Below are 144,179 nucleotides of genomic sequence, written 5' to 3' on the forward strand. Positions count from 1 at the left end.
AGCATTCAGATAAAATCCTTTTCCAAGTGAAATCCACATGAAGTATATGGTGGGAAAGTTATTCTGCTGAAGCCAGCGGATGAAGCTCTGTTGGCTTCTCTGGAGCATGAGCCATCAGAGACCTGTTTCAAAGGCTTGCAGGCATGAGAGGCTACACCAAGGTGAAGGAACCCTATATGGGTTATATTAAGGTGAGGAACCATGCTTATAGCTTTCTCTGAGGCAGAAAGCTCAATCAGTTTTCAAAGTTGCAAATAAATAAGTAAAAAGACACAGCAGAAAAATTGCTCACGAGGCAATTACCGAAGGGTAGTTGGAGCAAGAGAGAGTAATCCCAGCTTCGCAGCTGGGATTTCAGGTCTAAGCAAATATCTGAGTAATCGTCTTTAGCTGTGTACACATTTTAATTCACACCTTTCCACTCACTTATTGCTTCTGTGCCAGATAGTTTTTAAAAAAGTGAATCAATTGCCCGTAAAAGGTGTCAGATTGTCAACAATGAAAATTAAATCCCCTGGTTACTGAAAAAACAGGCTCGGAGCAGCACTACAAACTTCCACTCACCGCCGAGGCACTTTGCCTCTCATGTAACCTGGAGGGTAACTCTCATTATAATTGCTATTCGGTCCTGGCTTGAATTGCTCCAAGCACTTCTAATACAATCTGATCCCTTCAGACCCCGCTTTACTGCCCCTGTTCAAGCATGAAGAATTCAAGCTGGAACAGGTGCAGAGCAGGATGATTAATACAATCTGGGGAACAGGGAGTCTTTCACAAGCAGAGCTGCCAACGCTATCAATTTATGTGGTAGACAACTGCTTTGGGCAGTAACCTACTGGATTTCCAGTATCTGGCAGCTTAGGTTCTTGGACGCCAGGAAATTCAGGAGAATTTCACAGAGCCCCCACAAAGCAACTTGAGGTGGAACAAACAGCGAGTCCGACACGTCCCTGATCCCTGAAGTGCTACAGAGTCAATTTGTGGTTGTCTCTTCTGGACCTGCAAGGGCAGAACAGTCCAAGGGGGGCTCGGTTTACGTGGCGTAGTAAAGGCTGACTGCTGTCTGGGCTTACATAGGGATGGGAAGGAAAAACGCCACTTATGCTAAAAGATAATGTCAGCACATAAGAACAAACAAGTATGGATTGGCCACGGATACAGTCACACTGTAAACTGGAAGATCTCAGGTAACTATTAGTATAAGGATGTTGCACAACAGCCTGCCTCTAAGGGAGGGGAGGCAACAGCCTCGCTACTTCTAAAAAACACTTGAACCTTTATGAAAGGATTCTATTAAAAAAGTGTCTGTAACATTAGGGATTACATCTGCTAAGTCCAAAGATCCTGTCCTGTTTTCAACCACACAGTAGCCCTTATGTTGCCTTTCTCACAAAAAACATATGATCTTCTCTCCTTACTCTGTAATTTTCTCTGTGTTCTTCTCCACTGAGCAGTAGCAGTAGTATTATTTTGTGTTTTCCAGTGTTTTCATCTTATTTTAAGTGCCAGTTCTTTCTATTAGCCTTAATTTCTTTACATATTTTCAGTTTATATGTCTTTACATCACACAGGTAAAGGACTAGAGATTTTGGCATCATTTAGCTTAGCTGACAACACATTCATTAGAAGAACTGTCTTGAAATTATCTGTATCCCCCATTTTCTTCCATTGTGTTATCCAAATTTGTCCTAAACTTTACAACATAATCACAATTGCAGCCCTCTGAAATCATTAATGAATGAATCTCTCTTATGGCCATGGCATCATGGAGTCAGTGGAAAATCTCCTGCAGATCAGAGGCTGAATTTCCACTTGAGCTGTGAGCTGGTGCATTGTGAACAAAAACTACACAAATCCTATTAATTTCACCCAGTGAAGGCCACTGGTAACATTCTTCCCTGTTACAAGCTCCCTTATAAAGTCCATCTGAATTTTAATACTAAGTCATGAAGAAAAGACAACAACCTAGAACTTAAAATATAACGTCTTTTCAATTAACGATTTAAAAACAGGGGAAGGCACCTTATGTACCTTTTTCTTATCTTTCAGATAAAGACTTCTTGGGTAAGCTTGGTAAATCCTTATCTGCTAGATAAAGGACCACTACGATGGGCCTTATCGCTTAATTAAATCCTAGTACTATGTACAATGAAGTCAATAATTTGTTATACAAGATAGCACTTCAAACTGTGGCTGCATTGGATAATGCATCTCTATTGGTTCCCTGTACCACAGCACGCGGTAATGGGTCATGTTCCATAACCTGCTCCTGGGCTGCAAGGAACTCATTATAGAAAAGGAGCCCAGCTTAATGTGGACAGGCTGTGATAAATAAATCTGTTGGATCAACTAGATAAACTAAGGTCCCCGGATGAAACTGATTTGATATGTAGGGCCTAATTCTGCCAGTCTTCCTTGTAAGGAAATTAGTTGAATGTGAAAGATTTGTGGATTTTGGCCCAAATAAAATACTGATGCTGTCAATCACTGCAACAGAAAAATAGTATAACCAAAGTTAATGTTAAAAAATGTTGTGAAACCCATGGAACAAACACAACTACTGAAAAAAATATATGATAAGGTCTAAATCCTGACCATCCTTTTACTCATTAAGGTTCATGTCACTCAATGCATTTACATCTACACATATCAGGGTGAAAAAAGAAACTGGTCAATAATAGTTGTAGCAACTATCACCAGATAGCATACTGGTAAGGTCTTTCTGAATACTAAACCCCGTCCAAATGATTCTCTTTTCCACACAGACAAACATATTTGCATAAAGAAGTCTAATAATTGCAATGCTTCATTTCACTAATTGGCTTATTGGTAATGTGCTAGAGTGATCTGTTCCTGAGTTTGTTTGGCAGCAATACTTTTGTACATATGGATAATCCATAAAATCAGCTGCATTGTATCTCTGAGTCTCTGAAGGACTCCATTATAGCCTAAACCCATTACCCATTAGGCCCAGCAAACACAGAAATGGCCTGATCCTGCAATATTCACTGAAGCTCTACAAGCCAGGAGTCTTTTCCTGGTAAATGTGGAAAATTTCAGACTTGAGGTGTGCTACTGGCTCAAATCTTGCTCAGCACTATCAAAACAGACACTCTATGGTTGGGATTTATTTCCTTTCACTTTTATCAAGATAGGTCTCCCATAGCTAAGAGTCGGCATTCAGCCCATCTAATGTCACTGAATGGAGGAGGTTCACACAATGAGCTTAGATTAGGCATCTAACTTTTAGCCAACTAGAGCTAGAGAACATTTATTCTTCCCTTAGAAAGAATCCCTGAGGAGCGTCTCAGCATGCAGCTGTAGCGGTGCTATGACACAGATGTCTGTCCATGAAGGATGTGGCATCAAAATTCTTGGGTGCTCAGTAAGATAAAAGGTCCAGATGTGGATCTTGTTCATACTGAAGATGGTGATTGCTTTGAAGTGTGTTATCTTTACTTATTTATGCCAATGATATGCTCAGAACTACACTGACAATATTAAGCAGAGATAACCCCTGGCCACCAGGATAAACAGGAGTAACCATAAAATGACTCTAGATTATGCCAACAAAAATCCTCCCCATTAGGGCTATTCTGTAAACTTCGCATCTCCACACATTTACAGGGTTTGTTACAATCACATTCATGCTTTCATAAAGCTGAGGGCACAAAAACTGCTTCCAGGAACCACTGGTATCAAGGCCAGGCTAAATACACTCTATGTTGCTAGAGCTGTGTGCAGGAGTTCTTGGATTTCACAGCTGGGTACTTCCAGCAAATTGTACTCCTTTCTGTGCATAGTCCCGAAGGATTTCCCCATAAGTGCATAGACCTAGTTCTCGCATGTCTGGCAAACTCTTCCTGTATGCTTGCCAAGTTTTAAAGGGCAAGGAATCAACAGCTGATAATTTATGCCAGGAACCTACAATGATCCAAATTCACCCCTCGTGTAATTCTGGTAAAGCCAGCAGAGTTCCAGGGGAGAAGTTGTTAGCTTAGCAAAGTAAATTTTCACTGACATTTGAGGAATACACAGTATCAATTAAAGCAGAGCTAATTATTGCTACTATTATTTGCATTGCAGTAGTTCCCAGAGGCTTTTAACAGGATTATAGCCTTCTGGTATGAGGAGTTCTTAGGAACGTAAGCTCTGATCTGGAAGTTCACGTATGATAGCTGATATTTGGTACCTGTGCACCATGTCTCCATGTTCAGTGGGGCTCTGCAGAGCACCGGGCTTTGCTCACAGGCGTGGGCCACAAGAATCTGGGCCACAGAAGTTGCTTGTGATGCTCTGAGGTTTGCCTAAAGCCATCACATGTCTTTCTGCTCTTTACAGAGTGGAAGGGGCCAGCCTGGCCTGTGTCCAGAGAAAGAAAGCCCTTCCCAAACCTCAGCATTTGGGCAAGGGCAATGATGCCGTCCACTGGGTCCTTGTCAGGAAACCTTGGGAAACACTCAACCTTTACTTATTCTGATACGTTTATCATGGGGTACCACTCCCTTTGTCTAAGAATGGGGCATCTTAGACATTTTCAGCTTTATTCTGAGTCATTCTTGAAAAGAAGGACTACCTTACATTTGCCAGCTTCACTCCGATGCCTCTGCTGCCCCTGACACCAGATGGGCTCCTTGGTGAAACAAAGCAAAGCTCAGTCAGTAAGACTTCCAGCATCCAGACTGAAAAAAAAAATTACAAATAAAATGCTGTTATATGTTTAACACTTGGATTCCTCTGGTGTTTCTTGATTTCTTTTCTCTAGATACCTAAGATACATTGCAAACACTGGGGTCCAGGGCAAAACCCAGACTCCTGTGTGCTGCTCTCGATTCAGAAACCAAAGCTACAGCCCAAACCTCCCTGCAGCCAGTTGAAGCTGGTAATAATTTATATATTTTACACTATACTTCACCAATATATACGTTCTGCTGAGATTTTGGTCTTTGGTGGGTGACCAGCTTTCTAGGAACTCCACATGTGACACATTAATAACACACTTGACAGCCACATTGCTTGTTCAGACCATTTCTCAGCACGCAAGCTCTCCTATTCTCCACCCTAGCAGCTGTTTCAGGGGTCCTTAGGTCACATTGCTCTGAAGAAATTACAGCTGAAATAAGATGCATCGAATGGGTTGCAGACAACAAAGCAGATAAGCTGCAACAAGTGGATAAATAAGTAACAAGAATGGGGGAGGAAACAGGGAGAAAAATTACAGCGATAAAGCTGATACACATTAACACTGCCCGCAGCTCTGAAACTAGGGTTAGTCCGGAGGCTGTAACACACTCAGAATGTTTTCTGTTCAAAGTTTATCACACCAGTGTTTTTTGTGTATTTGAATTGTTTCAATCCTCATACTGTTCTCTTTCCTTCAGTAACATATTTATTAGTTTTTAAAGTCTTTCCCATTTTCAACTCTGCCTTTGCCCTTCTGGGGAATACTCCCAAAGAGAAAGCATCTTCCACCTGTGTATATCTTTTAAGAGGTACTGCTGCCTCCTAAGATTGCTGTCACTGTCAGTAGGTCACAGATCAGGCCCAGTGGCACCTATAAGAGAGTGAATTTGTTTTCGCACCCCTCATTCGTACACTTTAAATCCAGAATTTCCTGTCAGGTGTGACAGAACATTTACCGCATCACAGGACGTTGCTGAAATAACCCAAGACCTGTTTAGTGTCCGATTTGGAGGAACTTGTCCAAAACCAGGTTTAACTTCGAATGCAAGACGGTGCCCCGGAGTTAGACATGACTTTGAGAGGTTCATCACAAGAAGGGTATGAGCCAAGACCATGACCGGACCACCCTTCTTGGCCAGCCTGCCATGCTACAAAAACTCAGTCTGGTTTTGCCAGACTGAGTGGGACCAGAAGGAAAGCTCACAAAGAGGTAACTGTGCTTAAAAAACAAGCTGGAAGCACATTTTTTTCTAGGGAATTAGGAGCCATTTGCTGTTGATAACACTTTTCTTACTATCCTCGTATTAATTTCAAGTGTTTAATGGAATTAAATTTGGAGGTCTGCTTTACCAGATTTCTGACTGGCGATTTGTAACCATTTGAGTGTGCATGCAAAAATAAATAATAATTTAAATAAATAAAAAAACAGATTAAAAATGAATGTGTCTGCTCAAAAAATAAGCTACTAAGTATTTTGGAAAAAAATGTTAAAATCCCAAACTAGTGTAAATAAAACTGATAGTGACTATTGCAGTGGAAATAGCTTAATGTGGAGAAGTTAGGACACAATAATTTTTACCAAAAGGTTTCAAATAACCAGAAAAAAAGTTTAGCATTATTATCCCCAGCTTGGAGAGGGAAATCTGAGGCAGCAGATGCAAGGCAACCTGCCCCAGTAATGCAGCGAGTGCAGAACCAGGATTACAGGTTTCTTGTGTTCTGTCTCAGTTATTTACTTAATCTCCTCGCAAGACAATCTGTTGCATTCCCAACTGCAGCTGGATTTGCTTTGGAAGACACACAGGCAAATACATTATTTATGCAGAACTTCCAAAAGTATTTAAATAAATTGATGATGATTAGTTCATATGCAGTCATTTTAATTCATGGATTCCAGAAGCAGCAAGTATGTCAAGCCCCATTTACAAAAAAGACATGAGCACACTTGCATTTCATAGCACAGGTTAGGTAGTATCGAGAAAAAGTTGGGGTTTTTTTATACGGAATCCAGAGCAACTATAGTTCCTGGAATTTGAAAACTCACAGGAAGTCCTGAGTGAAGGTGAGTAGAATCACCATGCCTCTGTCTGTCATAGTAGCTTAGGTCCCTGTTGCACACCTGATGAAGTTCAGACATCTGGAAACAGCCACTTTTTTGTACCAGGACTGTGCAAAATGGCTGAAGGGTCTGTACATTAACAGAGTAATCATGAAGTGTCCCGTTATTCCTCCTTAATATTGGACTGGTGTGTTAAGCAAATGGTAACTTGATTTGTGTTTGGACTGTCAGTCATGGAAATCAAATCTGCTATTAAAACGAGAAAAAATATAGAGCATAAAATACCTATAAAATACACTCTTCTACACAGCTGAATGCCACAAAGATGCTCATTGTGGATACTGCTTATGTTTAACACTGCATTTCCCAGCCTCAAACAGAAGAGATACAGAGAATTATGACAAGAGAGCTGTGAATTGTAACGGCTGCTGCTGAGACTGGATGAGTCTCGCCCCACACTTCTCCTCCGTCCAGCCTTTAAAGGGTCCAGAAAACTCCCTCCCTTGCTAGGAAATCCTTTTGTATTGCAAACCAGCTGCCCAAAAGAAAGATCGATACCAAGGAGCGACGGCTGAAATCCTGGCCCCACTGAAATCACCAGGTTTTTTCACCACTGATAGTAGCAGTGCTCACATTTTACCGCCTCCACGTCAGGTGATCAGAGCTGGACTGGTGGACTATGTATTAAATTATCAGCAAGCATCGCCTATTGATGGTCTATTTCCTCAATTAAAGTCAGAATTTGGCTGTGAGTTTGTAGGAATATGTAAAGAATAAATCTCTAGCTGTACGGTTGTGAAGAAAACCTAAAAAATGAGACCAAATGCAATGCAGAGATAAGTCTGCAGGGAGCCTGGAACAAAGTGACATGAGAACTTCCCTATTCTCATAACGAGGGTTTAATCAGATAACGCTGATAATTTAAATACTAACATTGTTAATTATTTCCATGAGGACTTGTCCACCTGGGAAACTTTTGACGTTTACTTGAACTAGTCTTGTTATAGTAGGCTCCATTAAACTGTTTCAGATCAGATTGGGCTTCTTCACAAGCAGCGTAACCTAAAAGTTTGTTTTACGTCAAGGCACAATTTTATTCTCTGTTTAACCTGGTCTGGGCAGAATGCCACAAGTCCCGATTCCCCTGTTAAAAAAAAAAAATAGGAAAAGGCAGAAAGGAAACTCAAAAGGAAAACTCATTTTGGTGAATTACTTTTCTGTGGGATCAGTGATCCACACTGATTTACTCTGCAGCCACAGAACCTCTAGGTTCTTTGAAAAGGAGAGGGGGAGCACGTAGCTAAGCAGCCAGGAGGGAAGCGCTTACAGAAGGGCTAGCAGAAAAGGGCTTTTTGCTTGCAGTGAAACTGGATTTAGCACGTTGTGACACTGAGCCTGTCAAGTGCATACCCAGGTGACGTGTGAGTGGAGAAGCAAGAACTATATGCCCTGAACTACTTTAGTTTATGCAAGCATTAGCTCCCCTGCACACTCAAGCCTTAAAAGATGGAGGACCACAGATGTACCTAACATAGCCCAAACCGTCCCTTTCACGGTGAATTTAATCCCATTAACTCATGGCGTTTTTCCTGCACAAGAGGCAGGTGAACTTGGGGGGTCCAGCTGGACCCACCGCCTGCTGAAACCTCGACGCAGCCCTCTGTGAGCTGGGCATTTCGGAGGTGTTGCGAGTAGCCTCCCGCCTGGGCAAGAGGCATCTACAGATCCTGGTCAGGGGGGCGCGGGCGAGCTGGAAAGCAGCGCCTCCTTCCCCCGTTCCCACTCCCCACTATTTGTCCCGGTCAGGCAAAGGCACCGCGGCCACCGCGGCCGCCTCCGCACAGCTGCGGACGGCAGCTTCCCTCAGGGCCGGAGGCCGGCGGGCCTGCTCCCCTCCGAGGCACCGCGGGCTGCCCGCAGGGGCCCGGGGCAGGGCGGGACCCGCTCGGGAACAGCCCCGCCGCCCCTCCCCAGGGCCCGGGCCCGGCCGCCATCCCGCCCGCCCCGCCACCCCGCGCGCATGCGCGTCCCCGCCCCGCCGCCCAGGCACGTGCCCCGCCGCGGCACACGCGCACTCCCGCCCGGCCGGCGCCGCCGGGAGGAGGCGGCTCTGCGCGTGCGCGGAGGGTGGTGACGCGTGCCGGCGCGCGGCGCGCCCGGGCTCTGGCTTAACCAACCAGCGGCGCTCGCTGCCCGCCCTCCCCGCGAGGGAGGGCCCGGTCCGCCGCCGTCCCATGATGCAGCGCGGGGGCAGCGGCGATAGCGACGGCGGCCGCCATGTTGTGGTAGTTTGTTGTTCTCCTGCGGTGGGTGCGTGCGGAGGGGCGGCGGGAGGGGGAGCCGCCGGGCGCTGAATCCGAGCGCTTCCCCGTCCCCCCGCTCCCCGCCGCTCCTGCGGGCGGTACGGGGGTCGCTGCCGGGAGCCGCCGCCGGGAGCCGCCGCCGCCTGAGTGAGGCGAAGAGCCATGGCTGCCGCCCTGGGAGGAGGCGCAGGTGGGTGCTGCGGCCCCGAAGGGCTTCGCCCTGGGGATGGGTGGGCTCGGTGCTCCGGGGCCTCGCGTGTGGGAGCGGGGCCTGCCGCAGCGGCGGCGCGGGGCCTGGCGGGGTCGGAGCGGCCGGCGGGGCCGAGGGGAGCCGTGGGCTGCGGGGCCTTCCTGGGGCGGTGGCGCCGCCTCCTCCCTGCCTCCCGCCGGGGCGGGGGCGGCGGGTGTTGCGTGCTCGGGGCTCCCGGCCGGGCGCGGAGAGGGAGGGCCCCGCGCTCCTGCGTGGGAGCAGGAGCTCCCCTGGCACCGCAAGGCCCCAGGGGCTCCCCTCTTGCTAACGGGAGTCGGCGTCGTGCGGTGATGGGAACTGTTGTCTCCCCTTGGCAGGGGCGGGAAGGGGCAACAGCTTCATCGCTCATTGCAGATGTGGGACCTCCGGGTGGGACGGATTAGAGACATTCATTTCCGTAATTTTTACAGCTAGTGTGTGACCTGTTTGAATAACTTATCTCTTATTTGGGGAGTAGTTACAATTTATTTTACAGACTGCCTAGAAGCAGAAGGTCTCACTTGGAAAGTGTAAAATTAAGTCAGTGCTTGACCCCAGGACTCTCAGGTGTGACACGTCTCTTCTTGACTAAGGACGCTTCTTCTCACAGCATTTTAAATGACAACTCGGAACCTTCTGTGGTTCTGATTGGTACATTAAGCAAATTTTAAAATAAGAACATTTGGTTGAGTGATCAAAAGAAAAACTTGCAGGGGTTACACTGAGGTGTTCAAAAGAGATTAAAGACCTGTCAGAGTTGTCAGCTGACCCACTTGTCCTTGTCTGTACAAAAGTTTGATGATTTTAGTCTGTGTTTTTCTGTAAGTAGGTGTCACTGAGAAGAGTGTGACTTGACCTCATGATCACACACCTAAGTGGTCAAACTGTTCACCATTTTTAGCTTAATTGGTAACAAAGTACATAAAACACAATTAAGTTTCCTACTAAAGGGAAATGTTACAAAGAAATTCCCAAATTCAGGAGTTGAGTTTGGGAGGAAGGCTAGGAGGGACGGCACTGATTGGTAAAACAGTAAATGTTTGCATATCTTGGGCATTGTTTTAATGTGTTAAATATATTGCAATGTAAGCTACTTTACAAAAATCTTTGTGCTCGTTTCTGTGGTTCAGATCAGTTATATGTGATGTGGAGGTAAACTTTGTGTGCATGTTCTGTTTGGAAGTTTTTTTGTAGTATTATGAGGACAGAGTAATTTAAAGAAAGTGTCAATTTTGAAACATTTTGGTTCTTGTGTTTAAAACTGCTGCAAGCTGAATGAGCATGGTTTCATGTACAAAGGTGTATGCAGCAGACAACCGTCAACTAAGTGGTGAAACTGCAGTTTCAAGACTGGATTTTTTGTTGTGGAGTACCGTTTGTGTCTAACCATGAATTAGGATCCCTTTGTACTAAGTGGGCACAAGCAGTTGTTTGTTCAGAGTTAACACTGTGCTCATCAATAAATGGTGGCCAATTAAATATGATCCTTGCCCCATATGAACAGTGTTTGTTTAGTCTAGATGATCACTGTGCAGAACTTGCCTGAATGAAGAAACCCAGAGGTGTCACACACTTATGTCCATATGACTAGTTAAGGAAAATTCCTTGTTGAAGTTGTTAAATACACTTTTAAAACCCAGTAAAAAGGCCTAGAACTTACAGGAATGGTATGTGCAACTCTTTCTGGAAAGGGACTACTATCCAAAGTTGATAGTGGTAACAAATGGGAAGGAAGCCCAGGACTAAGTGGTTATTTGGCTTAAATGTTTTTGGTCAATTGAAGTTTTAACTGTAGGAACTAATGTTTTGGATTTAGGTTTTGGATTTTTTGGCGGGAGGGAAAGACTTTAAAATATGGAGATAACGGCACCCCAGTGTTTTCTAAAAAAAAAAAAAAGAAAGGCTCTAATGATTGGTAAAGTAGTACAAAATAGGTCTTGGAAAAATGAACGGAGTGTTAATTTGATGACATTGCAGGGTAACAGTTGACAAAGTGAGATAGTTTTGGCTTTGAAGAGGCAGATTAAAGTTTAAATCTTCCGTAAGGATATGTTGCAGGGCTGAGAAATGAAATGTGAAACGGCTCTGTTGGCTGAACACTTAAATATATTTGATGGAAGGAAGGTGATTTTTCTGTTGGACAGCATGTGTGGGCTTTTTGGTCATTTATGATTTTTTAGGTTCTTGGGAAATACTGGCTTGATTCATAAGAATAAAGTATGCATAGGTACTTTTGTGACCAGATACTTGTGTTGGTGCAGCTAAGCTTTCTAAAGGTGAAGGTAAAAGCTCTTTTGGTGATAGGTTTCACAAACATAAACTGGAAAGTTTTCAAGTGGTGGTCTGTGAGGTGTGTTGAGGATTCACAGCTTCATATTACTTCACAAATTCCTTTGCTATGCAGCCTGATTCAACTTGCTTCTAATTCTAGAATGGCTGTATTGAAACATAGACGTTCAAGAGGGGTGTGCTAGTGATGATGAGGGACTTTGAGGGCTTATAGTTGCTCATTAGAGCATTGATATAGTGAAGTCAATGGCTTCCAAACTTTGATTCAAACTTGTGTATAAAAACAGAACCAGAGCAAACGTATTGAATGTTGAGTAACGTAATCGTCCTTAAAGGGTGGCTACAAAGAGGACGAAGGTTCTCCTTTCACAAGGAGACACATAGAGAAGGCAAGGGGCAACTGCTACAAGTTGCACCAGGAGAGGCTTCACTTGATATAAGAAAGACTTTTTTTTTTTTTTACGGTGAGAATGGTCAATCACTGGAAAAACCTCCCCAGGGTCATGATGGAGTCTCCATCACTGGAGGCTTTTAAGATGCGATTGGACAGGGTGCTAGATAATTTATCTCATCTAGGCTCCCTTTCCTGCAAAAGGTTGGACCAGATGGTCTTTGAAGGTCCCTTCCAACCTGGGCTGTTCTGTGATCATCTGCTTATAGTGTAACGCAACAACTGTGTTGTATAGGTGCTGAATTTTTTTCTTGGTATTTACACAGCTGGATTTTGATTGCATTTAGGAAGAGATGGTTACAGGGTAAACAACAAACCATCACTAAAACAAAGCAAGGAGCACTTCTTATCTTGATTGTCTGCCATACTGAAGTAAGGGAAAACTATTGTAGGTTTTCTTCCTTTCAGATTAGTTCACTTCTGTTGAACTTCAGTGGTCTAGAAGGCTTTAAGTGTAGATGTCCTTGGGGTGTGAATCATGACAGGGATAGGGTGGAGGAGGAGCTGAAGAGGGCCCCGTCTATACATGCCTACCCCATATTCCTGCTGGAAATCCTGTACCAAGAGTAGCTGAACAGGTGTTTCTCTAGCTCTGAGCCTGTAATGTTATTCCTCCAGCTTGAACTTACACTGTCATTAGTTTAACTTCACTTTAACTAATCTGAGGGCTGCTGTTGTGCTCTCAGCAATATAGCGGCTTTAAAAACCTCTTGTGAAGCTGTTGATAAAAATTGGAAAAAAGCTTATACTGCTAGCATAGCAGGCACCTTTCTCTGTGTTGTAGGTCACTATCCAGTTCGAAGATGTAGTAAAAAATTCTCCACTGTGACAAATTCAATTGAATTTGTTGTGCTTCAGGCTATTCGGCAGTGGCATACAGGGGCTGGAAATAGATTCTGCAGTTGTGCCTAGATGAAAGTGGGTGGAGTGCTGGGTGTAGTTTGGTCTCTGTGGGTATCACATTCTACTTTATTAGGTGGACTGATGCAACTGGCCTCTCAAGTTATATTGGAATAGGCACACACTAAAACTCCTCTAAGTGTCAAAGACCTATGGAGTTCACAATTCATGAAATCCAAATATATGATCATGGGATATTGTACCACCTAAGGACTAGTCCCAAAAAACGTTACTACTTGAATGAGCTTGCTGCAAGCAAATATGCTTTAAAGGATAGCAATTTTTAATCTCTTTTATGCTTCTTTGACAAGTTTTCACTGAAAGTCATGCTCTTCTGAATGTTCTCTCATTTCAGGTCATCTAAATTAAACGTAGCCTTAGCATCACTTGTTTCACAAATGACAAACTATGTTTTATTGCATCAAATACTACACCTCAGATTTTAGGTCACATAGAACTTGTTGTCCAGAATAATTTAAGATGATGATTGTCACTGACTTGGCCAGAAAAACCTCCGAGTCAGTAATGTGATTGGTCCTGTGTTATATTTTGCTGTAATGCAGCCTCAGTTTGAACTATAACTTTCGGTGGCTGTGAAAGATGCTGGAGAGTTTCTGGGGAGTTGCAGTTTCTCATCGGTGTCCAAAGCCATTTGGGAACTGAGTTCATGTGGATTTCATTTAAACTCTTGGCCTTTATTCACTGTTCAGTATTTGTGAGGCAAGGACTATGACAGTTTTCAAATGTTTTTCCAAAGCAAATATATGTTTAAATCCAAGCAGACTTTGGAAATGTTTTTTTTGTGGCTTGGTGGTTCGGGTTTAGATGTAGTTTGTTTTAGTGGTTTTTTGGTTGTTTTTTTTTTTTTTAAAAAAAAGGCACTATTTCTTTCAAGCAGTGGTTAGAGAACTTCAGTTCCAGGCAGTGTATCATAATTAGTTCTGTTCTTACTGCTAGTGATTTGCTTTGCGTCATGACAAACCTTTTAAAAAAAGGCTGGTTTTGAGAAGGTAGAAACAACTTAACCTCCTGTAGAAATTAGTTTTTCTACTTATTTCTTTGAGGAAGCTAAACTCTGTACTATAGGAATAATTTGGAAAGGCAACATGAAATACACTAGTTGGGGAACGTGTTATGCAATTGTTACATTGTTATAAATACTTAGTCACTGAATACTTAAGGCTTCTATGAGTAATTGTTTACAAATATAAAGACTCCATGATGTCTATCCCTGAAAAGATAAACTAAACTGTTGGTGTTTGTGTGGTGTATTTGTGTGTGTGTGTTCTTGTGCATAATGCAGTAGTAGGAGTGAATGTGATTTTTATGTAGGGGTAGGGTGCTTGATTATCTGTGATAAATGAGACTGGATTCGTAGTGTGCTTTGTAATGTGTTAGGTTTACATCACAGGCTTGGGTTCAGGAGTTCCTGTTGACCTTGTGCTTTTACTGCTAGATGTTGTTAAGATTTGTTACCAAAGTTTTCATTCAACTGGTGTTAATAGTGCAGGTACATAGCCAGACTGTGTTTTAGACATGACTGCTCCTCATGCCAGCTGTTACTCTTCTGTATTGCATAGCAAGAGGTGTGGAAATTCAGTTCATAATTGGGCAGAAACAGTGGTCTGTTTTTAAATGGTATACTCCGTTCCTGAAGATCAAGGCTTTACGATACCTATGTGTTGTGTAAACTTTTGCAATGAAATATGAAGAATAGTTTATATCTACAGAATACTCTTACATAAAGACAAGCTGGTAAACTTTTTAATCTGGAGACTTGTGCTTGAAATGCTGTCAAGTTGTCATGTTGAGTGTTTTAAATATGGTACCAGGGAATGGGATAGAGCAAGGTGGACTTGTTATGTTCAGCATTAAATAATCTGCTGAAGCACAGAGAAGTGGCATTTTTTCATGTGGTAGATGACCTTTTTCCTTTAGTTGTCCTTTTTTTTTTTTTTTTTTTTTTTAAATAGCTCCCTTACCTGTTCTGCCCAAAAGCAGTGCAGCTTAGTTACTTTATTAAAAGATGTGTTGGGTAAACAGTGCACAATGCTTTTTTTAATCCGTTGAACTATTGGATCATTGTGGCATCTCCATCTTGTTTTGGATAAGGAGAAATCTTCGATGCTTTTTTCAATGCCTAAAACTAATAGTATGTTTGATATTCATGATAGTGTAATATTGAAGGGAACCAAAATACAAAATTTTGAGCTGTTAAGGAGGCTTATGAGATGGCATGTGGTTAGTGTTCCAGAAGGCATGCAGGTGTATTTCTAGGAAGACGAACGAGGCAGTCATCAAATGTTTTTCCTAGTCTAGAAGTCTTGGCCATCTCATTGCAGTAAAGTACTCCATCTTAGCAACAGTTGCTAAGTAGGACTACCTTTTTAGGCTATGTTGGTACCATTTTAAGATGTTAAGAGCTCTGCAGTGTTCCTGCTGATTCACCTTCTACGCTTGTGAGACTTGACTGTGTAGCTTAGGACTTCCATTTTACATAGAAAAATGACTAATGAAGGCTTTATTGAAAGGGCATCCACAGTATTAGAAACTACCGTCAGCATAGCCAAAGAGGAAATGAGGCTTGTATTTTGTGGATTTCTGGTGTGGATGATCTGTTCTTATTAAGTAGGGAAAAAGATAACAGCTCTGGACATATATCATAAAACCAAAAAATAAGCTCTATAGGACAGCTTATAGTGCTGCTGGTGCTATGCCAGGGTAAGTATAAAGCAAATGGGAACCTTTTAGTATAGGGAGCCGAGTGTATTTGGCTGTCTTTGTGCTTATTCTGGTTCACGGCTGGCCAGAGCCTTGCGAGGCAGGCTGGTCTAACAAAACAGCCAGCGTTAGTCAGTCTCTGCAGCATTCTGCAACTTCTCTGTCACTTTGATAATGGTGATTTTGTTAGAGCTGCAGTAGGAAGAGCCAAATGGTAGATTATTTCTTTTGTTTTCCTGTATAACCGGTCTGTCCTGCTTGCTTGCTTAGTTAGTGCTTTTTTGGTATTTGATAGGTCTTGGTTTTCTTTTCCTTCTAGTGCTGCCTGGAAGTTAGAGAGGGGGGGCTTAGTGTGTTCAGTGGAAGATCCTGACGGGTGATCAGTTCATACCCAGCTAATGTGCACACGTCTTGGTGAGCTTGGCCATGAGAGCTTTGAATTGAAACGAGGAGCTGTAGCCATTGCATTGCATATCTTGGCAACAGTTGCTATATACGACTGCCTTTCTAGGCTGCACTGATACAGCTGGAAGAAATACAAAACCTCTTCCAACGCACACAGTGGATGTTTTCCTGTTTAAAAAGCTTATGTTCATGGATTCCCCCCCCTCCCTTTTTTCTTCTCTCCTCATCTCCCACACAGTAGTACTGAAAACTATAAAAAAAAAAAAGTCTTTGGCTGTTGTTCTCAGTGGTTTTGTACTCTGCTGATGCTCAATGTTCCTCTTTCTGTACAAGTTAATGTTTTACAGGCACTTAACCATGCTTGACGCAAACATTGACTTATAAGAATTTCTCAAGGAGAGACATCCATAAATGTTATGCTGATTGTTGTTTACTGGTATTTTCCAATGTTATTGCCTAGGCAGGTAGAAGAAAAATGAAAATATGTGTAGTTTCAGAAATGGAAAAAAAAAAAAAGATGCCTCGCTGAGGTTTGCTAGGTATCACATCGCGTGAAAGGCCTGTGTCCATTTCGGTGCTTGCTATCTCACAAACGGTGAAGCTGGCAATGAATGATGTTTGTAGATGCGTGACTGTTGTGACCTCCTTTTCTAAAGGAGAGCTACAACCTGCTTTGGGCTCTGACAACACTTAATGTCAAAATGGTGTAATTTGTAATGCTCGTTGTCAATGTCAGCTGTCACAGAACAAATAAGCATAAAAAGAAAAGCTGGCTCCCTCTGTCCCAAAGATCTTTGTATCATAAGTGTGTGATGAGATAGGGAGAGAAGAGATGAGAACAGGGAGGTGGTGGGGACATACGTGGAACAGTTCTTATAAGCTGCGGTCACCACACACAGGTTGACCAGTCATTTTTGAGGCTTTTGTATGTGTCCTGCTAGAGGGGACTTGTGAAAAGGGCTTTGCATGGGTGTAATTCAGCTTTGGATTTTGGTAGGAGTTGCTCATAGATAAGGAATAGGATGTGAGAAATTTAGAGGGGTTGGAAGAGCTGAAGGGTGGAGGTTCGTGATGTTGGCTGAGTGGGGGTCCAGGTCTACACTAGAAACTTGACATGAACGTGGACCCTCGTTTGGTATTGTTTCTTCACTAGCAGTAATACTAGGTTGAAGCACTTTTATGGCCATGAAACTTAACTATCTGGCCTGGAAAAGTACTATGAATTATACTGAAGAGTGTTTCTTTTTGCTGTAGAGATCTCAACAGAGAAAAAGGGTTTGGCATGTAACTTCATGTTGTCTAGATTTAAACCTGGGTGATGTGAAGGTCCATCTGTGTAAGAATTGTGTGCTGAAGAGCTAAGATCTTGTCTTCAAGGGGTGTTGGTTTCTAATACAGTTCTCTAGTTCTAAAAGCGGTGCCTGGCATGAAAAAATACAGTATGTTGCAAGCAAGCATAGCTTAAAAAGAAGTTACTGTCTTCCTGGTGGTGGTGGTTGTCTTGAGCTGTGTTAGTCAATATGTGGACGCTCGTAATTTGGGTTGCTGCAAAACTAGTTGCATTACCTTAAAAAAAAAAAAATTTGGAGGTGGTTACATCTAGTCAGTGGATTACTGCAATCCAGCTGTAATAACAATGACAGTGCAGGATATTTGTGCCCTAGAATGGCAGTGCACTAAGATAATGACTGCAGCATGGTTTTGAATGACCATAAGGGGAGCAAGGTGGCATTTTTTTCAGAGACCACAAAATGGGATAATTTAGTGTTCGAGAGGAAGATAGTAAATGCTTGGGTATCTGTCTGGCTTTTCCCTGTGGGTGAAATAGGAATTGGAATTGAAGGAGGTTGCAATATGTAGATGTTTGAACAGAGAAATGTAAACTAGCTGTTTGTTTCAATGGTGTTGGCCCATGTAAATTAGTTTAAATATAGAAGATTATTTGAAATATAAAAGTATCTGTAGGGAGTAAAGGGGGGAACCTGGTCAAGGGGAATTGTTTTTACCTACTGTTTCAAAACAAAGGAGTTGACACACTTGACTTGTGTTGCATCCTAATTCATACTGAGCAGTCTTACTTTCATAGCTATTTATGATTGAAATTTCTGGTTTGAAAGCTCTTAATTTAGTGACACTGCAAGAACTGAATTTTCTCTTTTTAATGTTTTTACCTCCTTTTAAACTTCTGTTGGTCACTAACACTTGTATTTTGATTCTGTGAAGAAAGAAGTTAATAGGTTTGTCATTGCATGTCAGGAATGTCCACTAAAGGATACTGGGTTGAGTTTAAAGAGCTGAAGACAGATTTGGTTTTGAAGGTTCATTTAAAAAAACCCACTTGATCCATGGCATTGTACCCAGGAGCTGAGTGCAAGTAAGTCAGGACAATGACTGGATATATGGCATCCTAGTGTTCACCAATTCAGACTGTAAGGCTGGAAGGACTGGATTGCTTAATCTCCTGTATTTTGCAGACCATTAAACTGCAGTCAGTTTTCCCATGTGTTGAGCATAACTTTTATTTGCCCACTTGTTTGACTCTTAAAAAAGTCACCAAAATGTGTGAAAAGATACTAATTCCAGGTGTGCATTCTCTGTTGAGCTGTAGCCACAGGATGGGAGAGTGAGGGTTGAGTGTTTCTGAAGGTATGTGCTTCCAGTTTTCAGATGACAAGACATCTGGATGTCTGAACAGAGCAGATGAGCTTTGCATTTCTTTTGTAGATAAATGGAAGCTTTAGTATTTTTAAGTAGCAAAATTGTCACTTGCAAACTAAGCTGCGTGAGAGTAATTTGTGATTTGATAGACTAAAGTGAGGGTACTTGTTGAGAGAAATATATGGAGCACCAGTTTTATCTTGGAAGGCATGTGCATGCTTAGGTCTGCAGTGTAACCTGCTTCAATGACTTTAGTGTTTTTAATGCCCCAGTTGAGATAATTCATGGTGTATTACACCTGACTTCCCTCCTCTGTTTTGAGTTGCTGGTACCGTCCTGCCCTTGTGCTGACCTGAGGTTTACTCCTATTTTCAAAGTGCCTTTGCAGGCTCAGTGTGGGTAGATGAGCCTGTGGCCCCCAAGGCGAGCAGAGATCTGGTAGATGTAGTTCCCTTCACCTCCAGTGCACCTCAGTTTCATGCATTTCTGGGGAGCTTCTGTCCTGGGATGACCTTTGTTGGCAACATTTTCCAGTGATTTATCTCATGCTCTATCTGTTTTCCTCGGGTCATCCTCACCTCAATAGTGAGAAGAGGGAAAGCTATATAGTACACTATGTTTTTTTATTATTGAAGCATGTTGGTATTTATGCGTTTTCCTCATGTTAAAACGGAAATTAGAATACAGCTATTTTTGTTCCATCTTCTACCCCCCTCCCCGCCCCACAAAAATCCCACCTAAATGATTGCTTCAGAAATCTTTCATTTCAGTAAGAATTATTTAATGTAGTCACCTTCTTTACAGATGATGACTTTGATCAGTTTGATAAGCCTGGTGCAGAAAGGTCTTGGAGAAGAAGAGCTGGAGATGATGACTGGGACAGGTATGTAAAATATCTTTATGTTCAATTTCTGTATGCTGAATTACATTGCTCTGCTTTCCCATTCTGGCATTTTATATTCTAACATTTAGAGTAGTGCACATTTAGATACTAATGAAGATGTTGGTTGTTATGTATGTGTCAACTCATGCTAGCTTGTGCCAAACATATACTTGCCTTGAGGAATATAGAGAGCACTGTGAAGAGATACGATTTAAAATTGGATAAATACTTCGTATTTGTGATGTGTAATTAACTTTACAGTTAATGTCCTGGTTTTCCTTTTAAATATTTAATAGATCTCAACTGTTCAAATGGTTAGATTTTGCTCGTACTTGAATTTGCCCAAATTAATTTTTTTTTTTTTTAAACTAGATGTTTAAATTCTTATCCTCAAAGTCCTACTTCAGTTTTACATTGGGGGAGAGTAATCGAGCTTAGGTATGGGCTTCTATTGAAAAAAATGTGACTGTTGGGAAGATTTAGAAGTACATATGAATTTGCTTATATTTGGGGAGAATAAGAGTGTGTTCTTTTACACAAAGGCATTGGGAAAGACTTGAATCATGCTGCTGGCTAGACTTGTCTATTCTTTCTGGGGGAAAACTTGTTCACTTTTTTATGGGGTTGCTTTTTTATTATTCCTTTTTAGTAACAGAGACTTGTGCAGACTTTGCCAGTGGTTTTCACTGTAAAAGGGGGGGGGGGGAGGGAGGGAGGGGCGGGAATTCGAAACGATTTTTGTCTTTTCTAATAATCATTCAAGTGGTTGTAGTAAACACATTTTACCCTAAGTAATTTTCCACTGAGCTGTGCCCTTGGAGTGAATCAGCTACTCTACATTTATGACCATTTCAGAGAGAATAGTTTCCTCTGTGCTTTTCTGCTAGGTTAAGTGGGTAGTTTTCATTGCTCTAGGAGGTGAGTAAGAGTGAATAAGGAATTTGGACAATAGCTTCAGTATACAGGGTGTTCTGCTGTGTGCTGGTGAGGGGTGTCTGCTCTCTGTCATGCCAGCACAGCTGTTTGTGGGTTGGATGGTGAGCTGCATCAAGGGACTGATCTGGTTTGAGAGTGTAATTAAAGTAACTTGTTCAGGCTGGGCCACTGTACTGTGCTGCCTCCCAGCCCTAGCTCTGGGTATTCAGAAATACTGAAGCCAATATTACAGGCAAAATGCTTTGTATTGGAATATTTTCTGAACTTTTTGCCTTTGCTGACTTCGTGATATAAATAGGTGGGCTCTTAGATGCTGGCTGGTCACATTTGGTTTTAGCTGTCCTACTCATCACTTCAGAAAACTTGCAAGAGTCAAACAGCCATTGTATCGGAAGTTGTAAGCTTATTGCCAATGGCAAACTCCCTGTGGCAAAGCTGTTTTTATAGGACTTGAGAAAGGTTATAGCGTATTTTCACTGAGCTGTGACTTTGAAGCACACAAGGATTCAGTTTTAGAAAAAAGTTTTCATTTATGTGCTTATTATTAGCTGCATATAATTTAAGATAGATGATTAAAAAATCATATTGTTTATTCTTTAGTGAAATTGTAAGGGAAGCGGTTTCAGGTGCAGTGCTGGAGATTCCAGAGTTTCATTTTGCTGATCATTTCAGAAAATCTTTCTTTGCAGCTGTATTTAATAGAATATTATTTTATTTGCATGTGTTGGAATTTTTATTATTTTTATTATTAATTCTTTCTAGATTGCCAAGCTATCTTTGGAAGCATTAATCTGTGGTTGTCTGGGCAATTATGAACGTTGTACATGGATATGCTGTTGTCTAGTATAATTGCTTGAATTCTTTTAACTACTGGCCTAATTCAGTATAGGACACAGTTTCTTGAAGATAGAAAAAAGGCGTAATGAACACAGTAGATAGACTTGGGTTTTTTTAATCTTTCATGCTTTGTTTTGCAAGCTAAATCACTTTTTTTGTGGGGGAGGGTGAAGGAATTATGCTGTTAGTCATACATCTTGGTCAACCATCAACTCTTACTGTGTTGCTACTTAACTGAGTCCCATTCCCCAGTCATTTTAAATAATTTTGAATTTCCAGATCACTTTCCTTTCTCAAACACTGGAAGGTGATAACTGAGAGTTGGAAGGCCCCTTTTACTTGGGAGTACAAATGTAACATTGTTCTTGGAGAAGTTTTCCCATTACATTTTTTTACAAATTCTTTCCCTGAAACACTTGTGTCCTTACTACTGCTCATGTTTAATGAGGCATGCTCATGAAATTGGAGGCCAGAAAGGGCCAGTCTGATGTCTTTATCATGGGTTGTTAATTTATACATTTATCTCTATAAGTAGCCCAAAGCTTCAGTTTGGGAAAAACATGCAGTTCTGATGCTATCCTGTGAGATGGCAGGGCTGATTTAGTAGTTCACTTTTGCTGAAACTTGCTTGTTCTGACCTGTCTCTGAGATTATTCATTTCTTTGACTGAAAACTTTCACTTTTTGTTGTCTTTCTTTTTTATTATTATTTTCTCTTCCTCATTTGGTGAGCTGAATTTATTCAGTGAGGGGAGTGTTGAGTATTGGGAGTTGAGGAAGTGGATGAAATGGGTCCATCTCTTCTGAAAGCCGCGAACTCTTAGATTATTTTAACCCTAATTTTGTAGAACTGTGGTTTTGGAAAGACCTTTGTGTCTTAATGATAGTGAGGGTGAGTTGCCTTTGGAACTATCACAGATGTGTACTTTTATTCTGGTTTAATTTATTTTGTGTGGCTTTGAGTGGTGTCAGATTGCAACCACTCATTTTTGTCTGTTTTTCTCAGCTAACCTAAGATCTTTTAGTATCTGGATTTTTTCTTTTTTTTTTGTTTTTAATCAGATCTGTTAATTCTGGTCCCTCTTCTTTCTGATAGATGACTTCACATCTGGACATTTTAAAATAAGCTTGAGATAGGGTCCACTTTACTGCGCAGGCTTTTCTCTGTTACTTTGTTTATTCAAAAAGTTACCAATGGTGATTTTTCTTCTTTTATCAATTAAAATATTGAATGACATTGAATATTGTATTAAGTTTGGAGGGGCATTCTGTGAAACACTTTGTTTCTGTTATGAGCTTCATTTATGTGTTAGTGTGAAGTTTTTTGACTGTCAAGTAATAAACCAAAGCTTTTAAAAATCTAGAATTAGAAGCAATTACTTCTAATGACAAAATGTTTAATCTTTTTCTAAAAAAAAATCACATCAAGGATGGTTTTTAGTAAAGTGTTGAATAGCCCTACCTATGTTTATGTAATTAATTTAATCTTGCGCTTTCTTTTTCATTCCTTCTGGATATCTTACTACCTGAGCTTGCTTTTCATTTTTGAATGCTGTTATAACACACACTCATGCCATCTTTTGCAATTTCTCTAGTGCAGCTTTATTAAGAGCTGTCAGTGATGGACCATAGTGCTGGGAAATAGTTTCAAACTTCCTGGTGCATTTGTCAGATTAGTGGCAGCTGAAGAGATTAGTGACTTTTTCCTACTTCCATTTTGGCTCTAAATTCTTCTGAAACCATTTCTGTTACGTAGAGTTTTCTGTCTCTGAAATGAAGGGCTTTAATTCTAGTCAGTTTGCTCTTTGGGATGTATGATATGTCTTATGTCCCAATTTTTGCTTAATATTGCAGTGAGGACAAAACAATTGCTATTTGTAAATGTTCAGTCATTCCTGGAACTGTTTGAGATCGGTAACTGTGGACAAATATTGTGTACCGGTGATAACGTCCTATTTAGTGCCGATTTGGAATATCATCTGTTGTCTTCTAGCCCACAAGATTTTTATTCCCCTTGTGCATTATCTGTACAGTAACCAGCTCTGAAAGAGATGTATCCATCTGCAAATACAACTCTAGGCACTGATTTATGTCTTGGGATTGGCTTCTCCATTTTCAAGTATTTCCTATACAGTCCTGAGGAACTCTTACACGTATTTCCATTCTGTTCATATAGCCCATTCTCACTTTGGGGTATGTAATTTTTATGTAGTATGTAAGGCTTTTTTTTTAAGTGTGCAGGTAGAAATAGGTTCACATTCTTGAAAAACAGCTCATGTTTCAAATCACTGGCATCTCATTTTAGTATTAGGACATGCATGTTCTAATATGGGCATCTGTCAGTAATAAGTGTTTATTGTAGAAGGGGGAATCTGGTTATTCCTGTCACTAGGTAATTGTTTCACTGAAGGAAGAATGAGATTAAGCAGTTGTCCTAGAGCTTAACTACTCTGGACTGTAGTTCTTTGTGTTGCATCCTATTTATGGGACAGATGCTATGTGATGGCAGGAGTTTTGTAAGCCAGGTATTTCTATGCTTCCTGAATTCTTAGCCACACTTACAAAGATGGTGAAACATGCATTTGATTTTGTCATGCTACAAATGTCTGTTTGACCTTACCCTGAACTTGAGGAGGAGAGAATAAAGTATTTAGGAAAGATCAAGGCCTAAGTGCCTCTGTGCTGAAGTGTAGCTTGCGTGACATGGTGGCCTGTAGACTGTTGTCCACAGGACATTACTGTCTCACTCGCTTCTTCCCTCAAGAGGTGGGAAACAGCAGTTTGGACACTACGCCTCAATGACCTTGAAGTGAAGGATCTAGAGTGGGGACCTAGCTAACCATGTTTTAAATGCCTGCACTTTGTCTAGGTTTATGTGCTGTGTTATGGTTGGAGGGATATGGAAAGGAGAGCATGTGGAAATGAAACGACAGTGCAACAGTAGTCTTACATATTTTAAATGAAACAATAGACCATACATATTAAGTATCTCCTTTTTCAACTTGCTGAATGCTTTGCTAAAAGGAAAGCCTTGTGCAGACTCGGGGACAATTCTCCTCAAGTTAGTTTTTTAAGTTGTATACCCTATATGGTGTTTGTTTCTGTTTTCTGAGGTTCAGCTTCTTAAATTTGTTAATGTTTTCCAGTGAACTTGATGATGACTTGCTTGGAGAGGATTTGCTAACTGGCAAAAAGGTAAGAGATGTGGATTGAAGTGAATTGTTACAGATAATAAAATGTGAATGTTGTTCAGCTCACCCACTTCAGTTTGGTATGGCCTTTTACGTATTTTACAGTCACCTTCCCAAAGTCTTGACAGCCACAGGTACCCGAGATCTGCCCTGTTACCAGAGCGCTCTGCATCCAGAGCTCTGTTTCCTTTTGTGAAGTACCTCGAAGTGTGGCTTTTTAAAATAAGACTTCTAGAAGAAATATTTTTTTCAGAGACAGTATTTCTTCTCATAACATACGGTTCAAAAAGGAGATGGTTCTCAAAATCAGTTTTTCTGTAGCTCATACTGACTTAACAATTAAAAAAAGCCAAAACAAAAAAATGCAATTATGCCTCCTGAGTGCTGATTAGCATTCTGGAGAATTTACTTCAACTGCCAGTTTCTTGGCTGTTAAAAGCTACTCATGAAAATACCATCAGTATTTACCAGACTAAAGAAAAAAGCAATCAGTGGTGTCTGTTAAAGATCTACTCACTGTACACAATCCACTACTACTTTGTCTAATGAGTAGGCAGAGGATTTCCCCTTCTACAGTGAGGGAAGGATATGGGAGCAGCTAGCATTGGAGAACATAAATGAGTTCACCCATGTCTGCTATAGACTCCTCACTCTGATACCTGTTTCCAAAATTGTACTCTATGAATAGAACTAAATGTATGTTTGAATTTGCTAGATATCTGCAGAAGACAGGGCTTCTGTTTAGGAAATCAAAACTGGCTAGTCCCCTCTTTCTCCACTTCATCTGCTAAATGAATTCATTTAGAAAATAGTTTTTAAAGTTTTAGTTGGAGATTAATAGGTTTAAGAAACCCAGATCTGGTAAAAGTTGAGTTTTAATAGATGTAGTTTTTTATAATCACACTCTAAATGTTGGAAATTAGCTTCTTGAAATTATTCTGTAAGTAATCTGTATTAAAGATAGGAAGTTCCTTTGTCTCATGTACTCATTTAAAAAATGAAATAAAATTCAAGGAGGATGGGGATTGCAGATGTGTGTTATGCAGTTATCAAAAACATAAGCAGTTAACATTGCATACATCTTTGTAGTTGAAACATGAGTTGATGAAGTAACTTACTTATCTTAAAAAAAAAAAAAAAATTACCTGAATGAATACTAACCAATACTAGATTTCTCCATTGTGTTATGTGTTCTTGTGCTTTTTCTGTTCTTGTTTTCCATTTGCCATGTTACAGGGCTCTGAGGAGTTTCTGTGGTGGAGTAATAATACGATTTCTCAGGAAGTTTTCCCTGAGCTATTTAGGCTAAACTGGCTTCTACTTAATCTCATCCCAGTACTTTTAGATAAGTCTACCCTTGTATAACCTTTCTGCCCCTATTACTTTAAAGCATGGAAATAATGTTGCTGAGCAAAACTGCAGTTATCTCTTCCTAGTGGGTAATTATTTAAAAAGAAAAAAAAAGGCAACTGAAAGTATCATAGACAAATTAGGAGGAGTTCAGAAAAGGCATGATATTGTCTTTTGTTTTTTTTCTTCACTTACAAACTAATTGTGGTTTTTCAATTTTCTTCATTTCATCATATCCTTTCCTCCAGTCTGCTAAATAGCTCTGCTTTCTAGAAACTGTAGTAACTTAGTGGGTTTTTTTTGACTCGCCTAATGCATCAAGGTCACAAGGTAGTTAAATAAGAGCACTAAAGCTAACCTTTCTTTCTTCTGGGTATTTAAGTGAGTTGTCATCTTTGGCTGTATTTCGGAATGCATGAGTGAAAAGTGTTGATAGGTAGGCAAATTTGAGTTTTGTAAATTTCCGTAAGACTGACAAACATTTCTTTTCAGATTTGTTGTCTTGTGTGGTGTATTTTTTCTCATCAGATTAGGTAATTTCATTGCAGATATGGTCTTAGTCTGGGATGCATTCTTCATAAAAAATACTTCGTGTTCAGAAGTTTCAGTAGTTTCAGTACCTAATTAGTTAAAAGTTTATATCCTTTCTTATGTTCATGATTGACTTTTTCTGAAACCTAGAATCAGTCAGACTTGTCAGATGAAGAGCTGAATGATGATCTTCTGCAAAGTGACAATGAAGAGGAACAAGAATTTCGGTATCTCTTTTCTAAGTCTTGGGTTTTGAATAACTCTAAGCTATTAATGACTACTACTGATAACTAGTAACTACTAAACTGAAGTTATTGGTATATACTTAAAATAGTTTTGCTTTTTACCTAGTGAGCTACTTAATGATGTGTATATATAATGTGTTTTGTAGCATTGTTAGCATTTCAGTAAAATGATTTTTTGTTTATTTGAATCTAATATATTTAACTCAAATCTATTAAAAAAAGCTTATAGAGAAGAGACTGCATCATCTCCTGTGCATTTAGAATTATTTATTAATACTTACAGAGCTCTTGTTCTGTGCCTTCTTGGTATTGTTGTGGGCTTCCTTTTTTGCCATCTTTCTTTTAAAAATATATCTTAACTCCTAGGACGCCAAGGAGGGGAGCTTCATAGTTTGTAAGGCTTGATTTGTCGCTTAAATATTTGTATACAATTACACAGCAGAAAATTTTGTACAGAGTTTATAGGGTTGAGCAGATACTTCCATGGGAGTTTACTGAGGATCCTGCCCTGTGAATACCCTGTGATGATACAGCTCCACAGCTGAATTATGGGCATTACAACTCAAAATGAGTGTCTTGACGTTTTTACTTTTCAAGCTGGACTGAAGAGGGAAGGAGAATGCTTGTGATGCAGTACCACTGCTGCTTTTAATGGCCTGTGTTTTGCTAGCTTTTCCTTCTTGCATGCTATGCAGGCATGTCATCTGAAGGGGTATGAATATATATGTATGTATAATGTATATACATATGTTGCTCTGAGATCTCCGTTCTATCCTTGGCTGGAGTTAGCACAAAGAGTCCTGTCCCTGTGTTGGATTGATGAGGGTATGGTGAGATACCTCAGACCATCAATGTCTCCATTGGCTGCTGTTTTCCTCCCTGCAGGAGTGAGGACTGGACTGTCCCCTTCAAAACGGGGAATCCCAGTTACAGTCCTTGCTGTTTCTTCTTTGCATTTCCTCCTTGTGAGCCCTGGTCTGCAGGGATGGCTATGTGACTGCACGAGTGATGAGAAAGTGCCTAAAGTGTGATAATATTGAGCAGTAGAAGCAGATTTATGTAGACAGGTCTTGCATTTTTAGCAGTTTCATTGCCAGGGAGTGAGAGCATTGCTCCACTCCTTTCCCTTCTCCCTCTATTTCCATTCAAACTCATTTATGCCTTTCTAGTTGGATAGATAATAATAATCCTGCATGATGTCTTTTGTTTTGTGTTAAATCTTCTCTGTTTTATAGATGCAAATAGCTCAAAGCTGCCTGGACCTTGTTCCCCCAAACTTAAGAAAATAGTAAATAATAGGAATGTAATTAAAAAAAAAAAAAAAAAACCCAACAAAAAAAAGCCCCCGAAAACCCACAACTTTGTTTTCCTTGTACCCGAAACCCTCAAATCAAGAAGAGCTTTTTTTGCCTGCTTTTCTAACTAGTCTGCAGTTGGTTAGTCATTCTTTTACGTGTTGATGGCACTAGCTACTGTAAACAGTATTCTGAGTTTTGCTTTTCCTCCAGATTATAAACTTGCCAGGTTTTGTATTGATTGGGTTTTTTTCAGTGTCTGTGCCAGTGCTGTTACTAAGTTAGAATAAATCTTAGATGTTTAAATGGCAGTTCTTGACTATATTTTACGTTATTTTAAGTAGAACATTAAATCTGTCACAAATGTGTAAGTTTGAATTCAAAATAATCAAGAAGGAACAGTATTAATACATTTAATAAAAAATAGTTTACTAGCTTATTCTGAAACATTGGGAAAACAGGTGCAGTTATAGTAATTCTGTGTAAATTTTTTTTTAGTCTCTGAATTAAAATTGAATCCAGACTGCTTTGGTTACCAAGCAGGGCTTTTGCCAGTTTGACCTGCTAAACCATCTGGTTGGTTTGATTCCCTTGGTCAAATAGCCTGCAGCTGGTGATAAGCTGCAGTACAGTACGCATTATGAGAATATGGCATGGAATCAAATAGTGTGTGAGGTATAATTTTGTGCACCAACTTAGAGAATTTGTATTTGTTGGCTTTGTTTTGATAAACCTTTGTGAGTAGTTGACTGTTACGCTTCAACCTCTGAATTTTTTTCCCCCCCATACCATAGTTCTCAAGGTGTCACAGTTAGCCTCAATGCTACATCTAGCATACTTACATCATACGAACTCCCTGAGACCATCAACGATCAATCGATAGAACATGAATCTGAGTATGACCAAGGGGAAGATGAAATCGTTTATGACAGATCTGAAGCACCCGAAGTATATGCTTCAGAATATGCAGAGGAAGGACATTATGAAGGCAATGATCCTGAACTGACAGAAGACCAAATAGAATATGGGGAAGAGCCTGGAGAAGAAGATGAAGTGCTAGACCTTGAAATCAATGAACCCCTAGATGAATTTCCAGTGAGTTTCTTTCTATTGTATCTTCAAAGATAACATTGCTTCACGTGCATAGGGTTTTAGACTGATTTGAAATCTGTTTACCTCCCTAGGGAGGAGGGGAAATTAGACCTATTATCACTGTCTGCCAGTTTCTTTATCTAGGCTGTGACAAAGTTTGTGTTGACAGCTTGTTTGGCGGTAGGTAATGCTCCTTTGTCATGCTGGAAGGCAGTTGAGAATCATGACCTTGAGGATCCTATCCTTAAGGAAGAAAACAGCTTTGTGTGGTGGAGATATACTGCCAATTGTTAGAAGTACTTAATGCAAAAGCTTTTATCCAGGCTTTAGACAAGATCTGATAAAGTCCTTCGAAGGTGAAAAGATTATTGACCTGCTAAAGACATCTTTAAGGTGCTAATATCGCAAAGTGATTGATGTCCTGCTCGTTCATCCTTTTTGTAACTGAGAACTGTCTAAACCTGAATAAAGAGATTGGAGGTTAGTTCAGAAAATGTCACCTGCATAATTCAATATAATTTAAGCAGTGTATGAGAGAACATGCACTGGGTTTAATTGCTGGTGAAATGATTTAATCTTAATTAAGACTGTATATGATCAATGAGATAATTTAAAATACTAGCAAACTTAGGAAAGGTTTTGCTCTTGTTTTTTGTTCATCATTGTTCATGTGTAAGCACTTGCAGAATGTTAAGAATGTTTATATTTTTGATGGGGTAAAGTCTGATGTTAATCTATATGTGCTATAGGTGCATGTTTCCTTTGGTAAGAAAGTACTGCAGTGATTGTTTCATGAATTTGTAGTCATAAAGGATGTAGAAGTACAGAAGTAGGTGGGACAAGCAGTAGTAGACGGGATCTTTATGATGACATTGGTGGGATCTGAATGAAAACTGTTTTGGTTATGGATTTGATAATATTGAAATTATTGTCTAGTTAAAAGCCCTGCTAATTATATTTTTGTGGTGGGTTGACCCTGACTGGATGCCAGGTGCCCACCAAAGCTGCTCTATCACTCCCCCTCCTAAGCTGGACAGGGGAGAGAAAATATAACGAAAAGCTCCTGGGTCGAGAAAAGGGCAGGGAGAGATCGCTCACCAGTTACCATCACAGGCAAAACAGACTCCACTCAGGGAAATTAGTTTAACTTACTACCAATCAGAACTGAGTAGGGTAATGAGAAATAAAACCAAATCTTAGAACACCTTCCCCCCACCCCTCCCTTCTTCCTGGGCTCAACTTCACTCCCAGTTTCTCTACCTCCTCCCCCCGAGCGGCACAGGGGGACTGGGAATGGGGGTTGCGGTCAGTTCATCACACGTTGTCTCTGCCGCTCCTTCCTCCTCAGGGGAGGACTCTTCACACTTTTCCCTTGCTCCAGCGTGGTGTCCCTCCCACGGGAGACAGTCCTCCACCAACTTCTCCAACGTGGGTCCTTCCTCCGGGCTGCAGTTCTTCACGAACTGCTCCAGTGTGGGTCCCTTCCACAGGGTCACAAGTCCTGCCAGCAAACCTGCTCCAGCGTGGGCTTCTCTCTCCATGGGTCCTGCCAGGAGCCTGTTCCAGTGCAGGCTTCCCATGGGGTCACAGCCTCCTTTGTGCACATCCCCCTGCTCCGGCATGAGGTCCTCCCCGGGTGCAGGTGGATATCTGCTCCCCTGTGGGTCTCCATGGGTGCAGGGGCACAGCTGTCTCACCATGGGCTGCAGGGGAATCTCTGCTCCGGCACCTGGAGCACCTCCTCCCCCTCCTTCTTCAGTGACCTTGGGGTCCTCAGAGTTGTTCCTCTCACGTTCTCACTCCTCTCTCCAGCTGCAGTTGCACAGTTGTTTTTTTCTCCCCCCTTTTTAAATGTTATCCCAGAGGCGCTACCACCATTGCTGACTGGCTCGGCCTTGGCCAGCAGCGGGTCTGTCTTGGAGCCGGCTGGCATTGGGTCTCTTGGACATAGGGGAAGCTTCTGGCATCTTCTCACGGAAGCCACCCCTGTAGCCCCCTTGCTACCAAAACCTTGCCATGCAAACCCAATACAGCCTTATATGATGTCACTTAAAATTGACAGTTCTGATAAATACAATACTTCTCTTCCAGTTCTGGAAACAGTAACAATGCATACTGACCACATGTCTTAATGGGTTTGTGATTCTGTAAAGTTGGCCTATGTCTTTTCACCTTCTTGTGTTATTGCCTTAGGATGAGGATTACATGCAATCATATAACGAGCAAGCAATGGAAGAACAAGAAGAATATACAGCTGATGAGGAGCTGGAAGAATCCCAGACAATAACAAATGAATCAGAAGAGGTATGTTGTGAATTGAATGGAAACTTAAAATAACTAGTTTCAGACTTTGAATTTGTAGTATTGTCCATATTGCTGGGTAAGAACTGATGCAACTTTGCCAGGGTTGAAGTATTTGTGGTATTAGTCTTTGTATAAGATGAATGGTGATAGCATCTGTATTGTCAGATACACAGATCCCCTCTCCCCCTTGGGATGAAAGTCATAAGGGAGAGCTCAAAATGTCCATAGTTAATCTTAGCTTCAGCATTAGAAACTTCAGGGACCCTTTTGGTTAGAATGATAGTAACACTGCATGCTGTCTGTTAAATCTCTTAGAGCTATGGTGCCTCACTTCCAGATGGATAATTTGCTGCTGTTGGGAGTGCAGATACAGTTCTTGGGTATCCCATGTTGAGGAGGAGCGTGAGCATGGAAGGTTCTGTATGTTAGGAAGGCAAAGGTCAGATCATTGTTTTGAAAGAAGTTGTATTGTGACTGAAATTTCTGTGAAGTTTATCCTAATTCTTCAGTTAGGAAAAAGATGAGTTCCTTTGTTTGCAAGAAGAACGCTTATGCCAGAAACTGTCAAGTATACATTCACTGTTATAGCCTGGAACAGTGGTATCATACCTGTTACTAATTTGCAGCAAGTTTTTGATGTGGGATTTTTTTTCCTTTCCCCACCAGGAATCTGCTTTAATTTTACTTTTATTCCAGTTCTTAATTAAATAGGATTGAATGGATTACCTGCTGAGAAGTGTAGTCAGTGTGTTCCCTCTTTGGAGTTTTAACTCATCAGGAAATTAATTCCTCAAAGACACAGCAGCGTTCTTCTATGAAGTTCTAACAAATGGGTGTGCTGTGATACTCTCTAGTTGTAGCAAACTTATAATAATAAAACATTCTTTGGTAGGTGAAGAGAGATGTGTTGAAAGGGGCCACCTGCATTGTTCAGTCTTTGCTGTTGCAAGCATGACATCTTACACCAAATATACATTAAACATAGTTAATTTCCTATTTCCTAAGTATTAAATCTACCCTTCCAAATAACTGTGAAACACCTGAACACATTTTGTTCATTCACTGGATTATATACACTTTCCTTCTGGTGGTTTAAAAGCAGCCTGATGCATTTGTGCTATCTGCAGCCACAGTCTATATGAGATGATGAGAGCACTGCACATCATGTAAAATTAAGTACATAGCTGGGGTTCACTGTCAACCTTACGCCTTTAAAAAAGCACAGCTTCATTTTTAAGAGTATGATCTAGTGAGAATTCTGTAATAATTGTGTTGTCTAATTTTGTTCAATTCAGAATTAAATTCCTTTCGTTCAAAAGATAACATTAATGCAAATTTTTAATTGAACTTGTTAATAGAGCTTTTAGAGAATTTGTTTATCATGTAATGGGAACGTTTTGGCCACATCTTTATTCAGTTAATCTACATTCTGGTTTTATTCTGATGGCTTGCAGATTGCCACAGGTTTCTTGTTTCCAAAATAGTACCATCTTTTTATTCATTTATTATTTCATATGTAGCTTATTTACATTTTGTCTGTAGGCTTGTAATTGCACTCTCCAAATGAGAATACTACCAAGAGAGATAATCTTTGTAGAGTATGCACTTCTGTTTATTACATGGTTAGTTGTGTGCCTCCAGCTCTGAATAGTTTTGTTCTTTATTCAAGTGTTATATTTAAATCTCATAAAATTCAGTGCTTGTAAACAAGAGTAATTGTTTGCATTCTCCTGTAGAAAATGTGACACAAGAATGGAGCTGTAGTAGTTGTGGTACAAATAAATACCGTTGTTATTTCTTGATTGAAAGTTGGCATCTGAATAACTGAGGGCGAGCTGATAGAGAAAAATGTTTGGTAGTGTTGTATTTTAAGCAGTTTCCACATTAAAACCAAATGAAGCCTCTTAAATTGCATGAAGAAATTTTGTAAACCAAGGGAAGAGCTGACTGGCTGGGGAATTGGAACATCATGGGGGAAATGGGTGAAGAAGGGAAGTGAGAGACCTTTTAAGAGTGGCAGTCAGGTGGGAGATGTGAGGAAGAGTCAGGAAAAGTTTGTCCTTGGCCAGATCAGGTTCAAGGTATGCTTTTTCACTTGATATTTAATTTGAAACAGTGCTTAGAACTTGGATTTTGAATGAATAACACTCTTCATGGAGCTTCCTTGAAAAATGTAGCGATGTTTCAGAAAATAATTTTGCCTTCATAAGGTACAAAGCAAAACCTAATACCCAGAAGTTTCAGCAGCAAATAGGTGTGGTAAAACTGTCAGTTACACGAGTTATGTCCTAAATATTTTTAGAGTAATAATATTACTAATTATTTCTATGAAATATTCATAAAAATGTAACCTCCTAAAATTAGAATTCGTAATTTCCTTGTTTTATATTGAAACTAATCTGCTGTGAAGTCTATGATAGGGGGTTTCTCATTGCATAAATTTAAACCATGTCTTGGGTTACGCTAATAAGAAATGATGAGGACTTTAATCAAGAAAACATTTCATGAAGAAGTGCTGCATACTGCTTTTCTTTTGATAGAATACAGACTTGGAAAAAAAAAAGGCCAATGTGTCTGCCTGTTGAATTGTTCCATCTGTGTGTAGCCAAAACTTAATGCATTTTAGGTCTTTTGTTCAAGTTTGAAGACACTACCTGTCAGCCTGGAGGAAAATGATGAAAAGAGCGCAAATCAAAACAGCCAAGTTTTAAACATATTTAGAAGCTCTTCAGTTTGTTTTTTTTTATTCCAATTTTTCATCTGTGAAGTGGAGGTGCCCTTGGAATAGCTGTAACATCCTCTTCTCTGTTATTTCTTGATCCCTTAGGATTGAGCAGTTGCTGGTGCTTCAGTGTTAGCCTCTGGTAGAAGCCTCCACTGCTTATTTTCTAGCTAGTTAATAGTCACCTTCATAACGTTTCACATGGAAGGGATCTGGTTTAGCCTTTACAGTGCTTACCTGTTCTGTACATCTTGGCACTCTGGCACAAAGCTCTCCAGAACACTTGACAGTCCCATGTTTAGGAGGATCCTGTGCTAAAATCAGCATTTATCATGCTGACTAGTGTTTTCTCCTGCTTTCCTTGGGCTATGTCTGTTATCATTCCTGCAACTGGGTGGCAGGCTGCTTGGAGCAGGAGCGCTCACTCTTGCTCCATAGCAGATCATAACCCAGCGCGGGGGGTTCTGGTCAGTGACTGGGATTTATGGCATAATTATTTAATGAGGATGGCAGAAAACTCTGACCTTGTGATAGGAGAAAGGTAATTATTGGAAAAGTCAGCAAAGCTCTTTGGTAGCTTTGTGCAAGGTGTCATAATGGGAAATGTTAAGCTCCCTTTAAGGAGAGCTGCTAAGAAGTCTTGGCTGGCTAGTCCAGGTGGCTCTTCGAGGACTGTTTATGTATATTCAGAGATATTCATGATTAGCAAGTATTAAATAGAATCCTCTAAGTACTGGTATGTATTAGTTCTGTGTCTGCGCTTGTGTCTTTTCCTGTATAAATTTCTTTTGAAACATAGAATCCATTCATATACTGTAATCTTGGCAAAACAACTCATCCTGTTAGGCTGGAAGTTGGTAAAGATGATCTAAAGAAGTGTTGCATGCTACAACTATTGAACAAATTGCAGGGTAAGGGTGTATGCTCCTACACAGCTCAGATAACCTTTCCTGGAGCTATATGTAGAGAACATATGGTTGGCTGTCAGACATGTTTGTGTCTCCATTGCAACTAATATAAATCCCTCAATAATACATGTAATCAGACTTGGACATGGGTCAGTTCGCATTCTCGAGCACTGCCTTTCCTTGGTGCCTGCTTTTTCATTAGCTCCTTTGATTTTTTTTTTTTGTCTCTGATATTTAACGCTTGTATGGCTGTTTGTTAATAGGTGGCATGAGTATTATACTGATGAATAAAGTGAGTTGAGAAGACTACAGAATTGGTATAAGTGGCTAAACAGAATAGTGCTGGTCTAGAAAAGTTTGAGAAATGTTTTTTATTGTTGCATAGGAAAGTAGTTGTCTTGTAGTCTGTTACAACTTGCTTTTTATTTTTTACAATGAAATTTTTTTTCCTCCAGAATGAATAATTATCAAAAGGCAACAGTATTTCCACAAGTGTTTTCTGTAGCATTTCATTAAAGCATTGCAAAATTTTTCAGGACAGTGCAGACTGCATTAGCCATTCTAGTCCTGCTTCTGCAGTCTGAGACACATGTAGAGCCTTGCACGAGTAAGGCTTGCACTCACAGATGAGATTACATGACTGAGACCAGTCTTTGATGAATAAAAACTGGAATTCCAACATAGCTTTTAAGGGGCATGGACATAGAGAGTGGACGTGTCTGGGGTTTATGCTCTAAAGTAAAGCAGAAGGCTCAGTGTAGTGAGAGCGCCAAAACAGCTACTCCAGTTCTAATTTCCAAATACTGATCCTGAAGGGAAAGTTTTTAAAGACAACATTGGAAGACTAAAATTAGGGGGTTTATGGTATTTAAAAACATAGATTTGATAGAGAGACTGCTACTCTGTTCTCTTTTGGGAGTCCCTCTTTTGAAAGTAAAATGCTAACTCTGTCTTTCTCCCTTGTTTTTGTTTGTTTTTATTAAACCATGTTAGCATCCCTTTCCTTGCTAACATGCCTCCTCTGTTCCACGAGTCTCAACTGCCTGTCCTCAGAGGTGCTTTGATTATACATGGTTATGTTAATCAGACCACTTGTGCTCAGTTTGGGTTTTCTTTTGAGGTTTGGATTTCTTTCAGTCTTGAAGGATTTTTTTTTCCTGATATCCTGTCTGTTGTTTTTAGCTGCATTTTTTTATATTGTAAAGTCCATATGTAAAAGTAAATATCTTTTTAAAGTATAAGCCTTAAAGCTTTTTGTAAACGTTTGCTATTCTCTTAGCTATATCTTAAAGCATTTTTGTGAGGTCAGGAAGTGTAGTGTTTGAAGGTTTGCCTGGAATGGATAAAGCACATTCTGTGACAAGGAGATGATAAAATGAAAATAACTTGGGATCAGTGACCCATTAAAGCCCAGTAACTAATTATACAGATGATTTATTCACCAGACCAAAGCTGGAGAACCCTTGAGCTGGAGTTCATACGGTGTGCTGTCTTTTAAAGTAGAAACTGTCTTGCCAGATCCTGCCTGGGATCTTGCTTCCCATGTGTCTTTTTGGGTTTGGATGAAACTGGACTCCTGGATAAGGAAATTTGCAATCTCTTGCATCATTCTGCCATTAATTCTTTTTCTTGATTTGTGACTTAGTGTGTCAGTCAGGTGGACAGATACTTGCTGTGCCTTTTTTTGTATAAATTACTGCACCAATCTGGTTAATTAGAAGGTTAAACAGTTTTTTGCATGTTACATCTCACTCATTTTTAACTGTCCTCAAGCAACGTAAAAGTTATAATGTATTTAGTGGCTTTGCAAAGAATTAAAATGCATGTGCAGGCTCTAAGAAATGAGCAAGTAGGCTTGCACAAGAAATAACCAAATACACAGTAACCAAATATTTTATGGAAAATCGTACTATATTAGAACACTTCTAATTTTCAACTCTAGAAATCAAATATAGCTTGTGTAACATTCTGAACATTAATTTTATCATGCCAGCACAGGAAAATGAAATTGATTTTTTCTTTTTTTTGTTTTTTTAATTTGAGAGTAATCCATTTTCATTTGGCACATTGTTTCATCTAAATAAACGTTCTCCATTGTAGAGAGAACTGGAAAGTAAATGAGGGCAAGGGAGTAGCATTCCAGTATACAAATCTAGTATATTCAAATTTTATCCAATCCTGTTCTCCATTCACTTTGTCAGTTGCTGAATTAAAACTGGGAAGTATTCAAGGAGTAGAAAAAGTAAAGACAAGTACAGTTGTACATACCTAGTGGAATAAAATTGAGATGTAAGGTTATCTGGTTTTTGTTGGGGTTTTTTTTTTTTTTTAACCAACATGCTACTGACAGTAAAAAATGAAAAGAAGTTAATGATTTAATGTTTGTATTACTTGAATCTGGTGGTGTTGCAGGTTTGCGTCTTAGTCAATTCAGGGATAAAATGTTACTCTGTAATGCAAAAGTAGCTACTAATCAGATGGTGGTTCTAACTGGAGTTTCCATATTCCCTTAAATATTAAGCAAAATGGGTTTTCTCCATAGATTTTGCTATATAATTTATTATATAATTCATATCTTTATTTAAAAAAAATCACCAAGCTCTTAAATGTTCACTGAGTTATGTATGAGAATAATGTATAAAGCCAGCAAAATTTGTACAGTGGGACCTTTAAAGAAAGCTTTGTCTTTTGACACTTACTGATCACAAGAAAGTAGATTTTTCAGTTTGCATGTCCTCTGTATTTTGTGATTCAGGCAGCTATTGAATCTCTGGAACTTCAAGAAGAAACAAAAGAAGAATCTGATGAAGAGGAGGATGATGATGAAGAGTCTGGACGATTACGTTTCAAAACTGAGCGGAAAGAAGGAACGATAATTAGGCTCTCAGATGTGACAAGAGAAAGGAGAAACATTCCAGAAACTTTGGGTGAGGTTTTGTGGCAATGGGCTATTTTGAAGAGCTATAATAAAAGACAGACAGGCCTGCCAAAACTTTTAGAAAAGAGTTTAAGGGCAAAAGGTAGAACAGTTGCCTTCTAACTTAGACTGGCCTATATCCAAGTTGTCCAAAGTCATATGTAGTCTGTTGGAGTATGTGTGGTGTCTTTCTCCTTGGGAATAATGTTTAAGCATATCATGTTTTGAAAACCAGTGCGATGTTTGTTCACTGAGACTTTTGTGGTGTCTTTGAAAAGCTTTCCTCTTTTCAAGCAGCAGCGGTCTGATCTGTGTGTGTATTGTGGTGGAATACATTTTAAGGAATTCCTTTGGACTTCCGTCCTTGGAAGATTTTCAGTTGGTAATGCAAATCTTGTTACTTGTGTTCTTCTGTGAATTACCTGCGTGTTTGCTGTTTTCCCCTAGGAATGTAAGCATGCTGTGAACCTGTTGTGTGCCTACTGTTGGATTGGCCTAGAGAAATTGTAACTTGCTGGGGAGTGTGTTAGAAAAATACGGAAACCCCTCTTTTCTTGCTTCAGCTTTTCTAACATGGAACAATCTGGATCTCCTACACCACCTTGATTCTTTAGGCAGTGTCTAAAAGGGTATATTTTCTTCATATTTGAGTAGCATAACACAAATGTGTTTGTTTCTGGGAACACTTTCCATGCAGCTAATGAATTTGCCACTGCTAGTTCAGAAGCAGCAGTAGACTTGCAACTTCCTTGCAGCCGCCCTCTTTTAGTCTATAAATAAAATCACATTGGTTTATGGTTTTGAGAGTTAAGTTCAGGCTGCCTCAAGTGCCCTGGTACTCAAGTATCTGATACTGGTGTTGTACCTGCCCCACTGGGGATAACTATATTGCCTCTTCATGTTGGCCTTATGGTGGTAATAATAAATAATAAGAATAAAAGGTCAAATTAAAAAGGTGATATTAGGGAGATAGGCAGAAATCAAGTTTTGCTTTCAGAAAGATGTACCATTCTCACTTTTGCTGCTGAACCAAAATATCAATTCAAACTATGGAGAAAAAGCCCTGATCTTTTAAAGAGAATCAAGATATGCAAGAGAGGTGAACTGGTAATGAAGGCAAATTGTCAGATACTGTTGGCTAATTGTCAGATACAACTGAGAGAAGATGTATTTTTTGATGATACTTCAAGTCTTGCCAGGCTGTAGGGTTGAATTCTTTACACAGGATTGCTTTAAGATGGGTGCCATGCACTGTGAGCTTGGTAGCTGGGTGCTTCTGCTTTCTTTCCAGATGAGTCAGTGTCTTTGGGACAGCAGGGTGTTTTGGAATTACATTCCTGGAGCACATACCTAGATTGCTGGAACTCGTCCTGAAGAGATTTTCCTCTTACCTTGAAAGCCTTGCTTTTCCAAGGATGTCAGTTCTAAGGATTTTTCTCGAGTTGCATAGCCTCCTAATTCTTTAATTTGGTTACAAGGAATTTGGGCTTTTACTATGCCTGCAAAAATAGAGAAGCCTTAATTCTGTAACAAAGGTGTTGTGGCTAAGAGGACTTGTTCATGAGCAGCAAGGAGTCAGCTGCAAAGGCTGAACCAGCCTTTCACAGCAGTATTCATGTAGGCCATGCTGTGCTGTGAGTGAGACGTCAGTGCATGATTTTGAATCAAGATCTTTCTCATCTGTTGTTCGTATTTAGCAAATAGCTCTTCTTACTTGCAATTTCAGGCAAAGTGTGTATTAAGGGCCTTTTTTCAGCATTGTTTTGATGGTGAGGAATTGATTCTGATTAGAATAAGACTGAAGGGAACCCTCTAGAAGCACAGAGTAGTCTATACGGGCAAGGGATATTTTAGCTGAGGTGCATTCCAAATGTGTTTTCAACCATAAGACCATATTACTACATACCACATACAGACCATATCTTATTTATACAAAAGGTGCTGGTGGCTTTATGAAACAGAGTATTTTAAGAGTAAGAGTGCACTGGAATAGCTAAATCTCTGCATGTAGTTGCAAGGGAAATGACAATTGCCTGCATTTTTGGATATCTGTGGATTTACTCTATAGTTTAATGTAAAGACAAGACCAGCCAATGAAGAGAGAACCTGTAGTGGAGCTTGACTGTTAAAGGAACAGTGATTCAAATTAGACTTACTTTTAAGTGTAATTTTAAATGATTTGGGATGTAGGTTTGAGATATAAGGAAAAGGGGATGCAAATGTGGATGAATCTATAAACTAAAGAGCTTTTTTTGAAACTAATCTTTGGCAAAAATACAGTCTTGCTGTTCTGAAATTGTTTCTGTTCATACTAGTTTTTCATGTTAATTTGTTGATTAAAGAGACCAACTGATTGAGCATGTGGTACAGAGTTAAACAGCAAAAAATACTTGCTTGCATGTAAGTATTTGCTTGCTTTTGAGATTATAGATCAAATTTTTACAGATGCTACTGGTTTAAAAATGAAACTTCATTGCAGATCTACATCTCCTTGCTTTAAAATCTGAACATAGCTGAGAAAACACTTAAAGAGGAATTAACATTTCAGTTGAAGTTACAAACGTAATTTCCATCCTGTCACATTTTGGTGACCTTTTGTGACAGCTTGTCTCTATTGGAGGAGTGCATTCTTACTTGCTGATTAAAGATGTCATTTGAAACCATTTTATTACCAGCGATAGTGAAATTAATCTTGACACTTAGAGACACTAGAAAAATAATTGCTGATTCACTGCATTAACTGTGTGTGTGAGAACTGTATGGTCAAGATGAGAATAAGTGTGTGCTGATAAAAACATACGTAAAAATATAGAGTATTCTCACGAATGTAGTGGAGACCTTTCCTAAATGTTTCTTTATCCAAGATAAGGTAAGTAGTGGTTTTGAAAAGTTTAAAGGAGAGGTGGCGTAGGACAACCATGCAGTTGATTTCTAGAGATACCGAGTTTGTCATCTTTGGTGAGAAATATTTTACTTCTTTCAGTGCATGTAGTTGAAGTCTTCACAGAGTTGGAATTGTTATGCTCTGGATTTAGTTAAGGAATGTGAAGAAAAATGGTTTTGTTTGGTATCACCAAACTAAAGTATTCTCTCTGTACCTAATTTAAGAAACAAAACCAAACCCTACACTTATGCAGAGCCATTTGCAAAGTGATAACAAAGGTTATTGCATGTGGTAGTACTTTTTGTTATGTCCTGCTTAGCTGGCTTATGTTTACTCTGGTAACTTGTGCCTGCGATCTTCAGGTAAGACTAGGAAATTAAAATGAATGGTTTCACTGTTGTCCTGTTGCACCATGTGGAGAAGCACATAGTATAATTGGGTTGCAAGTCTGGATGATGGGAAGAAAAAAAGTTAAAACAAAGGAGAACAGTTGCTGTTTCTCTCAGTTTAGGTTGCTTGTATATAGAATAGAATCATAGAAGGCATATGTAAAGGCATATGTATTTTTTCTTTTTTTACAGCTGTTGTAGAATGTGATTTATGTTGTAAATCTCTGCATTATCCAGGTTAATAGGGGTTCTGGGATCCTCAAACCTGGGGTTCTGAAATGCCATTGCTCTCGGGGAGCCACCCAAGGCAGATGTAGCTGCAGAGTCCTGTGCTCGGGGTTGGTGTAGGCAGGAGCCGGTGGCCATGCGCTGCAGCAGCCCGCACACACTGTCCAAGGGGCATGGCAGTATCCAGCCTAGCTCAGTGTGTTTTGGTCACAACGCACACAAGCTCTTAGCCAGGGAGAAGCAGTGGGCCTTTTCATGTGAATACCTGGCTGTGCTTTGGAGGAGTCTGGGGAGGGAAAGAGGATTTCTTCTTCCTCTGCTTGTCAGCTCTTTTCTAGTTAGCAGTTTGGTCTTGCTTTCAGGGAAGACAGGGACTATTTTCCTGCTCCCCTCCCTGCAAAACCGTCTTCCACACTATCCTCTCCTTGATCTCTGTATGTGTAGCACAATGCTCTCAAATTCGAGAGCCCACCTAATAATTGAGCTGACAGTATATTTTGCTGTGTGGTGACTGATAGCAATATAAAGCACTTGAGGTGTTCATGTGTTTGGTACACTGCATGAGTCTTCACTTCTGCAGTCTGTCTCTGAGGCTCTGAACCTGCAGTTTTCTGTGTAAGCAAAATTCTTCATACTACTGCCTTCAGTGGCATGTTGTGCGGGAAGTATGCTTGATGTTAATGTAATCTTAACATTTTTTTTTTCCTAAATCAAATGGTTATATTACACTTCTGTGGTCATAGATGTGGTATGAATGTAATGATGCTTGCTGCAGTGAATTCAGGGTTTTTGTTTTGGTTGGGATATTTTTTTCCAGGGTCAGTGTTACACAGTTTCCCTTTTCTGGCTGAAAAACTGAGTATGTGGACTGTGCCTTTAAAGACACAGCCTTAAAATTTTAAGAACTTTTGTGTAAAGTGAGTAGGAAAACAATTTATTAATTTTGATTTTAAAGAGTGAAAAGTAGCTGCACAGCAAAGATCATCAGGACTAACTTTGCCCTGGGTGCTGTCATCCTTCCCCAGTCTTAATCAGTGCAGCCCTCTGAAGCCATTTTGTTTGGAGCAGCCCATTCTTTCTTCTAAAGTTGTTTCTATTCAGTGCCCTTTGACATGTGCTCAAGAGGCTGAGAGACTCAGATATGATCTGGCCTTGTAGGAAGCCTAGCTCTATTCCTGGGTTCATTAAGAATTGCTTTCCTCACGTGTGATTTCTAATCTGTTTAATAGGAAAGAGCTGCTTATTGTCTTGAATGAGTGTCAGTGGTAGGTACTTGTTGCAATGACTGAACTTTGCTTTCCAAACTGCCTTGCTGAGTTCAGGGTTGTAGTGTGGAAGATGGCAGAAAGATTGCCCTATTCTTGGAAAAACCAGAAGACTTTCCAACTAGCAGCATGTGCAGGATGCCATGCAGGATTTGGATCCTCTCTGGTTCAAGGGAGGAGAGCTGTTGCTTTGCAATGTAATGGCACCATTTCTTCCCATAAGTATATGGGAGCTAGTGGTCTGTCTTTCCTTCAGACCAACTAAAAGCCCATGTTAGCCCTTTCACACTTGCAAGCCTGTGAAGAAACTCAACTTGCTTCAGGGGTGGACCAGGAAGAGGCTTGAAATCAGAGCTCTACTTTTCCCATTAAACCAGCTTTTTTCATCCTCAACAGCTAAAGATGGATAAGGTGGTTGGTTTAGTTGCATCTAATGCTTTTGATTGCTTTGGACAAGAGTACATTTGTCTTAATTTTCCTCAGAAATCCATAGTGTGCACATTTAATACCATACTAAGACTTGAGGGAGTGTGATTCCTTGCCCCTTTCTAAGCATGCCATGAGATTTTTCCTGATGAAGCCTGATTGTCTTGGGCTCTGCCAATCTCTCAAGGCAGGTGCTAGGGCAAAAGTAGCATTTTATAAGAATATCTGGTGTGATTGTAAATTAAAGCTTCATGCCACTTAATTGCAGTGTCAGAGAGGGAAGAGAAAAGGAAGAGAAACTTGTCTCATCACCAGCGTGCAGAAATCAAATAGGAAGCTATATGGCAGATTCTGGGCATTTAGGAGTGTGTCATGTTTGCTGTGTTCTTAGACAGTCAACAAGTTCTAAACTTTTTTAAAAAATCAAAAAGCCGCTGCTTTCTGGAGGTGCTGAATACCTCTGAAAACTGGGACATGCAAATTTAGTCTTTGCAGCTCACTCGTGCAGGTAGTTTTTGTAGCCAAGTGAGAACAACTGCCACAGTGGGAATGCATGGCACTCGCCCTTTTCTGCCCTTCTGTCAATCCTCAACTTCCAAGACTAATTGAGATTACTTATGAAGACGTTTAAGATGGTGGTTTAAGTAGCTTTGGCTATTACTTGCAAGAAATTTTAAGTTTTCTAATTGCTTTAGTTATGTATTCTTGATGGAGGATATGTAGTGACGTGGAGATGTTGTAGTAGTGTCTCAGCTGCCAGATACAAACTATTTTTATTCTGATCTTTAGATATTATAGCCATTATGTATAGTATTAGCAAGTAAAACCGCTTTGTCCTGAAAAGTGGTCCCTGTACCCAGTCTCCTTTAACATTAAGAGCAGACTTTTTAAATGGGAAAAATGGAATTCTTGCACTAATTGCCATGTATATGAATTCAAAATATGTTTTTATTTGTCAGGAATGTGTTTCTTGTCGTTTGATTTTTGCTCTGTTAGAGTCAGAAGTCAATTTTAGAGGTAACAAGGGATCTGACTGGCACATGGCAAAATCCTCAGCTGCATGTTTGGGTCAGAGTTTATCCCTTTTAAGTAACTGAAACTTGGTGAGTGGCACCGCTCGTACTGTTATGGTGTGTTTCCTGAATTTTACTGTAGACTTTCTCTACATTGCAAAGTAATGTGATGACCTGGGCCTGTTACTGCATGGTTTTCTCTTAGTGTTATCAGCATTGATTGTCCCAGGTTTCAAGCAAATTTGGCTGTCCTCGTTGAGTACTGTCTGTTCTCTGGTGTTTACGTGTGAGGTGAGCTGAGTGAGCATTATCAGTGGCCGTGTATTTGACTTGAGCTGAGCACAGATTTTGAAGTGTGCTCTCTAAGTGGAATTGTCACTTGTGAAGTACAGTTGGTTCTTCAACCACATACAATAGATAAAATATTAAGTAATTACATACTGCAGAAACACTTCAGTGACCAAGAAGTCCTCCTTTGGAACAGGCCAATGTGCAGAGGAGTCTGGAGGATAAAAACTGTTTGTATAGAAAAGTCAACATATCCTTTACTGTAAAGTTTACTGGGGGTTTTGCAGACATTTCTGCAGATAAGTGAGATGTTGTTTAGGGTAACACAAATGTGAGAGGAGCCATAGCTGCCTCTTACAGCATAAGGCAAGCTTCAATAGCATTTAAAAAAAAAAAAAAACAACAAATGTTTTTGTTCATGTTTGTTTCATTTACCTGCTGCTTTTTGACTGTGCAACAGACACATGTATCTCTGCTTTTTCCTTTTAAAGATGTCTTTAATGAAATGTTAACATGCCACCTAAAGGAGATCAAAGTGCCTGCAAATTTTGTTAGTTGCAGGGATGTTTCTACAGTTCTAGCAATGTTTTTTTCATGATATTTTCCATCTCTTCAGCACAAAGCTAAAATATTTTTCCTCATCTCTCTCTTTTAACAGAACTTTCTGCAGAAGCCAAAGCAGCATTACTTGAATTTGAAGAGAGGGAGAGGCAGCTTAAACAGGGACGGTATGGCTCAAGGAGAGGAGGGCGAAGAGGAGGCTCAGTTATGTGCCACGGAATGGGAGAACAAAGGAGAGACAATAATGATAGGGGAAGAATGAAGGATCACAGGCCTGCACTGCTGCCAAACCAGCCATCGACAATGGTACCTTTTAATCCTTAGTATTCTTTGAACATGCTTTCAGGAAATTATGGAGAAATGCATTCTAAATCGTGAATCTTTACAAAGGTGGAATATATATTCCAATGCACGCTTTTTGCTCTTTCAGGGCACTGTTAGGCAAGATGGGCTTTGCATAACGTGGTGATTGTGAAAGTATGTACTTAGTCCTGTTACCAGACTCAACTTGAGGAATCTGAAGGCCTCCAAATGAAAAATGGATTTTGACTCGTACAACACAGAAAGGCTTACCTACTGGTTTGCATAGGGATGGAGCAAAAAGTTAATTCCTCTGAGAAGTCCTGTACATGCAATGTGGAAACATGTTCAGTCCCATGTTATCAGTAGTCATTTAGTTTAAAAAAGTATTATTCTGTAAAAATATTTCTTTTTTTGTCAAACTAATATTTTTGCTGATACTTTTTAAAAAAAAAAAAAAAAAAAAAGTCTTTCTGTATACCTACCGTGCTACTGTGGAGGCAAATAAAACCCTAGGGAGGTAATCACCACTAGGTAAATTAGTATCTTGGGATTTCAGATGGAACTTAGCTTTGTTACTCTTCCTCCCTCCACCCTGCACTTTGTATCACAAACTATATTACTTTCTCCATCCAAAAAAAAGCCCCAGCAAGTGTGTGATCAAGAGGTGGCCCACGCTTATTTTTAACTGTCATAAAATGTACTGGAAGCTGAGATTGTAGAACAAAGCCTGTGTATGTCTTTGCAGGACAAGGTCATCTGTGTTAAACAAAGGGGATTTTTTCCAACAGCAGTAACTCTAGGTGCTGATCACTAGCAGGAGTCGGTGGATATCTCAGCGGTTGAGAGCCCTGCAGTAGAATATTTCGTGCTTTTAAAACAGTGAAGGTGGAATAATTTTTTTTCTGTATTGCTGCAGTCCTTGCTAGTTATTTTGATCTTGAATGTTGTAAACATATTGTGCTCATCACAGTATCTTCTTGTGCATACTTTGTAGCTGCTTTGCTTTATGTATATGGCTGCTGAAAAAAAAATGGTGTGTCACATCTTTGTTACTAAAAGGTTGCCTGTTTGGGACTCTTCTTGCACTGCCATTTGGAAGTTACTGGGCTAGGACTGATATGTAGTATCAGTGAGTTCAGAAGCAGAAGAATGTGTCTGAAGAGAAACATGATAATATTTATTTTTTTAATTATAAATTATTTTGGCCATTTGTTTTTGAGTGTTGAGCAGCAAGGGACTTTCTTCTATGATACAAAAGGTACCTTTGAAAGTATCTTTTAAAGTAGTTTTTTCTTCAGGCAGTATGGATAGGTGGGCTGCACTGGTATCTTAGTATCTAGCTTAATTTGTATTTTGACTTTTGTTGTTCCTGTTAGGTCTGTTTTCTCAGCCTCTTCTATATGTAAGACAAAAGTTGGTGGATTTGTTTTGATACTAGGACTCAGATTTCTAGTGATCATCACATATACCTTACTGCAGTTGATGACAGTTTCCAGTGACATATGCAGAACCCTACATATGAAACTAGACAGTTTCACTGTTAAAAATAAGTGAATGAATGTCTGCATTCCCTGCGTGCTCTTTGCTCCTTGCTCTTTGCTGTCCTCTCCTTCACACAAATGCCTTTGTTCCTTTGCTTTCCTGTGCTGATGGTTCTTAACAGTTCCAGTTGATGATATGGGAAAGAAGTTTTTCTGTTCATATTTGGCCTTAATTGTTCTCCAAAGGTGTCTTGGTTTTGTGCTGGTTTATGTCAGGATATTTTAACTTTAAAGCCTATTGACTTTATTCTTTTGTCTGACTTTAGACTCATTCACAGAGGTTAATTCCAACACACCAGCAACCTGTTAGGAGTCTGTTCCAGCAGCACCACCAACAGCAGCAGCACCACCAACAGCAGCAGCAACAGCAGCAGCAGCAACAACAGCAGCAGCAGCAGCAACAGTTACAATCTCTGCTTCCTTTACAGCATCAGCATCATTCTTCTCCTCCTCCAGGGCTACATATGCCCCCTCAGATAGAAACGCCTAGAATAATGATGACTCCACCTCCAGTGACACCTCAACAACCGAAGAACATACACATAAATCCACATTTCAAGGGGACAGTAGTGACGCCTGTGCAAGGTGAGCTTTCTGAACACCTTCCCAGTATGCAAGCGTGACTCATCTTCTCTGCCAGGGATGCAGCAATTTGTTTGTCACTTCATGGAAATATGCTTCAGGCTGATATTTTTTTCCTTAAGCTTGAAACAAATGTTTTGCCTAAAGTAAGACATAATGTTGTTGGGCTGTGGCCAGCTGGAATAGTAAAGCGTTTTCAACTTTGTCTTTGTTACTCTGCTGTAAAAGTCTGCAAAGAACAGTAAAAATGGAAACTGAAAAGAGAATGTGCTTTTTAAAAGTAGCAAATGTCAGTTTTCAAAGCTAGGTAAGTACTGCAGTTTATAATTTCCCACATCATTTCAGCTTCAGCCAAGCATTCACAGAATGACCACCCACCTATTTCAGTGAGAGTAGAGTGAGGCACTCCTTGCACTGTAATTGCTCTGTGAAAGGTACCAGCTGCCGTCCTTACTTGACAAGATACATGCCCTCAGTTCTGCTTTCAGTGCCACATTTGTGACTGTTTGATTCACAGTCTGCAAGTACACTTTTTCTGTAGCTTAACACAAGCACTCTTTGGGCAACACTTTTTAGGGCAGCTCTCAGCAGAGCTGTTAACATTACTGCTTATTTGGGAAGTGTTTAATGCCTAAGAGGATAAAAAAAAAAAGGCACCTATGTCTCTCTGATTTGTGATTCTGGTGGGACAGCAGGTAAAGAAACACATATATATTTATACATATTTACCGTCAGGTTTTCTGTATTTTTTCCCCCTTCAAATCAGCAGATCTCCAAGCCATTGCTATCTGTGCTTCATTTATTTGACCAATGAAAGGTAGGAATTGGGCAGGGTAGGATATTGCCAGTTGATAGAGATCTATTAGGCTTCTCACAGATGGTTTCATAGTAGCTGCAGTGTAGAGATTATTTCACTTTTTTCCTGTCTAATAAAATCAGTGTTTCCCACCAATTTATGCATCAGGACAGATTATTTGGAAGCAGTCCAGAAGGTCCTTTAGTCTTGGATTTATGCCTTTTGTGCATTTTCCTAGAATTTCCGAAGCAACGGTTCTTGTTTTGTGAAAAGCAAAAATTTGGTTTTAGACTATTCTAGATGGCTCTCCTCTCTCCCCCTGTGAAACAGTCAACAAATCTGCATCCAGGTGAACAAGTTTCCTCCTAATGCCAGCAATGGCTATTGAGGATTTTTGCTTTTGCTTAATGTCAAAAGTATACCAGTGTATCTTCTTTCTTTTGTCTGAGTGGGTTTTGGTTTTTTTTCACATTATCAGGTGGCTTCAGGCTTGTCTAAGCCTTACTATTACATCTGTGGCACTGTGGGTATTCCAGGGGCCTTGCTTTATCTTAAACATAGTCTTTTTTTCTGTCTTTACTTGCAAATCCCCATTTTAACAAAGTTGTGTACCTCCTGCATGTTAGGAGGTCTTCCATATTGGATCTGTAGTGGGTTTTTTGTTTGTTTGTTTTTTTTAAGATCTTACACCTGCTGACTTTGTGTGCACATTCATTTCTTGACTGGTAAAAGTCTAGTCATCCTCTCAGAGTGAGCAGCCCTGGAGAATGAGTGATCCATTTTTGAATGGTGTAAGACCTGTATTTCCGTGAGGAACATCTTTGCGATGTGTGTTGATGGCGGCTGGTTCATATGAAATAACTTTATGCTGTCCATTTTACTGAAGGAATCCTTGGCAAGACTACTGAATATTTCTACTAATAGGTGTGCAGCATACTATTAAATGCAATCTTTTAAATCACTGTAGAATTTTAATTTTGATTAGAGAGCATGTATGGGAAGCTGAGTCTTCTGCAGTGGCTGAGAGTAGTGGCCATCTCAGGCTCTTAGTCTGCAGCAGTACAGTTATGTTACATGAAAGTATACATTTGCACACCTAAGGAAAACGTGTAGGAAATCAGTAGTGTTCTTCAGGGAAGATGAGCATAATTCTAAAATCTTCAATGGCATTTGCATATTGAGATGCATTTTTAAGCAGTCACTGCAGGCAAATGGTAGACAGAAATTCCAGTGTAGGGAGAGCTGTTCTAAACTTCCTCTTAAAAAGTCCTCCTCAGTTTAATCTGTCTGCTTGAGGCCCCAGTAGGCAGAGACTGGTAGTTGGCAACATAAGGATGTTTCACATGCAGCATCGCTTATTTCAGGGTAACAGGAAGTATGAAAGATCAGATCGACTTCATGTTCTTGATGAGATCCTGCCCCTTCTTGGCTGAATATATTTCCAGATACATGAGGGTTTTTGCGCATTGGAGAATACAGTCAGATAGGTGCAAAGTTTACGGGGATTCTGTTGTTGAAAATGTGATGCCTTGGAAGCTAAAAATGCCATGTCTGGAAGTGCATGATAGGCACACTTAAGTTCTGGTAATTTTAATGGTGTGCTGTCATGTTTTAGTGTAGACTGGCATTTTTTTCCTCTCTAATTTTATGGCAGGATTAAGCTCACGTACTTCTAGTTGTCAGCACCAGGAATGCTTTTTCTAACTGCAAATCATAGAAATACACTTTCTCAACATCTTTTTGGTTTGAGTTAACCTTGAAATGCATCGAGTGTTATCAGTATTTTCTAAAATAAACTCAAACCTCCTGTAAATTGTTACGAAATTTTCATGTGAATAAAATAGCATGTATAAGAGCTCTAATAGCTAGCTACTTCAGGCTGGAAGTGAGTTGAAGAATCCTATCATTGGCTTATTCCTTTGATGTCTCAAAGACAAATCTCGTACAGTGGCCACCATCTCCCTGCCCAGCCTTGAATCTTGATTCAAAAAAAAGTTACTTTCAAGTCAGTTTTGTTTCAAACAAATTTGTACTATTTTTAGTCTTTGAAGCTCCATAAATGATCACGAAGGACTCGGTCTATCAAACCCCCTAGAACGGTTACGTAAGCCTCTGCGGATACCTGCTCCGGATACTGTTCAGTTGGCGTTGAGCTGTGCCTTTTGTGGCATTTGAATCTAATGTCTTTTAGTTGCTTGTCATATGGTTTTCTCTTTCCTTTATGCCCTATTCTGTAAATTAGTTTTGAGTTGTAAGTAGTAATTTTTGGTTGAATGCATGTCCAAATTTGAGTATGATCAATTTACAAATGCTGGAGGCCTATACGTAGATGCACTGTGAAATACTAATTCAACCTGTTATAATAGGTATTGAGTTTTTTCCTCTTAATGTTTATATCACAAATAATTATTTCAAGGATACTGTGGTGCTGCCAAAATTGACATGAACTAATGAGCAGTTTATGGCAGCTCGGGAGATTAGTATGCCATTTACCTTTTAAAAACTTTTGGTGTCCTGGGAAAAATTACATTATAATTCTCCTAAATATTCAACATGAGAATTGCTGCTTCATCTTTTCAGGTGTAGCATTGGAATTTATGGTCAAAAGCAATTTAATCTTCTTGAAATAGTATCTAACAACATGTTGTATATTATTTTTGAAACATACTTTTTCAAGCCTATGCAAGATTTGACATCAGGAAATGAATGTTTATTTGGGACTTCTTTGCTGCTTCAGCAAGTGTCCAAGGATTGAAAGGGCACAGAGTTTGAACTACTATCTTTCATGAGTATTAAATGCATTTGCTTAAAATATATAAATATATATGCTGCTGCCAGAGGCAGGATACTGAAATAGACACGAGTGCCCTGTTGAGTTGACATTCCTCTACATTTCCTACTTTCCTGAGTGCCTTTCTGACCTGTAATACCTGAGCTATTTTTGGTCCTAGGTCTGTCAAGAGCACCCTGTCAATTTTTTCCAGGTGGCCGTGGCTGTTTGATATCGACAGATGTTCATTAAAAGCCAAGATGAGACTATTCAACTAATTTGCTCATGTAACCTGATACAAAGTTTGCATGCAGTCCTTTGGCGCTGAAAGACTGGTGCAATTAGTTTACCCCATCAGTTGCTGAACTAGTAAGCCACAAGTACTTAACAAAAGTGGATAGAAGCCAGACGTGGACATGAACTAAAAATAACTGCTAATGCATTAGTTCTTGTACCTCAGTTACCAAGGAAAAAGGGATTTTTGAGGCATCTTGTCAAACTCTGTTGGGAAATGCAGCTAGTTTAAGGGAGGAGTTGTGTGTCTGTCATACACTTCAGAGCAGGGAAGATGTTAACACAGTAGTTGTCTACAAAGTTGATGTTTAACCCTGTCACTTTCAGAAATGCAAAAAAACAAGTAAAAGAATAAACTTACTAAAAGTTTTTAGTAAATGAACAAACATGTTCAGTGCTGTTTCATTAAAATGCTTTATTTAACTTCTCTAGGCCTTCTGTTTAACATTGGACACTTGTACTTTTAACAATTTGACAATGCCACAAGGAAAAAAAACTGTACTGGAAAATGGGAAATCTGTCATTACACTTTGTACTGGGGAGTTTCAGTCCCCAAGGTGATCCAGCAGTAGACTTTGTGCATTATGCCATAATACTGAGTGAATGTTTTGGGAAATTTTTTTTTTTGTGACTAGTATGGACAAGTCATACAGATTAATGCCCCTGAAATCTTAATTTTGGAGGTTGTTTTTCAGGAAGATGGTCTCCTAATTGTTCTTGGTGTCTCTTTGTGAAATAGCAGTCTTTCATCTGAGATCAGCACAGTGATCACAGTTGCATATACCATTAATCTGGCAAGACCAGATTAAGTAGTTTTTGCTTGGTGTCAATTGCCACTGTCTGCCTCATTTTACCCTCCTATGAACAGTGATTTACACCAGATAAAGGCTCTGATGTCCATGCTTGTTGTGGGAGGTTGGTGGTGAGAGTGGGAGATACCTAGGAAATCTTGAGGGGCGTGAAGTAGAGAAGGCAAATTAATCATGTATCCTTCTATTTGAAACATTAAATTATTGTTAAGAGTCTCTGTCAGCTTTGTCTAAGAGATGTCTTTGGCTGAATAAGTATGCTAGTTTTCCTTCCTGCAACAAGGACCAATTTAATTCTGGAAAATGCAGAATTAAATTATGTAAATGAACTAGGAGAATCCTGATTGCCCTGTTGCATGTTGCGGGGGAGGGAATGGTTGCATAAAGTTAATTGTAGGAAGTGTGACATGTGAGGGGAAATGTAGCAGATTTTAATCATGGCTTCTTATTGCAACCACTTTTGGAAATAACAGCAACAACTGTTAGGTAAAACAAATGGTGTTAAAAGGCGCTTCTTGTTTCAGTGCCCTTGCTGCCAGTTCCAGCCCAGCCAAGACCTGCTGTAGGACCCCAGAGATTTCCTGTGAGTAGCAGCTGTTTCTTCTTCTCTGATATGGATAAGCATACATTTGCAAGAAAATATTAATATAGCAAATAAAAGCTGTTCTAGTGAAATATAATTTTAAGGATTTGTAAATATTGACAATACACTCTGCAGTTGAAAATGTTTGTTAAAAGCTTAAGGTCAATGGATTTTTGAGAGTAGAATTAATTCTGTTTAACTGTAAAATTGTTGAACCAGTCTCTCCAGTGGGAGAGGCATGAATGCATCTTGTCTTAAGGAATATGGGCTTCATTTTATTACTTGACTCTTTCTGTATAAATAGAATCCTTATTTGATTTGATATAATAAAAGGCTTTTTGAAATAATCCCTAAGCTTAAAAAGCGGTATATATGTTTTTATTGTAAAAATCAGCAAAATTTAATTTTTATCATTACTTCAGGCATTTAAATGCCCTCATATTTTTATATAAAAATGGGAATGGCATTGCATGACCTTGCTTTCTTGTATATTTCTAACTTCCAAAACAAACAAGGCACCTAGCTGATTCACTAGGCTAATTCCGTTTCATAATTTCCTTTAGCTCTGTGAATGGAGAGAGTGCATGCTTCTAGACTTTTTCTCATCGTTTCACAGTTCTGTTGTCCTAAATTTTCAGTTCAAGTGGTTTGCAGATTATCAAAATAAGCAAAAGAATAAGTAGTTCATGCAATATTGCCTTAAATATTTTCAAATAAAGACCTGTATATTATGTTTTCCAAAATGTGTTTTATACACACAAAAATTATCCTCTGTTAATGTGTGCAGCGTTGGAGGAGGAAAGTAGATGTTTGTGAACCTCTGTGTAGTATCACATAGTAAATTACTTGCATAGAGATCAGATGTATTTGAAAGAAGCATGTTTCAGAAACCTGCTGTGACTTTAGCCATGTGCATACCTGGTTGTTTTTGACACAGAATATTTTTCATACAGGACGTCTAGGTAAGGAATTGTGATGTCTGTATTTTGTATAGTAACTGAGTTTTTAAATTGCCATGTTTCTTCTGTGAAGTATAAAAAGGTTAGCAGTAAACCCACAGTTTAATTACGTAAATTCATGTTTTATAATTTCATCATCAACCCTATAACTGGAGGTATTTTTCTATGAAAAAATACTGCAGTTTTCAAGGGAAATAGTTTTCTTCAGCCCTTAGTATTATATGGAGACCTTATTAACATTTTAAAAGTAATTATAACTTTTCTTATGAAAGCAAGTATCTTGTGTTTTTTTTCTTTTGACACCAAGTTGCTTTGCCAATAAACAATTTGGGATGGGAAAGAAATTGGAGGACAAGGAGTATCTGTAAAGGCATTGTAATTGACATCTTTGAAGTGTGTTTAGATCAGTGTAGAAAAATTGGAAATTAATTTTTTCTAAATTGACTGTGAAATTAGACTTTAGTTCTGTGCACTTGTGGTTTTGCAAGTTGAGAAGTACTGCATACTTAGCTAATCCTGCATGCAAAAGTTTTTAAAAGGGGGTAAAATAGATTGAACGTTTTTGGTAGGACTCTTGTTCCTTTTGCTGGAAGGAAAATACTTGACTGCTTGCTGCCTTTTTATGTAAGCAATGCACTAGCAAAGAGTCAGTGTAATTCTTTTTTTGTAGAGGGGAGGAGGGATAGCTTAGATAAGAGGATCCAGTACTGTGATTTGGTTGCCCTGAGTGTTTTGGGGTTTTTTTTCTACCTCAGGTCATAACCTGCTAGATGACCCTGAGAAAGTTACTTAATTGTTCCATGACTCTGAGTTATCAAATGGGTATAATATAGACTTGCTTTATGAAGTACTTTATAAATTTTGCATAGGTTATCAGTCGTATTAAATTAGGAATTAAGTGTCACTGTGTACATATCTCTTGTTTGTTTTATTAAATGTAGTATGTTAGCTCTTGAGCTGAAGACAAATTTACTTTCTGACTTGAACGTTTTATCTTGCAGAACTACTTTTTCTTTGCTCTTATATGTCAAATGCCTTTGTGCCATTATAATTCACTTGTTTATGTATAAATGTTGACTTATAGCAATATAGCAATGGTTAGACAACTTTGGCAAGCCATTTGAAAGAGATCAAAGTAGTATTCCAGACTGTAGTTCATTCATCCTTTTCCTCATTGTAGAAAGAATCTCTGGATATGTAATAACATGAATTTGCTCTTGTTTTTAGGATTGCCTAATCAAAGGATAATAGTCAACTGATTTTTTCCGGTTGCTTTGTTTCTAAAAATCTGTGGGGTTAGAATTAAATATTTGTAGCCTGCTTTCCCCTTTAACTTTGAACTGGATGGTTTATTTAGGTTGAATGTGGCAGAGGTGGAAACATTAAAGGTAATTAAATTCTTGCAAGGGAGAGACCTAAAAGTGGCTAGTGCCCTAACTGAAGGAAAAATTGACTCTAAGTTCCTATCTTATCTAGGAGAGAAACCTCTCAGCACAGAGAACCTGTGTGTGCTCCAAACATGGGAAGAGCTTCAATCAGAGCTAATCAATTGCAAGTCGTAAATCCATTGGAAACCAGGTGTTATTAATTTAGGGCTAATGAAGTGACTTGTAACCATGTAATGGTTAATTCTTACAGCCTTTTGCAGAAGGATGTAATTGAAGAGTTGAACAAAGTTGTAATGAGCACGTTAGCATATTGGTGTGAGTTTTAAATTATAAGAAATAATGTAGGACTGAATTAGGGTAATGTTGATCAGGATTGAACCTGCTTGGAGTTGGGACTGATTAAGTTCACTTAACCTTGAATCTAAATTCTGGTATTCCAGGGTAGTGCTCACTGTTCAGTTGTTTCTTACTTAAAGCTTAACTCCTGAACTGTTTAAAGAGGAAGTACTAGAAAGGACGTAATGGAATGAATCCATGTTGCCTACTTAAGAGTTATTTTAACATTTACAGTAATCTTGAATCAAGCAAGGAGGTTGTCTATCTCTTCTTCTGTAAGCATTCAAGGTGACTTAGTGTGAATGATATTTGAGAGCTATATTCAACTGATTAGGGCTGAATAAATGGTGGATCTGAGGCGTGTAACAGCTCAGAAACGTGGTGAACTTGTGGTAACTGGGAGTTAAAGACCTGAGTTCTGCAAAGGCTTTTATGCTTGTCTAAATTGCACAGTGTTCTTCAGGTGGCTGTAGTTGATAGTAATCCAATCTTCAAGCATAGTTGATACTAATATTTTTCCATGTATTTGAATTAACCTGGAACTGTGCAAGTGCCAACTGCGTGTTTTCTTTAAACTGTTTAAAGAACAGAACAAGCTAACTTCTTTGGCAGAGTCCTTCTGAAGGTCTTCCTTTGTCATCTGCCTTTGCTTTAAAGTGGTTAAGATGCCTTTTTTTGAGTTCCTGTCTCAGTGTCACAGTTGGTATTTCACAAACAACAGTCTACTTTGGGAACTGAAGGTATGTGACAGAAGACTTTGTTCATAAACTAGTTGTATGGGTCTTCTGAACTTTTCACGTGTTTTCTGACCAAATTGTTAATTCTTGTGGATGCCCCATACTCCACAGGTATGGAGCCTGTGGTTTTTCCTGTTACACAAGAGGGACACTGTGGTTCCTGTCCTCTGGTGTTTGTTATCTGGGCTAATTTCTTTTTCAACTCGTATGTTCTGTGAAGAAGGATGGGGTAAAACAAGGGAAGAAGAAATTAAATAGAAAATGGAAGAGGTGTTTCTAGACACTTTATATGTAGGTTGCTGCTAACTGACTATTTTAGAGGCTAGATCTTTTCATCCCTTACTGTGAGTCCACCAGCACATTCTGTGTCTGAAATATTTCAATGCTTGCCTGAGGAAAAATTTGTAAAGACTTTTTGCTTCAAACTTAATGAACACTGAAGTAATACTCATGTGTGGCATGTGTGCAATTTTTTAAGGACATATAAAAGTGGAACGAGTGTTGTCATGTACTCCCAACACATGTTGGGATAGAGCGTGGCAGAGGGAAGGTGTTTTCACTGTCAACATTCTTCAGCCAGAAATTGTGAGGTATCCCTAGCATCCAAATTTGTGGCTGGAGTGGGGCATTTGGAGTGAGGAGGAAGTTGGGGAGAACCTGCTTCACACTGCTCAAGGCAGAAGAGAGGAATTCCTTGGATCTGAGGCCACTCCCCCTCTGTCTCTGCCCCGGATTCTCCTCCGAAACTGCTGGAGAGAGAGCAGAGCCTGTTAACGCAGCTGTACATCTTTATCCAGAGGACTTTTCAGGAAATAGGGATAAATTCTGCTTCAGCTCCTGTCCTTAACCTGACACCCTGGGTGTAGTGTGAGCTGGGCAGGTGTCCATCCCACAGGCACGTTTTATTAGCTTTAGTCAACTTGAGTTTTGGAGCTGGAGTTAGGAATAGTCTGAAGTGGCATGAACCTCAAGATGAACTGGCACTAGTGTCTGCCTGACTAATTTATGCCAGGAAGGCTTTGATACTTCTTAACGCACAAAGCTTTTTCTCCTCTGATAGGACACCTTAGTGCACTGGGTACCTTTCAGGTAGCTGTTGAATTCAAGTCTGAAAAAGTTGACTTGTATAACATAAATTATGTTTTATTCAGCATAAAAATAAGACTTAAATAGAGCAACTTGTCCTCAGGCCCTTGTGAATATTCTACATCACATGTCTTTTCTGTTCCCAGGGGGTTTTGATGTGATTTGCTTTTGGAACTTGCCTCACAGTTTCCTTTCAGAATCTTCTTTATCCCAAAAGAATACTTGATTTTTCTTTTTTTTTCTTCCCTTAAACTGCAGAAATCTTAGTATTTATATTCCCATTCAACATGCTTCCACTTGATTTCCAGGCCGTCAGGTTTTGTCTTAAATGGATGCTGTGAGAGGCAGTTGTCATGCCCACGTGATTAATTCTTTTCACCATTTCTGAAAGTTCTAGTTTGACGAATTCTGGGCTTTCAAGTGTTTGAAATTCTTGAAATTTGAAATACATTGCTTTCAAACACTTCTTTATGCTTTAACTTGTGAGAGGTTTTAAACAGGTGCCCAGTTGTTGCTCAGAACAAGGTTGCTGTCCTTCATTGCGACTTGCTTGAAACATTTCTTTTGGACAAACAATATATTAGTGCTAGACAAATTCATTATAAAAAGTACATTAGAATACAGTTTAGTGCTTTTCCCCCAAAGTGGTCCCTGGACTGACCTGGATCAGCCTACAACACCATTCTAGCAAACTTGGGTCAGTTTAATGGATATTACAATGTACCTGGGTCTGTGGGTGTGCCTTATGTAAACACCTCTTGCAGTATGTAGAAGCAGAAATTTGCGGTGCTTTTGAAAACAAAACTCCTTGCAATAGTGTTTGCTGTTTGTTGTGGGAAATGCAAATAGGGAGTACATTTTTTTTTCCATCATTTCAAATTCAATTGTGAGTTTCTGTGAATGAATAAGGGGTTTAGCAACTGTTACTAAGGTTGTGGCTCACATTCTCCAGTACACGCAGTAAGAACAGTTTCAGTGGTCCTCCATCTTGAGTACAGGCAGTTGTTTTAAACTGATATTTAGTAACTAGTACATGTTTGCAACAGTAAGTATGTAGGAGACAAACTGTTAATGGAAATAAAAAGCCACTTGTGAAAATGATTCTCCTACTTTCTCACAATTATTCTGCTTTAGCTATGGCTTTACTATAATGAGTAACAGTAAATGAAATTTTCACTCTATTAGTGTGTAGCAGTGGCAGATCACAGGTAGTGTAGAAAGCATTTTGTTTTCATTTAACAGGATACATGGTATCAGGTGGTGTTGATTGACATTTCTTGGATAGCGCTTTATACAGCATTTCATGCAAATCATGTTTGAATGAGACTGCTGCATCAAATTACATTTCTTTCAGATTATAGCCCTTGCAGATGTGAGACAGAGCTTGTTCAGCAGCTAGCAAAAAGCTTTCGTTCTTAACACTTACTGTTTTCACAACTTGACTGCAAAGCCCTATAATTACAGCACTTAAGATAGTGAAGGAATGATGGGCACTTTCTCTTATCAGATCTATAAGTAGTAGCAAGCAGATGCAGCTTGAGATCCCTCCAGCTGTCAAATATTGTCAGGCTGGCATAGAGGGAATGCAGTTTAAAATGCAGGTGACATAATACCCAACATCCTCCATTTGCTAGTGGGCTTCTGATTAATCACGATTACCATACATTATCATACCATCAAATTTAATCATATCAATGAATTCCCATCTGCAGGAGGAGCAGCAGCAGCTAAACATGATGGTAACAGCTATTAAATAAGAAAGAAATAGATGGTTTCTAAATGCAGTAACCCTTTAACTTGTCATGCTAGCTCCATTGTGCACATGCTCTGTATATATCAAAATCAAACAGAAAACTTGTGTGTTTATATTTCATAGTTATTGTCATTTACCTTTCTGTTAAGTAATTGCTATGTAACACTGCCAAGGAAATGGGAGTTGTAGATTTTTTTTTTTAATTTATTTTTTTTCTGTGTTAACGATGCTAGGTTTTCTTCACTCTCAGCTTTATTTAGTACCTGCTAAATACAGAATCACAGAATGGTTGAGGTTGGCAGGGACCTCTGGATGTCATCTTGTCCCACCCCATGCTCAAGGAGGGCCACCTAGGGCTGGTTGCCCAGGACCGTGTCCAGACGACTTTTGAATATCTCCAAGGACGGAGACTCCACAACATCGCTGGGCAACCTGTGCCAGCACTCAGTCACTCTCACAGTAAAAATAAGTTTCCATGTAGCTATATATTTTTATATATATAGCTATATACTGTGATGTTGGTATGTTTGTATGAATGAAGTTTGAACTTTTTAAAGCCTGGTAAGCAAAGCTTTTTATCAAGGCAAAGAGGAAAAAGTATTACACGTGTAGCTATATAGCCATTAATTAGACACTGTTAAAGAGATATTTTGCAGAAGTCAAGACTCTTATAAAGAAATCTAATTAAAACGTACAGTTGACTTCTTACTACGATGCAATAAGGCTAATCTAGTGCTTAAACACTGAATGAAAAACTAGAATATATTTTGTATAACATCATAGAGTCCTAGATGATAGTATAGTTCTCTTAAGGTATTTTCACTGAGCTGTGAAAATATCCTTTTAAAAGATAATTCAGTACATTTGTATCATCCCAATACAAAAAAAAAACCAACACCCCAAACCTATAAACTGGTATTTATTCGCCTTCTGCACCTTTAGTTCTTGCCATTTCTTTAGAATGTGAAAGGAAAAAATTATTCATTATAAAAGAGTAAGTCATGCTACTGTTTACAGTAAATTTAGAGGACTATTATGGGTTGATGGTAGGATACCCAAAAAATGTTCAGTCCTTTGTACGCAACACATGACTAGTACTTGCAGGCACATTGGGAGCTCGGATATGTAAAGTTCTCACATCAAAGTGTTTGCAAGGTCAGAGGTGTGTAAAACATCTCCAAAATGAGATTTTCTTACAGAATTAAAAATGAGGAATCAGGTAATCTAACTACTAAATAGTCAGGTCTGCAATGGCATTTTCTAATATAGGTTAAAGTCCAGGTTAGCAACAGTTCTAATATTTGTCATCTATAAAGCTGGCTGCTTCTTGACCTTTTTTGGTAGCAATCTGAGCATTTTTCATTGAAGGGAGAAGCATCGTCCCCAAGCCACATGTATTTATCACTGAGGTTCTCAGATTGTTTTTAAATTAACTATAACTGCACCCTCAAGCTTGGAGTATAATGTAGAAATCCTGAATTTGATATTCATGATCCAGTTTAGTTCTGACCGCAGAGTTGTTTCTAATTATATGTGACTTGCAGGTCACCAAGATACACTAGGTCAATAAACACTGTAATAATATTTGCATGGAGTAGTCTCTGGTAAGTCTAAGGATAAGGTATGAATTTTGTTAGATGCTTTATCTCAATAGTTCTGAAAGCAGAGGAGGTCAAAAACTTTTGGGTCCCTAATTTTTTACAGATCCCTAAAACCATTAGCTTTCAGCACAAAAATACGCAGAAGGATTTTAAGTCTTTAAGTAAAATGATTATGAAATTCTCTTTCGAGGAAGAATTCACCATACTGAATGGCACTAATGTCTCATACTTTTCCACCAGTTTCTATTTGTGGTATTTCTATATTGTACTTAATCTTAAAAAGTTAGAGGGCACCAAACAAAAATAGTCGCATGCTCTTCTACACCACACCCCTGAAGAGGATTACAAACTAAAGTGAAACTGAATCTTCCAAATTAATTGGTTTAAAACACCTGTTTAAGAAATTACTTAGGTTTGTGCTCTAATCTCAGAGGTTTGGGTTTACTCTTCCTTCAGGCAGTGCAGGCTGCTACAACTTGTCTGTCACACCATTTCTTATTACGGCCTGTCTCTCCTTGCTGGAGACACTCTTCCTTCATCCATACAAAACAGATGAGAGCATGTTTTTTCTGTACATCAGTACTGTTAGGAATTTAAAGCTGGAGTTGGGATTTAGTTAACAGTGTCTTTCCTGTGCCTGCATCTCACTTGCTATCTCCTTGCATTTTCCCCTCAGAAAATGTATTCCAGAAGCTTTGAAGACTTGTATGGGTAGCATACATTCATTGTCTTGAGTTTTGTGATTGCTCTGAACTTTAATTTTTGTCCTTCTTGATTGTAATGTATTTAAGGCACAAATTTTTATATAAGGTCATCTTATAATACTAAGTCCATTGGGAAAATCATGGTGCTGGCTAGGTTTTAGTTCACCTTGATGGAATTACATGATTGTCATAGACATCACAGGGACACTAATGAGTCATTTAAACTATATTTAAGGAAATACAAAATACATTTTATTATAAAATTTCAGTGAATCATTCCCTTTCTGTATCCTGTGCACAGTAAATGAGACTGCTGTGAAACTTGAATGTGAAGAGCCATGGTTTGTGGCATGTATACATTTCTACTTGAAAATTTTTGAACCATATCCCAGATATATGAAGCAGGGCTTCTTACACAAGAGGATCGGAAGTCAGTTCCTTGTACTGGAAGGCAGGCATTTTAGGAGAGCTTTTCAAACAGTCTAGTAGCTGCTGAAATAAGAGGATTAACATCTTGTGACAGATGGCTATAGTTTTAATTGTCATAGGTTATAGTGGTCATTATTCTTTGCATTTAAACCATATAAGAAGAATTAACTGAGTGGCCCTGCTTAGCTGTCAATAGGGTTCTCCTAGCTCTTTGCATTTTAAGTGAGATTAATAAATGAAAACATGTTGTAGAGGCAGGGTGTAATTTATTGAAAGATTCATGAAGTTTCAATGACATTGTTAAGGTATTTAATTAGTCTCATAAAAAAGTAGTGACCCTTTTAGAGAAGCTGATAAGTCATATAATAGCTGTTAGATCCTCTTTATTCCTTGCTTTATAAGATTAACTTTGTGCTAAGCAATTTATGCTAAGTTTTCCCTTTTATTGGTAACCAAAGTTATCTGTGCTTCATGAATAGATTATTGGAGATAACATCATGTAATTAACAAGAGATGCAGAAAAGTAAAAGTACAATTTGTGTAAGAATTGTATGAGAGAGAATGTTAATTTCTTAACTAGGAAGGATATTTAAAGGGATAAAAGGAAGGCAAAATAGTGCAGTTCTTTGAAAGGATTAAAGTAACCTTATCTCATGTTCTTTCAGAAGGTGGGATTGCCTGAGTGTGTGAAAGTCATGTTCAATGAGCTATTCACAACTCTAATGAATTGTAGACACAAGTTTGCATTGCTTTTTTTTTTTTTTCCTTCCAAAAGTGATTGATAAGGTGTAAGTTATGCCTTAGCTATATTGAATAATGGAAGTTAGTAAAAGGGGAAATTGTGCAACATGCTGGTATGCGAAATTGTGTAGAAATGTCAATCTGAGGTGCTGTAAATTATAGTGTGTGGGGAGGAAGAGTGGGTAGATTTCCCACCCCTGCCGAGTAAACTTAAAATTAAGGATTTAAGACAATACCTGTCAGCAGCACTGCAGTGTACAGTTATCTTCTCCTTTTAAGTATTTCTGAAATGTCTGTGATTGTGGTCTCTTTGGAAATCCACACAGAACCCCATTTCCAATGTAATTTCCTTCTAGACCTCAGTTCCTGTATTTAAAAAAAAAAAGGTGATGATATGTAAGAATTTTCAAAGTAAAATTATAAGAGGATAAATTAGATGAGAGTTCATCACATTCCTTAAAACGGGGAAAAACACAGGTCAAAAATCACTTTCTTTGGTAGTTTAAGAAAAATCTTGATGTTTAGTACCTTGCTTTGAGTGTTCAGGCATTGGTAGGTTTTGGTTTTCACAGAAGATCATAGAATCATAGAATAGAATCATAGAATCGTTTAGGTTGGAAAAGACCTTTAAGATCATCCAGTCCAACCATTAACCTACACTACCAAATCCACACTAAACCAATCAAGGGTAGACTAGACTAAACCATGTCCCCAAGTGCCACGTCTACCCGTTTTTTGAACACTGACAGGGATGGTGACTCCACCACCTCTCTGGGAAGCCTCTTCCAATTCTTGACCACCCTTTCCATGAAGAAATTTCTCCTAATTTCCAGCCTAAACCTCCCTTGGCACAGCTTGAGCTCATTTCCTCTTGTCCTATTGCTAACTACTTGGGAGAAGAGACCAACACCCACCTCACTACAACCTCCTTTCAGGTAGTTGTAGAGAGCGATAAGGTCTCCCCTCAGCCTCCTCTTCTCCAGGCTAAACAACCCCAGTTCCCTCAGCCGCTCCTCATAAGGCCTGTGCTCCAGACCCTTCACCAGCCTTGTTGCCCTTCTCTGGACACGCTCCAGCACCTCAATGTCTTTCTTGTAGTGAGGGGCCCAAAACTGGACACAGTATTCCAGGGGCGGCCTCACCAGCGCCGAGTACAGGGGAACAATCACCTCCCTGCTCCTGCTGGCCACACTATTCCTGATACAAGCCCGGATGCTGTTGGCCTTCTTGGCCACCTGGGCACACTGCTGGCTCGTGTTCAGCCGGCTGTCTACCAACACCCCCAGGTCCTTTTTGGCCAGGCAGCTTTCCAGCCACTCTTCCCCAAGCCTGTAGCGTTGCATGGGGTTGTTGTGACCGAAGTGCAGGACCTGGCACTTAGCCTTGTTAAACCTCATACAGTTGGCCTCGGCCCATCGGTCCAGCCTGTCCAGGTCCCTCTGCAGGGCCATCCTACCCTCCAGCAGATCGACACTCCCACCCAACTTGGTGTCATCTGCAAACTTCCTGAGGGTGCACTCAATCCCTTCATCCAGATCATCGATAAAGATATTAAACAAGGCTGGCCCCAAAACAGAGCCCTGGGGAACACCGCTCATGACCGGCTGCCAACTGGACTTAACTCCATTTACCACAACTCTCTGGGCTCGGCCACCCAACCACTTTTTTACCCAGCGAAGACTACACCCGTCCAAGCCATGAGCTGCCAGCTTTCCAAGGAGAATATTGTGGGAGACGGTGTCAAAAGCTTTGCTAAAGTCCAGGTAAATGACATCCACAGCCTTTCCATCATCTACCAGGCGGGTCACCAGGTCGTAGAAGGAGATCAGGTTGGTGAAGCAGGACCTGCCTTTCATAAACCCATGCTGGCTGGGCCTGATCCCCTGGTTGACCTGCACTTGCCTGTTGAGTTCACTCAAGATGAACCTCTCCATAATCTTCCCTGGCACTGAGGTCAGGCTGACAGGCCTGTAGTTCCCCAGGTCCTCCTTCCAGCCCTTCTTGTAGATGGGCGTCACATTGGCAAGCCTCCAGTCATCAGGGACCTCCCCTGTTAACCCTGTTAACAAAGATAAGAAAGAATGGCCCCTTACAGCCCACAAAGCCTTACTGAGAAGACCGCTCAAGAGCCCTCCAGTTTTCAAAAATTACCATTTCCCTCTCAGGTCTTTGAAATACTTGTTAACACCAGGGCTGCAGGTAGTGGTTTGGAAAGAACTACAGTGCTGAAGTGGTTGCAGTTTTGTGAAGGATTTGTGTTGGTTAAGGACTTCTAAGCCAGACTGGGACATGGTTGGGTACGTCTGCTTCAGGTCTTGTGCTGTTCTCTGATTCTGCACTGTTTTTGCGACTAGCTTTAAATCTAGCTAAAAGCTCCATTTTAGGAGTCTTTCCTTGCAATTTTGCGCACTTTTGTTATTTAGTAAAAATAACAAGTCTGGGAATTATACTAAACAATCAATGATAATGATACTAAATCAGTAATAATGATACTAAATAATCAATCTGATAACAAGGAGAAGGGGAGAAGACTCTTCCAAAAAGTTACCGTATACACTCTGCCAGGTCTTTCTCATATAGACGTTTGGTAACTCAGTCTTTGGAACCATTGTCTGTATGAATGTGATCTAGCCTTGTGAGGTCTCACTGGAAAGGCACATAAATACTTTGTCCTTTCCCCCAGTGTCACAGTTGGCCCCAGCCTTGGACTGAAATGTAGCTCCTTGCAGCCTTGGCTGATCATATGAATTTGCAGTTCTCCCTTTTGTTCAGTTGAAACCTGTTAACTTGAAAATAAGTATTTTGAAGATTGTGAGATTTATTAAGTAGGGACGTTTCCTAAAAGGTATAGTAATAGTGAAGTAGTAATTAAAATTATTTTTTGTAGGGAGTCTTAGTTGTCATGTGTACTGAATATGTGGTTGTAATTTGAAACTGTCCAGATAGCGAAACCATGAAAAATGGGAGTAACTACTGTGCATATAAAGATTTATTATGCATCTATGTTACAGTATGCTTATTTTATCAAAAATAGACCATTATGAAAACTGGCTTTTGCACCTGCTCTTCATTAATTTTTGAAGTTAAATAGCTCTGCGTGGTCTTTTCTACAGAATACCAGAGGGCGCTTGGGTGTTACTAGTAGCAAATACTTGGGTGTTACTAGTAGCAAATACTTGGGTGTTACTAGTAGCAAATACTTGGGTGTTACTAGTAGCAAATACTTGCTGAATGTAGGGCTTAACACTAATGGTAAAATAATCCACTCCTAGAATTATAGCTAACTACTGTTAAGGGAAAAAAAAAAAAAAACCCACCCAAAACCAACCACCCTCAAAAACTTTAATGGAGAATGTTATACTACTATTTTTAGGACATTTAGAATTTGGCATAAGTAAAACTTGAAGTTGTAGTGTTAGTGTATTCCTATTAAATCGGAAAAAAAACCCTAATGGTATTTCAGAGTAACAGGCAAGTGTGTCATAACCTAGAAAAATATCCGTTGTAGTTTACATATTTTCTTTAAAAAAAAAGAAAAAGTCCTTTGTGTCTGGAAATAGTAGCTCTGGTTGAACCTTAGAGCTTTAGTTTCACATGAATTAATCCATCATACAAGCAAATTCCTGTTGGAATTGTCCTGAAAGCTTTTTCAGAAGAAAAATGTCAGCAATGTGAAATCAGAAAATACAAGCTTCCCCCCCACCCATGTTACTGTAATTTTGGGGCAGAATTTTATTTCACTCTTCAGGGATAGTAGAAGCAAAGCTAGTTTAGGAAAAAAGTGAAGGTCAGTCTTTTTCATGGATGTTAGGAGGAAGAGAATCAAACTAATATATTTTTTAAGAAGCAAATATTGATAATTAGGTTTTTTGCAAATAACAAATGTCTTTTCAATTAATTTTGCATGATTGGCCTTTGGTTATCAGCCAAGAAATGTGACCAGTCATATTTTAGTAGTTCTTCAAAATGTCATTTCTTAGTGATACTCAATTATCTGTATAGCATGCAGCTTTAATGTGGTGTGATTTATATCAGCCGTACTTCAATAGTTTTGCCATTTTTGAAACTTTTAGGTTTCAAAAAGCCCAGCCCTCTTGCATTGTGCATGGAGTAAGTGCTCTGGCAGGGAAGGGTGATTATTTCAGCACTAATGAATCCCGACATCAAGGGACAGCTCATGTTCGTTGCTCGATATAAAAAGGATCTTCAAGTTACTTTAAATGCAAAATGGAGAAGGAGGGTTGGCTTTAGGATTGGAAAATATTTGTTATATTTAAAAACTTAGCCTCAAAGTTTAACTGGAATTTTACTTAAAAAGGGGGGGAAAAAACCCAAAACAACCAACCCAGAATTCTTAACTGTGAGGGATGGAAACAGAGAGGCCAATAGGAAGAGTTCCAGACTTCAAATACTTCCTTCTTGCTCTGATTTTGTTGGAGTGTTTTGGAGTTATTTTGGCCCAAACTTGTGTTGTGGGATATACTTGTATGAAATATACCACTAATAAAAGCAGAGAAAAAAATATTTTCTCAGTGTATCTTGGTGGGCATTTGTTGGGATTTTTGGATACCAGCTTTTGGATAAGAGTTGGATAACTGTTAGTTTGTCATAAAATCAGTGGAAATACTTAGAGGACAGTAAATATTTGCTTCTTAAATTAAGCTGGGTGGACCCTTTGGTTCTGAAGGGAGCTTGAAATCAGTATTGCTTATATTTTTAACAATAAAATATCTTGCTGGTTATTAGTTTCTGTAATTTTTTTGTAAATAAACTGTAATCTCATTTTTTTAAAGTGTGACCTTTCTTAGATACAAAATAACCTTGCATTACTCAGTTCTAAAACTTAACTAAAGCTTATTTCATAAGGGTTTAAAGTTTCCTTATGATGGGAAATACAAAGCTGCTCTCGGGGTGTGTGTAGTACTACCAGACTTCCGTGGTTTGAACCAAAATGTTGTGCTGGTTGCCTGCCTCATTTTGAATTGTTTTGGTTGAAATTTTCCAAATACTTTGATTCTGAGATTGAAATGGTGGAAAAATATTGTTATGCCCAAGTGTTTTATTATTGTTTAAACAATAATATATACATTAAAAAAATAAAATAATAATAACAAGTGTTTTATTATTGCTCAATTTTTCAAGGAAGAAAATTGAGTTTGGCTGCACTGAGGATGTTTCTGTATGGAAGAACTGTGTGAAATTTAACAGGACTTCCCATGCATTTGCAATTCAGGGCTGCTTTGGGATGAGGTAGATCTGGGCATAATAACAAGGGTACAGGTTGGCAGGAGAGGGAAGGCTGGTGCGAAGAAGAGTTTATTTAAACTACAAGTAGAGGATCTTTTTCAACCTGTCATCTAATTTACTTTTTGCCTGGCAGGAAAAAGAGGGGAAATTGCCTGGACTGTGTACAGGCAAGAAAGGCAGGGTCTGGTGGGGCAAATCGGAGCTCCTGACTGGCTGCCACAAGACAAGACCACCAGCTCGGAGTCAGGCAGCTGGGAAGCTGGATCCATGGTGGGATTAGGAACCAGCAGGCAGAGTGAAAGACGTGATGGGGATGAGAGAATGTACCTGAAGAGCAAGCAGGACCAGGAGGACAGTAAGGCTAATTGGACAAAGAATTGATACTGGGGAAGATGCTTGAGACTGGGTTACAAATTTGGTCATAGAAGCAGAGATGCCTGCTTATTTTGTAGCCTAAGCCTGTATTTTGTAGCCTAGCACTAAAACTGAAGGTTGGGAGTGAGGGGAAAGACTGATAAGGATCTGTTAGCTCGACCAGGGCAGAATATGTTGAGTTTAGAAGAAGCAGGTAGAGGAGACTATGGTCACTGCAGTGCTATTTGGTGCTTGGAAACAAGCCCAGCCAGATGATTACTGCTGCCAGTTCTTCAGCTTGGGTGGCAAATAATGTGATACTTATCCTTTATTAGCCCAGATTTCAGTAAGTTTCCACATAATTTGATTTTGCTGGCTATTTTAGAAATAACTAAGATATGCATAGGCATATATTGTGTCTAGAGAAAAACACAGGGAGAATTTCAGAGCTTCCAAGTCAAACTCTCAGAAAATAGGAAAAAGCAGGTTGTCTGTCAAGACTGCTTTCTCTCCCTAGGTACAACATGTTCATGTGACTGACTACATGCGGTAAATAAGATGCAAGATAAAAACCATCTTGTGTGAAAACTGCCCTGATGAACTGGTTTCTTCCCTGCCTCTGTTGCAATGACCTTATGCATTATGCAGTGACAAACTAATAACTAAATAGCTAAATATCAGTCGGTTTGCTGGGTGCCTCACTCGAGGCCGTGCAGCTTGTGGAAGCGCTGTGTATTCCCTAGCATGGCTGTAAGAGCAATGCTTTGAGTAGTAGGCTTTTGTCACCAAGGCTTCCAAGATGAGGGAATGTATTTAACCTTAGTTTGAAAGTACCTCTGGCAGCTCCTACGTGCGGTGATGGTAGAGGTGTGTTTTGGGAGCGAAGGGTCAGGGTCCTCAAGGTTTGTGTTTGGTTGCTCTTTTGGCAGGCAGCCAGTGCTGTCCTGCTCAACACAAGGGAAGGGCAATGCAGTTGAACAGCCTTGTTCAGCTAAACCTGAACGGATTTTGATGGGACAAATAAATGTCACTTACTCCATCCCAGACAGCTCCCTCTTCCTCCAACTGTTGTTGTTTGCAGGCAGCCTGTGAAATTCAAAGGCGTTAGTCCCTTCTGAGGTGGCGAGAATATTTTGCGTTGGTAACTGTTCACTTGCAGAAGTGTAGCAGCTCCTCCTACAAACAGTATGTGTGTTATGAGGACTGTCATGCTTGAGTGTAATATAATGTCTTTCCGCTAAATGAAATACCCACAGGAGACTGGCTGACTAGGAGCACTGGCAATGGGATATAGACCCTTTAATCTCTAGGAATGATAAAGTATTTACAGTTGATGGCTGTATAATGACATAAAATAAGTAGTCACAGTCTTGCTTCCAAATGAGAAATCTTAATATCTCACATATTCCTGTTTAGATGTTTTCAAGAAGACCACAGATTTAATAATGTCTGTGATCCTCAGTGCCTCTCTCACCTACTTGTTCGGGCCTTGCCAATCCCAGCTGTATTGTGCTGGTAGAAGGGTGTGAAGCAGTTTTGTCTTGTGCTACCTTGGTAGCGAATGGACTTCAGTTTCCAGGGCAAATACCCATTTTTGCTGTGTGAGAAGTTCTTTTCCTAAAACGCTAGTTTTTGCAGTACGGATAGGATAGAGTGAGACTGCACGTGCTGTTGGTGAGGGCAGATCAATAGATGAATGATAAGCCAGTGCAACTTAGCTGTTTGGTCCTTTGCTGATGACCATATTTCAGTCTAGCAGGGAGTGTTTGGTCTGAAATCTGTTTTGGGAAGCTTGTCTTCAGCAGTGGCAAGCTTTTAACTTCTAAGGTGAGGATCACATGTAGACAGAACAGGTGCTACCACTGATTTCAGAATCCATATAAAGATGAAAACAAGGATGTTCTTAGATTATTTTCATTACTTATTTTATTTACTCACACGTAATAAGGAAATGTTTGTTAACATAATAATTTGTGAGACATAGCTTCTTCCAGTTATCAGAGGTTGCCAACATGTTTTGTCAACTTCTGATATAAAATAAAAAAAAATAATAGCGTGAATTACTTAATTAAGCGTGGGTTCTGCAAAGGTCTGCTTTTGGATTCACATCCTGCTTTCTGCAAAATGTAAAGGCTCACTTTACACATTTAAAAAAAGACTTACTGGAGGAAAGAGCATCTGAAGCATTATATGAAAGACAGCAAAATGATAAGTTGTGAATAGACAGAAGTGTTACTCTCCTGTTATTTCTTTTGAAAGATGATGATTTTAATTTTCTGGATGCCATAAATTGTTCTTCTCCCACCCTTTTTTTTTTAAGAACATCTGCTTCACTTCTGTAGCTTACATTGTACTAAATTGATGATGAACAGCACGGTTTAAGAAGATAAATGTCAGGAATGTCTTCTAAAGCAGACATTCAGATTTTTTTGGATTAATGGGAAAGAAGGTCAATAATTGCACGGATTTCAGTAAGCTTGAGAAGAAATGGCATTCCTGTGGTGCTAGTGATTATTAAAACATTGTGAATTCATTTCAAGATACTGTGCTGGTGTTTAATATCTCTTCCATTGTGAAATAATGATTCAGTAAGGGCTGCCAATTTTTACAGATCATAGGAGTTAACTCATAACGCAATTGTATTTCTAAGATAAGAAAGTTATAGCAGGCAATAGATAAATTCCTGGATGGTAGTCTTAATCTCAGTTTTGTCTTATTAAATAGGGCCCTCCAGACTTCCAGCAGCATACGCCTGGACCAGTTCCTACCAACTTCTCCCAAGCCCCAAGGCTGCCAATCCAGGACCAGTGGAGAGGGCCACCACCACCACCACCACCGCTCCCTCCTCCACCTCCTCAGGACAGAGATCCTTTCTTCATAGCAGGTAAGCATTTTCATTTCCATTAACATGCAAAATCCACTTTTTTTGAAATGGTTATGCAGTGTAAGCGTGAATCATATAACATGAAGTGTTTGGAAGAACCTGAAGACCGGAAGACCCTGTTTGATGTAGCCAGACTCATACATGCCAAAAATTCTGGTGGTCTGGTATCTTTTTCCTTCCCTTATGTAATCTTGTGTCTCCATCTGTAACTACCATCAATCTGTGTGTTTATACAGATACAAAATAAACTTAGTGCCTATAATTGTTGTGATAAAGTTGTAGTTTGTTACATTTTAGATAACTAGTATTCTCCGTACACTTTGGTTTCCACTAGTAACTCTTCAAACCATGTGGACTACATGTGTACTGTAAGAAATCTGTTAAGGTTAGCTAAAATGATACAGCATAACAAAATAGGTTGTGTGTGTGAGTGCATGTAGGTAAGCATATATACGTAATGTGCATATATATAATCAATATTTTATAGGTTTTTACACACACGAAATACATAAAAATTTGCTAAATATCTGGTCGGCAAATGGCGTAAAAATTTTGTGAGTTCTTGCATATTTTAAACTCTAATCCCTGGAATCCTTCATTGATTTCATTAGAGTAGAATTTCTAAAAAATATTCCTTATTCCAGCGAATTACCAGTTGTGCTGATCTTTAAAGCATCAATTCCTTTTATACGCAGGTGGCAGAAGCAAGAGAAATGTAACCTTGCGGGTAGCTCTTAAAATTAAAACATCTCGTACGATTTTGCTTTCTACAAATTGCAGGTTACTTTTCCAAATAAAGCAGAGCTTCGTGTCTTGAAAGTGTGTTTGTGTCCCAAGGAGGTTGTCATTTAAGTACTTACCTGATTCCCACAGATGCAAGGTTTCCAAGCCATCACTTGTTTGAGCAGCGGAGCCCCCCACCACCGCCACCTCCACCGCTTCTTAATAGTGCGCACCCTGTCCCTACCCAAAATCCGATGCCATTCAGCCAGCCCGGGCCGGCGTTTAATCAGCAGGGACAGCAGCCGGTGTTTCCCAGAGAGCGGCCAGTACGGCCGAACATGCAGCCTCAAGGCCCTGTGGGGATTCTCCACTTCAACCAGCCGGGTTCTGCGAATCCGCGGCCGTTCATCCCTCCGAGGCAGCAGTTCCTGCAGGCGCCGGGACAGCCCTTCCTCGCCGCACACACGCAGCCCAGCATGCAGGTACGGGTCTGCAGCGGGAAGGGGCCCACGAGGAGTGTGTGAAGTGACCCAGTGCTGCCTTGTAGGCTCATAGCACTAACGTAACTAAAGTGCGGTTATTTGAGATTACAGGTATGATGTGATGGACCTGTAACACTTCATTGCTATGCCCGAAAAAGCGATTAATTTTCTCCCCGGTTGCCAGCACTAACGTATTTCCAATAGCGAGCCTGCAGCCCGGCCCTGGTACCTTAAGTTGCTTTAGCTCCGCGGAGGTAGGGAGAGCCCCGGCCCCGGCCCCGCGGCAGGGCGGGCGCGCCCTCTGTCGCTCAGCTGCTGAGCCCGGCAGGGAGCCGGGGGCCTCCCGCCCGCCGGGAGGCAGCCGAATCGCAGCCTGCAGCGGGTAAATGTTCTGGGGATGTGGAGGGCCCTGCGTGTTCAGTGGGCTTTGTGCAGGACCTTTTCACGGGGTCTGTGTTTTGAACGTGGGGAAATCCTGAAGTCTGGTGATGGGGAGAGGTGACGGGGGTGGAAACAAAAGGCGGGGGGGGGGGGGGGGGGAACCCACAAACCACCCAAATCCAAACAGTTTAAAAGTCATTAGAGAAGGGGGCAGAGGGCAGGAACCCTTGCATTTGTCTCTTTCCATTTCAGCTGTTGCCTTACACAAGTTTAAGTGTAGAACTACCTTGCACAGCTGCTGTTACTCTGTTTTTTTTTACTCAGTATATTTTTTATTTAGCCTGGTCCATAGCTGCTTACAGATGTATTTAGGACTTGGGAGGCTGGAGCTACTTTTCAGGAATTTATTACCTTGAAACTAAAACCAAATAATCTTTCTCTTCATGTGAAGGGTCCCTTGCATCCTCCATTACAGCCTCAGCCACAACCTCAGCCGCAGCAGCACCATCACCAGCAGCCTCAGCAGCACCATCACCAGCAGCAGCAGCAGCAACACCATCATCATCTCCAAGGGCCACCGCAGCCCTTGATGCCCATGAATCAGCCACAGTTCAGGCCTCATATGCAGGCCACACAGCAGCAGCCAAATAACAACAGGATGCAGTGTCAGCCGCGACAGGGTCCAATGAAGCCAAGACACGTAAGTACCACGTACATTGGTGTTGCCTTGCATAGTTCTGCTTGGGTCACAAGCATGTAAGCACAGGTTTCAGAAGTCACCAGCGCGGTTTTTCAGTCCCATTTATTCCGTCCTGCTCTGTCACCTTCTTGCACCATTTCTTGCTCCTTTTCTGCCTTGATTATTTTATAACCTATATCCAAAAATAGCACGTGTATCTTTCCCATTTTCTTTTCTCCTCCAGTCTTCAGTGTTTTTCTTGATCTGGGTCCAATAAGAGATAATGCACTTGCCCAAGAACTGGCAATAAAGGGGTTTTGGAGGATAGGTTTGCTTAATAAGATTTTAAAACTGCTGATAGCCTGTGATTGTGTTGGAGTCCAGTTCTCTGACACTGTCTTTCAATTTGAAGGCCTCTCTGTATCACTGCTAATAAGCTTTCTGGTTCAGATAGTGCCACTCATGTCTTCTGAGTTTGCTCCAGTGCAGTATGTTCTGTTGCTCGGTAGGTTGGAGTAGCACAACAGTCTGAAGCAGTGCTCAAAACAATGTGACTGTCATTCAGGATAACTGCTGTGATTAGGAAAATAAATCACACAGTGAAGCCAATTTCTGGGAAAGACATTAAACAAGTGAGATTCAGTTTTGCTTTTAATTAAAGAAAAATACAACCGTTGTTAAAATATTCTCATTTCTGTGACTTTTTGCATTGAAAATATTGTGCCTCTGAAAAGCTTTTTTTCACAAACTTAACTAAAACATGAAAATGTGAAACAGGAAACACTTTAGTCTGGTTTGTAGTGAAAGTCTGTGTTTTTTTAAAATTTTCTTCTTTTCAGAATACACCATCACAAAATATTGTCAAGCGTCCAAATCAGCAGCTACAGTCAACTGCTCCAAGAAATAGTAACTTGCGCGAGTTGCCGATAGCACCATCACATGCTATGGAAATGAGCAACAATAGGAGAACCTCTACCCCAGCTGCTCAGGTCAAACCCATTACCAGCACGATGTCTGCCACCAAGTCTGTAGCTGGTGTTGGAAACTCGCAGGGAAGGCCCGAGATGAAAGCTAAAGCAATCACACCAGTGGGCCAAGCAAAATCAGAAGTAAAATCTGAACCAGAGGTAAGGCCTTTTTTTTTTAATTTAAAAAAAAAAAACCAACAAACCAAACAAAACACAACAAAAAAAACCCACAAAAAACCTCCCATCTTTTTAAAACTTTTCTAGTCTGACTTGTGAACAGTAAGCACACTTAATGTATTACTCACCCAATATTTTTGGTGCCACTAGAGGCCTCCCTTCTTAGTTGTAATTTCCTCTTTAATGTGATAGCAAACCCAATCTCCATTGATTAAAGAAAGAAGTCTGGAAGGTTGGCAGGGCTGTGGTGAGTCTGTTTTGCAGGAGGAGGAGGAGTGACTTCTACTATGAAAAGACAGAGGTTGTGTAAAGATCATCAATGATCCAAGCCTGTGGAATATCCATTGGGCCCATTTTTGTCTTCCACGATTATGATTGGGGTTTTTTTCAGGTAATCACTTCTTCCTAAGTCAGCAAACCTATTCTCTTCAATTTCCTGTGATGCTTTATGGCTTGAAGAAAAGAGATATTTGAAAGCTGTCTTCCTCATGCTGTTTTCTTTTAGGCCACCCAGTCTCCTCTAGGGTCTTGAGCACTCATGCAGGAGGTTGCAGCTGCATCATCCATGGAGCTTCTTGCTCTTGAAGAAGAAAATCTCTCTTATGAAACCTTTTGACATGAGGGAAAATAGGAGATGCTCTCAAGTTTTTAATTTTCGAGAAAATAATGCTGTTTGCTCTGCTAGTACGCTGCACAATCAAAATTGAGATGCCAGTGTTTTGGGCCCCACTGGATCGTGCAGTGTGAACAGATGACTGTTTCCCTGCACAGATCCTCCTGGAAACTAGAGACGACTCTCCATGAGCACTGTTAGTTTGAGAGAGTGGGTAGGATTGCACTGATGGTGAACATCAGCATCAGGAGGTACCAGAGGAACATGATGGCTAAGTGCACCCTGTATAATTTCTGAGTGTCATGTTATTCTGAGGAAAACCATAAATCTTCATAGTTTAGTTGACCATGAATCTTGTCTCAAGAACCAGGTTTTCTTCAACAACTCGTGAAAGCTCTGATTGTGATAATATTGTCTTCCCTTTAAGCTGCTCATGATTGGCTTTTCATCTTGTTCTTGAATTAGGGATGGTCATAACTAATTTTCACAAATGAGGCACAAAAGAAACCCATAGCTAGCAGTGCCTGACCTCCTGTGCACTTGCTTTTCAATGGTAATATTAAAAAAACCCACCAAACCTTATTGCAGCTTTTTAGCTTTTAATTTTGATCTTTTTTGACTTAAGTAATTCGCTTCCCCCCAGTTCAGTCTCTTGAAATAATCTGTCACAGAAAATGCAGTACCTCTTAGAGAATCCTCTGTCTTTCAGGACTGGTAAGGTAAGTTTTGAAGCAAACCAGCTAAAGGCTTCCCCATCTAAAGCATCTTAATGTTCTTTCATAGTTTAGTCATCTGAAAATCAAGGCATTAGTTCCAAAATATCTCTGACAGTGTTTAGGAAAATGAATGAATATTTTTTGCTCCTTAATGAAATGAGTTAAAAAAAAAAAAAATCCCCCAAAACCCAAACAAAGTGGTCATCTTGTTCTCTCCATTTTAAGTTTTAAACATATCCCAACAAACCTGTAGTTATAAGGCTAATTAATCTTACTCATGTGAATTCTTGGTTTTACAAATAAAGCTTTCTTTTTATTTGTGTCAAAGCTATCTTTCAAAACAGTTTGATACCTGTTTCATTTAAGTTTTTGCAAAACAGGATAAAAAAAAAAAAGTTGCCTTGGAAAAAATGGTGTCTCCTAGTGTTTGCTCTTGTTAACTGTAAAAGCAAAGCCTTTGTAGATACACTGAGCAAGTACTAGAAAAGTGTGTGAATGTGTGCGCACACAGAGCTCTTCTTTCAAAGCAGACTTGAAATAGAGCCTTGTGCCGCAAACAGTGGTGTAATAGCAGTTGTCCCTTTTCAGCTGTGCCACTGCGGTGGTCTTGTTCACTGATGCCACTTATTGTCACTTCTACAAACAGCATTGCTGCACTTGTAATATTCATTTCCAAGCATTTAATCATATTCTTCTCTATTGTTGTAATGTAGGTTATTATATTTCTCTCCTTAGGCAGATTGTAATGTTTTCTGGTCTTTTTTGTGTGTTTTTTCTTGTAATTTGCTAACTCGTCCTCTTCTTTTGCTTTCTATGAAGATGAGAAAGAGTTAAGTTCTGTCATCTTTTCTAGCTGTATTGCTCATAACTGAATTGGGCAGGTTATTTTGCAAGTGTCTTCGACTGGAAAATTATTAAGACTTTTCTTTGCATCCTTCTTCCCAAAGAATCAGTGGCCATATTTATGAATGCCCTATCATTCAGGAAGCACCAAAAAAATAGCAGGATTGTCTATTAAAGGTTTTGCTCACCTTCAAAATAGATATTTGAAAGGTTTGTAACCGGAGTGACTAGAAGATTAAAAACTGTATTTCTACTTTACTAATGGTATGCTTGTGTTCCTGTTCCTGTGAGGCTGCAAAATACTGTCTTTAAATGCCTTTGTTTAGAATAGCTGTTACTCTCCAAGATTTAAACTTGCATATCCTCAGTCTGAAAAATTTTGTCAATGAAATTGGAAAGTATGGGTGATGACTGTGGGCCTAATTCTGCTCATGTTGAGGTCAGTTTAGGATAAGAGGAATTAAGGCAACATTAAGCATTTTTGAGTTTAAACAAGGGGGAGGAATGTAGAAAGGTGATGTGAATCTCTTTAGAAGAAATGGATATTGGAACCCAGACAGGAGAGAAATTAGTAGAGTGCTGCATTACTGTGCATGATACAGTACACACATGTACTGATACTACTACTTATATTGCAGTTAATGTCCCTGATGCACTGAAAGAAAACCTTCATGTTCTGTTCTCCCAAATACAGTAAATTTTGAAGTTGGGTTGTTGGGTTTAATGCTGTTGTCTTTTTTTTTTTTTTTTTTTTAAAAAAAAGACTTGCAATATGGAAAATAGTTGCTACATTGCTGTTGGAGCAAATGTATCTAAATTCTTTCCATATTTTTTCAAAATAACTACCTGGAAAATTGTACATGTCTAAATTTGAGTTTTCTCCAGTATAAGTAGGTTTGATTTCCAAATTTTGATAATGGTGCCTCCTGTCTTATTCTTAGAAGATTCTTCTTATCACAGTCTTTTTTCCAGTTGGAAGATCGCAAGAGGGCAGTGTGCTTCTCAAAGTAACTTGTAACCTTGTTCTTAATTCTCTTCCTGTTTGTCCAAGATGCGCAGCACCTGTGTTTTGTGGGGTGACTCATACCTTCCTAGGGTTCAGGAGCTGATGTCATCAGTAATGTGAAATGTGTGATGTGTGTGCAGGTGCCTTTATTTAAGATACTTTGTGGTTTTGAACACAAGCAGCCAAATGGAGTAATTTGGATCTGGCCTTTTATGAAGACTTGTCATGAATTTTTTGACAAATGATTCTAGCCTCTTTTGCTTCCAATGTTACAACTAAAAAAATAAAGATAAACCTGCTGAATACCTTGGTGTATATATATATGCCACAGATCAAACCATTTTGATTGCTCTGTCCTTGCACCCATTCTACTGAGGGACACGAGTGAGCCTGGTTGCATGATTCCTCTTTTGTTCCTTGATAGCAAACCAGAACACTTACAGTATCTGGTACTTAGGACTCTGCATTTAATTCTATTAACTAGTAATAAAGCCTGCAGACCTCTAGAAAGGTGTGGGTTGTTGGGGTTTTTTATAATTCACTATATAAGAACCAAACTACTGATACTAGGACTTAAATTACAGAAGAAAACTTAACCCCTTGTTTTAGAGTGTGTCTTTGCTGTCTTTCCCTCAATCAACAGTGCAGTTCTAAGTTCTCCTGGAGAATGATGTAGGACTGCTGCTTCTTTTACTGCTGCTCTTCAGTTAGACTCGGAAAAGCAGCCTGCAACATCTTCTTTTGGCACTTGCCATCAAAGCCTTTTTGGACCTTAAGGCAAAAGAAAACCTATAGTTAAGGCTTGGTCTTCCCTTCAAACTACAATGAAATATGTTGTGTTCAAGAACTGTTCAAAGACAGATGAGAATCTCCACTTTAAAAAAACAAACAAACAAAAAACCCAAAAGTGAAAAACCACACCCCAAAACAAACAACAAAAAACCCAACTAAAGAACAACCAAACAAAAACAACCACCCCCACCCCCCCACACCCAACATAAAACCCCTCTGCAAAACCAAGGGAACTACTTTGCCTCTCTGGCCTTGTACTTTGTAGCCTCCTGTAAAAGGAGGAGCCATATACAATACACTGTTTCTTCGTGTTGTGGGATTTTCTACAGAAAAAGGTAAAGTGTCAAGAGCTTATCTAGGAAAAAGGCTGCTTCAAGTTCTTCTGCTTTTTCACTACAGATAATGTTGCTTTTGGGAGGAAACTCCCGAACACAAGCTGTGAACTTTGACATCTTTGAAGGATGTCTGCTTTCTCCCAGTTGCTTTCTTTTTTGGCAGTTTGGAGAAATCTGTACTGGGCTTATTAAACTAATGGGATGAAAATTATTAGCAATAGGCATTGCATGCTGTTTCCATCTTGACCTGAGGTACTGTCTTGCCTGTTCTGTATGATGAAACTCCTTATTACACAGTATAGGTCCTTTATATGTACTATAGGTCTCATATATATACACACACACACTGTAGTATAGTGTAGTATATATAAGGTGCTCTTAAAGGTAAGCAGCAGAGGACTTAACTGCCCTTGTTTTCAGAGTAGTGAGGAGTTTGTTGCCCATTCTGAATCTGTACTGTTGGGTCATTTGCACAACTAATTCCAATTAAACCTGACTCCTAATTCAAATATTTTTTTAATGATCACAGGGTCATTATATTGTTTGGTCTTACTCTAGCTGCAAGGGTGTCTTGCTGAGAACTTAACAGTAGTAGCAACTTGCTTATGAAGATGAAGGATTTAGGTCTACCTATAGCCTGTTAATGGGCTGATCTGCAGTTCTCATATAACCTCAGAGCTCTTGGACCTTGATTTCAAAGCTTACCCGTTAAGAAGGAATTGACTTCATAGGATCTGTACTGATTTCTAAAGTATTGAGTTGAGTTCCTGAAAGGAAAATTTCAGATTATATTTGAGATCAAGTTGTCTGAAGATTCCACTAAGCATTTGTCTAACTTCATATGTGTTGGTAATACAGTTTGCCAGTTGTCTTCTGTGTTTAATGCTAGTGTAGTTTAAATCAGTGTATCTGTCCATGCTGCACAGACATATTGGACAGAGTCCCTCAGAATGTTCATTCCTTGTCTGCTGGCAAGACTCATTTATAAGTGTGCCACAAAGTACACATCTCTGTGCTGCTATATGTAGCCCTTGAGTTAGTGTTTTGTACTTAACTAGGTCATGATCTACATCTTCCAAGGCCTTCAGAACTGGCTAGATGATAATGCGAGCAGACAGGTACCTGGTAATAAAAGACAACTGAGAGAAGAGCTGGTCTAAGGCAGATTCTTGCTGGTATTGACAGCCTCAATTGAACATTAAAAAAAAAAAAAAAAAAAACGCGCTACCTCCGTAGGTAAACTTGGTACTGGCTCACTGGCATCCATCAAACCCATTTAGATAAAATGTAGAATATTCTGATCTAAAAAAGCAAATGAATAAACTAATTCGTTAAGTTAAGTGGAAGAGGTTTTGTGTTTGGACAATTTCTCTAATTGAGATACTCACTGTGTCTGTGTAGAATATTCTGATCTAAAAAAGCAAGTGAATAAACTAATTCATTAAGTTAAGTGGAAGAGGTTTTGTGTTTGGACAATTTCTGTAACTGAGATACTCACTGTCTCTGAAAGTGACTGAAAATTTTATTCTTTGCGTGAGGATCTGCTTGACAGCACATTCTCCTATCTGGAGCTTATCTGTTTTTTTGTCATCCTACGCAAACTATATTTAAAAGTCTTAGCCTTTTACTGTATTTTGTAAGGGCACTATTCTTTCTTTTTACTACAATCCAGCATCTCCAGTTTTCAATTTAAGATGAAATACTTGAGTTTCCTACTACTTCCCATTTTACTTTGTAGAAGTACATTCCTGTTACCATCTATCAGTGAAGACCTGTAATCTAGTTGTTACAGTGATTAGCCATTAATCACCACCATCATAGTCTGAAAAGCACAGAGGAAGATCAGAACCCTTTGGTATATGAAGCATTCTCCTAAAAAAAGGACAGTGTTAGACCTCATCTCAGAAATACAGCCCATATTAAAAATAATTTTAAAATCCAGTTTTGTTGAAGTCTTATTTTTAGCTGTTGTTTAGGCTGGAATTCTGGTGTGAGACATGTGGCTATTCCATAGTCACTGTGGGAATAATCCCTATCTGTAGCTGCTCAGGGAAGAAGCAGTTACATCTGAAGGAAACAAGCATTCAGGATTTGCACATTCTACAAGTACAAATACTCCTCTACTGGGCTTTTATATCTGTGAACTAACTTTGCAGTTGGATCTGTTCTGCCCCCCTTTTTTTTTTCCCTTGGGTTGGGGAGGATTCTGGGATGCACCAGGGATAAAAGGACTTGAATTTAAAAAAAAAAAAAAAAAAATTGTTGCACATTTGGGCCCTGTATGTGCAAAAAATGACATTTGTGTTGACAAGAGCTGGCACCCAGTTACTTCAAGGTAAATAACTTCTTCATGGATTCCCAGCATTTGAGAAACATTTTAGCATTCTTTATTGCTGTAATTTACCAAAATGCAAAGTATTGTTACTTTGAGAGCCTGTTTTTGTTAGGGGCTTGAGTAGAATGTTATGCACATTACCATCTGTAAGCACTCTCTACAAGTCTCTAACTTAATATTTCAAATGGTTGAAAATAAAAAATAATATAATGAAAAAGTATGCTTTGTAATTTTGAAAATGCATGAGATTGTATCACGAGCAATTTGATTTCTTTTCTAGGATGATGAGAATCTGCATTTCCTTGACTTTTGCTCTTTTCATACAGTTTTTCATAAGAACCTGTTGTGCCAAAGTTGAAGAATCTTTAGAGAGGTTATTTGATGGTGTGTAATATTGTCAGAAGGGCCCAGGGCTGGAATATTAAAGGCATTCTCTATATACCATTAATATTCCAACACTGCATTTGGCAACATTTTGATTCTGAAGAGAGTGCATGAGTTCAAGGTCAGAGAGATTGACTTGCGCTGTTCATTATAACCAATTATTGTGTGACAAATGAGTTTGAGATCAGGCTGAAAATTCTGTGAGAAAAATCAATAGTTCTAATCAGGGCCTTTCAGGTCATTTACCACCCTACCTTTTGTTACTTTGTCAGAAAAGAGCAAGATAAAACCTGTGTGACAGTGGGTTGCCTCCGTATTGTTACTTTCCATTTGAAACATATTTTGATATCTTGAATTATATTAATAGTTTAATTGCTTTTAGAAACTTCTAAATGAGTTCCAATTTGTAAAACAACTTTTTTTTTTAGTATTCTGATAAGATTTCTCAACTGGTATTAAAACTCCTTCCCCCCACCCCGTTTCCCCCACCCCCCTCTGTCTAGGAAGTAGTGCATCTAAGTCCTAAACCAGATTTGAGCTGTTTGTCTGTAATGAATAGCAAATAAACCTTACCAGCAGATATACTTCACTAATAGCCTTAGTTTGGTATCGGGGATAATTTAAAAAGTTCTTCAGAGAGTTACAGCTTTACGACATCTGAAACAACGATGTAATGTTGTTTTGACCAAGCTGGGCATTTGTTGAGAATTTTATGAATTCATTTGTGTTTTCCTTTGTAGTATCCAGACGAAGATGAAGAAACTAGATTGTATCGTTTGAAAATAGAAGAGCAGAAGCGTCTAAGAGAAGAAATTCTGAAACAAAAGGAGCTGAGACGGCAGCAGCAGGCTGGTGCTAGAAAGAGAGAATTGCTCGAAAGACTTGCGCAGCAGCAGCAGCAGCAACCTTCTACGCAGCAGTCCTACATGCAGCAGGACGACGACTCCTCTGAGTTCCCCACCAACGGCAGCCCTTACATACCCCACTCTGGCTTACAGACCAGGCAAAATGTGAAAAACAGACTCCTTGTTAAAAAGCAAGATATGGTAGTTCCAAACATCCAACCCAAACCCACAGATTTCCCACAGGTCGGGGCGAATATGCCGTATCAAGGACAGCAGATGAAGGCAGTGAAGCAGCTGAGGCAGACTAGGACAGTACCTCCGAGTCAGCCTCAGGCGCCACAGAAAGTACTACAGACAAAACCTGCTGCAGCATCGCCGCCCACGACACAGGCTGCTCGAGTGGCTTCAGCACAAGCAAGGCCCCAGGAACTGAAACCTGGCGTGAAAAGGACTGTCATGCAGCGGACAAACAGTGGTAGTGGAGATGGGCCCCATGTCGGCAGCAAAGTCAGGGTGATTAAGTTGTCAGGAGGGGTAAGTTTCCGAGGCTCATCTCGTGTGTGTGTGTCGTCGTGGTTTGGTTCTGTGTGTTTCATTCTGTGTAATCCCAAAATAAAAAATAGGCCTAAGCTGATGGGGGAAGTAGCGGGTTTAGCAGACCTAATAATCCTTATTTTATATTTTCAGAATTGTAAGTTATTAGCAGTTATTCAGAAATCGGCGTTTGCTGTAATGCTTTACTGCCAGGCAGTTATCACTGAACTCACATTGAAATAGTACTCCTTTCTTTTAAGTTCGTTGTAACTTGAGTCTGAAAGACTCCTCAACTGAGCACCTTTTGCTTACAGTTGGTACTTCTGATAATTAGTCAAATGGATTTGGATGACTGTTTTTAAGGTTTGGTTAAAAAGCTAGGATCTGCTTATTTGGTAGTTGAGGCCACCTAATTTAGTTGTGTGCAGGTGCTGGCATTAGTGTGGTTTCTGTACTCAAGGGAAGATTGTTTTTATTTTCTTGGGAAGCATGTTGTGAAACTAATTTAAGCAGTATATTGGACAGGGATGTTTTCTGTTGGAGGCTGGGTTTAAAACGTTATCATTTCACTTCTGCATCTAAATGAGATTTCCTTATCTTTTGATGAGGGGTCTATTATCTGCGGAGTGTCCCTTGAGCACCAGTGTTGTGAGGACTCACAATGCTGGTCTTGATGGCAGTGCACATATTTAAGATCTGGGGCTTTGGTTAGAAAGTATCTCGACCAAATTTCTTCTGTCTTAATGAAAAGACAAGTTAATTTGTTAGGATTCTGAAGAAACCGAGATGAGGGGACATAGCAAGATGGTGCTGTAGGTGTGAAATCTGTCCTCGGGTTTATGCTGAGGAGAAAAGAAGGATGTGATGTGGTTTAATGCTGTGGTACATTGGAGGGGTTTTTTTGAAGAATGCTTCTTAATGCTTCCTTCTTAAATTATTCAGAGTGTTAATTAGGGAAACTTGCAGAAGTGCTGTAATCTGTAATGAAGTGAACAGTGTGTTAACAGGGACTAAACAAGGCCTTGGAGGCTAATCTTTACTCTGTAGAAATGGAGAGGAAGTTGAAATGCCGAAGTCTTAACTATTTTTATAAATGTTTTTCTACAGCTCATAAAACTTAAATGTACTTAAAATTGTGAATTGCATAATGGCCATGTGGTCTTTCACAATATTAACATAAAGGACATTATTGACTAGATAGAGCTGACAACAACCTGACTTGGGGGATGTCTAATTCCTCAGACATGGTAACTTAAGTATAGAAGAATAAAGTACAAGAAGTTGAAAGAAATTTCTTCTGTGGGGCTAAAAATACTTATAAATAAATATGTCTGCAGGAATCCCAGTGGCCTGCAAGAGGTATGACAGGTTTGTTGTTCATGAATAATTGAATAAAGCAATCATGCGCAACTTTTTATTATGTGGTGAAACAAAGCAATGCCAGTCACCACTGTATACAGCTCTTCATAACAAATGGTTATCAGTGTCCAAACTAACATTTGCAATGAAATAGTTTTTAACATAATGCTCTATTTCAGAAAACCATAAAGTATTTGTTTCAGATAAGTCTTATGGTAAGCAAGAGCAATTAGCTTCATTAAATGCATGTGTAACCCCTCTTTCATTGTATACAGAAGCAGATTTGCTCTGTCCTTAACTTTCAGATACTGAGGTTTTAGCAAGGTAAGGCAGGTTCTTTACATGTAGCCTTTGTTACTTTTTTCATATTGGCATGGACATTTTAAGTTTTCCTTCCAACTGTGGAAGAATAAAAGCAGGCATTGCAATTAGCTGTTTAACACTGATCAAGATAGTTGATTAATTTTTAATCGGTTAGTGACAAGCTGAATCTCTGACTTTGCTTCTTCAACCACACAAGGAAAAAGAAAAAATTGAGCAGCAGTGGGGCCAATCTTGTTTATTTTGACAGGATTTTAAAGAAGAATTAAAAGCTGCTTGGACTCTGAATACTACAAAGATCACAAATCACATTTAATTTTCATTTCTAGTGTTTAGTCCTGCCACATGCTTTATTTATTTTCACAACTTTTGCCTCAACCCTAAATATAAAGCAAAAGCAGAGTCTCATTTTTCCTAGCCATTCTCCTTAGCATGTAATAGTGCTTCCTCTAATTCCCTGCCTTTGGCCAAAGAGATGGCTGGTATCTCTTATCTGTACGCTCTGACTTGGTCCTGCAGTTAAGCAGCCCTGCCATTCCTCTCGGTCTAATCACACCTTTTTGCTTTCTAGAGCTCTTTTGCGCGGAGGTGTTTTGAATACCCATGTACGAGTGAGATGGCTTACGATTAGACACAGTGCACGTTCCTTTTTGAAGCCCTCTTGATGCATGTTGGTAAAGACTTGGAAAGTCCCTTCTCTTTCAGCCTACCAGCTGTGGTACAGCACCATAGTAGAGCTGTCAGTTGAAGAAGCTGACTGAGGCCAGACCCATACTAACTCATCTAGAGCAAATTGCCCTAAACCAGGAGCTCGTACCAAGGACTGTTCTAGATTTTGTAGGACCGTCTGTAGAACAGGATTAAATGGTGTTGCATTGCTGGTGATGTTTTTTTGTTCAACAGTTAAGAAGGGGTGCTTGGTGTATTGGTGAGATCTATGGTGTACAAATACTGTCAAAAGAGAATGGTTTCTTCTCTTGAGGGCAGTATCTTTCCCAGTCTAAGCTGCTAACTATGTTTATTTGTATTGCTGGGCACTGCAGTACTACTGAGGATCTCTGACCTCCAGGTAGAAGTATCCCTTGTTACTTAAGAAGGTAAAATGGCCTTTCATCCGTTTCCACAATATTCTCTCTTGAGAGGATTTTGCTTTTTTAAGTATTTTTATGGAATGGTAAGAATTACTAATCAAATTCCAAGAAATTTTTTCAGTTGTCCACTTCATCTGATGCATGAGATGCCTTAATTTATGGCTTCGTATACTTAAAGAAAAGGGAAGTAGAAAATGATTCAGCATTTCCTGTATGTCATACTAAGTCTGCATATCAAGGTGACATATGTTAGGTACTGTCATTAGATTTTTGTCTGATGCTTTTTAAAACAAACTCCCCCCCCTCACTGATAGGCCCATCCCTTTCTAATACTCCTGTAATTTATGCAGGAATGGAGGAATGGCAGTACAGTGAATAGTTTTCAATTTTAATTACTCCTTTAAATATTACGTTCCTGGAAAATGAGGCAGTGCTTAGTGTTTAGCAGATGTATTTTTGAGGTCTGGGTGTTTTTTTTCATGGAGGCGCCAAGGTCTTTTGATGGATCTGGTCTGCTTTATGGTTTGTGTGGCATGTCTTCAGAACCATCCTTTCCAGATATAGGAGTTCAGCATATTTGCTGAGTATTCATACTAGTATATTTTACTAAGAAAACATCTGAGATTTCCCTGGCTTGGTAAGGAGCCTTGAAGTCAATCCTAAAGGTATGCAAAACAATAAACTCAGTGAGGTTGTAGAATGTTGTTTGTTGGGAAGAAACACCCTAGTAAAACACTTAAGAATGTGATTGTAAAATTATAGAAAATAGGGGTGAAAGGACCATAGAAATAATTTATTCTCTCTTGAAGGGGGAATTAATTCTGTAGCATTCCTGACAGATTTGACCATCCTTTTTCTGAGATCTCATTATTGGAGGTTTCTTTGGCCATCTGTTCCAGTGTCTAACCTGTACATTTAGGAGAATTTTCTCAGTGACCAACCACATTTTCTTGCTGCAATCTTGAATCTATGACTAATTGTATTATACTTCAAGAGGCATGGGAAAGAATTTATATCCCTTTTCGTGGCACGCTCTCTCTTTAAAGATCTCTTAACTGTTTCTGAGCACTCATGTCCTTCACTCCCTCTTCATGGGGCATGTTTTCTAACACCTTGGCTGTTTGTGGTGGTCTCATTTGGGCTTTCTGTGATCAGTCTGTTGGTAAATAGTTCCAGAACCAAGTGCAATTGAATTCCGTAAGCTAATATATTAGAAGTGTCTTTAGTCCTGGAAGAACAGGTTTGTGCCAGCTACAACCTTAAATATCTTAATATCATAAGAAATGTGCTGAACGTGTTTTTTCATTTAGTTAGAGGTTCTGTGGGAAATGGTACTATCTTAAAATCTCTGTATCATTCAGTCATCTTATATTGTTGTTGGGTGATTTCTCTCTAGCCAGAAAATGGCCTGCCATGCTCAAAGAGATGTTTGTCTGTCCCAAAGGCCTGAAAATGCTGGTTCTTATGCTGCACCAAGAATACAACAATCTTTGTCTCTGTGGAAAGCTGCACAATGAGCTTTTTTCATAAATGCATCTGTATAAAAATACATAAAAATCTCAGTGTTCCTTGTTGGATTAGAAGCAGTATCTTATTAGCGATCATAATTCCTGAAAACCTGAGATGATGCTTCATCTGAAAAGCTTGAAGAAAGATTTGGCAAGTTCTTTTTGTTTGAAAAGCCTGTCACAAAAAATGTCCTCGGATTGGAAAAAGAGAATTGGAATGGAAGATAGACAACTTTATTCATATTTAGAGTAACTGAGAAGTGTAAGAGACGAATATGGAGTTCTAAATATGGAAAAAGATACTGATTGAGATGATTCTTGTTTGATAATGTAACCTTATCAATCAACTTTGCTTAATGTTTGTACTTGTTTCTGCTTGCATGTGTATGTTCAAGTTTAATTAAAATATTTGACTTGAAAGCTCTATAGCGCCTTTCATCTAAATATGTCAGGAATTACAAACACTAAGATTTTTGGCATTTGCATGACAAGTTCTTGAGGGACCCTTCACCCAGCTCTGCAGTGCTACCAGCTGCGAGAAACAACACAGGAACTCTCACTGCATACCATACTATTACTACTTAAGAGGCAGATGGCATTGCAGTTTATTTCTATCCCAGTATTTGAAGGGAGGTATGGATAATGTCCGTATTCTATCAGGAGCAGACTGAAGGAGCTGCAGAGACCATGGTGTCTGAATGCCCGGGTACCATGTTTGTCATTTAGAGGGTATCAAAATGGGCAAGACCTTTGAAGCAGTACTAATGTAAATGCTGTTGAAAAAGGACTCTACCCACCAAAACCTGCAAGACTTCACTCTGGAAGTACTTCACAAATGGAATGAAATTCTTACTTCCACTGAAAAAAAAAACCCAACAAACCAATCCAGACAAAAAAAACAGAAGCCAGGGAGCCCTGTGGTATTCTGATTATGAAAGAGGCATAGTATTTTCATGAAACATTTGAAAATGAGCAATAAACCCTGTCCTCCCAGCGCTCCAGTGAGGATGGTCCCTATAGAGGCTGGCTATTTCATGGCTTGGGGGTAGTGAGGCAGGGTATGCTGTGTTGTTTGGGGCATATTTGGTTACTGGGAAATGAAATACAAGGGCATGTGTGGACACACTTAGCAACTAGAGGGACTTAAGGTGACAACCAAACCAGACACAGATGGTACTTTTTATGGGTTTGTAATAAAAGCTTCGAAAGGGGGAAGAGAGATCTACCTAAATTAAATCTAACTTTGCTGTGGATAACTTGGAACTGAAGTGCAATAAAATATTTCCTATTGTAGACTGCAGAACAGGTTTCTCCTTTTCCTCAGGAGACTTTTAAATTGTATGTTGAAGAAGAGTGCTGCTTCCTCATGAACACCCTGAAAGCAAGGTGTTTGGTATTGCTTGTCGCTCTTGTTAAGTCTCAAAGGAGAGTTTTTCTGCCATCGTGTTACAGTGCAAAATTCATATTGATACAATGTTGGTGTTACAGAGTGTCTAGTAGCCCAGTTTCCTGATGGGAAATGACTAAAGGCAACTGTGTAATACTGTTAAAGTACATTACAAAGAGAAAGAGCTAGTTTTCAAATGAAAATTACTTGATTGCAATCTCTGAACTTGGGAGGGAAACATGCAGATTTGTCCAATTTAAATTTCATATTTCGAGAAGTTACAAATGCCTTTGGTAAATGGTATTTCAGGTTTGACCACCTGGAATAGACCTTTACTACAGAGGTGAGGCGCTCGGTCGGGAGAATTCTGACACTGTAAGTGGTTGGGGAGGGACGTAATGTGGGTTGTCAATGTCAAGACCCATGTCAAGGACCTTAGGGCAACACACCAGAGGGATTCAACTTGCCATTAGTTTTAAGTTTCAAGAAACATGAACTAGAAAAACTAGACATGACACAAGAAAGGAAGCTCAAGTTGTACTGGGTTTTGATATTCAGTACTGGCTTTCTGTGCCATAGCTGGTGTCCAGCTGAGAAATGCTCCTGTCCGGCTGAGAAATGCTTTGGGCCGTCAGAAGTTTTGAGTCGCTGATATTTTCCGACAGGAGCCTTTTCTTTTGGTGATTTCTCTGCCTGTCCAGTGTTCACTGAAATTCTCTGTACAAAAAATTATCCTGGAGACTGGTGATTGAAAAGGAAACCAAGAAACTGCTCAAAAACATGTTTATTGACATCTACATTATGTATTTTGCAGACAGCAAAGTAAAAATAAAGGTACTTCTGAGCATATTATACATATCCAGTCCAGAACCTTGAATTTGCTGTAGCTTTGACACAGAATTTATATTTTTTTCGTAATGAACTGGTGGGTGGTTGTACTAGTAAAACATGTAGTTTTGATTCATCATCTGAGCATCTGTGTTTCTGTGACTCCCAGTGAAACTTCAGAGTAGCACAGGTATGGCTAGGATTCTCTAACATCTTTTTGGCTGGTCCTTCGCCTTGCCTTAGTTTTCCTCTCAGGCAGATGAGGAGATACTTAAGGTAAGAATTCTGTTAGTACATGGGATTAAATGGAATTAGCTGCTTTTTTTACAAGACTTCTTGCTGTTCTGACTTTTCATACACCATTAGGCACAGAAGAAAAGATAGTTATCATATCATGGCTCGCTGAAGCAGCTTAGCGGTGTCTTTTTATCGCAGGAAGGGAACTGTTTCTGCCTTTTACTTATTTATTGCTTAGTCTGGGTGCTGTTGTTTGAGGTAAGTTTGCCCCACACAAAAGTTTTAGGCTGGGAAAAATAACCCCTGATTCACTGGCCAGCACCGGAAGTGTCTTTTTTCTGGTGTGAATGGGGAATGCTTTGGTTGTTCTACCACTTCTGTAGTCTGATGTAGCTTATTTCTGTGTGTACTCTAATTCAAAACTAGACTATTAATATGTCTTAAACCAGTTGTTAACGAGAAGTTTTCTATTCATAGAGTAGCGTATTCTAGCCTGGCTGGAGAGCAGGAGGTTTTTTAAGAGCTGCTATTCTTGAATTTTAAAAAAGACTTAAAGGCCTTAAAAAAGCCTTTAAAAAAAGGTCTCCAGGTGTTTCTTATTGGCATTTGGCATATTGAAAACAGCTCTTCAACTGCTTGGTCGTGTCACTTGGTTGTGGGATATCTGGCAAGTGATGAGGCTTCCTATTCCCAGGTCCCCAGTCTGTCAACTGGCTGTATCAAAGTGGTAAAGCATTGGAGCACCAGTTGAAGAGAAATACCTAATTATTAGGGGGTTGCCTTTAATATACTCATAATTGTAGTGAGAAAATACTTGTATGTATTAGATGATAGTCTTTCTTGCTCTACATGGTTTTTGCTTTACTGTTTTTTTTTTTCTCTTTGTTATATGGGGATCACGGTCTGCGTAGATGTCTGTCTTTTTTACTGTAGCCAGTCACAGTATCAGTAAAATACAAGTTTACATATGAAAATCTATATAGCTGATAAATAGTAGTTTCTCTTGCCCTTGAAGTGAAGATGAATGTAATAACCTAAAGGATGGGGTTTTTCCCCTCCTAACTACTGTGATACTGTAGAGGTACTCATTTCTAGAAATATTGACTTCAGCTGGTTACAGATGAGGGGTTTCTCCTTTCTTAAAGGAAATCAATTACAAGACATTTTTGGATTGAGATTTCCCTGCAAGATTTAAGCCGTCATCATGCTACAGAGAATTTGAGATAGCGCATCTAAGAAAACATTTTGCTTCTCTCTGTTATTTTTACACAAATCAACCAGAGTTTATTTCCTTTAAGTGCTTTATCCGGCATGCGCATCCCTTTACTATTGGGTGATTTTTGAATTGGCTTTATAAAGATTACATGGATAGACACAGCATTGTCGTAGTTAATAGAAACCTGTGCAGTGAGGTCTGTGGGCTGCAAGATCACTAACAGTGCCAATGACAGTGAAGTATGGCCTTATCGAAAGGAGAATTCATAAGAGGCTGCCCTGGGACACTGCACCACTGTCCTTCTGTGTATCCTGACAATGTTATCTGTCCTCTCAGTACGGAGTATCAAATGTCTGTCATGAGTACAGAAATTAATTTAATGTCACCTGAAGACATGCAATTAATCTTTTAGAGGTTTTCATAATACCTTTACAGAAAGAGTTGCCAGTTTGGCGGATTTGGATTTTGGGGTTTAGCAGAAGATAAGGAAAATTAATTTTTCATCAGGGTTAATACAAGCTAGCAGGGCCACAAAGGCTGAGAAAAATGGTTTGGGAATTTGTCAAGTGTTGTCACTCTAGAATAATGCTGCTTAACGTCTGATAGGTGTAATCAAGAGTTGAGATTTCTATAGAGGGGGATTAATCAATTTGCTCACTACAGAATGCAAGTTGGTGATACCATTCCTTCATGGGGTTTAAGAATGAAAATAAGATTTGATCTGTCAAATTGCAAGCAGCTCTGACAGTATCAATAGGCATTTTTATCAGTACATTTTAAAGCATTTGTTATAAATAAATTTGTCCTGCTAATGTTGGTGGCAAATAAACTTCATCTTCCTTGTAAAACTGTCATAATGATTCTGGTAGAGAGCTTCAGCTTGCTAAATTCAAGCAGTCCCTCATAAAATTCTGCTTTTAGGATTTGTGATCTCATATTTGAAAGAATGGTGTTTATGTTTCTCAAAACACACCACTGACTCTCTATGTATGTTTATAGTGAGAGAGTCTTACTACTGAAAAACAGCCACGGTAAGTATCAGGGAATCGGTTCTAAAATTCATGGCCACTGAATGGTGTAATTTATCATTTTTGTTAGTCCACTTTTGAGTCAAACTGTGCAGACTGTTCCACAGTAGAAGTTTGAAAACCATTCACCATGTAGATCAAATCCTTTTGCCTCGCTCTTGAGTTTTGTTTAATTATACACACTATTTGAAATTAACTTGTCGTTTTGGTACTGCTAACAATCTTGCAGTACTTGAAATTTGGAAAATAGTTTTTATACTTTCCCCTGAACAGAACTCCTGCCACTTAAAAAAAGGCATTTTCATTACTCCAGAATTAACCGAATAATGGTCAAGTTTCATTCAAGAGAACTCTTTCCTGGCTATATGTTAGGAAGGCAGACCTTCGAAATTCAAAGCTTGAAGGCCAGAAGTATTTGTAATATAGAAATTAAACGGTAGGCAATAACAAAAAAACATTCTTCCTTTATTGGTTTGCAGACAAAGAATGGAAATTCACTTTCCTGCAGACGACTTCAGAGGAAATTTGCAGTATAAAATCAGAGCTTGTGTCCATCAATCTCAGTCTCTGTGGTGGATTGAGAAGTATTCTGCCTGGCGTCAGCACTTTGTGCATCAAATTGTATGAGGCAGGGCATGATGATGAATAGATGCCTCTGAAAAATTTAGTGTTGCCCTGTACGTGCCAAAATGCTATAGAAAAAATCAGATAAAAATGTATTTTGACAAGAGAAGACTTAAGATTTTAATACCTCCTTCTGTTGCTACGTGTATAAATTTGGGGAGGGCAGTGATGTAAGCAAATGAAGAATTAGCAATACAGAAATTGTCTTTAGGAAAGGAAGGCAAAAGTTGATGTCAAATGAGCTAGAACTGAGACATTCTAAGAAGAGATGCTAGCAGTTTAGCTTCTGTGATTTAGATGTCATTTTGGGTAGCTTCTGCAAAATAGCTTCAGTTCATGTACCTGCTTGCCTGTAGCTTTGCTGTGTGTTCTGATTTACCTTCTGGGTGCCAGCTTATTGTACACCTCATGAGTGAAAATCAGGAGTCAGCATATGTAGAGTCATCTTTACAATCATACGTCTTTTCCTCCAAAGTGTTAATGTTTTCATATGAGTGTGTGACCTGTAAGTAATGTTCTGAGGTTTTATAGCTTTAAGTCCAGATGTTAAAACTCTTTGCGGGTGTTTTGCTTGACTTGGTTCTTCATTGACATGCCTAAGGAAGCCACTAACTGTCTTGCATAGGAGAAGTTTAAAGGATGATGGTGGTGAGTCTGATTTGCCACTAAATACTACTACATAGGTTCATTTTGGCTTGGACAGTGCTTGTCCTTGCATTGTCATGTCTTTAACATGTGAAAAAAGAATTGGTGCTGAAATTTGTTATCTGAGGCTGTGTAATTTTGCTTGTTGGGCTCATAGTGACCTAGGAGTCGTGTTTGGTTTTCATTTTCTTAAGAAAACCACCCGATTTTGTCTTTGCTTGGAGCCAGGTGTACGTGTAACAGGAATCAGTGTATTGCTGACTTGCAGGGAGCACTGTTAGTCCTTGAGCACCAAGTCGCTCGCTCTCAGACCTCACTTGAGAAGTGCTGCAGGTTCATCCCTGCTTCCCCTCTTCAGGTCATCTAAAAAAGCAGTAGATGTTCAGAGCAGTAGTATAAAGAAGGGGTTTGATCCAGTTGCCCTTTCTTCCTTCTTGTTGCAGGAACAAGGAGACCTTGCTCCATCCCCTTTTCTTACCCTATGGACTTTCTTGTTTTGTGTTGGTTTTCTTATTTCTGAATTATAATTCAAAAGTCTGGAGATGTTTCTACCTTCTGAGACTTTTGCAGGAGCGTGGTGCTAGCAGTGAAGCCCAAAGGTGGCATTTGAGACCCCAGCAGGGAGCAAACCCCATCAAATTTTTCATTAGTGTGAACCAATGTTGTGTGCTTATGCCTTTGACTCTGTTGTAGTTGTGTGTTTAGTTTATACAGTTTTATTTGGTGATAATTGGGCTTGGTAGTTAAATACTGGGTGGTTGTTGGCCATCCTAGCCTTTTATGGGAAATGATTGTTTGCTTTTGAAGTTTCAGTAATGAGCATGTTCGATGTGTTTTGTACCTGAGGGCTTCACTCTCAGATGCTCTTCCTATGTGCTGGGGTTGCCTTTTGGTTTGGAAAGAAATGGTTGCAAATACTTGTGGTTGTTTTTCACAGTGGGCAGTTAGCAGAGATTAGATTTTAACTCCCAATTACTGCATTTAAATTCCTCTTAGAATTTTTTTGTTCCTTTTAGTTTCATCATCTTCCAGCTGCTGTAGGGTTGAATAAAAGAAATTATCTGATCAGGGCATAGGGCTTATGGTGATCTTGGTATTGGAATTAATACTAAAATGAGGAGGATTTAATGCTGGTTTCCTGGTAATGTTTTGTTTGTGTGCATACATTTGGGTTTTTCAGGAGAGGAGAGCTGTTGCTTTTACATTTTTGAGCAGTAATTGAAGAGAGACTCTGAAGGGAAAGCTTTATAATTTCTCACTAGTTACTGCTCTCAAAGGTGTATATACAAAACTTCCTGTGAAGACACGGAGCCATTCAGTTTAGCAGAGAAAAAAGCGTATGTGATTAGAAGTGGAAAAATTAGATGCAGTTTTCTGCTGCTTTCTCACTTTGGACACTGTGGACGAAAGCCCTTAAGTGGGAAGAGCTTCAAGATTTTCCCTACGACAGATTGTGCTTTTGAAGTGTAGACAGTGCAAGGGGGGGATGAAGCTGATTTGTCTGGGATTTAAGTAGTTGAGTTACTGAGAAGTTGTTGCCTGCATATACTTGATAATACAGAGGACTTGATTTAGGGGTGTGAATTGTGAACTAGTGAACTTGCGAACATGAGACTATCCTACATATCACCCGTACCGGACTATTTCTCTTCAAATGGTAGCAAAGAGACTTAGTAACCAGTTCTCAGTAGGTGTTTCTTTTGCTTTTGTTTAATCCCAGTAGAGAGGTAATGATTTATATTCTCAATCAAGATAATCTCGCTCTTAGACCATAAACGTATTCCTTCTGCAGCCTTGTATTTTGTCGTCTTGTCTGTGAGAAACGTGCCAGTTCGTATGAAACCCTCTGGTTCGTGAGATGTGTTACAGATGCGAAAGAAGTTTTGACTTGTGAATATTTAAGGAAAGGGGAAAGAACCCTATGTAAATAAAGATGCTTTCGTAATTTTTTTTCCCCTTTAGACATGCCTTCTATTTGGGAGGTTTTGCAGTGTTACCTGAGGTTGCTCAGGGACTTAGATGAAGCCTTCCCCCTGCAGATTTAACATCCACTAGTATTTGAGTTCTAAAGTTGGAGTCCAGTCAAGGTATAGATACTGCTGTTGAAACCATGCAATGATATGTTGTGCTTTATAGGTGCAGAAGTGCCTGGTCTTTTGTCAGGTTCTGCTGTCTCTTGCTCCATGGGATGTTTTTCAGTGATTGATCTGATCTGGACAGTGGGACACACATTCAAGAATCACCTGTCTGTGGGTGGAAAAAAACGAACTGTTTGGGTAGAGGCAGTGGAAAGGAATCATTCCTCTCTTGGTGCCTTCAGCTTATGCTTTTACTGTGCTTGATTGCACTGAGAGTTGTAGTGGAAAGAGCTACATTGGATGAGAGGGGCACTGAGGTGGTGTTTCGTTGTGCTTGTGATTATGAATATCTATAATAAGAGCTTTATAAAACAAACAAACAAAACCTTGGGGAAGAACTGTTACAAGTACGGACAGCGTTTGAGGAAGGAGACTGCTTAAAAGGCTGCTGGTATAGAAGCTGGCAGAATAAGTATGTGCTTCAAAATAAATACCAGTTTTTAACTAAAGAGAGGTTGGACTTTTAAAGATGAGCAGAGTATTTGCCTGGTTCTTCCAGCCTTCACAGTTCTTTGCTCCTTCTTCAGCAATGTGTATGTCTCCCTTTAAAAAAAACAAACAAACAAATTAAAAAAAAAAACCAAAAACCAAACCACCTAAAAAAAAACCCCCCAACCTGCACACCGTAGTTCACATGTAACCCTGGAAGGAAGAATGATTTGGAAAAAGAAGTGAAAACGCCTTGCTTCTTTGTATATGAAAAGACATTATTGAGCATTGTAATTATAATAAAGCCTGAACGAAATAAACTGTTCTTCAGATACCATGGATTTATTTTAGGCTGAAGCACAATTTCCAGGCTGAGCCCTTGCACGCGCCTGCCGCGGCCGCTGGTTTGCTTTAGCGGGCAAACCGATGGGCGTTCTGCGTGCGCTGAGTGAGCTGGATGTGGCAGGAGGCTGCTCAGGGCGAGGGTTTGCGGTGCCTGGACATTGAGCCGCCTGTTGTGTTGTTGATTTCAGCAGGGGGGAGAGGATGCTGGCTTTTTTCACCCAGAGGGCCAGCCCCAGCGGCCTCAACAACCCCTGGAGCCGAAACAGCAGCCAGTGCGGAAGGTCACATTGACAAAGGGAATGCAACAGCAGCAGCACCAACAGCAGCAGCAGGCACAGATCCATTCACCAGCTCCTCAAGGAGTCAAAAACATCCAGGGAATCCATCAACCTAAAAAGGTGATTTTTAGATGCATATTGCTGCTAGAAGTTTTACTGTCTAGCTGTGTTGCTCTATTAATAACTAGCATTCTGTTTGTCAATTGCTAGCGCAGGGCTGCATGACCCAGGAGATGCATAATTGCATATAAAGCTTTTAATCTAGAGAGGCCTGTTTGTACCCAGCACAGACTGGAGATGCCTGCAGGTTGTTTCATCTGCTGACTTTCTGGCCAGCACAGTACTCCCTGGGGTAAATGTGTGCGTCCCAAGATAGCTGGTGTAGGAGATGGTATCCGGCATGCTTTCTGGCTTTAAAACCAAGAGTTGTTCTGAAGTTGTGCTTAAGCTTTTATTCTGGCTGTTTCCTGCATACGTAGGAGCATGCAGCGACTGTTTCAGGATGCTCTTTGGTCGATCCTCAAAGCTGGTATTGCTCAAAATAGTTGCTGATCTCGTAACTGGATTTTTGCACTGATTGTGCACCGGGAGGAGGCAGGGAGAGGATTCGGGTGGCACTGGCGCGTGCCTTCTCTGCATTTGCAAATGGGCGCGCTCCCTGAAAATAGCTGGTATTTTGGCTTTTAAGTTATATCTCGGTTTTGAGCTGTTGGCCATAATCTTTCTGCTTCATGTAAGGACAAAGTTTCCTTGCTGATGAGGAGGGGTGTGAAAAGCTGTTGCCCTCCATAGGCTTTCTGAGTAGGAATCAAGAAACTATGTTGAATGTTAACTCTGTTTAGTGTTTGTTACCCTGTTTCACTGTTATTTTTCCTCTCTCCAACTGTTCAACCTTTAATATACAAGACTTAAATCCACATGTTTCCAGCTCCAGAGGATACTGTGGTGCCAGATCCTACAGAATTTGGGGGAAAGGAACTTTGGAAAAAAATTGTTCTAAAGTTATTTGTCATATGCAAATGATATCATCATTATTTATCCTGATAACAGCCCAAAAGTTGGTAGCAGTAGAAACCGGAGGTGCTGGAAGCAGTGTGCTGGTCTTGTGGGTACATTAAATTTACCCATGGGTTGAGAAGAGAAAAGGGAGAGGGATCACTGTTTGTTTTTTTTGGCCAGATTCAAAACACAGGGGCTGAACACAGGCTGCTAACGTGAGCAGTTTCGAAAACTAGGTTATATATTTTGGTCTGAGATCCTCCATTGCTTGGTTGGTCTGTGCTAACACTGTGGCTTTTAGCCTCAATGCAAAATATATATATATATATATATATAAAACCAATATATAACTTGCTGTCCTTCTAAAAGAGGTTTGTATAAGCAGTGGATGAATACGTTAATATGTGGCCTTTCAAATCAGCAAACAACAACAAGCTGTTTTAAATCAACACATACTTTAATCAAGTCTTTAAGTAAATCGCCAACTTTTGTATCGTCTGTCAAATGCAGTGAGCAGAAGCACTAGGTAAGTAAATCAAAATACTGTTACTTTTGTTGTTGGCAGGTCATTATGCACGGGAGAGGCAGAGGAGTAGCAGGCCAGATGGGCCGAGGACGCTTGATGCCAAATAAACAGAACCTGCGAGTGGTGGAGTGCAAACCTCAGCCCTGTATTGTGTCAGTTGAAGGGCTTTCTTCATCAACTACTGATGTCCAACTGAAAAACCTGCTGATGTCAGTGGGACCCATTCAGGTAGGTCAACCTCAGTTTATCATTTTTGTGCCAAAAGGCTTTCATTCCGGAAAGCTCAATTAATTCCCTGACACTAAATACAATGTGTGTTTATTGGTAATTTATGTTTGAAGGCACCCCCACCCACACATGCTACACCTGGTAGCAAAGACAAGCACGTGATGGTACTGCGACACAGGAGGTACGGTAGGATTTTGCTAACCATCACATTCCTGCTGCATAAGAGTCTCCTTCATTTTGGAGTTCTTGTACAATCTGTTATTTTCTTAGACAATACCAGCAAGCCCATTCTGTGAGGTTGTTAAAGCCAAATGATCACAGCAAAGTGAATATACTTTTGGTTGCCGTCCTTGTTTTAATTGTTGACTTGCATTAACATTTACCAATTAGTGTCATTGCAGTCCAGGGGAAAGAGCACTTAATGACCACTACCCATTGGAGATTTTGTACCATGTAGCACCATCTACTTTTTTCAGATGAAAACACAGTCTCCTTTGAAGGATTTATCCTTCCTCCCCCCCGCCCCCCCAAGGTTCTCTTTAGGAGGGGCCTGAAAGCAAGGTTACAACACACACACTGTGAAGCTTCTGTTCGTAAACTGCTTCCTGGAACTGATACATCAGTTACACTGACTTTAGGAAGACGGGAGGTTTCCAAAGCACTGAAGGGCTTAGGAGGCCCTGTCTGACTTACTGTTACTACATTTGAAAATATCAGTCAATGAATAATGAAACATACAGACGAGGAGAACTTTTTTCCCTTGATTTTTTTGTTTTTTTCAGTTTTGGGTGCTCCTTTTGGCAGGATCAACATTTTCAGATAAATGCAATGCATGAATTGGAGCTATTCTGTGAGACTTCTTTATGAGTGGGATCATCTCAAGATGTACGCTCTGCCTCACTTCTTCCCAATTTAGTAAATGGAATAATGCTGAATTATTTACATCGTCAACTCAGAGAGGTTCAATTTGTTTGTGAAAGCAAAAATACTCTCACAAAATACTTTGTCCCTTCATGTTCTGTAGTACTCTAGAAAATTATTCATATAGATCCGAAGCACATTTATTCAGTGTTTACTTGCTAAATCTTGCATGAGAATATTAGAAGGAGATTAATAGAAACCCTGCTAGGAAATACTCACAATTGAGAGAAGTTATTGAGAATGTGCTAAAAAATTTATTCAGTATTTGCGGTTTCACAGCAGACTCCAAACTCTAGTCTCACAATTCAATGTCACAGACCAATTTAGAAGGGTGTGCTTATAGGAAGAAATTGGTAACTAATTTTCCAGTGGAATTTGATACATCCCTGTGCCCTACAGAACGTGCATTCTTGCAGCAGCATCAGCTGTACCTTTGGAAATGATGGTTTCTAAATCATCATCTGTTTTGACTTTATCAGAGATCTAGAAGTAGTGCTTGAAAGAGATGCTTGAATTTAGCTAACGATGCAGAAGACTTTTGTGCTAATTCTGCACTTGAATTTCAAGTCTGACTTGTAGAAGGCTAGGAATTTCATGGCTGGTTTGAGACTGATGTTTCATAAGTGTGGATAGTGAGATATACAGGGGAGAAGTGATCCTTTTATAGGAAGAATATGAGACTGGGACCATCACATGCAGTATTTAGCTCTGTGATGTACCATGGAAGTGTTGATGCACCAAATGAGGAAGAGACAGCAGCAATTTTAGGTGCCTTGTAAGGCAAAAACTGAAAACAAAATGTTTGAAAAATCTGTGTCCCTGTTCACAGTAATCGTTTCTATACAGATGGTGGTAGATTTTGAAAGAGATCAGTATCCTGGAGTGCAAGACCAGATTTTCACGTGGCTGTAAATTAGTGTTTTTAATAATGTTTGTGCTCAGTGCTGTACAGAATCCCCTTTTGACTGGAAATGGTCAAGAGGCTTGATAGTGAAGAGATACTCTACTTATTCCTCATTCTTTCTTGAAAATGTGTTTCATGTGAGTGACTTGCAATGAGGAGTGCAGAAGTGAACCACTGGAGAGAGCTGAGCAGTGAATGGAAGGGTTCCTTGCCAGGTGGGCTTTGGGGGTTTCATGCGTGAGGACAGTACGTGAGAGGCACGGAGAGGCCATGGCCAGAGCAGAGATCTCAGGTAGTGCAGAGCTCTCATCTTCTAAGATGAAGTGTTGCAGCTTGATGAACTGAAAAAGGAGGGATTTGGGGTGATGGCTATTGTGAGAAAACAGCAAGGTGAGAAATTCTAGCTGCTTTTTTGGAAATTAAGCAAGGTACCCAGGTTTTTAGCTGGTTCAGCTGGAGCTCAAGAGATAGTGAGTGGAGGGAAAGGCTAGTCAGGTGTAGCTGACTCCATCTTTAAGATGCAGAATATCCTGTCTTTAGCTGTTAACTATGTTCAGCAAAACTTGCCTTGATGAACTAACTCTCAGACACTGGTTTCTTGAATTTTATTTATCTGGGGGAGTGGGGAGAGGATGTGTGTGTCACTCATGCTTACTTTTTGCAATTGTAAAAGAAGTTTCAAATCTGAATCAGAGCTTAAGGAGTTCTCCTGCCTGGATGGTGTCTTGAAATGACGTGCTGATTATCTAACACCCAAACCCCCGGTTAAAGGTAAAGATTCCCAAACTGTAGGACATACGCCTCTAACGGTAAGCAGGCATCTTGCTTCAAAGTGACGTGCAAACACCGCTGATAAATCTGAATATTGCCTGTTGTGTGTCGATTCCTGATGCAGTCAAGACATGAATGTGGGGATGGCCACACTGAGGCATAGCTCCCAGGGAGGGGGAAGAGATTCTTCCCAGTGATCTCTCTGCTCTTTGACAACAAGAATAGGTCACAAGTGCTTGTCCCACCTGGTACAGGAACTCCGCTTAATCTGCACCTTCCATACTGGTGCATCTGTAGAGCAAATGATCCCACACCAGCTCTTATTTTCAGATACATAATTTGGCTCATGATTTTGTTGCAGTGTGCATATCCTGCGTGTGTTGTCTCAGGAAGAGGATCTTCGCTGGCATAACAGAAAGTTTTAACATATTTATGGAAACAGTCTATAATTTGTCAATGGGGTGAATGGGGAAGAAGAGATTACTTTGTTTTTCTGGGTGCAAAAGGGTTGGATTTTTATTTTTAGCTTTTTCATGTCAGTATCATTATCGAGGTACAAGTACCTTGCACAACCTTGGGAAGGGAAGTTGAAAATTTCCCTAAATTTATGATATTTAGTGCTCCTAGTTTTGCCATCAGCTTGCATTGAGATGATTGTCTGTGAGTCGGGGTTTCAGAATAGCTGGGCTGAGAGTGTTCAAAAAACGGGTAGATGTGGCGCTTTGGGACATGGTTTAGTCTAGTTTACCCTTGATTGGTTTAGAGTGGACTTAGTAGTGTAGGTTAATGGTTGGACTGGATGATCTTAAAGGTCTTTTCCAACCTAAACGATTCTATGATTCTGTGAAAATGAAGGAGACTTTTACAGTTGAAGTTGGAAATTTGCTTTTTTTCCCTTCCATAGACTAGAAATGGAGAAAATTCTTTTCCCATATATGAACTTTGAAATACTCTCTATTGCCTAATCACTGAAGACTCTCTAATTCTTATCCTTGCTTGATTAAAGCTGCTCTGTTATTAACATAGGAGAAAAAAATACCATTAAGATTCTCAAGGTACTGAATAGAAGAAAATCTTTGGGGCTCCAGGAACAGCCCCTTAGTCATAGCTGCCTTTTACAACTCAGACATGATTAAATTAGCAGGAAAAGTACTTCCTTTCAACATATGATTTGCTGTCAAATTCTTTCTGGAGAGGATAAGCTTTCACATACAAATAATGTACCTGCGGTAAAATCTGAGGGTTGAATCTAAAATAATTACATACTATAAATAAAATTACTGTGCTGGAGCAGTGACATTCAGTACACATCCATCCAGAACCACTTCCTAAAGGAGATTACTAACAAGTTGCAAAGGTCATGAAAAACGAAAGGCATTTTTTTTGTGCTCTTGAATCCAGGTTTAATGTTTATACTGTCTAAAGAGGCTTGTGTTCAGCTAGTTATTGCTAGTTACTTTCTTTTTAGGTGGTGGTAGGTAGAGGGGATCGTTTGCTAGATGTCCAGATAACTTGACTACTGAGTGATCGTTCTGTGGAGGTGTTCCATCATGATCTTTTGTCATTTTTTCTTACATCAAATGGTTGCAAACATAAAACATCAGTGCAAAATCTCAGTATTGCTTTGTGAAGATTTAAGATCATAAATTCTGATGTTAAAGGAAAAAGAATATCTTGAAAAACTCCACTGTTGTGTATCAGAGGTGATGAGAATGCTGCGATTGTAGGTGTATTTTGAGTAGTTTTACAGATACACGTTTTACTCTGATTAACGCAGTCCTTTCTTTTCTGATCTCGGAAGGGAAAAACAATTGCCCTGTTGATGTGCTTCTCTTCGCTTTCTTAGAGTGACAGTGCTACCTAGTGCTCAGCTAGGGTAAAGGCAGCTATCTGCACTGACACTGCATTCAAAATCGATTAATGTATTTTTAGTTTCAGGGCTTATCAGTGGGAATGATGAGCATGCCCAGAACATGAGCGCTCCTCCAGGATCAGCAGGGCGGTTCTCCGTGAGACACAGCACACAAGGCATGCAGGGCTGGCGTGGTGACCTGTGTGGTCTTTCTACCTGTAAAAACATTTTCAGCCAAGGGTTTTTGTCAGCTTCACCGACTGTGGGAGAAGACGTGGGGAGTCCTGCTCCTTCTTTGGGGCTGGGGGAAGAGAAGAGTAGCTCCATAATGAGCCTGTCCAGTTCAGTCCTGCTGTAGATCATGTGAGCTAGAGACGCTCATTTCAATGATAAGAGAAAATCCTTTCTTCTCATCTCATCTTGCATATGATGACGGAAAGCTGAGCACTTTTAAAGGCAGATACTAGGAAGTCAAAGGTGTCAGAAAAGCAGGAAGGAGGGATAGAATGTGGAAGAGATCAGTTGCAACAGCTGAGGATGAAATAAATACATTCTGACCCAGCCTCTATGCCTGTTACTAATAGCTAGGAAGTGTTGCTCCCAGGAAAGATGCTTCAGATGTCAGGAGACTGTGGCGATAATAAAAATCTGTCTGCATTTATTGATGGGAGGGAAGAATAAATAGAATCCAATCTTTCTTTTTAGAAAGTGCCTGCCGTGCTGCTATTCGACTTGTTGCAGAGTGGGATGGATCACACACTGGAGATGATGTTGGTTAGGAAAGTTTATACTTTCTTTTTGCATAAACCCTTTTTTAGCAGCTTTGTATGGACTTCTAGTCCCAAACTCACCAATGAACTGATTGCACAGTCTATTAGGTAATCCATGTACTTCAGTGAAAGAAATTAAGTAAAAGAGGAAACTTTTATTTCCCATGTGTCTCCTATAATTGAAATGAGTGCTTGCTCCAGTCTCACTCTTGCCTGCTTGGTTTCCATCTCCCAGTGCTCTGTTATCTCCCTTTTAACTTCTTCCTGCCTGTGTAACCTCTGAGCGTTTTAATGTCAAAGATGCTTGCTTTCTGCAAGAGATCTCTTGCTTTCTACTCATGCATGTCCTGCTGCTTTTCTCAAGGCTCTTTGTTTTGCAGTGAAGCTTAACTAGAGATTCTTGTGCTGCTGTTATCATACAGGCTATTTCAATATTATTTTCACTGATAGTGTGAAAGTGTAGATTTAATTACAGAGTGTATGTGAAGGAGAAATTTGAGGGTAGTGTAGGTCTGCAGGCCTAAAGCAGTGTCTGCAGAGGGAATGGTCCTTTGGTGATATTCACGCTTTAGTCACTGGTAATAGTTCAGTTGCAGAAAAAGCCAGAGCTGCTGATTTTTTTTTAAGTTGTTGAATTAAATAGTATGTTTTAAAACAGTTTGTAGGCAAACTCTCAATCAAAATCATGAGTGATCATGAAATACTGGTTGTTTTGTATTTTCCATTCAACACAAGATCCGCATCTTCCCATGGCAGTGCCTAAGGAAACAGAAAAAAGAGATAATCAAGATCAGTATGAGCTCTATGCTGCCTAAATCCTTTCCATATAAAATACTCCTCCTCAGTCTAAACCAGTTTTTTATTTTTAATGCTAGTAATATGTCAGAGTGTAATCTCAGTTCTCCAGAGTTGAATGGGAACATGCCCAGAATACCTCTGATCTCAGGTTGGTCTCAGATAGCGCTGTACGTAGTTCCATACGCCTGAATCCATAAAGTAACCAGTCATTTGAAATCCCCTGGAAGTTATTGTGTATATTGTCAATCCTTTACACCTGAGTGGATCCGGGAAGGGGTTTTCATCCTCTGGTGAATGTCTGACTAGGTCAACTTAAAGAGAAGATGTGAATGAAGTTGTTTTCTCAGAGCTGTGACATTTGGGAGGATTGTGATATTTCAGTTTAGGAATTCACAATAGAAAGAGATTCTAGTGAAGCAGTGTGGCAACAGGGAAATCTCCTGTGGAGGAAACATGAGTGTCCCACCATTAAATGGGAAGTCAAGTGATGCTTGGTAGAACCAGGCCATCTCCAGAGGCAGCGCTGCGTGATCGGTCATTACCTTCCTCCCCTGACTGGCCCTTCAAAATCAGGAGGTTACGGAATAATACTAAATTCAGATCAAATTCCTAATGAGGCATGATACTTTGGGAAAGATAGGCTCATATTTTTACCATTATATTGGAGATCATAAGACTAAGAATTACTTTAGTATTATGCACTCTTTGAAAATGAGAACAGCTGTCATTAGTACTATATGAAGATCTGTCTGATGCTCTTGGCCTCTTTGTGATACTATCTCAGGCCTAAAACCCACACACTGAATTACTTTTTCTGAAATGTGTGTTGGGTTTGTGTGGCAAGGTATTGGTAGCGGGGTGGCTTCTGTGAGAAGCTGCTGGAAGCTTCCCCTGTGTCCAGTAGAGCCAATGCCAGCCGGCTCCAAGACGGACCCACCACTGGCCAAGGCTGAGCCAGTCAGCAATGGTGGTAGCGCCTCTGGGATAACATAGTTAAGAAGAGGGAAGAAAACAACTGTGCAACTGCAGCTGGGAGGGGAGTGAGGATATGAAAGGAATGGCTCTGCAGACCCCAAGGTCAGTGCAGGAGGAGGGCAGGAGGTGCTCCAGGCACCGGAGCAGAGATTCCCCTGCAGCCCTGGTGCAGCCCCTGGTGAGGCAGCTGTGCCCCTGCACCCATGGAGGCCCACGGGGAGCAGATACCCACCTGCACCCGGGGAGGAGCCCACGCCGGAGCAGGGGGATGTGCCCGAAGGAGGCTGTGACCCCGTGGGAAGCCCGTGCTGGAGCAGGCTCCTGGCAGGACCCGTGGAGAGAGGAGCCCAGGCTGGAGCAGGTTTGCTGGCAGGGCTTGTGACCCCGTGGGGGACCCACGCTGGAGCAGGCTGCTCCTGAAGGGCTGCACCCTGTGGGAGGGACCCACACTGGAGCAGTTCGTGAAGAACTGCAGCCCGTGGGAAGGACCCACGTTGGAGAAGTTCAGGAGGACTGTCTCCCGTGGGAGGGACCCCACACTGGAGCAGGGGAAGAGTGTGAGGAGTCCTCCCCTGAGGAGGAAGGAGCGGCAGAGACAACGCGTGATGAACTGACCGCAACCCCCATTCCCCGTCCCCCTGTGCCACAGGGGGGAGGAGGTGGAGAAACTGGGAGTGAAGTTGAGCCCAGGAAGAAGGGAGGAGGCGGGGGGAAGGTGTTCTAAGATTTGGTTTTATTTCTCATTATACTACTCTGATGGGCAATAAATTAAGCTCATTTCCCTGAGTCGAGTCTGTTTTGCCCATGATGGTAATTGGTGAGTGATCTCTCCCTGTCCTTATCTCGACCCACGAGCTTTTCGTTATATTTTCTCTCCCCTGTCCCGCTTAGGAAGGGGACTGATAGAGCAGCTTTGGTGGGCACCTGGCATCCAGCCAGGGTCAACCCATCACAAAATGCCATTAATCTGTGGTGCTTACTGTATCTGAACATTATTGAAAGAAGTATTTAATAGAGATTTGAACGTGTCTGTCGCTAACATATACTCGCTCATGTATTAGGACATCACTCAAGCCTTAGAGTACAAACCAAAAGTCATCTAGATTTTCTAAGAAAAAAACCCCAACTTGCCACCAATAGTATGCAAGACACCTGTGTTGTGGCACTTGGGTATCAACCATAGCACTAGCTGACTTGAACCTGGAACAGGTCAGTGGCATGGTCCCCTATTAGCAGTCCTTGTGGTATTTTTGGAAATGTGGTGTTGCAGGAGGGCTAGCACTTCTCACAAAGGACTGATAGTTTTGCAGATACTTGCTGTAGGTTTGTTTGGCTTTGGTTCAAATGATGGACAAAACCTTTTGTGAGCAAACTGGAATTTTATATAAATCTTGCCCATATTAAACATTGTTGAGCAGTAATATTTTCTTCAGGATTGAAAATTGTTGTTTCCTACTAATTGTCACACACTGAAGATTTCTCCTCGCCCTCCCCACTCCCCCAATCTTTATTTTTTTCTCACCTTACTTTGGCAGTGATCTTCCCAGCCTCTTGCTGTTATAGTTAGCTCTCACTTCAAGGCCTCTCATACGGTGATTTGTAGGAGAGACATCCATAATTTCATGCTTCAGATGGAAATTTTAGCAGCCATTGAGGTTGGTAGTCCAAAAATAAGACTTAACTCGTTCCTTCAAAATCATGTAGTTTCTGTTTATGATATTAGATATTAACTACAAGAACCCATTGTCTCTGAACATGTAATAATTTCAAATAAATGCCATTAACTTCAGAAGTAAACAAGGTCAATAGATAAAAATCTACAAATGCTAGGTTACTTGATTTATTTACATAGAGAACCATGCAAGAAGAGCTTTTGTCCAGTGGAAGTTTTGTTTAACTTGTTATAACATCTTCTCCAGAAGTAGTTAGGCAGTATGAAAAGAAATCACTAAAGTTAAATCTATTCTGATGTACAGTATTGTGTTGGAAATACAAGTTAGATATATTGTGGGGAAACAAAAATAATACTGAAAACCTTATAGGTGAGCGTCTATTTTTGTGCAAGCTCTACGATACCTAATGCAGTACTTCAGGTTTTACTTCAAAAATGAAAGATGAATGTTTGCACATGTATGGGTTTTTCATTAATGAAATACATTAGACAGTGGTACCAATAATTTTGGAAACTTATTAAAGCACTCTTTACAAGTAAGCTGACTAATACAGTAGATAGTCCGATTGGTGAAAGAGCATGATTAAAAATAACAGCTTTCTAGGAGGTTATTTCAAGATCACCTTGTAGTGAATATGCAAGCACTCAAACTATCTGAGAATATTATGGATGCTAGAAATACTGGATGTTACCACTGAAAAAAAGGCTGCAAAATTGTTCAAAAAAGTTGAAAACAATGAAGTGTGTTAAACTAGCAAGCTAGCATGATTAAGATACGTAAAATTAATTAATTTTGCATGTATTTTCCTAGCACATGTATTTTGAATCAACAAAACCAGAAGCTGGTGAAGTAAGTCTTTAAGATAATGCTTTGAACAACATTTCAAGCTAATAAAATTCCACAGGTTACACAAAAAAAGTGTGTTTCCTTCAGACTATCACTGTTAACATCATCTAAATGCAAGGTCAGCTCTAAACTGCATATCATCCCGAATTCAAGGAGACAGAAATAATTCACTAGGATGAGTATGCAGTTATTGTACTTCAGGTTTCCACTGAAGTGGAACACTAGTTTGTATGCCCGGTTGATAACCCATCTGCTCAGGGTGGGATAGCAGCAGCTCAGGACCTACACCCTCTGGCAAAATCATACCTACTTGTTCTGTGCCTGACAATCAATGTTGTTAAGCATAAAACTGGGAGTTTAAATAGTAATGCGAGTAAGTAGATATTGTCCCAAAATCAGAATGTAAATTTTCAAGAGATCTTTGTTAGCAAGATCATACTTGCAAGTCATGATAGATGAGGATTTGTTTGAAAACACAATGTAGATCACTATTTATGTTGAGATATTAAAAATCCTTGTCAGCAAAATATTTATGGTGGTATTTCAGGCTATGGTGGTCATATCATCAAAGTAACTTAGTTTAGTAATTGTTCTTTTCTTGTTAAAACACAGGTTTTTTTTTTTAATACCTAAATAGGGTGAATATATCTAATATACCTAAACAAACATGAAGTGATTCTGCATCATTTTCACTACCATAGCTTGAGTGCAGTGGAGGCTGAGAATTTGTATTAAAACAGTTTGAATGAAAATTTTTCAGACAGTTTCCAACTGGCAAAGTATCGTTCGTGTAGCATTAGTTTATCGTTTCGTTTTGTAGTCCTTAATTCTCTCTCTTGTTAAAGCGTAGGCATGTGTAACTGCAGCAGCTGAGAAGACCCTGGTGCTAGAGGTTACTGCCTTACCCCTGGGCTGTGTAATGGGTGGTGTTTAGGCAGTTCAGTGAAGGATCAGATGAGTTGGCTTTTTGCTTCCACAGTTGTCTGTATTGACAAGTGAAATTAAATCTGATAAAGGTGCTTTTCAATAGACTTATCCAAGAATTGATGCCTTGTTGCCAAAGCAATTGGGTATTAAAAATATCTAGTGTTTTGATTGCATTTTTTTTTGCTTTGGAAAAGAAGGCAGTAATACAGCATAAGAACAGGCTGTGACATAATATCCAAACTAGTCAACCAGTAAACTTTATTAATTCATATGAAAGCATAAATAAGTTTTCTATAATAAGATTTAGATACTTTGCCTAATTTCGCTAATAAGTCTGCACTATACCAGAATGTCTTCCTTTAATCAATTTTTATATGCTAATTACCAAGCAGCTTCTTAATAACTTATCATTATTGGTGTGTAAACTGCAAAATCACATTTTGCTGTTGTGCATCTCAAGAATATTAATACAGTAATAGCTCAATTATTGTGGAAAAAGTCACTAAATGCAGCTTCTCTTATTCAGTTGATCACAACGGGGATCTGGAGCATAAAGCATTGGGAGAATCTCCTGTGGTAGTTGAGCAAGATCTGACATTGTTGTGAGGATCGGTTGTCTGCAGGTGGGCTGGAGATGGTTCAGGAGAGGGGAGGGAAGCAGGTGACAGCAGGGCATGCAGGGTACAGCTGACGGGATGCATCTCCAGGTTCTTTTCCAGCTCCTCTTGTCCCACTGTTTTCTGAAATATTTGTCCATTCAGTGATTCAAACAGGTTTTTCTCATATTAAAATTTGAAGTTCTTTGAAGAAACAGAAGAGCCAAATTTACTTTTCTTGATTTCTTTTTTTTTTAATTGCAGTTCAGAGATTTTTTTTTTAACTCTTACAAGTCTCTTGTTTCTAAATCTCATTATTTAATGGCTGTGATTAATTCTTAGTCTTCAAAACTTAGTCCTTAGTAGTAGGACTTACTTAGTCTTTAGTCCTTTTCTAGCCAGAAGAGTGATATCAAGAGAATGTGTATTAGATACAGTTCTATAAATCGTAATAAAGAGACATCAATCAAGGAGGAGAACATGAACTTCAGCACCTCCTTCACCCACTCCAGCAGATAACCTCCAGGAGAACTGAGCTTTGTCCATGGTCATTGGTGCTTTGTACAGCATGACCATATTCTCACTGATAAAATGTGCTTAACCTTCTCAAGAGCTTTCTGATTAAAAAAAAACCTAAAAATCATTTGCCAAGTGTTTTTGATCTCAAAGTGTGTCACCATTAAAATGTATCATGATGAGTGGGATTGTATGTAGTTTCACAGGAAATAGTTGTTTGTGTAAAGATATGTGGTACCTTTTTTAATAGGCTAGATGATGATACAGAGTTTTTGCATGTGAAATTTAAAATCCTCAAAACTGACCATTGTAGTGCTGGAATCGTCCAAAGGTGGTGGGATGCTGCCGAGTTCCAGGCAAGATGCAGGAGCAGAGAATCATGTTTATATGTAACCACCAGGATGTTATAATGAAATCTAGAAAAGTTTTAAGGTTCCTATATGTATGTGTGTGTGCATATGCATGTACACATATATATATGAAGCTCAGTACAAAATTGGATTGTCTTTACGTAGAAACTTACGCACAGAAAAGACAGATGTTAGGAATTCTTTAATTTTGCATCCAAAGCCATAAGAACAATTGGAAACTGGATGCTGAATCAGAACAATTCTGTCTTGAACATGCTGCAGCATTAAACATCCAAAACCTGCTGTGAGACACTGGAATCATAGGACTTCTCTCTGGGGTCGTCTTGGCATTGCCTGGACCTTTCCTGCTGCAGCAGGGAGCAAGGACATGAGTTCTCCAAAGCCCTGGCTGAGGCATGCTATAGGTTTTGAGACCTCAATACTACACAGGGTTTTTTTGATAGTTACAGCATTGTGAAATGCTGCTCTCGTGGTATGGGAAGCACGTATCCCATGGACTTGTCTGTGTAGATGTGTGTTGCATGGTTTCCCATTACTAGGAGGACTTGGAAGTGGTGACCTAAGCGATCTCATTGGGGTCATGTCGTTGTTAGCATCTGTCAAAAGCTAGCCGCTTGTTTTTGTTAAAATAGTGTGAGGATATACAGTCTAGAGACCAAAACCTAACGCTTTTTTCCTGTTTCTGTCCTGTTTGACCTGTGGAAAGCCCCGATCCTTTAACATACATCAGGTGAATGACTCCCGGGCGCTTGTGTGTGAAGTTGAGCTCTGCCCAGTTGAATGTTTCTCATTCAGTTGGTGGGTTTGGTTTGCAGGGTTTGGTTCACCTGTATGGATTGAATTGAAGAGCTGTTGCCTTTGCTTAACCAGTGGTGGTCTGGGTTTTCCAGTTAGTACAGTTGCTTAATGCACCAGTTCAGACACCTTCAGCTGGGTCCCTGACTGCAGTTTCGGCGGTCTCTTTCCAGTCCCTGAATACCCATAGTGTTTCCGAGAAAAGAAATATGACAAAATTGCAATGGGCTTCATGCAAAATTAGTTTGAAGGGAACTTTAAGTGAATACTAAAAATATGTTTTGGCTTTTTGTCTCTGCAGAGTTTACAGATGCTTCCTCAACAACGGAAAGCCATAGCAAAATTTAAGGAGCCAGCACATGCTTTAGCATTTCAACAGAAATTCCACAGGTAAGTAATTAAGCGCTGCTGCTGCCTTGGTTCCTTCCCTCCCTTCAGAAGATTAAATCAGTCTCCTCTTCTCATGTTTCTTCTAAGCCAATCGGTTGTCTGTTAATTAGTGACTTCATAGAACCTCCTTGTTTGTTCTCCACCCCTAGAATCAGTTTGAGTACTAGGTTTAAATTTCTTTTAACTTTCAACAGGCACATGATAGATCTGTCCCACATAAACGTGGCGCTGATAGTTGAGTGATGTCTGCTGAGAGAAGCCCTGACACTAACAGAAGCGTACTGTGGAGCTACACAAGACGCAGTGGCAAAACCATCAGGTTGTGAAACCTTTCAGCTTAGTCTTTACTTGCTATGTTGAACTACAGAAAGCAGCAAGGTGTCCTCCAGAAGAGCTGAACTTGAGAGGATCTGCAAAGGTGGAATTTCTGTTTGGTTTGTTCGCGTTCTGTTGTAACCATGTGGAACTACAGATATTTTCAAAATGCTTTCAATGCATGTAGACACTTTTCTTCAAGATCCTACTGTGTGACCACAGTGACTTGAGAGAGAACGTTTACATCGAAAGATTTAAAAACTTTCTTCATAGCAAAGAATATTTGATAATGGTTGCTCTTATCTTCAGTGCGAGGTATTTGAACGAAAACTCACTTTTCTAAACAAAACACATTAGTTACGTTGTATATCTGAGAGCACAGAAGGTATTCTTGCATAGATTTAAACGTGGTCTACTTCACTGAATAGCAGTATGCTGAGAGGCTTTGGAGGTGACACTGGAAAATTGTAGTTTTGATCTTTGTAAATAAGTTAAGTCTGTCTTTGCATTTTTCTGTTCCAACACAGACTTCCATCTTCTTCCAACTCCACGTATTCCATAAAACCCTATGTAGGAATAACATTGCTGTATTTTCCCTTGGTTTTTAAGAACAAGGATCTTTGCCCTTCAGAGCATCGTGGGGTAGTGAACTCCAAGTTGTAACTAGGTTGTTTTAAATGACGTTGCCAGATACAAGGAAAAAGAAATATTTGGTGGCTCACTTCAAAAATGTTACACAGGAAGAGTGGCACGTTCATAATAGTTCTTTTGGGCTAGCATTTCATGATTGCCTTATGCTTTATTTTGATTAGTTTTTTTTCTTTGAGATTTATTTTGTGACTAATGCTGAACCATAAGAAACCCGTAACTAGAAGGACTTGGTTTGACGTGTTGTTCCTGATAAATACAGGACTATAAGGACATTGTGAATCTGCTGGTGAACATGGCAGTTCCCAAAAATTACGTGCAAACATTAAGGAGCTTATATTTTATTCAAAGTAAAATCCGTAATATTTCCTTTTGGTTAGAACCATCTAGATGGTGTTGCCAAAGGAACATTTTTTTTCAGTTACTTCTGAATAAACTTATTAAAATGTCATCTTTATATTCGATTCCAGTTTTTATGAACATTTCCTTAGTTTTTAGACTGTGAGCTTTTGCTTCATCCTTTATTTTAGGAGTGCTCTTAAGCACTCCACCTACGATTTGAATGGGGGGGGCTTGCAGAAACCTTGTAGGTTTGTTACCTAAGTGACCACAGAACAACGCTATTGGTATGTAATGGAGCAGCTGTGAATGGGGTCCAAAATAGGCATGCCAAGTGTGGAAGGATGAACTAAGCAAGTTTATAGTAGCATAGATTTTTTTTTTTTTTTTAAAGATTTAATGGTAACCAAGTCACAAAGACCTAATTGGCTTTCTTACAGTTTTGGTCCGGATTTTCAATTAAGTAGGAGTTACTAAAAATAATGATTGAGTAACAAATACTGTAAAAAATCTTCTAGATAAAACAGCTCTTTGTTCACTGAAATAATACAGTATAATGTGGTACTTAAGAAATACTGCACTGGGCAAAAAAAAAAAATTAAAGAATAGTCTAAGCCCATTTACAACTTAGTGATGAGACGCAGTAACATCATGAGAATTTTTGCATGGAAGTGAGTTTTGCACCCGTCTGTATAGTTTCCCATTTATGCATAATACTTAATAACATCCAGCACAATGACTATACATAAAGTGCTGCTGGTGCTTCAGGGTAGACCCAAGCCCAGGACAGAGAATGAGCCGCAGGTAGGAAGTGCCCAGTGGGAGCCGACCCTGAAGACTCACGCGAGCTGATGGCGGTGACTGGCTCTGCCACGTGCTGTTTAACTCCTCACACCGTGAGCGCTAGGACCCCTACGCTGCCTCCTCAGGTTATGTAATCTTTATTTTTAAGAAATAAATGCTTACCTTGAAAACAAGTCATTAAACAGTTATTCGTCCCACTGTTAGGGAGCAGCTTCTCTGTAAGGAGAAGGATGGGAAGACATCTCGGAGTGGAGTGATAATAGTGCGTGTCTGGAAATCTGGGTTAGATGCAAATGCCAGACAGGCCAGCAGCTGAGTTCAGCAGTAGGAACATCTGCAGTTGATCAGCTGTCCTGTCAGAAGCAAATGTTATTGGGGTTAGAGGGTTTCTTGGAGCCTAAGAATATGGGTTTGATTCAAAAGTCAAAGAAGTTTGTAGAAACGCTCCTGCTTTGGGTTTTGAATCCATCCCAAAGAGGCTGAGGTTCAGCCAACTTAAGTTTTAACAATTTTTACTCAGTTGGGTTTTTTAAAAAAAATATTTTTTTTGAGACAAATGTGTGGCTTTGGAATAAAGACGTGAAATCGCCTCAGATCTATTTAAATGTAGGAGGCAACGTAAGCAATGCCTGTTTAATGACTAGATGCATCCTCTTTAAAAGCGGTTGCAGTAAATGATTGCTTGTGCATAGACGGAGTACGGACGGATCACTGGTGGTGATTTTAGCTGCTTATTGCAGTACCTGGGTATCTTACTATATGTAAACTTACTATATGTATGTATGTCTGTATGCATTTTATTATACACATATGTACATACATACTGACACCCTGTGTTGTCACCATATCTCTCTAATACCTTAAACTCAGTAGCAAAAGTAGCAATTAGGTGAGTCACTTGTTAAAATGTTTGTGTTCTGTTAGTTCTCAAATCCTAACTTAAAAGTGGATTTCTTGGCAATGATCAGTTTGAATGATACAGCTCTTTTAGATCCATTTGTTGTCTCCTCCCAAAAAACCCCAAAGGAAGTAGAGGTAAAGCTAGACAGACGTGTTCTTGCCATGTTATCTTTCAGCACATAGTTAAATCTGAGCATCTTAAGTTAACTTTCTTGGAAGATCTGTTGCAACCATTATCTTGTTCTTTCTTTATCATGCATTCAAAATATGATGCAAAATGCGAAAAAAAAAAAAAGCATTTAATGTAGTATGTAAATATTGACCTTTTAAAATTAAAATGTTACTCAAAGTGCTTACAGTCAACCACATCTTAGCTATTTGTTAGTTTTTTGTGTTGTCTTATCTAAGTTTAATGGATACAGTTCCATAAATGTTGATGTGTTTTTGTGTATATCTTCAAATTTTTATAAAGATGCTAGTAAGTCAATACATATATCCTGATCTGTGTATTATTTGTTCACAGTTTTTATTAGCATAATTTTATAATGATTTTAATAGGCAACTCCAGTAGGTGATTATATGGACCCAACTTTTTTCCCCAAATTATTTTGTTTTCATCTTGTAGCACTGAAGAATTCACTTTATTAACTAATCATATTTTGCCTTGACTAAAAGATTGGATTGGCCATATGATCTGTGGTATTTTAGTAGAATGTTCTACTTTTTTTAATTAAAAAAAAAAAAAAATCTCTGTCCTTTAACTTTTGAGGGGAAATACAGTGCACTGTCAGACCAAGGCATGGGGTTTCTAGGTTTGTTCCGTTGTGCTGTACAAGTACAAATTAGGTCTGTCGTGTAATATTGTTCTCAAAAGTTTGGGATATTTTGGTTTTACACGTAATTCAAGTTGATCATGTAACACGTTGGTTCATCACAATGTTAGCAACTGATGTGGCACATATGCTGTATGATGGAACGATGTGCAGTGTTCAAAAAGCTCGGTATAATTGGTGCTAGGCAGGAGGAGGACAGGTCCGTAGCATCTTTATAGCTGGAGGAGCTGCCATGCAAATGTTTATCTCTAAGTAGTGGTAGAGAATAAATTGAGGCAGGGATATTGTTCTTGGCCCACGTACATCTCCGATACAACTTCAGGAAAGAAGAGTAAATACTGGCACCTCCTCTGTAAAGTATCTTCACATACCTAGTTTATTCCCCAGTTTAAATCTGAAGATTCACTTCAAATTTCCAAATTTCTGTAAAACAAAAAAAGTCCTTCTAGCTGTTAAAATGCCAAGCAGACTGAGCACTTCAGTACTGTGATGTTAGGTGTCCACTGCAAGGATATAGATGACAGATTTTTTTATAAAACTGTAGGTTATTTCAGAATAACCTTGAGGGTCTTCATCATTTTTTCTTAACGTTATCTAGCTACTTGGAATAAGAAAAAACCTTTTACTTGGTGCTGAATTTTTTATATTTTTTTAAACATGGTATCTTTTATCTGTTTAGCTTGAAATTGTGCAATTTTCCTGGAAGCTGCTGTAGGCGCTTCCTATCGTTACACACAGTAACTGCGTGTCTGTATGTGTGTGTGGGTGCGTTGCCCTTATAGCTGGGGCGAGAGGGTGGGCGGGAGGGCGTGGGGTTTCATTTCTTGGGGTTTTTTTTGCCTGTTTTTTGTCTAACTCGGGAGATACCCTGAATTTGTTCTCTGACGTAGCACTGTGTTGTTCTTGTCCTTCGCGTAGTACTGTGTTTGTTACGTGAGTCGTGATACTCGAAGGTAGAATTCTGGCTTCACCTGTTCACTGTCAAAAAGGCATTTTTGTTCAGACACACACGAACCTTTTTTTTTTAATTATTTTTTGTGCTTTTATTTTTTTAGCAGCATGTTGGATGAGAGATTAAATGTGAAGGAAACAAATACTGAACAGATTGCAGAAAGTTAGCGGTATTATAAAGGTCATTTAGGGTAACATAGGGCTTTTGTTTCAATGTTACCTTAAATCATGCCTTAACCTCTAATTAATTCATAAACATAATACTTGAAAGTATTTTATCTTCAATTAGCGTCAAATCCTAAGGATTTTATGTAAGGTTTTTTGTAACCTGATTTTTATTCATGGAGATGACTTATTATCCACACGAGCACAGGGTCTTGTGTACAAAAACACTGATTCATATTGGATCCTTACGTATACCATCTTCTGGTATAATATGGTTGGGAAGGATCATTTTGTTCTTTATAACACTGCTTTTTGCAGGGTTGGGGTTTTTTTTATTTAAAAAAGACACCTCCATTTTCTACTTCTGTGCTTATTTTGGTGGAAGTATGGTCCTTACTGCACTAAAGAAAACCTCAAGGGGAAGGTTAAATCTCACTGGGTCTTTTAGGTGCCTGTGTTGCTTTCGCATTTCTTGGTTGGATGCACTGATTATTCTCACTAACTGGAAATGGGCTTTATGTATACACTGTTTTTCAACAGGTTACACTGCTTTTGTTTAATGTAACAACACTTGGGTTAAGTGATTTTTACCATCTAAATAATTTTAAACAGTATTACAGATTAAGAATATTTTTGTAAAAGAACCTGTATAGAGTTAAATGTAGTGTACTGCAATGTCGTGTGTAGTCACTTGGAAGATCACAATTTAAAACACTGCTATATTAATATTATGTTCGTTCAGAGGTTCAGGATTTTCTTTGTGTGCATCTAATGGTTTTTAATATGCATTGTATTTTTTCCTAGTGTCTGTCAGGCTGACTTTGGAACCTTACAGTTTTATTTCTATTTATATAATAACAAAACAATTTTTTTTTTTTGCAGGATTTCTTTTTCAGATGGTGAAACGTCTTTCAGCTGTTTAGCTTCTAATTAATACACATTTTCACTTACAGATACAGCAAAGACAAGATGCTAACACTCATTTATTCACAGCTGATCTTCCGTACCATTGCAATTTTTTTTGATACAAAGTGCCCTTAGACTAAGACAACTTTCTTTTTTCCTGTGGTACCCTTCGCCCTCTGCCCTATGCTTTGCCTCACTTGATCTCATTTGCCCCCATTTTTCCATTCCCACAAAGATATTTGTATCCTTGTTATGTTCCTGCTCTTTTCACTCTCTGTTCATCTCTCCAGACTTTTTCCTATCTGAGTGCATTGCATTCAATCTTCTTCTCTATTTTCTGTTCTTATAGCTCTTTTGAGGATGCCTGAAGCCTAGATCGCCCACCCTGAAAGCACACCGTATTGTACTTTTCTTTGCAGCCTTTGCTACATAAAGTTGAGGTTGCTTTTACAGGTATCACACCTTAGGACATGCTGCCCATCCCAAAGCACTGGAGAAGCATCAGTTAACAGTTTTGTTTTGCAGTTTTACCCGTGTTGGAGAATTAAAACTTTGTTTACGTGCTCTAGAATTTGTGGCAAGCCAGGCGAAACAGGATTAACAACTCTCTTATCCTTTTCACTTTTTCAGGAGTTCTGTTCTTGAATTCAGTGATAGTAATAGCACTTTTTTTTATTGCCACGTAGAAATATGAACACTGTCAACACGATTCTACCTCCTATTACTATTACTGAATGTGATCCTTCCTAACCTGTAAAGTCGTAAACACTGTGTATATTTGGGTGTTTTGAGAATCACTTCAAATGTATTGCTCTAATCTGGATTACGGAGTTTGTTTATTAGCAGTTCAGGATATAAATTCAACAGCCGACTGTATCATACTGACTCCACTGGGAGTTCGCCTGCCTCATGTTTTCTACAGCATCATCTGCACAAGGTGCACTACTGATTTCTTGAATGTAATACTGAACTATACCAAATCTTCCGCTTGCATAAGAGATCTTTGTCGTACCTATTTAAGTGAATGTAAAAATGGAAACACAAAGACAATCTCATGTACAAGTTCTTTTTACATGTAATTCCATGTTTAAAATGTCAACATGTAAATATATTTATTGTACCTAAAATATGTCAATAAAACTTGATCTTCATCATGTTGCCTCTGTTGTCACTTGGTGTACAACTTGAACATCAAACTTGACAGAAAAAGCTTCACATACCATATTATTTTACCATTTTTATTATGGTAGCATCTCTAGGCCCCTACTTTTACGTCAGCATCATAGCTTGGGGTTCTTTCAGAGCTGTGCAAAGGTGCCCCAGCTGCTAAAACAAGTGACTGAGGATAGGTGATGGTAAAAGGGGCTGGTGCTTGTGAGGCTAGTTCAAAGGGTCTGGAGGCTAACAAGGATCTTGGAGATACAGGAGGAACACTTGTGAGTGTAAAAGCTTCTCCGCTTCTTTTCAGCCATGCTGACATGTCTAATAAAAGATCTTTAATTTCAAATATTGCCTATCTTAATTTATGACATAAAGAGGAGCTCTCAGCAAGCTCAATATGGTCACCATCAATTACATTCTGAACACAATTATATCAGCATAAGTGAAGGCTAATTCCACTGGCATATTATGTATCAGGAAAAGAGGTCAGAATCAGATGCCTTGCACTTCGTAGGGGTTTTTAACAGTTTGTTAAAATTATTCACAAAGTAAAATGTAAAAAAATCACACTATTGCCCTGGTATCACTTGAAGCAGCTACCTGCTGTGATCCAGCGTGTACATTTTCAGTGAAGCATTAGTGGTATGTCAGATCATTACTGGGGGTAGATCTCAAGAGAACATTGTTACTTTGGGGCAGACTTACGATACTCCCAGTTGTTCATTTCTGCTTCTACCCCGATAGAGGACATATGAGTGACCAGCAACACAGTGACCTTAGAAAGCTCATTAAGGTAAAAAAAAAAAAGCCTCTGATGCAGCGATTTTTATAGTGAGCAATGTAAGAATAACCATCTTCGCTTACAAATTCCCACTTAGTTTTCAACTTGTGATTTTGTTTTGAATTAACAACAGGAGCACACTGTACATACCCATCTGACTGCAGCAACACCTCTTCCACATCTCCTCCTCTACAGAAAGCTCCAAGCAAAAAAAAACCTCACCAAAAACCTTCAAAACCCAAACCTGATGAGTTACATCCCCTTGCTTTTTTGTACTACTTTTCCTGCCTCTGTTGATCTGCAGTCTTGGGGCACGAGTTGTGTTTTAGTGAAGTTGAGGCACCACTGAGCACACCATCCACTCTTGTGATAAACTGAACAGGTTAACCATTGCGCAGCACAGGGGAAAAACAATCTCCGTTTTTGAGAGCACAGGTTAGGGTGAGAGGTAAAAGTCTATGTGGTCTTTAGAAGTTAAAATCTCCAGCTGATGAACTGGTAAAATGTTTAAGAGAAACAGATTTTTGAGAATTAGAAGGCTGACAACTGCAAAGTGATGGAGGAAATCAATGGGGCTAGAAACTAGTTTTTGAAGGGATGGAGAGGGAGTGACCAAGGGAGGTACAAATAAACCTTTAAAATAAAATTTTGAGATGCCTAGTGCAGTGCTTCAAAAATTGGTCTTGATTGACCTTAATTAATTTGTAATTATTTGGGCGGGAAGAGTTGGAGTGTGCTCACCAAGCATGTTGGGAGATGCATGAGGGAGGGCTCAAATGAGGAGGAGGATCGGAGCATCTTAGAGGAATTGGATGAGCTAGAGAATTATTCTAATAGAGGTGAGATTAAATTTAATCTTGCAAAGTGCAAGAGCATGGACTCTGATATTAATAAATAAGGATTTTTGCTGTAAGAGTCACTGGGAAAAGAGAAAAAGCAGTGAATTAATTGTAGATAGCTGATCTACAGATGTGGTGAACGATGAGAAAAAAGATGACTGCCTTTTTAAGATGGATGGCTCGGGCACTTCCAGAATTGAACTATTAGTATGAGTATGTGTAGTATGAAGATTTAGTGCTGGACTTCAAAATAACAACCGGATCAACCACGTCCCTACAACCCTAAGTAGAAAAGCCTTTGTGAATATTTATTTTAGGGAGTTTTTTTGAATGGTTCAGCTATCAAAGATTTTCTCTGCTTTTTTTTTTCTACGCATTCAGCCTTTCAAAGACCAGGGCTTAAGCTACACAAAACATCCTTGGGTGGGTTCAATGAGAATTGACTGGTCACACGGTGCCACTGCTCCTTGGTTTCAAATGTCAATTCTGGTAACTACTGAATATACATTCAATATTTTCACCCATCGGTGCTGTTTTGAAAAGATCCCAGGGGAAGAATGCCTTCAACTGGTGAAAAAGTAAAGACGCTGACCCAGGAAAATGATTTTGTGGATATGTGGTTGGCATTGGGTGTGCTTTGGAAAGGATCTGGGAGGTGAGCATTTCCGTTTCTTGTGATTCTAGTCCCGTATTCCACTAATTGTTAGCTAATTAACAACCACTTTTCATTAAATTACTGATGAGAGGATTCTTCTTCCATAAGAAGGATCCGTAGCGAGAGGACAGACTAAATAGTGCCAGCAGCCTTTTCCAATCCTCTTTTCTTGAGTCACTAACAAATTAGGCTGTGTCTTCCAAAACTTAGCTATTTCTGTACAGCATCACACAATCTTGCCTTGCAGCAAAGCTAGTAAGACCAGAGGGGGAGCATTTTGGCAGGTTTTTTTTTTCCTTTGTGCATCTATGCAGTGGGTCAGGTGCATGACACCATGCTCTGTGCCTTCCACAGCCTTAGTTAACGTGGATCTCTCTCTCTTAACTCTGCAGGGCTTGAGGGCTGGGGAAGCAGCTAAAAGCTTCAAAGAAAAAGGTAAAAGGCAGCGGTTCCATTTGTCTTGATAGCGGTCAAAAGGTATTCCGGGGCTTGGGGTGCCTGACTGCTCTTACAGCCCTCGTCGCAGAGGAGGCTGGGGTTGTCAAGCTGTTTTTTCCAAGACAGACCACAGGGAGTTTGGGCACCTTCTCAAGTGTGAAGTGTCTGTTCAGCACTGCGCAGAGCAAAACAGTCCTGGGTCAGGTACTCGTGAGCGTAGGATGCTCTCTGGGTAATATTTATGTTAGTGGTGGGTGGCATGGAGTAGTTTGCATGCAGGCAAAATCTAGTTCACTACTATGGTCTAATTGTTAAAAAATTATAATGTCTTTCTGAAATCTAACACTTTAAGAGAAGTTAATAGAAAACCAAATTACAAATAACGCTCTGAACACTCGTCATCTGAATCCTTCCTACTTTGTGCTTAGGTAGGTCTTTAATAAAACAGGGGCGGCTGTGAATTTGCTCCAGGATGGATTTAAGATTTCTCTGCAAATATTCAGTGGCCCTGATATCTGTCTGTTCTTTGTCACTTCCTATCATTTTCTTTTCTTTTTTATTATTATCATTATTAACCTTATTATTGAAACTGGGCTTCTGCAAACAATGGTTGGATGCAAAATCTGTGTCCCAGGGAAATACCTGGGATTTGGTCAATGGAGCCCAGGGTGCTGTTTGAGAACCCCTGCACTGTAAGTATGTCCTTTTCTATTTCTCACCTCAATTTTTGCATCACAAAATGAGTCCTGGAAGCCAAACCCCGTTTAACTGAATGAGGAGATCTTTTCTTTGTATAGTCTCCATCTTAAAGACTGCCACAAACTGCCTTCTCTACAAAGTGATACAGTTCCTATTGCTACAAACCTTTCAGACTGTTTAAAGGTGCTAGCTTATTGGAAAGGGCTTGTTTTCATTCACTAAGGTCAGGAAAATTCATGGATCACATCAAAACAGGGAAGATGCGGTTGTACCCAGGTCTTCCCTGTGTTGCTGTTAATCAGCCGTATCCAAAGGGAGGATGCACGTCGCCTTTAATGGGGGTGAGGAGCAGGAGGAATGTAATCATCCCTCATCAGCGAGACCCTCAATCACTGCACTTCAAACAGCTGGGGGTACGTAACCTCATCTTCATTTGAAAATTTTAGTACCTTTTCTCTTAGCTGCCTCCATTTTATGCCTTTTTTTTTTCCCCCTCATAAATTTTTATGATTTTTTTTTAAAAGGAGAATTTATGGGCGAAATGGCAGAGACCGTGTGAAATGTGGAAGAGCTAAAAGGCTATCACGGTGGTAAATGAGGTTAAATGGTTCTCTACCACCAGCTGTTTAGAGTTCAGTGATTGAGTCTAACTGACAAGAAATAATTATCCCCTCTCAGAGAGGTGAAATGGGTCCTCACACAGTGAATGCTGCTGATGAAGGGGCCGTCCCGGGAGAAGGCAGGATCCTTTCCGACAGTTTCTATGCCTCATCTTGGTTTCTTAAATGCCTCGCAAGCACCTTGCGCTAAGGTTTTTCTTGTATAGGGTGATGTCCTTCAGTGACTCGGCGCACCTCTCCCATCTCTCTGGTCCCGGGGAGGTTCAAAACCTTGACACAACATCTTCTTAGAGGGATGAGCCCAGAGCCAAAATATTCCTTGCATTATTGATTAAAACCAGCAAGTGTCTCTTAGCCCTTTTTATTTCAAAGCAAGAGCCTGGTGTTTCTTACTGCAAAGATGTGCATTAGGATCTAAAAGCACCCTTTTTTTTTTCTTCTTTTCTAATCAATTGCAGGGAACAAATATGGCAAGTACATTTGTTCGCAGGCTGGAGATTGTGAATACCTTGACTTAGATCTGGGAAGGAAAGAACTTCCAGCACCCCACTGCAAAACCTGCATCCTCACAGATCACACTGAAGCCAGATCCTTTTTCTTTTTAAACACAAATCAAACCCTAAATATTTTGAGCATGCACGCAACACGAAATGAGACACAAAAAGAAGCATGATGGTGGTGGCTCGAATGCCGCTATGTTTCTCTGCCTTTGTTAGTTACGTTACTGCATTGGTGAGGATGCAAACACTTTGGATACAGCAAAACATGACTAAATTAATTATTGTTGCACAAGAGCCCACCCAGGGTTGTGCTGCGTACTGCCAAAGCAAAACCAGGTACCACCACAGGTCAGCTTGATGGTGGGAGGATGCTGTGTCCACAGCCTGGCAATGCTCTGTCACCATCACTCACCTCGTTTCTTTAGAAGACGATGGCCATGGTCACCAGATGGCTGCCATGAGCCATCATGGTGCAAACAGGGCTTGGTGGGGCCTCAGCAGTGAAGGAACAACTCAGTGAGGCTCTGCATTGGTCTCTGCTTCATTACTCCTCTTTTAAGTGGCTGTTTCTGATGACACTCTGCATTTTGAGATGAGAATTTCACCCATGACTGTCCCAGTAACTGGCCGAGGTCTCATGGGTTATAACAGGTCATCTAGTGCACATGCAGCATTGTTGTGGGCTTGATGTGAGCTGCTCCTCTTGATGTGAGCTGCTGCCCTCTTAGCTTCTTCCCCCTCGGTTTGGTCTTGGAAGGAGACAGGGTGGGCACCAGTGACAAGGCAGCGTGCTAGAAAGTGCCAAGCCTTACAGCCACCCCAGTGACAGCCCCTTTCCAACCCCGGCTGTCTTCATCAGAGGGTGCATCTCCACCGAGCTGGGGGAGAGCAGCCGCAGCATCCTCCAAGCATCCTCTCCCTGCCGCGCTGGCAGTGTCTCTGTTTCAGTAGGAAAAGAGCTACTCATTTGTCTTTGCAGGGAAAGGGAAGGGTTAAGAAACGTATCTGGGAGCTGCCACGTTGTCACTTTTCCCTCTCCTCCTGTGGGAATGGTTTTCACTTGGTTTCACAAAACACGAAGCAGGATGATTTACTGAGCAGAGAAATACTTGTTTTATCCAAAGAGCATAAATAAATATCCCAAAAAGCCTAAAAATACCCCCAAAGAACACAAAAATCCCACCTGCAAAACCATCTAATCCACCAAATGAAAAAAAACCAACCAGGAAAGGACTTCTGTCCCTTCCATCCACCACCAGTGCACTGCAAGCATGTGTTCCTGGTCATCAGTGGTTGCCCTGTGGCTCCCCCAGCTTTAGTGTCTGCTGAAAAACAAACATTGAGGAGATGAATCAGACCCAGGATCGCCAGCCAGGGGGCTGGGTGGTAGGGCGAGGAGTCAGGCAAAGGCGATGCACACCCCAGGGATGGGGAGGAGACCTGAGGGAAGGTGAGGCGAAACCTTCAATGCCGAAGCATGGTCCAGGTGACCAAACGCTCCAGATCAGAGACAACCAGAAAGAATCATAGAATGCTTTGGGTTGGAAGGGACCTTGAGAGATCATCGAGCCCAACCCCCCTGCAGTAAGCAGAGATTGAACCTGTGAACTTGGTGTTATTAGCACCATGCTCTGACCAACTGAGCTAACCCGGCTGGTCAAGAAATGGGGTTTCCTCCCTCCTGGAAAAAGCAGGTAGTTCCAGGCTTTTTCTTTTGTACCCAGCTGCTTCTGTCCTTTCTAAAAATCTCTTTGCAAGGCAGAAGAAGGGGTTGGAGTGACAGAAGCCCCCAGCACACAGCCCCGGATGGGGTTTGGGCCATGGTGCAGCAGGGAGGCTCAGCTGGTGGGGAAACACAGGTCCTGTTCTCACCGTACTCCAGAGTGTCCTTAAATTCCCATGTCCGGGAGCCATGTCATCAGCACCCACCTCCTTACTGACTCCTGTCCCTGTGGTCAAGGTCTTGAAGGCAAGCATTCTGAAACATCAAAAACCTGAAAGCAAATGAAAAAATCCCGACATGTTCTATTCAACTCCCCTAGGTTTTTAAAAGTGTGGAGTAAACAGAAGGGATGGGAACCTTCTCGCTGAAAGTGATATTTAGTTACAAGATACTTGGTTTTGCTTCCTGAGTGAAGGTGTGAAGCTACCCATGAAAAGAAATACAAAAGCCAAGCTTCACAAAAGTCCTCAGGGGTTTTTTTTAGGTTGCCTTATGTTGGCAACCCAAGACAAACCTATGGTGAGTGTATCTTAAGGGAGGATGTGCCAGTGTGAGAGACGGAGCGAAGGACTGCTGCCAGCTCTCTAGAAGGTATTAAGAAAGGTGATTTTTGGCCCTGTTTGCAAGGACTTGTGCTGGGCATGATGGTACAAGGGCTTTTCTTCTTCTTCAACCTCATAAAGTCAAATAATTAAGTCTGGTATATGCCCTTCAACCACACCTTTGCCCATCTTCAGGCCGACAATTCATGATGCAATTCCCACAGGCATGGGGAGAAATTCTGCCCCCGGGGCGGCACCTCCCCGCTCCCCTCCTCAACCACCTGCCCTGTTCATGCTGCTTCTCCCAGCATGGGCGGTGGGATGGGGGGAGCCCCGGAGTCCCTCCACCCCAAGAAGAGCCTGAGCCCATCTCTAATCCATTTTGTATTTGAAGTGCTTACCTTCCCCTTCCCCCTCCTGTCTCTACAGTCAGATTTCATGATAGTGGGACATAGACCCACATGGAGCAATGGGGTGGGCAGAAGCAATGATGGGCCACCAGGGAGGAGTGATGCTGAACGTAGTGTTGGTTGTGCCGGAGTTTTGCCTGCTCCTGCCAGGCCCAGAGGTGCTGGGAGTGGGGTCTGGACAGGGGCTGGTGTGCCAAGAGGCGTGCAGTGGGTGGACGGGCTGCCCAGCCCCGTGCTGCCGAGCTCGCGGGGGCTGGAGGCTGGCAGCAGGGGGAGAGCAAGACCACGTTTCCCACAGGAACATGGTCCTTGTGCCATTGTTAGAAACACCCCAAGGAAACACAAAAAAAACCCAGACCAAATTGCCCCCTGTTGCAGCTTTAGACCGGCGTTGTTTATACCAAATGCCCTAGAATACTCTTATAGGACCAGTTTTAACATGTCATTTTGGAAAGGGCATCAAAAACCTTAGGTCAGACTCAGCCAGAGATGTAACCAGGCTTGAAACCCATTTACAGGAACCAATTAAAAGGGGTTTGGGTATATTTCCCACCCCCCACCCCACCATCCCCAGCAAAGTCTTTAGACAGAAGTGTAGCAAACAGGCAAGGAAGCAACAAGCTCTGGAAATGCAGCCCGCTGCAGCGGGGTGGCAGGGGGAATGCTCCTTGCAGGACACACCTCCAGCAGCTGGGCAGCTGCAGCCTGTGGAAACCCGGTGAAACACCTGGGCAAGGCAGGTACCCAGCTCCTGGTGCTGGCGGTGGAGGTGGCGGCGAGCTGGCGCCTTTGTGACCTGTGCATGAGTGGTGGCCCACTCGAGATGCTCATCTAAAGTAGCCCTGGAAGGAAACATTTAACTTGCCAAAAAACTAAGTGAAAGTAAAAAACTAAGTATTGCACTAGAGCACGCAAGCACATACCCCGTGCATGTCACCCAAGCACGTACCCTGTGTGTGCCACCCCACAGTGGCAGAGGCGCTCAAACCCCCCAGCACGGGGGGAGCCAGGCTCAGCCTCGTCCCCCCTGCCACCATCGCTGCCCACCGCTGCGGGGCTGCAGCCCATTGCAGGCATTTGGCCCTCTCTGTCACTGTCCTTGCAGTGGCCAAAGGAGGCCAGGGCAAGATTTGTAAGTCCTCAGTCCTTTTACTGCGTTTTGGCCTCAGGGGAGAAGGTTTCCCAAGCTCCGGTGTCATCCTTGCTGATGGAAGCAAGACTTTGCTGGTGGACTCAGTGGAAACGCTGTCCAGCTCACAGCCCTCCTCCAGGTAGGAAACCAAAGTAGCAGTTTTATAGAGGAGATGAGGTAGAAAACAACAGTTAACTCAATTTTGTTGCTCAGTTACAGTGTTTGATGGATGCAGGAGCCTGGCTGATGTGCGGCAGAGGGGAAGGTTAATACAGGGAGAGCTGGGAGGAGTGAGAAGTGACTGCTGCCAGTGAAACCTCTTTACCTGCTGGTGGATGGCAGGGAAAACCATAACACACCACGAACCGAGTCCACCGAGACTGTTTCTTCTCCGTATTTGGTGGAGCTGAAAATTCCCAGGCCCTGCCTGCTGCTGTGTGAGGCTGTTTTTAGGGCCGGTGTCGGCAGGTGGTGCTGGGAGGCCGGGCAGGGTGGCAGAGCATCCCTGAGTCACCGGCACGGCCGCATCCAGGGCAGTCCTGAGTGTCAGCCTAACCTGGAAAAAGTGATTTGGGTGGCAGTGGGAAAGGAGTGTAAAGCATGCAGTGTGATCTCCATCCTGCTGGCTGCTTTCTAAATGAGCTTCATTACACGCATAATTAAAGGAAGAGATTTGAACGCTATTTAGCGGTGTTTTAGGGGTATTAATTTCAAGACTGAGGGCACCTGGAGATTAAATGAATTAACTCACAACCGAATCAGGTTAATTGTCATTTTCTTTACCTGGAGTGAAGCTGAAAAGGGGAGGGTTTGATTCAATAGTAGCAGTGGATATATTAAAGAAAAGCAGGTTCTTGAACAGAAGGAAGCTCACTATGAGAAGTGGTGAATTGAGAACCAGAGCAGACGTGAGCGGAGCTGGGCGGCAGCGTGGGCTCCGGGGCCGGGGCGGATGGAGCGGGCATCCCCGGTGGGCAGCAGGGCCGTGACTCAGCTCCCCACATTCCTGCTGAGGGAAGGGCCCCAGACACTCCCCTGCTCTCCCTGTTTCATTTTGGCTGCCTTCAAATGGACGCCTGTTGTGTAGTTGGATTGGAAGCTCCCTGTTTCTCCCAGGCAGGGGTTGGGGAGCCTGTTAACGTGGGGTTCAGACCCGCTGCCAGGCACATCTGTCCTGGGAAGGATGCAGAGCCGGGGAAAAGCACAGACAGAGCCTGGCTCCATGTGCTCAAATACAGAGCCGGTGTCGCCCTGGAAGCACCCTGCCCGCTGATCAAAGCACTAACCCAGCAAACCTAACAGAAAATGAAGTGCCAACATGACATGCAAATTAATCTTAAATAATTATGGGTTTGCAGTCTCAGGTCTCTCCGTCAGCTGCTTCGGAGTGCTGCCCGGGCTCGGCAGATCCCACAGCAGGCTGCAGCGTGGGCAGGACATGGGCAGGCAGGGATGCTGCTGAGCACAGAGACCTGCTTGGGGCTGGGGGTAGATATTTGGGGCGGGTGTTTTTGCACTTGAAGGCTTGGCCAGGTGAAGGTCAGTTCATCACACTGGGGAGAAACTGCTCTGACCAGTGCACTCTGTTTCTCCATGCAGGAACAACCTAAAATTGGACCCTCTGCCAGGCACTGCCCTGTGCACCCTTCTGTGGTGGGATGATGCTGTTGGACAGGAGCAGAACCAGCCTGCACCCACACTGCAGAGTTCATCACTTCAGTTCCTAACCCACATCACACCAGCCTTTTCACTGCAGCCACCCAAAATAACAGCGGCCGTAAGCAAGCCCTCCTGGGCATCCCATCTGAGCACCCCATCCAGGCTGCGGCTCTGCACACCCGCCCTGCAGCTGAGTCTGGAGCTCTTGCCTGCCAAACAGCTAACCTCTGGGTTTGAGGTGCCTGATTTACTAGTGCTTGAATCTGGCTGGACATCTTCAGTGTGACCTGTGCATCTATCTGTCCCTTAACCACTGCTCCTATACCTATAGGTTAGACTTGTCAGCCCTGAGAATCTGTTCTGACATATAAGTACAAGGTAAAGACTGCTCTAAATAACAAGCAATTAGCTATAGAGATACATGTGAAACCTGATGAAATTCCTAGAGAGACGTAATGTATTGCTGAGTCCTTATTTTCCTATTACAGGTGTGACTGACCAGTGTTAATGTACATGAAGGATGAGCAACCTTTCAGCAAAGGATCCCTCTCTAAGCCTTCATCTTTCAGAGTTCACAACCCCCTGGGTTTCTTCCTACATAGCTGTCGTCGTCAGACTCACTCTAATGCTAAGCAAAAACTTCAACTTCAAAAACCCTTCCTTCCTATGCATATGTGCTGCTTCCCAAAGCTTTTCCCCTAACTCTGGTGGAAATACCTCTCCTGATACCTCCTAGCATCATACTAGCTTTTTGCATGGGCGTGCCACATTCGTGATGGTTACATGAAGGTGGCTAATGCCTGTAGGACTCATTTCTCCTCTCTTACCTCCAGTTTCTAATAGCAGTAGCTGTTTTTACCCCTTATGTGCACAAGGAGCACTTTTGATTATTCACTTTCACATCATTTCTATTACCTAGTCAAGGTCATCTCGTGCTTCCTGAGTGGCATTTTGGTCACTTTTACTCACCATGGCAGCTCTTGTCTTGTCATCCACCACAGCACACTCCCAAATTTCTGCCAGGGGTATTAGAATAGAAGAGTGAAAGATCAATGCTTGAGGAAATCCGTTTGTCTCCTCCTTCCATTTTCACAGGGAGCCCTTCACAGCCCCCTCATTGCCAGGCCTTCAGCTCACACACTTGTTTCCATCTTCTCGGCCTTAGGCAGCATATACTAATGTAACATTGCTGCAAATTCTTCTTAGATCAATTGTTCTGCCTAAAAATAAAATAAAATTGCTGACTTTATCAAAGAACCATTCTACATTAACTGACCCAATCAATCCGGTACTATATATCCCATTTTCTGTTTCACTCTCTGTCTTTGATCCTTCTTTCATCTAAAACCTGTTCTGTGTTCTTGTGCAATGCTGGGCCCAAGGTATTTGCCCTGCGATTGCTCAGGTCCCCTCCTCCCTCCCACAAATTAGAGTTTCTACCTTCGCAGTTGTCCAGTCACCTGCCAACACAGCCAATTTGACGGATGTGTTTAACATCATCCTTCCTGGACGCATAATCTCATATGTTGGTTCCCTCCTGTTCTTGGATGGAGAGAAGCAAGGCTTCTTGTTTTAAGGGCATAAAAGGTGCTGGAGCGTGTTCAGAGGCGGGCAACGAAGCTGGTGAAGGGTCTGGAGAACAAGTCTTATGAGGAGCGGCTGAGGGAACTGGGGTTGTTTAGCCTGGAAAAGAGGAGGCTGAGGGGAGACCTTATCGCTCTCTACAACTACCTGAAAGGAGGTTGTAGTGAGGTGGGTGTTGGTCTCTTCTCCCAAGTAGCTAGCGATAGGACAAGAGGAAATGGGCTTAAGCTGCGCCAGGGGAGGTTTAGACTGGAAATTAGGAAAAATTTCTTTACGGAAAGGGTGGTCAGGCATTGGAACAGGCTGCCCAGAGAGGTGGTGGAGTCACCATCCCTGGAGGCGTTTAAAAAATGGGTAGATGTGGCACTTCGGGATATGGTTTAGTCTGGTCTACCCTTGATTAGTCTAGAGTGGGCTTGGTAGTGTAGGTTAATGGTTGGACTGGATGATCTTAAAGGTCTTTTCCAACCTAGATGATTCTATGATTCTATGATTCTAAAGAACAAGTTCAATTTCCATGGTGGATGCAGTCTTCTTAGAATCATAGAATCATTTAGGTTGGAAAAGACCTTTAAGATCATCCAGTCCAACCATTAACCTAACACTACCAAGTCCACCACTAAACCAATCAAGGGTAGACTAGCAATTTCATGTTTCCTGGCTTGGTGGCTGGATTATTTTTTAATGAACATAAAAACTAGGAATCATTAAGATTAGAAAGGGCCTCTAAGATCATGAGTCCAACCATCAACCCAACACTACCATGTCCACTGAACCATGTCCCAAAGTGGCACGTCTACCCATTTTTTGAACACTTCCATGGTGGCTCCACCACCTCTCTGGGCAGCCTGTTCCAAACATGCCCTGTTACCGTGAGTCATTTTTCTGTTCCTCCCATGTTCAATATCAGCACCCTCCTGCAAACCACGGCAAGGCACTTTTTAAGCCATACTTCAGATATCTTTGACTCCCTTCTCTCTGCAGGGTGAATGAAGTTATCATTGCACAGCTTCATCTTTATCTGGATGTTTCAAGAACCTTTAGCTTTTTCTTATGCAAAGCCAAGGTACAAAACCTGAGTTTTGGCAATTTTCCTTGTAAACCTTCAAAAAGATTGGTTTCTTGGCTGCTCAGTGGCTTGCCAACTTGTCTCCAGGAGTTCAATCTGCCTGCAGTTACGTTAATATCTGCTTCTGTTTTGTGCAAGAGTGCCTAAAGAGGACTAGAAATGTGTTTTCAACACTTTATTGGTATCACAAAATTAGCTAAAACACAGACACAGCCCAGGAAGATGCAGGGAGAATAGCCGTTAGTTTCAATACCTCCAAAGGGCTTCACATGCATTCAGGCAGTACATCAGGTCATTGTTGTTTCAGTTAACACAAGGTTTTGTTGGCAAACTCTTTTTTTTTTTTTTGCTTTTGGCCCCAAAATGTGCTTGGCAGCTTGCACAGCCCCACCGGAGCCAGGGAGCCTCATGCTGTTATCATTTTGTGACTCGCTCCCCTCTGGTATGAGGGAAATCAGGGAGGTTGGCTCCATTTGGAAACCCATGTCAGGAGATGCTGGGGAGGTGGGAACAGAAGGGACCTCCCCAGCCACAATGTTAACCCCTCCTCTCACTCGGTTCCTCCTCTGGTGTTTCTAAATCCACTCTTGGGTGCCAGGGCAGGAAAAACAAAACGCCACAGATAGTTGTGAAGGGTCTGCAAGAGCATATTATGCACCACTTATTTCTCCAGGCTGTTTGAGTAGTCTCTGTTTCTGCACTCCACCATTGCGTTCATTCCCAATAAATCCGATGAGACCTTTTCTAAGGAACAGGTTGTCAAACCTACCTTCCTTAAGAAAACTTTCCTTCAGACAGCGGTGAACCTTTTATAAAGTATGCAATACCACCATGTTTCACCTCCTTCAAATGAGTGCCCATGGAGGACAAGGGTGACCTACTCGCTGCAGACAGGCTGAGCTGGGTGGGCTGGTTTCCAGCTGGCTGGTTTATACTTTTCTGTAGCTTCCATCATCAAAGAATTTAAATGTTCCACTGTGCTACTTTTGACTTGTCTCCTGATGCCAACTTCAACTGTGCAAATTTTACCATGACATAAATACAAGATCGTTTTAAACTCAAGTTTTATTTTAATTTTCTTTTTTTTTTTTTGCCTCCAGGACTTCAAGATTTCAGGTTCACCTTCTTAACATCTTTGCTGCAAACAATGTAGGCTGGAAGGTAACTTGAAAAAAACCAAAATAATCTGAAATTCACATGCTATCACATGGCTCACAGAGTCAGGAATTTAAAAATGCCTCTAAGTATGAGGATATTCAAAACAAACAAAAAAGAGGTTTAGTAAAAATACTCTAAAAACTGCAACTATTATGCACTGTTGTTATCTGAGAAGTTCTGTCATCAAGATGATATTTCAGCAGCTTTAGACAGATGAGACTTCTAAAGGGGATTTCTAATTTGTATTTGTTTTTAATTTGGGGTTTGGATCACAGCAGCAGCAACAATTTGTTTTGTTATGTATTTATGGCTGCACATGTTTAAAATGGTAAATCTGCACTGACCTATTAGACCACAAAAGTGAAACCAGCTTCTGTATTCTCATTCCTTAGCTGGAAAAATAAACCCACAGCATGCATGTATAAAATAAATTATATTTTTACAGCTTTCAGGTTTGGGACTCAAAGGCTGTGCAAGTATTTTGGATTATCACAGCCTTGGCTTTAAAAATAAGGAAATGGTTCTTTACCAGAAAGTGAGTCTTTCAAGACAAAATGCATTTTTCTAGCTGTTGCCTTTCATTAAAATTATATCATTTTATCCAAAATGAAAATAAAATTAATAAGGAGCTTAATAAAATGTGCAAGTTTCTTTGGGAAAGAAATTAACCAAAATACAGAAAGACGCTGGTTTGGTTTAACACCAATAAAGATATCTGGGTCTAAAAGATAATTCAGAGTTAGCACCAGATCATCCTGCGTTGAGCGCCCTGCTGCTTCTTACCTACCTGTTTTTTACCGGCTTTGCTTCTCGCGACAAATAAAAGTGTTTTCCTTCAGTCTCTAAGCCTTAAAAGCAAACACAGGTCGAGTCATATTTGACTTAACAGAGAAACGTGAATAGGACCTGTTACTTGGCCCCCCCAGCTGTGGCTCTGAAGAAGGCTTACCCGGGCAGAGCAGAGAGCCTGGGCTGAGTCTCTCTGGTAGCTGGATTCAGATTTGATGACAAATCTATCTTCTCTGGCTAATTTCTAAGCCCTGGATAAACACATGCAGAATTTCACTCACTCAAGTTGCTTCATGCCCCAGGATGGAGGAGGCTGAATCCAGAAGATGCTGCTGAGAGGCAGCAGGCAAAGCCATAGGTTGACAATTAATAACCGCCCAGCATCCAGGTCTGACCTGGGCATTTTGGGGGTAGAGAGCAGCGGTTGTCAGGAATACAGCCCAGTTTTACACCGTGGACACCCCCCAGAGAGGCAGGAGGGTCCCCTGGCATTCCTCGCAGGGCTGGTGCAGCAGGCAAAGCGGTGGGCCGAGCTGCCAAGTCAAATGACACCAGTTGCAAAACTTCTCATTTCCATGAGAAGTCCTTCTGAAACATATCTTAGGAATGTCCTAAATAATACTTGCTGGTGGGAGTGGAAGGCGCTGACAAATCCGGGCAAAAAAAAAAGGAGCTTTATTGCAAATGGGTGATGAAAGTAGCACTGACCACAACAAGGGAGCACGTTTCATTACAGCGGCTGCGGCAGAGCCTCTGCGAAAATTACAGGGAATGCTAAAGCAGCCCTGGAAGGGATTCAAACGGCAATTTGCTCTCGGCGTGACCATCGTGGAGAGCCAGCAACAGGGAAAGAGAGCAAGAGGGGAGCAATGTTCTTGTCCTTCTTCCTGCAAATGCCAAACCTCATGGTCTTCAATGGACATGGGGAGGGAAAGAATCAAAAAGGAGGTTGGAGATGAACTTCTTCGAAACACATATGAAACTAAAACAGTTGGGTGATTTTTTTCTGGCAGGAATAGTGTCCTGGTTTTTTCATCCAGTTCTGGTTCAGAGATTGACACATCTGACCTACAGAACATATATTTTTTAAAAAATATCTGCATTCATGTCTCAGCAGAGCTTAGCATCTCCTTCATGCCTGTCCCTATCTCCCGTGCCAAAGGAATTGATGATTTTTGCTGCCTTCCCCAACCCTGAAATATCCCTGGGGAATATTAGGCCAGAGCACAGAACCATCTCGCTGCTGACTGAGCTTCTCCCCACATTGCTTCTGAATGATTACATCCCATTTCCAACCCCCTTTTCTATTGATTTTCCTGGTAAACCAACATAATTTGGCTGATACATATTTTTAGTTTCCCCCACTGCTGATGAATTGTAACATCCCCTCTCTATGCTCTTTTTTTCAGAACTTGATAGTTTGGGAAGAAAAAGATGACCCTGGAGAGGTGAAAAATCTCCCTCCTGTTGTCCAGCCTGGTTGAACCCAGGGATGGGTATGGCTGAGCCCCGCAGGAGCACTCCACGCTCGCTACACAACTGGTAATAATTTTGTGATCAGCCTGTGACTGTTCCAAAAAGTAGGAACAAACAAGTTAAATCACAAATCTAGCGCACTTCCTATCCTGCCTATTCCCAAAGAACAGCACGTCAGTAGTGCCAGAAGACACATGGATGATAAGTTACTAATAAATTCATTGTGTTGCTTATTTTTAATGGGCTAATAAAAACAATCTTCTTTTAACAGTGCATGACTTGCATGAAAAGAAATGGTAGAGTTTGAGAAAATATCTTATACTTGAATTGTAGGAAAGGTCATTGTAACAGTCATTAATTGCTATAATTTAGCTTTAATCAGGTATTGATTGCATTTAAGGCAGATGAGAGAGCATCGTACCATTGCACCACGCGTGCTCTGTGCTGGCGGCTGCCGAGCTGCACGGTTAATGCGGAATCACTAGAGGTCACTTTGATTCCACCTAAAGAAACACATCCTAAAAGGTCTGGGGTTTTGTTTCTGCTTCTTTTTTTCAGTAAGACTTTTTTTAAAAAGCAAACTCTTTTTGCACATGTGTATGGGACTTGTTTATAGAAGCTCCTTGGGCTGAATTTTGTTCTGGTGTAAAGAGTGAAACTTTAAAGAAGTTTATAAAGCTGTGCCTATATTCATCAAGAGGAAATTTGGCCCCGAGTTTCTTTTTTAATAAGAAACAGCTTCCGCTGAATTTGATATTCATGATAACAGATGTCATTATTTAACTCTCAGTAAATAGTTCTGTCCTGTCAGGATCCCTATAAATACGAAAAGAATAGCTCCGATATCTAAAGCTGCAAGAAGATATTCTAATTTTGCTGCTTGTTCTGTTATACCCAAAAGTGAAATAATATTTACGTGTGTTTCATTCTCAGCTTCAGTTGATAACCAAAGTGCAGACATTTCCTCGATGAGAGAAAAAAAACCCTAAAACTGAACACCTCGTGATCAGGCAAAATATTTTCCTGCTGCAAAGAACAACTCCAAGGGGAGCCCAAATTTGACTTCTTTTACATTTGTAAAGTGACAGTTTGCCTCCTTGGGAACCTATAACATGAAATCTGACTTTTCTTTCATTTTGGACACCTGGGCTCACTTGGGCCCTGCTCTGTGGGCTCCTCTTGCTGTGGGGTCACAAATGCCTGAGCCCCAGGTGAGGAACGCGTGCCACGGCTCCCTCGGAAATGGCATCGCTGCTGCCCAGCCGCCTGCCCATCAGTCCCTGGCGGGGCAAGGGCCGCACGGAGACAACCCCCCTGCCCTGATGAGCGGCAGCATCCTGCCCATTGCTAAGGGCAGTTGGTTTATTCCTGTTTTGAGAAAAGCAAAGCCCCCTTGCACCTCCGGGATCTCATCCAGGGAGGTGGAAATCCCTTGGTGGTGCTTAGGGCCTTCTTGCTGTGCATACATCAGCTTTTGCTGCAAACTACTGCAGCATCTGCCAGGGCCCAACGGTGAGGTCTCACAAAGCTTCACCTTTTCTTCTGCACCCAGTATTGTTCAACATCTTCTGCAAGGCACTGGGGCACCTGATGAAAGCAGCACAACCCCATACACTGGTGGGTACCAGCCACATCCCTCCCACGGTGGCACCACCAGCTCAGTGCCAAGCTGCTCAGCACTGACAAAAGCAAGGCATCAGAGCTGATTTGAAATGAAAATGCTTCAGAAGGGCTTGTCCCATGTTCTGTGCTCAACGCAGAGGATGCCTGACCTCGTGCTTGGGAACCAAGCCTCTCCCAGAGGTGGAAAACAGCCCTGCATGACACAGCGTTGGATGCACAGACCAGGGCACTCGCTTTCCGTGAACGAACCTTTTTGCATCCACACACCACAAAATAAAGGCCTGAGCAGCTCCCTGGTGTCTCCCATGAGTAACTCGGGAGCAGTGGGCGGGAGAGCTGTAGGCTGTTCTTCTGTGTCTGGCGCCCAGGATGGCTCCTGGCATCAGAGCTGAGTCACCGAGACCGAGCACAGGTGCGCAGACCCGGCTGTGTCATGCCCACACCCAGCCGCTCGTGACTTTTCCTGTCCTTTCCGTGAGTTGCTCAAAAACTGGGCTTTGGAGGACGGGAAGTTCCCGAGATCACAAAAGGTCCCAAGCAAGAAGTCAGCGCTGGGTAGGTGTCAGGGCAAGCCTTCATCCTTGCCTCCTTGCCTTGGAGAGTGGACGGTCTTGGTCTCTTGTTTTCTCTCCTAGAAACACACCTCTTCTTCCCTTTGACAGTGCACAGATTAAGGGAAATTTCTTTCCAGGGACAGCTCTCCATGCACCCCACAGTGCTCCCTCAGCCCTCCGCAGCTTTTTATCCCCACGGCACCGTGTGTCCCCCTCCAGATCACATTAAGCAATGTGACGAGCACCTCTCCCATGAGCATCTATCTCTTCTCCTTTCCTTCCCCCAGGGGAAAATTGAGTGGGAATAGTTTTAATTAACTACACTGTACGTGCACGGTGTTTATACCAACGCAGGCAAGGCTGAACAAGAGTGCCTCGCTCTTGGAAAGAGAGGCGCTGAGGTTTGTGGCCACTCTGAAGTCCTGAGCTCGTCCCACAGCAGAGGACCAGCCCCAGAGAAAGCTCTGGCTTTGGACTACACTGGGCCTACCCCAGCATGGACACAGAGCGGGGGTAAATATGTCAATGCCCAGAGCTCTGTTACTCTGCACAGCTATGGAAAGTCTATAAGCGCTCAGCAGCAGGACCACTGGATGAGTCAAGGGTGCCCCAAATGTAACCTAGCACCACCTGGGGAGCCTCTGCAGAAAACGGAGGGCTGAAGTGACATTTTGGCCAGGATTCAGCTCTAAGTTAGGACACCTACATTCAGACACGTAATTGCAGGTGTCTATGTGAGCTCTTTGTGTCTCAGCTCCCTCATTATTCCATGGAGGCGGTGTCCACCCAGACCTCTCCAGCCAGCGCGCAGGTACTTACTTCAGGGGGAACGAAACTACCCTCTGGGCCTCACTGACTGCACTGAGACACATGGAGACACAATCAGAAGCCAAAATCATGACTTAGCCTTGAGCTGGCTACTGCCTTGTGGGTCCTCCTTGTCACTTATGTGTGCGGTGCAAAGTTTAACATCATGTAAAAAGCCAGCTGTCCTCTTTTCCAAAGATATTTAGAATGGACTTAAAAATCCCACAGGAAACATGCTTATTTTATATATAAAGATGCCTAATACTGGCAGTTGTGAGAGATTTAAAAATTAAATGCAATTTGTTAACCAATAGATAAATAAGAGCGCTTTCAAATAGGCTGCATGTAAAAGTTCTGGATCGTCCCTGGGTTTCACTATGTACACAAAGAGGAGATCCCTCAGGGTGGCACACAGGCAGTAGATGGTATCTGAATCACTGTGCTTCTCATCATGTAGACCACATAGACCACAGAAAATTATCCTCAGAGGTGTTTTTCTGACCATCTCCGATGAAGGCAGAGAGACAACAAGCTGCTTGCTCAAAATCAGAAGAAACCCCATCAAAGGGGCAAGGACCAAACCCGGTTCACTCAAAGCACAGCATTGTTCTGGCAACTTGTTTGTCTGTAATGAGGGATTTTTTTTTTTTACTGCTTTCTCCTTCAGCTGGCATTCCTATGGCTATTTATAGTTTCACTTCATAACCAGTGGTTAATATTTTCAAAGTAGTCTAGCATGTGGCCACCCACACAGAAGATGTGGCTGATTCTCCTGCGCTGCCTAAAAAGTGTTGCCCATGATATTCAGGACCTTTCTGCAAGGGACTGTGGGGAGCTGTCGGCAGAGGGCAAGGAGGATGCCCTGCTGCTTTGGGAAGAAGGCCTTGCTGAGGCCACTGTGCTCTGCAAAGCTATGCATGAGCTTGCAAAGCAGTTACAGCCTCCTGAAGATGCCCCACATTGGGATTTAATGGATTTTTTTTTTTCTACTGAATTTACCCCCCCCAACCCTTTTCAAAGTGCAGCTGCATACTCTCAAATACATGGTTAAACCTTATTGCACTCTAGATCAAAGTCTAGTATTTCATGCCTTCTCCTGCACTGTTGTGTAGTGACAAAGTTCCTGGTGACTTAAGTGGGAGGGAGGCTGCGTCCTGGGAGACAAAACTTAATTGAGTGTAATACCACAGGGCACGTAAAGTAGGACAACACAGCCTGACCTCATTTTGCCCATGCATAACCCTACTGACATCAGTGGGAGCTGCACATATGCAGTCAGGAGATGACATTTGCCCACTCTTGGCTGCTCTAGGAAATTCCTGCTTGCCTGATAAATTCTATTATTTAGTCATGCAATATGAAAGCGAGAGATACACCGAGTAAAGCTGAGCAAATACAGCTCAGCTCCCTGCCTGTTTGAAGTTGTAGAAAGACTCCATTTGACGCTGGTGGTTGTTGGATTGAGCCCACAGTACACAGTGATTCATAATCATTTTCCTCAATGAAAGCAATGAGATCGGTTTGTTGTTATTTGTGGGATCACATGATTCATTATTTGCAAATATTTGAATGGCAGTTGGACTTTCTGATACCTGTGAACCGGTAGCTTCCACCGGTGTTAGCACAAAATGGTTATTCATACAAATACTATGCCAGAACAGACTTGTTTGATAGTGTACATTTATTGCGCTCCTGTTTCTAGAAAAACTTTGCAGAGTAGAAAGGGCATCAGTTGGCAAAGCCAACAAAGCTTATACCAAACCGGTGACTATTCAAAGAGAATTGTTAATGAGCAATCCTGAGACTAATACTTATTTGCACTCAGCACAGTCTAATAATTAAAACCAGGGCTTACTACTGTAGAAAACAGGACAGGACTGACTTACAGAGAAGAGGTTAGCTGGGCAAGTAATGTTTTGGTTGTCTCTGCTCAGTGTGGGCTGCAGGAGCAGAAGCAGAGCTCGGCAGAACTCCGAACGTCCCAGTTTTTGAACCTGGAATTTCTTAAAACTAATCTTAACTCTTGGGTCTCTTTCCCCACAGGAGACATACAAAGACAATATAAAGGAAGATTCTTGGTAGATGGAATGTGATACTGCAATATTTAGGCAAAATGTTAGCTTATTTAGCAATACCGGTTACCCAGAGGGATGGTGGCTTCTCATCCTTGGAGATGTGGGACCTGACAGAAGGTGGCCTCCAGCAGCCTGTTCTAAGCCAGCCCCGTATGGGCCAGGCTTGGACTCGGGACCACCAGAGGCCCCTTCCAGCCTAAACTGTTCAAAAAAAGCTCATGACATATTTTAATGGTCCAAACCAGCCAAAGCCTGGGCTGTACCCTACTTGTAAAATAAGCTTCCTCCATCCAGCAAAACCCTATGATAGGTCTGTGACATAGTGCCTGTGTGTCATGATACCAAAAGGATGTTGCTATAATTGCATACAGATTTGTCATCTATTTCCTTGCAGTGAATGCCATCAAAAGACTCAGGGCTTGGAACAATACAGTGTTCCCAAGTATATTTTTCCTGTGAGCACATCCCCTTTTCAAGGGAGACATCATGGTGTCCCAGAGAACTGGTCCAGACAAGCACTGCCCCAGCGATGGGGAGAGGAAGGGGTCCATCCCCAGAGCCAAGCAAGCTGGGCAGAGCACATGGTGCTCCCACAGAATCCCTGCTCCCCTGCCCACGTCCAAGCCCTCCTGCCCTTGGGCAGCAACCAGATGCAAGTTGGATGGCCAAGGAACCCTCCGCAGTCACGCCACACAGAGCATCCCTTGTCACCTCTCCTCCTCGGTAATATGAACGGACATTTGTTTACACCAAACTGAGCAAATCTAATATTTATTTCACATTTAGGTCACAGGACATCAAAACAAATACTTTTACCCCAAACAGATTTTCTGACCTTGCGGTTTCACTCCTATTTTGCAGTAATATTTGTCTGAAGAGCTTGCTTGCTCTCACTTAAAAATGGAAGGAAAAGAAGTTTCATAGGGTCCTGCACTGGGCTTTAAGGTAAGAGCACAACTCCCTATGCACCCAGCTCAGCTCTGGAAGCCGCTCTTGATTTTACTGGAACCAGGACAGGATTGTTAAACTCATATTTCCTGGATTTGCTCACTTCTTTTCAGTCCTGAAAACCAAAATTATTTAAATACGTAAGCCTAGACACCCCAAATGCAAAGTATTAAAAACTATATTTAACAATCTCGGCACAAACAGTGCCTGCAGGACTCATCCTGCTCCCATCAAAGTCTGAGACAATCCCATCACTTGTAAAGATGCACTTTTTAAAGATGATTTTTTCCCCTTTCATCCTGTGTAGGCCAAGGATTGCATTAACATTGCTCCATTGAAAGCTCTGAAATGTTCTGTACATGGAAAATTGACCTTTTCTTTCATTAAAGTTTGCACTAGTTTTAAGGCAGAAACTGCTGAAGAGAGGATTTGAAAAGCTTAGGAAATCTAGTGGTCCCTCATGACTTGCAGTAATGAGTAAAATAAAATGCTCTTTCTGATTTCCTTCCCTCTGTAATTGAAATAGAAGTCATACTGGAGTTGCAAAACTGCTGCCCAATTATCACCCAACTGGGCTGATTTACATCACTTGCTCAATGTCGGCGTGATGTGAAATGCTCAGGAGGGCAAACATAAACACATTTATAGCCTGGTAGGATATGCTGAGCTCTTAATATAGGGGCAATAATATATATGCATACATACATGTGCATATATATATACATAAAAATATATAGCTAAGCAAACTTTTATACATGAAGGCACAAAGAGCTGCTGTGGCATGGCACGGCTACCTGGATGTGAAAGACCTGGTTTACTCCAGTGCTTGGCTTGGATTTTAATTGCACTGTGGATGTGATCCTCTTTTACTGGCACGTCCAAGCTTCCCTTCGCTTGGTTTACCTGGTGTCTGAACACCGGGGCACAGCATGAAAGACGGGTTAGATAAACACAAAATAGCCCAGTCTCATTAGGGTCACTTCTCACATTGGCTTGGATGGGGGAGGCTGGGAAGGACAGGCAGCCACTGATGGGCTGACCTTCAGGGCATCTCTGTCTCCCCACAAAACCCTGCCAAATGAGTTGGCTTTGCAACGTCACGCGGTATTTCGCGGGTAAATGATAGACTGTCTCCATGGCTCTAGGTGGGAGAAGAGGGAGGTTGCCACCATCACATGAAGTGGCACGGGCACAATTCCTGCTGTGTTTGAAGGGTCCCATGCCAAATCCCACAGGAGCGAGTGCCCGGCTCCCCATGCCCCGTTTCAATGTCACTGGGGGAAAAACGGCAGAGCTGAGAGTGTGTGATAGGAATGCCATCACGTAACAAACATTTCAGGAAGTCTCTGTAATTTCTTTAATTATTCAGACAACAGAGCACAAGGATAATAGCTTCAAGTACATTCTTATACATTATTTTAACAGTAATAGATATGTATTTAGTCATAAACTATTCTGTAGCCACCACTATGTGTACATTTTATACAAACTATTGCCATACTTGGACCCTGAAAATGGACGGTGACATCTCCTAGACATTTTGCACAATGTTATGACAGTACATCCTTCATACGAGAGCTGTAGCTATAGGTTGGATCGGTCCATCTAACAAAGCACTTCTAATGCATACCACGGAGGGGTGGTGCAGACGTGAGGCGCCAAAGGAAGAGATGTAATAAATATACGGTGAGAGGGAGGCATAGAGTCAATTGAAATACGTGCGATGGAGAACACGGCACAGCATTTCTTTGCTTGGTGAAATAGGTTGATCCTAGTATAAGACAGCATCTTAGCTTCTCTCACACCACAAAGCTCTGAGCTTGTCTTGGCCTTTCGGTGAAGATTAAATGCGGCAATGTCTGATATGGTCCCTACTGGGGCACATATCCTACCCTGACACAAGAATGGGCTCTGGTCTAATGGGTCTTTTTCATCTCAGTTATGATTTAGATCAAAGCCCCCAAGCCAACGGCTTTAAATTTGGTCACTGACATCCCTAAACACCTCCACTGCCTGACCTCTAGAGAAGGTAGGCTCCAACATGATCGTTTTTTGAGTGTAAAGGCCTTACAAAATGCCAGCCACCAGTCAGAGACAGGGGTAAGAGAGCTCATATGCCCAGACACCGCTGTACGAAGGCCAAATTCTTACAGCAGAGACTCATTTGTTCCACGATCACATTTTGATGTGCCCCAAACCAGACATGTTTGCAGCCCCCGATGCACCAGCAGACCCCAAAGACACAGAAGCGGCAGAGTCTGAGCTGGGGCGGGCAGCAGGTCCCCTGCACCCACCGGGCAGTCCGCATTCCCCTGTGATGTTCCACACCGCGTGGGCATTAGGGTGGCTTGGTTCCTATCCCAGTGGTCCACACGGGCGCTGCAGCACACCAGCGGTCGCACCAAAGTCTCACCACTCGGCCATGTCTGAGCTTCAGAGGGTGGAAGTGGCCCTGGACTAGAAGCTGCCAGGAAGGAGAGACCACATCTGTCTGTTAGGGCTTGACACGGAGGGTGCTCGTGCCCGGAGCTCGGCCACCGGCTCCTGGCACTGCTCTGGAAGCTCCCAGGCTTTCAGTGTGGGAAAGCATGGTCTACACTTTCTGGAGGTGGCCCCAGGCAGGGGCATCCTGGGAGGCCTCTTGGAGCTGCCATCCATCCCAGCAGAGGACATGGCTGCATCTCTGGAGCAAAAGGCTGCCCGATGGATGAACGTCCTAGACCGACGAGTAATGGAAACTGAAGAAAAGGTGAGAAGACATTCAAGGAAAGCTCCCTTCCGGCACGGTCCTGTCGCAGACGTGCACACACACGCACACACAATGTTTTGCAAAATTTTTAAAGGGATCCTGGAAACCCTCCGGGGAGGAGCACGCGGTGCAGCAGAACCTCACTCATCGGCACCCGTCAAGGACGAGCCCCTCGCCCTGGGACCAGGCAGTGGATGCAACACTGGCCCCAGCACGCGGCTCCTAAAACACAGCTCCAATACATTCACCCATCAATGGCTCAGGACGGACTCTGACGCGTTACAGCTAAGGAACATCTCTCAGAATAAATGAACAAATTTTTAATCCCTCCTTTTTGTTTTGCAAAGGGCGTTTTGTTCTTTTCCTGGTGGCCCCAAGCTCCGCGTTGTTACTCAGGCAAGGTGGCCAACAAAATCTGGTGACCATCTCCTTCCAGCATCAGCCACATGAATCCCAGTTAATTCACCAAAGATGGTGCCTTTCTCCCAGATTTCCACCTTCCGGGCACCCAAATTTAAGTCAATTAAAATCCCGGTGCCGCCACAAGGTGAAGGCAGCGGCCTGCCTTCAGATTAACATGCTTCAAAAAGCAAACTTGATTTAAGACCCTCAGAAATCAATTTTAAAAGCTGTTTGCGGTCTCCGGACCAGACCAGGAGGTGGACATGGAGCCGGGGCTGGAGCTGGAAGAGGGGAGCATCACCTGAGCACAGACGGGGAGCCGGGGCTCCGGCAAAGGGAAACCGCGACTCCCAGTCGCTCGTGCGAATAAGTGAGGTTCTACTGTTAGTACAAGAGATTCCAGGTTACGTGCAGATGTGATGGATTTGTTTCCTTAATTAAAGTACCAAAATTAAAAGTTATAAGCAACACATCTAAATAAAATAATGGGCACTCCTTTAGGCATCATGTTTCCTAAACCAATAAGCAAAAAGGAAAAAAAAAATGGGATGCACCAGGAACTCTTAGTTATTATATACTAACCAGACTGTGCATGGCACATTTTATTTCTATAAAACTATTAAAACTATTACAAAATATTCAAAAATACATTTTAGTAAATTTACAGCAGTTATTTCTCAATTTATTAATGCAAAACATCCTTTTCTCTCCTCTGTACAAACTACTGTCTCCATCATCACAGAATTGCCGCCATGTGCGCTTTTTAAAAAATATTATTTTCTAATAAATTTTTTTTGAAGTTAAAAATAACAAAGTTTCTTACGGTTTTTGCAAATAAAAAGTTTGTGTAACAGTCTTGACTTCCATGAACATGGCCAAATGGTGTTTTTACAAAGCAAAACATGGAAAACAATACAGGAAATGACATTACATTTGAAACTATTTAAATTAAAATAATATA

The 144,179-nt window shown here is 40.8% G+C and overlaps 1 protein-coding gene across 6 annotated transcripts; it reads left to right on the top strand.

Annotated features, from left to right (window-relative positions):
• The first annotated feature begins 9,178 nt into the window (after nucleotides 1-9,178).
• Nucleotides 9,179-115,589, top strand: RBM33 (RNA binding motif protein 33). Of its 6 annotated transcripts, none has more exons than XM_075704653.1 (19): nucleotides 9,179-9,235; nucleotides 19,503-19,581; nucleotides 24,500-24,548; nucleotides 26,576-26,652; nucleotides 28,760-29,060; nucleotides 31,251-31,361; nucleotides 37,747-37,918; nucleotides 45,060-45,268; nucleotides 47,073-47,391; nucleotides 52,582-52,640; nucleotides 70,700-70,859; nucleotides 71,733-72,064; nucleotides 72,897-73,145; nucleotides 73,964-74,251; nucleotides 82,034-82,672; nucleotides 96,017-96,226; nucleotides 97,671-97,859; nucleotides 110,876-110,964; nucleotides 111,159-115,589. In XM_075704653.1, exons 1-19 carry the CDS (start codon nucleotides 9,208-9,210, stop codon nucleotides 111,205-111,207), a joined length of 3,609 nt encoding a protein of 1,202 aa, XP_075560768.1. In that variant the 5' UTR covers nucleotides 9,179-9,207; the 3' UTR covers nucleotides 111,208-115,589. The 6 variants fall into 6 exon arrangements, with proteins under 6 accessions (XP_075560768.1, XP_075560769.1, XP_075560771.1 ...); XM_075704654.1 differs by having other exon boundaries at nucleotides 96,020-96,226; XM_075704656.1 differs by having other exon boundaries at nucleotides 47,235-47,391.
• The last annotated feature ends 28,590 nt before the right edge of the window (nucleotides 115,590-144,179 follow it).

Source organism: Pelecanus crispus, chromosome 2, assembly GCF_030463565.1.
Source record: "Pelecanus crispus isolate bPelCri1 chromosome 2, bPelCri1.pri, whole genome shotgun sequence".
Classification (NCBI taxonomy): Eukaryota; Metazoa; Chordata; class Aves; order Pelecaniformes; family Pelecanidae; genus Pelecanus; species Pelecanus crispus.

Bases quoted from the DNA above. Each gene is read 5' to 3' on its own strand.
- RBM33 (XM_075704653.1), top strand. From the start codon at position 9,208: ATGGCTGCCGCCCTGGGAGGAGGCGCAG. The intron at 26,653-28,759 runs GTATCTCTTTTC...CCCATACCATAG, and splicing joins GAAGAGGAACAAGAATTTCG to TTCTCAAGGTGTCACAGTTA. The intron at 29,061-31,250 runs GTGAGTTTCTTT...TTATTGCCTTAG, and splicing joins AACCCCTAGATGAATTTCCA to GATGAGGATTACATGCAATC.